This window comes from Pomacea canaliculata, linkage group LG9, assembly GCF_003073045.1.
Source record: "Pomacea canaliculata isolate SZHN2017 linkage group LG9, ASM307304v1, whole genome shotgun sequence".
Classification (NCBI taxonomy): domain Eukaryota; kingdom Metazoa; phylum Mollusca; class Gastropoda; order Architaenioglossa; family Ampullariidae; genus Pomacea; species Pomacea canaliculata.
Genome location: NC_037598.1, coordinates 17,416,596 through 17,550,369, shown reverse-complemented (window position 1 = coordinate 17,550,369; position 133,774 = coordinate 17,416,596). Strand labels below are relative to the sequence as shown.

The following is a 133,774-nucleotide window of genomic DNA, read 5'->3' as shown; positions in this document are numbered from 1 at the left end:
AGAGATGTTGAATCATATTTATGATAGTGCAAGCCTGAAAACCTGACACATCTTCAAAACAATGTGGAATTAACCATCATATACTGAGTACTGTAATGGATCTACAATACATATTTAATGAAAACAAAATAAAAAAACACCCCCCCAAAAAACAAAAAACAAACAGTTCGTCTCCGCAAACTTCTCCATGTATGGTCCTTTCTATGAGTCATCTCGATAAAAAAAAAAAAAAGTCACCAACAAAATACGGCAAACTTCATTGACGCAACAGCACCCTTCCCAGGACAAAGACTCAGGCTGAGCCACGCATTCGACACGCGACAAATGTTCCCCCCCCCCAAATGGAGCCACGCGACTTAGACTTTACGCTGATGCTGCTGCTGCAGCCTGCCATGAACTCATAATTACCTCGGGGTGGGCATCTAGTCATTACCCTGTTGTAGGAAAATATATGACGTCTTTAGAGTCTCTTCGATGTTTCTGCTCCAACGGATTGGCGTCACTGACGTGTTTTTGCCTGCGGTTTTTCTTCATCTTGCGTTGGTATAACCTGTGACGCAGCGTTTTTTGCCTTCTTGTCGCTGTTCTCAGTTGAATCTTAACTTCAGAAGCGCTCGAGGAGAACGTGGCCATTCACAAGACAGGCATTTCGAGCAATTGCTCTAGAGAAAGGTTGAAGCCTCGAATGTGACGGTTTAGACTGCATAGGTTACACTTGTAGTTGTTCTTGTCCGGTATACTGCTGGAACCGTCTTTCCTGGCGATCGATTCCTCCTTAGAGTATTGCTGTGAGCTGGAGCTGCGCGCTCTAGCAGCTGTCATATGCTGGCTGCTGAGGCTACGTACACCTCCCTTTTCCTTTCAGTAGATTACCAAGGCCTCGCCGCCCATGTATCCTTACTCCAATCCTGCATTCTGGCACTCCTCTCGAAGTAAATAAGTATGCCTCTAAATCTTCATCATCCTCGAAGAAAGGCATCTTAAGTTTGATCCTCTCGAACTCAGCCGCTGCCTTCTGTTGGCTCATAGTTTCGCTCATCTCTCCTCTCCTGCATATCTCTTTCCCTTCCCCTTTCCTGCCTATCTCTTTCACACTCCTCCCTTACGAAATCTAGCAGGTCCTTACCGCTCAGGCCTGCCTTCACGCCTATCTGAACATACCTTTCGGTAGCAGACTCCAAATCTATCACTCCTGCCTCTGAGGTAGCTGTAACACTCACCTCAGGGGGAAACGTCTCGCGCCCTCGGTCAAAGTATCGACCGGGCTGATCCTCGCCATCCGAGTCGCTCTCCATCAGACCGGGCCCCCGAGTGCGCGCTGATATAGGTAATCCCGACCGCGACATACAGAGGCGATAAAATTCTGACTATCATGAATAAGCCCCTCCCCGCCTAGTGTAACCAACGACAACCACTGTTAAATTAAACCCACAAGATTACGTCACGCCAGCACGTTGGTAGGTGTGAGTGGACAGTTAATTCCCGCCCTGCCGCTCCCGCTAGGTATATAAACACAGCTATACAAGCCCCGAATAGCCCCAAACAGGGTCGGACACAGCTCGCGCCCTCCAACCTATTGACGAAAACAATACAATGCAGTTACAGGACAAGACAGCACTGAGGAGCGAGGATTAGGGTAGTGGGGTGACTACCCCGCATCTCCACCAATTGTCGCAACGAATCGAGTTTGTCGAGTTTACCAATTGTCGTAGCGACGAAATCCAGCCGCTCCTAGCGCCGAACAGACCAACACGCGCACCAAACGACGCTACAAAATACATATTTTAATGAAAACAAATACCCCCCCCCCCACAAAAAAAAACAACAGAACAAACGCCTCACAACGGCGCCAACCGACCCCACCACAACTCCAGACATTCCGTTGCCGCAGACGAATCCAGCCGCTTTAGCGCCGAACAGACCAACACGCGCACAAACGACGCTAACAAATACATATTTAATGAAAACAAAATACCCCCCCCCCCCACAAAAAAAAACGAACAGAAAACAAACGCCTCACAACGGACGCCAACCGACCCCACCACAACTCCAGACAGTTCCGTTGCCGCAACAGAACCGCAGTGACAACCAAGTCCAGGCTTCCTCAACGGTAAACAGCCACCACCGTTTCTTCAACGGCAGTCACTACACAAGTCTCCGTCTCTCCGACGGTAATCACCACACTGGTCCCCCGTTACTCCAACGGTAATCACAGTCAAACCTTCCTCCATGATACGGTAATCACCCACACTAGTCCCCGTTTCTCCAACGGTAGTCACCGCACAGTCAAACCTTCCTCCATGATGGTCCTTTTCTGAGTCCTCTGATAAAAAAAAAAAACCAAAAAACGTTACCAAACAAAATTACGGCAAACTTCATTGACGCAACAGCCCCCCCCCTTCCCCAGGACCAAGACAGGCTGAGCCAGCATGCAACACGCGACAAGGGACTCATGCAACAGTTGATTTGAAGTAGGCTGTGCTAGTGGTAATCAGCTGGAGTGGAAGTCTGGCTGTTTCTTGTGTTTATTTATGTAGCCAAAAGAACTATAAAAAAAGACAAATGGTAGTTTTAGAATGTAAATTGCACACAAGAAAATAATTTTCAAAACTTGTATTATAACTGGACTGATCTTGTTCCCAAAATACTCAGTAATGTAGTTGCTTTGGTTATCTTTTTTCAAGATTGGAGACAGCGTCCTCAACCAGTAAGAGGTCCACGCCCTATGCCAGCAGAATGGAACTTGCAACTAAAATTTCGCCAAGACACCTACTTATAAATATGCTGCACAAAGTTGTGTGTATATATGGCTGAAAATTCAGTGACTGAATTGATATGCACTTTAGATTTTCTTTCAACTTTAGATCCTTACCACTGAGGTTTAGTCCTCGTTACTCGTTACTCCTGGAGAAGCATAGGGCCACAACAACAACGAAAAGCATATAAAGCTTAGAGTATTAGAAACAGTATCTTTAATAGTACATTTTAGTTTCATACTACATGTTTTATTCCATAGACATTAGTAATTTGATGGTAAGTGTAAATTGCACACAATGTCATCCTTGCTTTTGAATAGCATAGTTGCTCCTCTCTTTTGCTTTGAGTTGATGAACTGTTTATTTCATTTTTTAATCATTTTATTATAACCCTGGCCCTTTACTGCACTTTGAAAGGTCATTGTTCCAGACTACAGTTTCTGATTATTATGTTGGTTGTATAAATGAAATGTTGCTTGTATAAAAACTTGTAAATGCTATTTCTTGTATTGATTTTTTTGTTAATGTGATTTTGATTTTGATTACTTTGAAAATTTCTACCTCAAAAGCAGTTATAAATTTCTCCAACTTACTGAGAATAATTCACAGAGCCGAAGAACGCATGGGTCATTTGAGTACAAAGTGCAGGAACACAAACTTTCCATTCATTTTTATCATAATTTTGATACTCAAATCTCCATGACAGCAACAAGTTGTATCATAATCATTCCTTGCTACTCCTCGAGGAGCATAGGGCCGCAACATCACCTCGCCAGCGAACCCGGTTTTGGGCAACCTCCTCGGTTGGGCCCATGTGGTTCCTGCAGCCTTTGCCTCGCTCTCTACTGATCTTCTCATATGCATAATATATTACAAAATCCTGAATCTTAAGCATCAGCTTTACATTTTTATAAAAATGAAATTTCTGGCTTGGAGACTACAAAACATTTATGCTGTATGGCAACTGCTGTCTTAAAAAACAGAAAATTAAGAAATAAACAGACACACAATATCAATTTCCTAAAGCAACTGTTAATTAAAAAGACAAATTCATAGAACAGCACAAAAAAGATACAAGACAGCTTATGACGCATGCTGGTAAAAGCCTTAGAGACACCTGCCGACTCATCTTTTGACGACCAAGAACCAGGATAGGGACCTGGAACATCAGAACGCTCAACGAAAGTGGCAAGTCAACTCATGTTGCAAGAAAAATGAGAAAATACATCAGAGTTCATCAGAATGGCCAGACCAGACTAACATTAGGAGAAACCATTATTTTCTGTGGCCAACTCAGGACCACAATCATACCCAGGGAGTACCACTGCTGATGTCAACAGAGGCAATAAAGGCACCAAACACCTACTGTGAGATTGGAGTACTAGTTTTCAAGTTATACCTTTACGACAACCCTAACCGACTTTTCAAGATACTTAATTACGACCTTCCTCTATTTTCGAAGAACTAATAAATCGCATTGATTTCCAATCTCCATTGGGCTGATGCAGTTTGATTCACTCTGTAAAGTTTTGACTGTTTTAATTAAACCCAGTTGAATACAGTTTCTCCTGAATGGAGAAAAAGGTTTTTATAAACACCCAATTTGTAACCCCTTTACGAAGAAAATTTACCAGCTTCAAAGATAATATCTACCTGCAATCGCTTTGAAGCTACAGACTAACTACATATATATTTTTAAATCAAATAGGCAATTTCGACATGAATGAAGCATGAATCCTTGAAAAAAAAGTCAAGTAAAAACGGAATGTCGAGTGGACACACCATTATTTCTTTTGTAAAACGAAAAGGCAGTGTGCTAACTGTGTTGTACCGCCTAGTATGTTGCAAAGCTCAAGAAACAAAGACTATTTACCAATCAACCATCCAGGATAGTGCAACAGAGGCTAGTTTCATGGTAGCATATAATATTGCAAAAATGCAAAAATGCAACAAGCCCATTTCAGACGGGGAGTTTCATAAAAAGTGCATGGTCGATTGCGCAAGTGTCGTGTGTCGAGAATCAGAAATACATTTCATTATCAATTTTTTTTTTCACTTTTTTTTTCCACTCCAGAAAACTCGGTGTTCAGGAGAAAATGGTTCTTCAAAACATCCAAATTGTAGCCATTAGGATGGAAATTTCCAGAAAATGCAAAAAAATTTTTTTTAATTTTTGAGTACTGTTCACAATTTTTTTTTTCTCCTGATCACCGAGTTTTACTATGGAAGTCTACAATAGTGTATGAAAGTGCGTCAATCAACAACGGTGTATGAAACTGCATCAACCAAAATGGAGAGACTTTGGAAATCACTGCAATTGACTAGTTCTTGTAAAATCACGGGAAAATCGTAACAAGTGTATGTCTTTAGTTTCTTTGAACCTTGCGGAAATTTCCTTTCTGATGGATACAAAGTTTCAACTTTCTGTGATTGAGTGCCTGCCTAGGAAAACTCGGTGTTTAGGAGAAAATTGTTCTTCAAAACATCCAAATTGTAGCCATTAGGATGGAAATTTCCAGAAAATGCATTTGATTTAAAAAATTTTTTTTTTTAATTCTTGAGTACTGTTCACAATTTTTTTTTTTTTTGTTCAATTTTTTTTTTCAGTCCTCATCACCGAGTTTTACTATGGAAGTCTACAATAGTGTATGAAAGTGCGTCAATCAACAACGGTGTATGAAACTGCATCAACCAAAATAGAGAGACATTGGAAATCACTGCACTTGTAAAATCACGGAAAATAGTTAAACGAGTGTATGTCTTTAGTTTCTTGAAGCTTGCGGAAATTTCCTTCCTATGGCTACAAAGTTTCAACTTTCTGTGATTGAGCCCTGCCTAGGAAAACTCGTGTTCAGGAGAAGTGTCTTCAAAACATCCAAATTGTAGCATTAGGATGGAAATTTCCAGAAAATGCATTTGATTTTTAAAAAATTTTTTTTTTAATTCTTGAGTACTGTTCACAATTTTTTTTTTTTTTGTTCAATTTTTTTTTTCAGTCCTCATCACCGAGTTTTACTATGGAAGTCTACAATAGTGTATGAAAGTGCGTCAATCAACAACGGTGTTTATATAAAACTGCATCAACCAAAATAGAGAGACATTGGAAATCACTGCACTTGTAAAATCACGGGAAAATCGTAGCGAGTGTATGTCTTTAGTTTCTTTGAAGCTTGTGGAAATTTCATCCTGATGGCTACAAAGTTTTCAACTTTCTGTGATTGATATAAAACGCATCATCCAAAATAGCCTGCCTTAGGAAACTCGGTGTTACAGGATGAGTGCCTGCCTAAATGGTTCTTCAAAACATCCAAATTGTAGCCATTAGGATGGAAATTTCCAGAAAATGCATTTGATTTTTAAAAAATTTTTTTTTTAATTCTTGAGTACAGTTCACAATTTTTTTTTTTTTTTGTTCAATTTTTTTTTTCAGTCCTGTTCATCACGAGTTTTACTATGGAAGTCTACAATAGTGTATGCGTCAATCAACAACGGTGTATATAAAACTGCATCAACCAAATGAGAGACATTGGAAATCACTGCACTTTCTTGTAAAATCACGGGAAAATCGTAGCGAGTGTATGTCTTTAGTTTCTTTGAACTTGCGGAAATTTCCTTCCTGATGGCTACAAAGTTTCAACTTTCTGTGATTGAGTTGCCTGCCTAGGAAAACCGGTGTTCAGGAGAAAATGGTTCTTCAAAACATCCAGATTGTAGCATTAGGATTGAAATTTCCAGAAAATGCATTTGATTTAAAAAAAAAATTTTTTTTTTAATTCTGAGTACAGTTCACAATTTTTTTTTTTTTGTTCAATTTTTTTTTCAGTCTCATCACCGAGTTTTACTATGGAAGTCTACAATAGTGTATGAAAGTGCGTCAATCAACAACGGTGTATGAAACTGCATCAACCAAAAAAGAGACATTGGAAATCACTGCACTTGTAAAATCACGGGAAAATCGTAGCGAGTGTATGTCTTTAGTTTCTTTGAACCTTGCGGAAATTTCCTTCCTGATGGCTACAAAGTTTCAACTTTCTGTGATTGAGTGCCTGCCTAGGAAAACTCGGTGTTTAGGAGAAAATTGTTCTTCAAAACATCCAAATTGTAGCCATTAGGATGGAAATTTCCAGAAAATGCATTTGATTTAAAAAAAAAAAATTTTTTTTTAATTCTTGAGTACAGTTCAAAATTTTTTTTTTTTTTTCAATTTTTTTTTCAGTCCTGTTCACACGAGTTTTACTATGGAAGTCTACCAAAATCACAACGGTGTATGAAACTGCATCAACCAAATAGAGAGACATTGGAAATCACTGCACTTGTAAATCACGGGAAAATCGTAGCGAGTGTATGTCTTGTTCTTTGAAGCTTGCGAAATTTCCTTCCTGATACAAGTTTTCAACTTTCTGTGATTGAGTGCCTGCCTAGAAAACTCGTGTTCAGGAGAAAATGGTTCTTCAAAACATCCAAATTGTAGCATTAGGATGGAAATTTCAGAAAATGCATTTGATTTTAAAAAATTTTTTTTTAATTCTTGAGTACAGTTCAAAATTTTTTTTTTTTTTTCAATTTTTTTTTTGTCCTGTTCACAGAGTGGAAGGTGTATGCGGGTGTATGAAACTGCATTCAAAATAGAAGACTTGGAAATCACTGCACTTAAAAATCACGGAAAATAGCGAGTGTATGTCTTTAGTTTCTTTTGAACCTTGCGGAAATTTCCTTCCTGATGGCTACAAAAGTTTCAACTTTCTGTGATTTGAGTGCTTGAGTGCTGCCTAGGAAAACTCGTGTTCAGGAGAAAATGGTTCTTCAAAACATCCAGATTGTAGCCATTAGGATGAAATTTCCAGAAAATGCATTTGATTTTTAAAAAATTTTTTTTTAATTCTTGAGTATGTTCACAATTTTTTTTTTTTTTTGTTCAATTTTTTTTTTCAGTCCTCACACCCGAGTTTTACTATGAAGTCTACAATAGTGTATGAAATGCGTCAATCAACAAACGGTGTATGAAACTGCATCAACCAAAATAGAGAGACATTGGAAATCACTGCACTTGTAAAATCACGGAAAATCGTAGCGAGTGTATGTCTTTAGTTTTCTTTGAACCTTGCGGAATTTCCTTCCTGATGGCCACAAAGTTTTCAACTTTCTGTGATTGAGTGCCTGCCTAGGAAAACTCGTGTTCGAGAAAATAGGAAAATTGTCTTCAAAACATCCAAATTGTAGCCATTAGGATGGAAATTTCCAGAAAATGCATTTGATTTAAAAAAAAATTTTTTTTTAATTCTTGAGTACAGTTCACATTTTTTTTTTTTTTGTCATTTTTTTTTTCAGTCCTGTTCACCGAGTTTTACTATGGAAGTCTACAATAGTCGTCAATCAACAACGGTGTATGAAACTGCATCAACCAAAATAGAGAGACATTGGAAATCACTGCACTTGTAAAATCACGGGAAAATCGTAGCGAGTGTATGTCTTTAGTTTCTTTGAAGCTTGTGGAAATTTCCTTCCTGATGGCTACAAAGTTTCAACTTTCTGTGATTGAGTGCCTGCCTTAGGAAAACATCCAAATTGTAGATATTAGGATGAAAATTTCCAGAAAATGCATTTGATTTTAAAAAAAAAAAATTTTTTTAATTCTTGAGTACAGTTCACAATTTTTTTTTTTTTGGTCAATTTTTTTTTCAGTCATCACCGAGTTTTACTATGGAAGTCTACAATAGTGCGTCAATCAACAACGGTGTATGAAACTGCATCAACCAAAATGTAGCGACATTGGAAATCACTGCACTTGTAAAATCACGGGAAAATCGTAGCGAGTGTATGTCTTTAGTTTCTTTGAAGCTTGTGGAAATTTCCTTCCTGATGGCTACAAAGTTTCAACTTTCTTGATTGAGTGCCTGCCTTAGGAAAAACTCGGTGTTCAGGAGAAAATGGTTCTTCAAAACATCCAAATTGTAGCATTAGGATGGAAATTTCCAGAAATGCATTGATTAAAAAAAAATTTTTTTTTAATTCTTGATACAGTTCACAATTTTTTTTTTTTTGTTCAATTTTTTTTTTTTCAGTCCTGTCACAGAGTTTTACTATGGAAGTCTACAATAGTGTATGCGTCAATCAACAACGGTGTTTATATAAAACTGCATCATCCAAAATAGAGAGACATTGGAAATCACTGCACTTGTAAAATCACGGGAAAATAGTAACGAGTGTATGTCTTTAGTTTCTTTGAACCTTGCGGAAATTTCCTTCCTGATGGCTACAAAGTTTCAACTTTCTGTGATTGAGTGCCTGCCTAGGAAAACTCGGTGTTCAGGAGAAAATTGTTCTTCAAAACATCCAGATTGTAGCCATTAGGATGGAAATTTCCAGAAAATGCATTTGATTTAAAAAAAAATTTTTTTTTAATTCTTGAGTACAGTTCACATTTTTTTTTTTTTTTGTTCAATTTTTTTTTTCAGTCCTGTTCACCGAGTTTTACTATGGAAGTCTACAATAGTGTATGAAAGTGCGTCAATCAACAACGGTGTATGAAACTGCATCAACCAAAATAGAGAGACATTGGAAATCACTGCACTTGTAAAATCACGGGAAAATCGTAGCGAGTGTATGTCTTTAGTTTCTTTGAAGCTTGTGGAAATTTCCTTCCTGATGGCTACAAAGTTTCAACTTTCTGTGATTGAGTGCCTGCTTAGGAAAACTCGGTGTTCAGGAGAAAATGGTTCTTCAAAACATCCAAATTGTAGCCATTAGGATGGAAATTTCCAGAAAATGCATTTGATTTAAAAAAAATTTTTTTTTAATTCTTGAGTACTGTTCACAATTTTTTTTTTTTTTGTTCAATTTTTTTTTTCAGTCCTCATCACCGAGTTTTACTATGGAAGTCTACAATAGTGTATGAAAGTGCGTCAATCAACAACGGTGTATGAAACTGCATCAACCAAAATGGAGAGACATTGGAAATCACTGCAATTGACTAGTTCTTGTAAAATCACGGGAAAATCGTAGCGAGTGTATGTCTTTAGTTTCTTTGAACCTTGCGGAAATTTCCTTCCTGATGGCTACAAAGTTTCAACTTTCTGTGATTGAGTGCCTGCCTAAGGAAAACTCGGTGTTCAGGAGAAAATGGTTCTTCAAAACATCCAGATTGTAGCAATTAGGATGGAAATTTCCAGAAAATGCATTTGATTTAAAAAAAATTTTTTTTCTAATTCTTGAGTACTGTTCACAATTTTTTTTTTTTTTTTTTTTTTTGTTCAATTTTTTTTTTTCAGTTAAATTCACCGAGTTTTACTATGGAAGTCTACAATAGTGTATGCGTCAATCAACAACGGTGTATGAAACTGCATCAACCAAAATAGAGAGACATTGGGAATCACTGCACTTGTAAAATCACGGGAAAATCGTAGCGAGTGTATGTCTTTAGTTTCTTTGAAGCTTGTGGAAATTTCCTTCCTGATGGCTACAAAGTTTCAACTTTCTGTGATTGAGTGCCTGCCTTAGGAAAACTCGGTGTTCAGGAGAAAATGGTTCTTCAAAACATCCAAATTGTAGCCATTAGGATGGAAATTTCCAGAAAATGCATTTGATTTAAAAAAAATTTAGTACTGTTCACAATTTTTTTTTTTTTTTGGTCAATTTTTTTTTATACTCCTGATCACCGAGTTTTACTATGGAAGTCTCGGTGTTCAGGAGAAAATGGTTCTTCAAAACATCCAAATTGTAGCAATTAGGATGGAAATTTCCAGAAAATGCATTTGATTTTTTTAAAAAAAAATTTTTAATTTTTGAGTACTGTTCACAATTTTTTTTTTTTTTTTTCAATTTTTTTTTCACTCCTGATCACCGAGTTTTACTATGGAAGTCTACAATAGTGTATGCGTCAATCAACAACGGTGTATGAAACTGCATCAACCAAAATAGAGAGACATTGGAATCACTGCACTTGTAAAATCACGAAAAATCGTAGCGAGTGTATGTCTTTAGTTTCTTTGAAGCTTGTGGAAATTTCCTTCCTGATGGCTACAAAGTTTCAACTTTCTGTGATTGAGTGCCTGCCTTAGGAAAAACTCGGTGTTCAGGAAAATGGTTTTCAAAACATCCAAATTGTAGCCATTAGGATGGAAATTTCCAGAAAATGCATTTGATTTAAAAAAAATTTAGTACTGTTCACCAATTTTTTTTTTTTTTTTGGTCAATTTTTTTTTATACTCCTGATCACCGAGTTTTACTATGGAAGTCTCGGTTTTCAGGAGAAAATGGTTCTTCAAAACATCCAAATTGTAGCAATTAGGATGGAAATTTCCAGAAAATGCATTTGATTTTTTAAAAAAAATTTTTTTAATTTTTGAGTACTGTTCACAATTTTTTTTTTTTTTCAATTTTTTTTTCACTCCTGATCACCGAGTTTTACTATGGAAGTCTACAATAGTGTATGAAAGTGCGTCAATCAACAACGGTGTATGAAACTGCATCAACCAAAATGGAGAGACATTGGAAATCACGGCAATTCACTAGGTCTTGTAAAATCACGGGAAAATCGTAGCGAGTGTATGTCTTTAGTTTCTTTGAAGCTTGTGGAAATTTCCTTCCTGATGTCTACAAAGTTTCAACTTTCTGTGATTGAGTGCCTGCCTAGGAAAACTCGGTGTTCAGGAGAAAATGGTTCTTCAAAACATCCAAATTGTAGCCATTAGGATGGAAATTTCCAAAAATGCATTTGATGTTTGTTGTTCGGATAAACATAAAACTGTTTTGATAGACTGGTGCAATCTACACTTTTTTATTCCTAACGCTTACTGTGCGTTAAATGCAGAGATGGGCAAGCTACTTTTAATTTGTAGCCGGTAGGGCTACACTTTTTTTTCAAAATGTAGCACGCTACACTACAGCTACAATTTTCCAAAAAGTAGCCAGCTACTTTGTGCTATTTTGAAAATTTTTAAAAGCGTGGTGTTATAAAAAGTTAGCTGTAGCCAGCTGGATGTAGCAACATACAGGAACATCAAACATACACACAAAACACTATTACTTGCTAACACAAGAACTGGTTTTTATATACATTTATTTTTATTCTGATCTGAGCACTAAAAACTCCATATTAACAATAAAGTGAAAAGGTATAAAACAATCTTTTGACAATGCTGATAATTTGTGAATACTGTTAAAACAAATCTACATTCTTTCAGTCCTTCATGGAATTGAATTTGACCAGAACTTTGCCCTCGAAGTTGCTGTCACCCTAGTGCGCTGCATTGTCATGATAAGTCCTGCCAGACTGAACAATCTCAACCGCAGCACTGCTTGGCAAGGCGATGTTAGTTCATCAATCGATTTGTTTGACCGTGGGGGGTATTAGTGTTAGGAACAGGGGGTTGATGCCCCTGTCTTTTGTTTAGAGATTTCAAAGATTATCCCGACGTCATTTTTATGACTTAGTTTTATGAGGTCATATTTATGGGATAGTTTAAGAGAGGGTAGGGAAGAATTTATGGAGATGAGGAAACGGATGTGACAACGGAGGAGCTGAGAAACTGTACGTGTGGATACAGAGACGGTTGAGGAGAAAGGATCAGTAGCGGACGAGTGTGTGGATTGTCCGTTTTGGGGAACTTGAAGACCTATGGACTTAGTATTTAGTTAATGTTAATTGGTTTAAAGTTTTTATTCCCACGACAAATCTTTGTGATAAGTGATATGAGAAACACGCAAGGGGACGCGTGCGTGTAGTGAGAGATAAAAAAAAACAGCGTTCCTGACAATGGTGACCCCGAACGTGATTTTCGTGGGCTTGTAGTTTAGGCGTTCATCTCTGACTCTCGTGTATGATAGCCACCTCAGAGGTATTTCAGAAAAATGCAAAGATTCCAAAAGACTGGAAGAGTATATGAGAGCAGACAAGAAGATAGGATTAAAGGGTGGAGTGTTTATGAACTATATTCGGCAGTGTATGGAGAGACAGGAGAGCTACGGAGAAGCGGAATGGTTAGCCAAGAAAGAAGGAGATAGGTTAGACAAGAAAGAAGAAGCAGATAGGTTGACCAAGAAAGAAGAAGCAGGTCAGCCAAGAAAGAAGAAGCGGATAGGCTAGCAAAAAAAGAAGCTGAAAGATTATCAAGAGAAAGAACAGCAGACCGATTAGAAAGAGAAGCTGAGATAGCAAGACACAAAGAGTATATCCCTGAACTTCCCATGTTCCACAAAGATTGTGATGATATAGATGCATATATTGATAGGTTTGAGACATGCCAGAATATTCAACTGGTCAGCAGAGATACGGTCCCTGAATTTGGCTCTTAAGTTGCAAGGCCGAGCCTTGGAATGTTTACCATACATTGACTTTCCAAGGACACACCAGCTATGAGACATTAAAAAAAGCACTGATACTTAATTTTAATCGTCCAAGAGAAGAATATTGAGCAAAATTTAGATCGATACGACCACATCCTACAGAATCCATGACGGACTTCTTGGGAAGAATGTCCTATTTAGCGGACAAATGGTTAACGGCACCAACATACCTAAGGATTATCAACACCTTAGATATCTGTTACTGAAAGAACAATATTATCAAAGTGTCTGTATAGATTTATCCATCTACCTACGAGAAAGGGACTCCTCCACAGTTAACGCTTTGACCGAGTATACTGAGCACTACCGGAATGTACATCCAAACAAGTGCCTGGCAAGGAAGACAGAGACCTCCATGTTCGCAAACCTGGCCTGCGATTCCCAACCTTCATCTTCTACGCACTTACAGAGAAATAGATGTCCAGCAACATACCTTAAGAAACAGGACTACATGAAGGCTTCTTCCTACAGAGGACGCGGGAAAGACATACCATCCCCTCGATCCGTTTCGGCACATCGGCTGGAGGATGACCCAAACCATCCATCACCTTGGACTTCCCATTGCTACAATTGCAAACAATATGGTGACATTGCCTTTACCATAGGGCCCAATACCTGAGACCCAATAATGTTATCCTGCGAAAGAAGAACCAACGTATGTCACAAACAGAAATGCAAGTAGCTCAGAAAGAAACAGCATCTGGCGATCGGCATCGATGGACATCACGGCGCCAATGTTATACCTGTGAAGGATTTGGACACATCGCTAAGGAGTGTCCCAACCATAAACACAAAGATCCCACAAGTGGAAATGAGAAAAGAGACAGCAAAGACATTAGAATGAAAAGCTTGAAGTCGCTGAGATTCAAAGTGAGTTGTCTCCACCAAAACAACCATCAGTGCAGAGATAATCTGATTTTCAGGAGGTTCATGATGAAATGAATAACAAAATCAACGACCTACAGAAAGCCTTAGCAGAAATCAGAGACTTGAAGGAACGTGAGAAGTCTGACCAAAGATCTTGAGAATATCATCACACGAGTGAAATCGCTGGAGGAAAACATCGCGGCAGAAAGAGCTGCTCACCTGGAAGCTAAATTTACCTCAGAAAACGTCCAGCTGCGTCTTAGGAACCTGGAGAAAACATTGGAAGTGGAAAAATCAACTAACAATATGATGGGACAGAGAAAGATTTGATAAAACAAATCACGGAACTTGAACAAACATACGATGAGAGAAAAGCAAGGAAAGTGTATCTGAGAGGTCAACTTGGGAAAAGGAAAGGAAAAGAAGAAACAAGTTACGGTTATCTTATCTAAGTACCATCAGAAGAACTTAATTGTCCAAAACCGAGCTGGGAAAAGTCAAGAAAAAATAGACATTTATAAGAAATCCCTTAGCATTATAGTGAGAAAATGAGTGGTACAGTAAAAATGTGAAATTCCTTAACATTGTAATGAGATAGAGAGGTACAGCAAAATGTGAAATTCTTTAGTATTGTTGTAAGAAAATGAGTGGTACGGCAAAATTGTGAAATTCCCTAACATTGTAGTGAGAGCTAAAGTGGTACATCAGAAGGGTGAAACTCCTTAGTATTGTAGTGAGAAATATAGTGGTACAGTTAGCAAAATTGTGAACATTTTTTTTTGTAAGAGGCGAGGAATGTTAGGAACAGGGGGTTGTTGCCTGTCATGAACCAGCCTGGTTCAAGGCCAGAAAGACAGCCGAAGCGGGGTTAAGTAATTATAGGTAGGCGGTGCTCAGTAAAAGCGGACAGTGGGGGGAAAACCTTTCTGTCCGTTTTTACGACTTGACAGGCGCCGTGACTTAGGAGGGGATCGAGAACTAGAGCCGGGGGTGGCAGATGTAGTAGGTACGGGAATAGCGCAGTAGGCAGTAGTAGCGTTAGTATTAGAGCGATAGCGTTAGGCACAGGTAGATTAAGTGACGAGTAGTCACGTGTTTGCTTAGTATATAGTTAGGGGTAGATGGTTAGTCGGGGCCTTTTCCCAAAAACGTCAGCAGAGACTACCATCTCTACCAGCGTAGAAACAGCTGTAAGCAGCAAGTCTGAGGGAGGCCCGTTTATCGAACGCAGCACGCTACTTGCTGGCACTTGCAGTCTGAAACCGTGGGAGTGAGGAAGGGGTCTCCTTCCTCGCAGACGTCAAGGAGGTACACCGTCAGAACCGGCAACAGCAACTCTGCCACCCGTTGCCTGGGGCAACCGCCGGAAGTAGTGATTGTTGTTCCTGTGTACCTCTGGGGTCTTGGACTTCTGGAGCCGGTGCCGGACCACTGTCGCCTGAAATCGTCACCGCATCTGCGTCCGTTGCCTGGGGCAACCAGAGGAGCAGCAATTCCAGTGAGCTAGGGACAGTGGAGACCCACTCCCACCGTCGTCGCCATCGTCATTGCCAGGGGCATCGGTGTGTGACGGGTCAACTCAGCCAGTAGTGTGCCAAGGCAGGTCTGTGGCTGTCCACTACTGGTTGTCTAGAGGCAGTCTATCGTGAACGACGCTGCCATACAAGAACTGTCTGAGACTGACGAACTGTACGCTTCAGGGGGAGCGTTCGCCGTATGAAGATTCAGAGTGCTAGAAGGAAAGTGTGTTGTTTTATTTACATTTTTTTCTTAGTTTTGTGACCTTATGATGGTCCATGTATTTGGAGACTCATAATACGTCTCGTATGTGTCAACCTGATTTGTTTTGCTTTTTGTTTAATTATAACTATATAAGCTGTACAACTGTACAGTTGTGTGTTTGCGCACGCGAGGAGAGTGACTGTTAGTCCAGTGAGCGTGCGGACGTGTGAAACGGGCTGATGAGAGGTGAGGGTGAAAGCGGGCGGAGCGAGCCAGCCAGAGTGACCCCTTTCCCCTCGGGTGCTAACACCATCCCTCTACAGACGCGCCTTCCCGTTTCATCACATTGCCCGTCTTTTGTTTAGAGATTTCAAAGATTATTGCACTTACCAGTCAGCATATGAGTTTTTGCGGCGTCGTGGTTTTGCTTCAGAACCCGACGTCATTTTTATGACGTAGTTTTAGACCCCCTGTTGGATCACCACCTTGCCGCGGTCGGGGGGGGGGGGGCTTGCGTGTCTCGATGACCCTAAGAGCTATGCCGACAGGATCATCAGCTCCTAGCAGGGTCATCCATGTCGGACAGGTCGAAGGGTAGAGACCAGACAAAGAGTGGTCCACGGGTGCTGAAGTCGGAAGTGGTGGGCCGTAAGGCGCACTCTGAAATAACCACACCACGCAAACACAGCCTATGCCACTTGGAGAAAGTAATGACAGAAATGGTGCTCGCCCTGTGAAGATCCGCCAGGCAGGTGCAGTGCCGGGTTCCGTGCCTCAAAGGAGCCCACCCTCAGCTATTGGAGGTCCCTTCAACTCATCTCGTGGAGCCAGGGGACGAGGAAGGAAAGCGACTGGCCAGCGTACCACCAAAGCCAAGGACAACCCCAACATTAACATCATGCATTGGAATGCAGAAGGTGTTACCAACAAGAAGACAGAACTAGAACAGTTCCTGCACCAGAACAGCATTAACATCTGCTGTATACAGGAAACCCACCTGCAAAAAGAAAAGCCCTTCAAGATCAGAGGGTACCAGACCTTCAGGAGTGATCGTCAGGGGAGAAAGAAAGGTGGAGTGTTGACCTTAGTCAGAAACAACATGAATGCTAGCGAAACGAAAAGATACATGGATGAGGCAGAATACATAGAAGTCAAGGTCACCATCACAAACAGCTTCCTCCATGTCATCAACTACTACTGCCCCAGTGACAAGATGCTGTTCCTTGACACTATCCAGGTTCCAGAGCGGCTTCCTCATCGCCGGAGACTTTAACAGCCAGTCCCAGAGTTGGGGATACAACATCCTTGACAAGCGAGGAGAAGATATTGAAACTTGGCAAGACGAGAACCATCTAATCCTTGTCAACGACCCCACAGATCCACCAACCTTCTACTCGCGCCGCTGGCATACAACAAAACCAGACCTGGCTCTCTGCACAGACGACATCCACAAGAATTTGAGCAGAAAAGTCTTAGACCAGCTGGGAGGAAGTGACCATCGCCCAGTACTCCTTACCATCACAAGATGTACGACACCTGAACCCCCGCAGCACGCCAGATGGAATCATAAGAAGGCACAGTGGGGGCTGTTCAGAATACGAACAAATGAGCTCACGAAAGACATCAAGGTGGAAGGACTAAACATCAACAATGTCGTCAAAGATTTCAATGCCAGTATCATTAAGGCAGCCAAAGAAATTATCCCACGAGGGGTGCGAAAGGACTACACTCCGTACTGGACAGCAGAACTTCAGAGAGCCCACGATGACCTGACAAAAGCCAGAGAAGAAGCAGAAACCAACCCGTCATGAAAACATCAAGCTGCAAGAAACAAATGCCAAACTGCTAAGAACAAAAGTAGAGTGCAAGAGAAGAAGCTGGAGAGAAAAGACAGAAGGGGTGAATATGGAGAGAGATACCACCAAGCTGTGGAGGTTGACCAAGGCACTAAATGATGAGGGTAACAAGGGACAGAAGATCACCCTTGAAGAAGATGGACAGACATTGACAGATAAGGCAGAAGCAAATGCATTTGCGCAAGCATATGCAAAGGAGAGCAGCATCACCATCCCACCGATCTTGCAAAAAGAATTCAGAAAAGAAGAGAAAGAAAGAACAACAAATGGGATGTCCATGAGTCGATGCAGCAAGATATCACCATCCAAGAACTGAGAATGCCATCAAGCTGAAGAAGAAAAATCTCCAGGTCCAGACACATAACGAATGAGATGCTGCAACACCTTGGCAGCACAGCCTCACTAAACTACTGGACATTTTCAACCTTAGCTGGAGAGAAGCAGGTACCTCAGTGGAAGCCAGGATGATCCCTGTTCTGAAAAAAGGGAAGAACAAGTCACGAATCTTGAGCTACCGCCCCATCAGCCTGATAAGCTGCGTCTGCAAGACCATAGAGCGCATCATCAACCAGCGCCTGCAGTGGTACCTGGAATCTGAAACATCATCATCCAGAGCAAGCAGGCTTTAGAAGATACAGAAGCACCGAAGACCAGACAAACGCACCTAGCGCAGGTACTTGAGGATGCTTTCCAAGCCAGAAGGTCACCTAGCGGTCTTCATTGATATGCAGAAGGCTTTCGACAAGGTCTGGAAGGATGGACTCCTGGTCAAGCTCCAGCGAAGCAACATCAGCGGCAACATGTACCGGTGGATCAAGTCCTACTTGCACAACCGAAGAGCCAGGGTGCTTGTAGACGGACACTGCGGCCGTAAGGTGCTGCTACGGCACGGAGTACCACAGGGGGGAGTACTCTCGCCGACCTTGTTCATACTCTTCATCAACGACCTGGTCCAAGAGGAGTCCAAGCAGCACTGTATGCAGATGACCTGGTCATATGGTGCTCAGAAGAGTATGCAACAACAGCAACCTACAGGATGCAACTTGCACTAGACAAAGTGGCAGCCTGGGCAGACAACTGGTGCATTACCATCAACCGTGACAAAACAACAGCCACTCTTTTCTCTCTCTCCACCAAAGCGCAAGCTGGCAGACTAATGTTGGGAGACGCTCCACTGACACTTGAAGACCAGCAGACGTACCTGGGAATCGCTTTTGACAAAAGATTGACATGGAAGCAACACATCCTGGACGCAGAAGCCAAAGCCAGAAGAAAGCTGAACATCATGAGAAAGCTGGCAGGAACACACTGGGGCGCCAATGAAAAGATCCTGAAGACCGTGTACCAAGGTACTGTAAGACCACACCTAGAGTACGGATCAAGCACCTGGATGACAGCAGCCAAGTCGCACCTTCAGACTTTGGACAAGGTGCAGAAACCAAGCACTGAGAGTAATAACAGGCGCCATGAGATCTACGCTAATAGACAAGATGGAGCAGATAACAGGCATACCCCATTAACAAGAGAAGGGAATGCAAAGCACTCGTGCAGGCCACCAAGTACAGGCACAGTGAAGACCATCTGATGAGTGCCAGACAGAAACAGCTGTCCTCGGGAAGCTGAAAGATCCAGCTTTGTGCGAGAGACGCAGGCACTACACAGAAAATATCAAACAAAGCTTCCTGCACAGGTCCAGGTACCGACTCTCTCCTCGATCCTCCTCTTGGAAAGACAGAACAGGGAACATCACCATCTGCACCACAGTTCCTCACTCACAACAAAGGATGAGCATAGCGACGTGAGCAAGAGAGCCCTGACGCTAGCCATGCTAGAAGAAAGGTACCCCAGGAATCATGGATAAGGCTACACAGACGGGTCAGCCACAGACGCTATCCAGAGGGGAGGGGCGGCGTGTACATCCAGTTCCAAATGGACAGTGGCAGGCAGCAGCAATACCAACTGGCTCCTCTGTACAAACTATAGAGCAGAAGTAGAAGCCCTGGTCCACGCAGCAAACATCATCAGCAGCAGAGCAGACCATGACAGCCAGATGGTCTTCCTGACCAATGCTCTGTCGGTGCTGCAGGCAGTCAACAACAAACATCAAGTGCCTCAGAACAGCTCTACAGTGGATTCCATCACACTGCGGGATAGATGGGAATGAGGAAGCTGACAGGATGGCTAAGTTGGGTGCAGAGGACGAGCAAGAAGACAATGCAGTCAACATGTCAGAGATGAAAACCATCATTAAGTCTCTGTACAGGCCACAGCAACCACGGGACAGTTACCATCAGCTGTCCAGACCGGACCAGCTCGCTATCTTCCGCCTCAGGACCGGGCACAACAGGCTGCTTCATCACCTACACAGGAAGTTACACCTCGTGCCGTCCCCGAGATGCCCATGTGGAGAAGCAGACCAGACTGTAGAACACATCCTACAGGAGTGTAGGAACCTCCATACCCTGAGGGAAGAGACGTGGCCACAGTCGGAGACCCTGCAAAACAAGCTGTACGGGCCAGTGGAGACTCTACAGAAGACCACCAGTTTCATCTTAAGAGCTGGACTCCAAGCGTGATCAGGCGAACGACAAAAAAAAAAAAAAAAAAAAAAAGGTAGTTTTAGAGAGGGGAGGGAAGAATTTATGGAGGAGAGGAAATGGATGTGAAAACAGAGGAGCTGAGAAACTGCATGTGTGGATACAGAGACGGTTGGGAGAAACTGTACGTGTGGATACAGAGACGGTTGGGAGAAAGGATCAGTAGCGGACTAGAGTGTGTGGATTGTCCGTTTTGGGGAACTGGAAGACCTATGGACTTTGTATTTAGTTAATGTTAATTGGTTTAAAGTTTTGATTCCCATGACAAATCTTTGTGATAAGTGATTGGAAGAACACGCAAGGGGACGCGTGCGTGTAGTGAGAGAAAGTGTGATAAAAAAAACAGCGTTCCTAACAATTTGTCCAGTTCATTGACATTCTGACAATCCAGACATCAGGAAGGTAGTTGTCTCAGGGGTGCCGGTAACTTCTTCATAAATGATGAAGTCTGCCTGTTCGTCTGAGCACTTGGTTGGGGATTGGACTGGCGTGTTGATCAATGCTGCCTCTGCAGTCAAGAGGGATCTGCATTTCTCACGCAGGGTTTGGTCCCCAGTCCACATCAACTAGCACCTGAAACAATAATATGCACAATAATTAATGCTTTGTTTAATTTGGTTAAATTTTTTTTTCTTATTGTTGTTTTTTAATTAATTTTATAAAATGTACTGGTTTTTATGTACTTATTTTGATTTGTACGCAAGTGTCAAAAGACCAGTGACTGTGAATATTATGTTTTTGTTTTTTTTTAATCAACATCCCCCTCCCCCCACCCCCCAGTTAAAAGTTTATTTTTTTATTTATTATTTCTAATATTTGTATAGCGCTTGTTCTCGTTTAATCTGAGCTCTAAGCGCTTCACATTCTTCTCATTCTCAAAAGAGCAGTGACACAGAGTAGCTTATAAATGAAGAAAAAATACATTGAAATAACGAAAACTCTCCCTCACCTTGGGTTCGACACAGTTGCAAGCAGGGTGTCTTGGTCCTTATAGGCATCAGCAAATCTGGTCTCCAACCCATTCAGGACAGCAGTAGCCAGGGGACCACAGATTTCTAGCTTGGACTTCTGTTGCTCGATGCGGATCTTGAGGGTGTTGAGCTGAGGCAGGAGGTGTCCCAAGCCCACGCACTTCTCGCCCTGCAAGTAGTCGAGGCATCTGGCAAGAGGCCCCATCACCTGCAACAAACAAATAACCAAATGTTGAACCCCATTTTCAAAGGAGGGAAAAAAGGGAAGCAACCACATACCTGTGTGTGTGTTGACATCTAACCCTGAACCAAGGGGAATAATTTGAAAAATGGTATAGCTTAGCTCAATGAAAAATTTTGCAATAATACATAAAAAAAAACTTACCATAACAAACTCTTTCATGAAGAGCTGGTCTCTGGGGGTAAACCTTGGGAGGCCAAGGGCATCTGCTAACTTGGTCAGCTGCTCAGCCGTGAGGTCTTGAAGGCATTGGACGGCGTCATACGTAGAATTCCAGCGGCTTTGGTTTGGAATGATCATCTGCCGTCCCATAGCCTCTTGAATGCTCTCTGTTGGACATAAAAAAAATAAAATAAACACACATTACAAACACACACACTCAAAACATACAAAATTAATTCTAAAAAAGACTGGGGTGGGTGGGAGGAGGAGGGGGAAGTGAAACAATTTTGTTAGTAAACAAATGAATTACCTGCAGCAGACAGCTCTGGACTGCTTATTCCAGACAGCTTGAGCTTTTGCAAACAGGGATCTGCTGGCAGTTCGGAATGCACCGTCCTGAAGGGCAGCCTCACTGTCCTTGCTTGCGACCAGGTTAAGCGTGTGGGCTGCACAACGCTGGTGAGGGGGCAGTACAACAGATGTTGATTCCCCTGGCAGGAACTCCACAGAAGTGATGTTCTCCTCTTCCTCATCACTGTCTGCGTCTTCTGGTGACTGATCCTGACCAAACACCCTGGAAAACAAAATGCAACGGAAATCATTAAATAATCTGAAGTGCACTTGGCCACACAGAACAAACTACTTTTGTTTTTAAAAAAAATAAAGTGCAGGGTTCCCAGGGATCAGGGATGGTGCCAAAAAAGGACCTTAAAAGGACCTTTCATGCATTCATAAGGACCTAAGTGACAGTCATCAATGCTTAAGTTTTTCTCTTGTGTGGTCGGAAAGATGTATTATTTATGAATCTGTGGTCTTCTCTATGTTCTCAAATACATGTATTCTAGTAATAAATAATCAAAGAGTTAATTTTGATGCCTGTCTGCCCATATTTAGATTAGATAACTTAAAAAGTGTCCTTAGCGCGCTGATAACATACACCGTTAATGTTCCAAGTTTTCTAGAAATCTAAGTAATAATAATTGCAAAACCTGAAAGCCATTCTTTGGTGTAATACAAAAGTCAGTTCACGTGTCTCTCTCTCGCACACACACTCTAACAGGAAGAGAGAGAGAGAGAAATAGAGCTATGCACAGTAGTACTAGAAGATCAAAGTTCAAGAAAGAGTAAGTTTCTAAAGACCTTTTGAAAAAAGAGTGTTTTTTGCGAATACGGAAGGGCAACTAGTGTTGTACAGATGTGTAGACTAAACATTTTCTTGTGACTAGAAGGAATGCCAAGGCTTGGAGGATCAGATGAGGAATGAAAAGAGTATGATCCTAATGCTAAACCAAAGATGGAATGAGTCGAAACTGTCAAGCATTACAGCCCATTTATTTTTAACGTTGAGATATTATTTAAGCATTCTTATTATACATATATGTAACACATGCAAACATGCTTTTACATAAACAGCATGATAAACTAATACACATAAGATTAAGATTAAAAAATGACAAAGCAATCCATCTACTATAAGCAAAAGTTTCATTGATGAAATTCAATTCTTTGTCACCCCTACAGCTTTACCAATACTAAACAATACAATTTCTTGACATAACCTATAATCTTCTCTTCTGGCTGGGCTGTCTCTGAACAAGATATAAGCAGATGTAAGAAATGACTCAAGCTCCCATTGAGAAGCCTCGCACCCACGCCTAAATGCATTGTGCATAACATGGAGTCCACAGCTGCCCACATTTAACAAACCAACATTGTGATTGGTAATCATGTCGTTATTAATTTTCTCAAGAAGGTTTAGGTTTACAGAAGGTCCATCCATAGAAATTTGAAGTAAATTAGCTTGCTTGAAGTTTGATTCGCTAATTACCTTATTGAACTTTTGTTGAAGGTCTATGGCCGCGGAATGACCCAAAAATTCCGAGGTCAGGTAATGAGGCCTTACAGCATTGTCACTCCAGTAACAAACATGGAAATCCAGCTGTTTAGTTTGAGTCTTATGGTTAGAAGATTCATCAAACAAAAGAACATACTCAGGCGACGAATTTACACAGTCCAGAAGCAATTTCGAAAAGTGAGGAGCAAGCCCAAATGAAGTTAGATAACTGGCTTTTGTTTGACCGCACTTAAATTCTGCAGCTACTTGGCTGTCTGGAAACATAAGTCGAAACAGTTCAGCAGACTTTTCAGCAGATCTGAAACTGTAGTGTGATTCCACAATCTTTAGAGTCCACAGGATCTCTGCCTTCAATCGTTCATTGCTCATCACGAAACCTATTCAAAGAAAACATTTAAGTTACCATTATGTCTGTAAACATTATGTTGTCTGAATAAAAGACAGGTTTCAAAAAGCAATAATTAATGACATGATAATATAAATAATACTAAACTAAGTTAAAGTATAAAGATGGCAGCATAGTTGAAAATGAAAGTTATTTTCAGCTAACTGATTTAGCTTTAATGTTAAATTGTTTGATTTAAAAATCCAAAAAATAATGTATTTGCTGGTAAAATAGGATAATAAGCATACATTATTAATTATACTTTCTTTTTAATCTTTCCTGATCAGATGCCAAAAATTCAGATCAATTTTCTGCAGCAAAGCTGTAGTAACATTTGTGATTGCATAAAACTCTATTTGTAGTTCGAATCATGAGAAAATGAAAATCTCAACTTTTTAATTTAAATAATTCTTTGCTATTTACTGATCTTTAAGCTATTGGCTTCACCGTAAATTAGACGATAGGCTTAATAAAGAATGGAAAAAAACCGCAAAATGTTATGCACGCTTTAATTTAATGTGTTTTTCTAAGTACCCACATCGTTAACTAAATGAATCGCTAAAGATAAATAATTGTCAACTTACTGGACACACTTGCAGAGCTGGTCGGTGCCGTCTGATTTTGAGCGGGCTGTGGATGTTCTCGATGACGAAAGTAATCAGTTACACAAAAGCGCGCATCTTTCAGAAATACTTTTATTTGCCTTTGGAGTCTTTCGGTAACCATGTGCTGTTTCAGAATACTTTCGCCCATTGATGAAAGATTCAGAGATATTTTGCAGGCAGCACATCATGCCAAATGTTTATTGCTCGAGTCTTTTATTAACCAATCTTTATACTTGTCTTCCTTTAGCCACTTCTCCTGAAAATAGCACTTCCCCGGCATCTTTCAAATTGTTAAGCAGACAAAGAAATGTGGTCGACACGACGAGAGTGAACTTGCGAAAGGCCGAAAAGGACGTTCCCGCCGCGAGCGAGACTGGGTAGTCATGTGATTAAAATAGCAATGCGGCGAAAAATCGTCGGTATTTTGCGCCAAAGTCGACTCCGGAAATAAATTTGTGGTAATATTTTATCGATAAAAGGACTTAAAAGGGTCACAGAGAAAATGTAAGGACCTGTGTGAGAATTTGAAAGGACCGCATGGCAAATAAAAGGACTTAAAAGGCCTTTTGGCGAAAATTCAATATAAAAGGACTTAAAAGGACCTTGCAAGGACCTGGGAACCCTGAAAGTGGTAACATAAGAATCTTCACATTGGAAGTACCTCGCCCACAGCCTGCTTGCTCATCCTAGATATATACAGCAGTGCAGTAACGTACATAATCATCATAATACATGTACACACCTGAAGTTTAATGCGTTGTCCGTCACAATGCGAACAACTTTGTTCTGGATCTTGTACTCTCTCACGATCGAGTTGAGCTGCGTGGCTAGGACATCATGGGTGTGCGAACCTTTCACTCTTTTGCAGGCCAACGCAAAGGATTTTCTTTCATAGCCTTCCAAAAAATGGCAGGTAACTCCCAAGAATGACCTGAAACACAAGAAAGGAAAAGTAACATTAAAACTTAACCCTAATTTACATTGGCATCAAAATATTCTTTATAGATGAAAAACAAATACCAACTGAAATTAAACATTGAATTAAAAAATTAAAAAACTTGCCTTCGATGAGCAGTCCAGCAATCTGCAGTGATGCATACATGCTCCACATTCTCCAGTTCACCGATAATTTTCTTCTTCAGCTCAGCCATCTTTTCCTGAAACACAATGCACAATGCAATTTTAGCACATGAAATTTGAGTTATGTGACCAAGAACAAAAGATATTAATTGTGGATACATCACCTTAATTAAAATAAAACTAGTAAAACAAACAAAAAAGGAAGAAAAAAAAAATAGTAAAACTTACCTCCAACATTTGGTTCGCCGTTTTCCTGCTCATTAACTGGGTTTCCTGAGTCTGGACACGAACTTTGAAAACTTCTCGTTCTCCAGCATGAAGGACAGGTTGCATTCCAACAGGTAATCAAGGACGGCGGAATTGACGTCTGCTTTGCTGACGGTACTCTTGTGTTCCACTTTGAAGAGCTTCGAGACAGAGGGTTGGTCGTTGTCTTCCCTTTTCCGCTTTCGAGACGTTTTCAAGTCTTGAGTCAACTGCCTGGCAAGCAGTGGGTGTTTCCTCTAAAATAAACACATGAAAATGAAACAAAATTTTAGAAGTCCATTCACAATCACAGCAAGTTTCTACCAAGCTTATTGTCATATTAAATTACTAGCATTAAATATAAAATCCTTCAAGCCACCATACTGTTCAAACGTCCTCCATGCTCTTTTCATACAAACAAACCAAAACACACACACACACACTTTATGACAAAGACTAAATAGATAGTACAGAAACGGTAGAGACAGCAGTTTGATCAGTCGTCGCCCATGCGGTAATCACGTTGATGCAACCCCTTACCTTTCCACAATCTTTACAACATGTACACTCCTCTATTCCAAAAGCAGACAAGCAAGAACATGAAGAATGAACATCGATGAAAATCTCAACGAAATTACCTGCAAGTGCGTTCTCAAATTAAACGCCGACGTCTTGTTCGTTGAGTACTTTTTCGTGCTGCCGCACCCATTCTTGCATTTGAAACTATACCCACATTTTGTGGCTTCGCAAAATGTAAAAAATTTCAAATAAGGCTTGAAATTGATGGGTACGTCCATCTTCGTTTTTCAAATGAAACAAAATACCGCTCCCGCTACATGGACGACACAGTACTTCCGGTTACTGAGCGTGCGAGAGACGTGGGTGTCTGGCTGTCACAACACCGAGCAGTGAGAGCAGTGGCTGTTGTCGTCTTGCTGACACGCTGTCGACGAATGGTCGTGAAAGTAGCCAACATGTAGCCAAGCTACGGCTACTTTCTAAAATGTAGCTGTAGCATAGGCTACAGCAGGCTACAGCTACTCCCCATCCCTGGTTAAATGTCTGTATGAGAATGTATGCCTGCCCTTGTGAGCGAAGACAAATTTCTGTCCTGGGTCTCCTGGACAGACAATAAAGTCTGTTTTGATTTGATTTGATTCTCAACTTCGCTAGAAGCCGCCATTTTAAGCGCCCGCGGGCATCCGTGGTGAGCGCCCGCGTTGCTGAACGCTTGGGCTCGATTGGCTAGCTTCGCTCGATTCGCTAAGCCTATGCAACACGTCTCAGTACGTCACATCCTGCACGCCATTTGTCGACCTTGATGAGCCAACTGCTTGTTGAAATAATACAATGGAAAACCGAGAAGAACTTTTAGACGCTTTAAACGGTTTGTACTTCTATTTCACTTAAAGCTATATATCATATTTTTATCTTCAGAACACTTTTGTCTATTTCTGCTGTATCTATTTTGCAGACTTCAATCGAAAACAGACGAAAGAAATCTCGCCTCTATTGGAGCAGTTTCTGAAACAAGTCGCGAAAACAGGCGAGACGCTGTAAGTATGCAAAAAGCCTTTAGTTTCTCTTTTAAAGTAATTTCTTTTTAAACTAATAAATTTTAAAGCAAGCAGTTAACTCCCCCCCCCCTCTTTTAATAAATTAAAAGCACCATTATAGTGCTGTATTATATTATTATATTCTCGTAAATATTTACTACTGGTTTCATGTAGTCAATGCCTAACTGGAGCAGATAGCTCGGTAGTTAGCATTTAATAGGTGAGGAGGAAGGATATCAGGATTTTCATAATTTCGATTAAAAAAATCTGTATTGTCGATTTTCATTGTAAATATTGGGACTTTTTAATCTGTAGTCTTATCTATGATTGCTTTTCACCAATTCAAGTCCAGAGAATAATTGGTGCTGTCTTAAATGAAGATTTGCCTGGTAGGTACAATTATTGTCCAAAGCATGCTGTAGAATATAATTTGCATTGTACTTACGAATGAAGATTCACATCAGATGCTTTATTATTCTCCTGCTCATGATCAGACATACATTCTTACTCTTTCCTAGAATTTTGCATCAGCAGATAAAACCTTCTTCAAATAAGTGCCTATTTCACACACTATAATGTGAACAGGGTAGTGTCAGAAAGCACAGAGCACTTCATAAATGAAATAATATGAAGAAATTCTGAAAGGCTTGAAGTTTATCGTTAATTGTAAATTTTTTGTTGGTTTGTCGGCGAACAGTAGAAGGAATATTTCAGCATTATCACTATATAAATAAAGTTGTCCCCAAGAAAAGTAAGAGCTCATAAACCTCGCACCCGAACAACTTTAGAAAGGTTATAGGATAACCTTTACCTTTTTTTTTTTTTTTTGAACTTTTCTTTGACAGAGAAACCTGACCCCAAAAAAGTTTCCAGTTCATTCCACTGTATTTTACTCCACTAAAATTTTTAATTTAATGTTTCACAAAACACGAAAACCTTAACTTTCTGTGCGTAGTATAGTTCAGGGGACGAAATTGCATCGTGCCACTAGGGCATTTAGAGTCCATCAAAGGTTCACCCACCCTTTATGTTCGGCAAAGGTCAAGTCGTGTGTCAACGGGTGATTCCACCCCTAAGTGTAGAGGTGGCTCTCCCCTCCTGCAACTCATGTGAGGCTTGCTAAAGATGGCTGCTGTATACTTGATTATGTATGAAGTTGAAAGAAATTTTTGCAGAGACAGAATATTTCGCTATCAAACTAATGTCATTGATTCATGGGATGATTTAACACTCTATCAACAATTAGGATTTTGATGTAATGACATCCTGGAGATTGTTGATGACATACAAGCGGACGGTAATTACAAATCAGGGGCGCAATGTCACACCTACATTGCAAGTGTGTCTTGCCCTTTGTTTTTATGCAACGTGTGCCTTTCAGAATGTGTGTGTAGTCTGTGCAAATGTCAGCACAAATGTCGCATGCGCGGCGCTTGCCTGAGATCGGCCAGCTCTCTGGTATAGCGATGCAGAAAATGCCAGCACAATTTAATTTTGGCCCCAGTAGTCCTTTATTCTTTTGTTATCCTCCTTGGGATGGAAGACCTGTTTCTGTTGTTATGGTAGCTGCTTAATATGAATATCATTTAGTGACTATTGTCAAACTGAAAACAATTCTGCATTGTCGTAAGTGGCTGAATTGACAACAGCTTGAATGAGCAGTTTTCCTTGTTATTTGTGAAGTGATAACAGTACAACTTTGTTAATCCACAAGGGCAAGCCATGTGCCGTGGCTTATCTATAAAAGATTTAGGAATAATCAGCCATCTAATTCTTCTGCTTCTTGGTTGGAAAAATGAGTTAATTTGATGCATATCTTGTTGGATACATTGTTTTTATTGCTTGCTTTCACAGATTTCCATGGTCTCAGCTTAAGGTGTTGATTCTTGCAAAGATGGAACAAGTGATGATTCAGTTCTGTGAAGAGTATGGATCTGATCATTTGCCTCCTTGCCCTAATGTAGAAAATGTTCGCAGTGAAGTTGTCAGAAGCCGCATAATGGATACAGTTCAAAAATTCCATGGGTACGTCTTTTTTGTAACAATGTTTTCTCTATGTTTATCTATTTTACCCATTTGTTTTATAAAAGTGTTCTTTCTAACAGTCTTAATAGATATTTAAAATTAAAATTGTACAAACTATTTGAATACTGTTGTGTCTGATAAATATGTATAGCAGTATGTAAGAACTTGGTAGTGTTGCTTGTTTTGTTTTGTGGTAGCCACACCCAGCATTTCAAAGAGGGAAAATTCAGTGTTGAAAAAATGCTTTTCTTCACATGGTTCCATTGTATATTAATAACTATTAAATCATGTCACAAACACAAACAACAATATCCCTTCTCATTGACCTACACCCATGGTTTTTTTATCAGTATAAGATGTGAAGAGCTTCTGTACAGTCTTATTTTCAAGACAGTTTGCTTTTTCTGCTGAAGACATAAAGATAGTGTTGACTAGTTTTTAATGTGATAAACACTGGATCAGTTTTTAGAAAACTCCTGCTGGTTTAGATGTTGAATTACTCCTGTACTACGTGACCTACATTGGCTTCCTGTGGAGAAAAGAATTGAGCACAAATTGTTAACTTTGACATATGGCTGTCTTTACGACCTTGCGTCTGCATATCTACAGGATCACATTCGCTGTTGAGCGCATCTTTGTGATGCGGATATTAGGGCGTTATAAAACTACATCATCATCATCATCATCATCATGCAAGCTAAACAACAATGAAACTATGCAAATTGTGGCACACCAAGATGACATAAATTTACTGCCATATAGTTATTCTTTGTGTTCTATAAGTTTTACTGATGATAGTTGTACACAAAGAAAGCAGTAGCAGTAATTATTTCAAAATAATTCCAAATTCAAAATAAAATAACATTAGATATGCAACCAAATTAATTCAGCTAGTATTTAAATAGTAGATCGCTCAAGTCATTTTACTGGGGACAGAAAATCTGATAGGTTTTCTTTCATTGTAAATCATCAATGTCTTCACTGTAGAAAGTCTTGAAGAATTTATTCCTGAGAAAATATTATATAATATTATATATATATATAATGATGACTATAGAGTTATCATAGATGTCAGCCTTGCGAGATTCCTGCCAGATTTAGCCGAGGGGTTTATTGTTTGACAGTCGGGGTGATCATGCACTGTACACACACTGTCCCTTACATGATCTCTGGGACCAGGCCTGACTTCAGCCAATGCAACACTAACTAAGGTTTCCCTATCATTCATTCATCTTTAAGTCATGATGGTGCGCAACAGAGGTGAACCCACACCAGCTATGTGCCTGCAGTTTCTTTCATGTTAGTCACCCAACTTTTTTCCTGTTTGCCATGGCAATGACAGACAGGTGACTGGGCTGTGTATGAACTCATCTTTTGCTCCCTCTAGGATAACAGGGAGGAGTCTCCTAAAGTATTTCATTTCAAAATTTTGGATCCATTGCTCATATTTTTATAAGCAAGGTCCTTGCAGCTGTACAGTGTGATTAGCATTGCCAGACACTTGTAGAGCTGACGCTTTTGCTGTCACAAATTTGGCTTAGTCTGGTCTTCGCTGTTATAATCTTGAAACATATGTCCATCACATAGCCACCTTCTTTGGAACGGGCTACACCCAGGTACTTAAAGCACTGCACCTTCATCAGTTGTACTCTGTTCATTCTGATCTCTGCCTAGCTGGATCTGTTAGTGCTTACCATGACTGGACACGTGATAATGTCCTCTAACCAATAGTGGGGTCTTGGCCAGTACTTCCATTGTGTGAAGCTTATGACCTGATGCCTTATTAAGCACCCATTTATCTCCCTTAACCTATGCCTCTGGGAAGTATCTACAGGGCGGTGGGGCCCTTTTTTTTCACCTTGGCAAGGTGTTTGGGAGCAATAGCAGGTGATGCACCTATCAAGGAAGTGGACTGATCTCATGATCATTTTGTTAGGTGGAAGTCAGATCTGGTGTTGCTCTATTTTGTGTGGCATCACACTTATGGGTATCAGACTTGCGTAAGGTTGTCCAATATGCTAAACAGCAGATGGTTTGCATTTTAGAATTATGCAAACATACTGAAAAGCAAAAAATTTTAATAAAAATTATTTTATCAGATACTATAAATTCTAAAGCAGTACTTTGTAAACCATGTTACTGTACGTTTTAAGCACTGTGGAAAAACATTTTACTGATGTACATTTAATGAGACTGATGGTATATCTGGTATCCAAGACTGGGAAAGGATTGAAAGATAGGGGCTAAAGCTTCAACAAAACTAAGATTAGTCTAGAAATATGGAGACAAAGACCACACTCTCTCCCCTTGCTCAGTTGACAAAATTTTGTTTAGGCTGTATACAATACAGTCACTGCACGAGTGGAATGTATTATAGGAGATAAGGAAGCAGTAGATGCTACTTGCTAATCAGCTACTACATGGGTTGTTTGCATTTTAAACAGGAACTTGTGCTTATGTTTCAGTGCCCCATTCACCATTCAGCGTTTATGTGAGCTGCTGACTGATCCCAGAAGACATTACAAGAGATGTGATAAATTTCTTCGGGGCCTAGAAAAAGTAATTTTGTCACACTTTTTTTTTTAATTGGCTTCAGTTTCAGTTATAAAATGATCTTTGAATATGTTTGGGTCCCACCCCTACACATGAGTAAAAACAAGAAAGATATACCTAATTTCATATACAGCTTGAATTTCTTTTGAAGTTACTAAAATATTGTTCACTGTATTCTGTTGTATATAAAAATATAACTTCATATAAGCAATAGAAACAAAGAGATTTTTTTTTTCCTAAAACAAATGACATATCAGGTTTATGGTAGCCAGTAACTCTTTAACAACTGATGTAAGCTGTGGTATAAGTGTATTTTTATTACTAGCACCGCATAGGACACAGTAGTTTTAATTGGTTTTTATTTGGGTTTTTTTTTTTTTTTTTTTTTTTTTGGTATAAAAATAGTTACGCATGCCTTTTAATTAAACAAAAATGAACTGGCTTTCCACTAATGTTCATGGAGAGAGATGTGTGTTCAATTGAGCCATCTTTGCTGCTGCTACATACTAGTCACATCCATCTGATGTGTATATGGCCACTACATACAGAAAAAAGAAAATCTTGAGGAAATTAAGGCTGTATTTTGTGTCAATTTTAGTTATCAGTTGGGTTCCCCTTCTCCTGAATTGTAGTATAATAAGAACAACAATCACTTAGGTCTCTTTCAAATGTCTTGTTTCAGAACGTCCTGGTTGTCAGCACAGTTGATCCATTTGGAAGGTGAGTTCTTCTTGCAGTTGCACACAAATCCCTAAAAGTGAAAAGGAACATTTGTTAATCCTGACCCCCTGTGCTACATTTGTGACACAGATTTCTTAAAAATGTAAATCCAGAAAAAAAAAAGTAAAGGTATAAAATTCTATAAATATGATGTGCTATTGTTATATAACTCACAAAGCCCCTCTGATATACCACATCCTTAGATTGAAGACTACAAACATGTTTGCATTTCCGCAACTGTTCCCTACTTATCCTGTAAAAACTCCTAGGATGACATCATCAAGTACATGATCTCAGATGACACTGGCTTCAGACCAGGTAGAAGCACAGTTGAGTAGATTTCAGTTGTCACATCCTTGCAGAGAAGAATCTTCAGCATCGGTTGGACATCTATCACAACTTCATAGATTTCAAAAATGATTCGCCAGAGTGGCATGTAATTCTAAAATTCAATATCCAAGAAAGTCTTCTTCAAATCATTGATGGGCTGCATAATAGCTCAACAAGTGCAGCACTGCTGGATAACCAGATAGGAGCTGCAGTGGGCATACATTGAGGATGCCCCTATCATTTGTGCTGCTCAGTGTGATCTTGGAGAATATCACATAAAACCTTCCACAACCATCTCATTGTTTTTCTGTGAGAAGGTTACCTTTGATGACTGAGGTCTTGTGTTGACCTGTCTTAATGAGGGTCATTAGTAACTACTAGATAGGCCTTTTTGCTGTCCCCTTTTTTGTTATTACAAAAATAATGCCAATTTTTAATGTATCATTGACTTGAAAACATTTGTTTCTGATAGCATCAGGCTAAGAGTGCACTATTTTGGTTTTTAAAAAAAATATACAGATTGATTTTGTTTGACAGAAAGGTGGTATCTGAGTCAAAAAGCATGGTGAATGGAATGGACACTGCCAGTTTCCAGCAAGCAGACTCCAGCACTCCACAAGGCACACCCCCTGTTCCAGCATGGAACAACACCAGTCCATCCTCAACATGGAATGCAAGTGGAGAGTGCACAACAACTGATGCCCCAACCTCTGCATCCATCCTTGAGGTTGCAAAGTCACCCGAACCAAAAGATAGCATCCCTCTACCTGCGGCAAACTTAGGCCAGATCATTCACATTTCAACTACGGCATCAGAGACAACAACTGAAGAATGCAAAGCTGGTGCTGTAGATTCTGCTAACTTTAATACCATATTTAATGGTGATGATGCACAATTAGTTGTTAAGTCAGGTATGATTGGTTTTGAGTGTTCAGAAAGGACTGAACATGTAGAAACAGTAAGAGGTAATGATGCTCAGTTAGAAGAATCACCTCAGTGTGAGGCACCTACTGAAGCTTCATTGATTACGGAAGGCTGTCAGCAGACATCAGGATTTTACAGTGACAAAGCAACAGTTATTGCAGACCCCTGTGGTAAGTATTTCATGATATGTATGTATTTTTTTAAAGATGAAAGGCTTGAGAAAATGGCAGTTTGGGGGGGGGGGGCTAGTCGAATTAAAGACAACGTCAGACTTTGATACTTCGATATATAATGCATGAGGGTCACCTGTGCTTTTTGTTATAAAGTATGTGTTTTGATGGTAAACTAATGCATTTTTCACATCTATACTCACTAAATTTTATAGCATCACACTTATGCGGAAAATGGGTATTATTTGAGCCTTGATTATGCACATCGTGCAAAGCATGATATGTATATCATTGGAATGTGCATTCTGTCTCCTAACTAGCTATGTAAGTGAAAGGCCTGTGCTAAAAAATTAGCTGAAAAGCTTTCCTTCAACTTTCTCAGCCTCTCCCCCCTCTTTCCGAATTCAGTTATTGGTTTATATGGTAGTTTCTGGTAAAGCATTTAAAGTGACATATACAGTGAAGGTTGGCTATCCTGAGTTCAGCTCTCATCTCGGGCATGCTGTTATTTCTCTGCACATGGCATCTGGTTGGCTGCCTTGCCGTGATATAGCCATAGTTGCTGGCATAGTGTAAAACACCTATTTGATGATGATGATGATGATGGCGATTTGTAACGCGCAGGTATCCATTCCGAAGAATGCTCGTTGCGCAGAAAAAAGAACAAATGAAGAACAAAAAAGTGAACAAATATATAAAACACCAGGAAAAGTAAAAAAATGGACAGAAGTGTTTCTTGGTAGTTTAAGACTGGCTTGAAAGAAACAGATGGGTTTTCAGTTTCTTGCGGAACGTGGTTGGTGAGGTGATGGTGGAGAGTGACGATGGCAGAGCATTCCACAGCTTAGGTGCCGCATTTTTGAAGGCCCTGGCTCCAGTGCGCTTCTTGTTGGTGTCTTCCTCTGCAGGGAGACAGAAGCGTGACTGGGAGCCTGAGCGCAGGCTACGTGACGGCTGGTACGGAGGAACTATTTCCTGCAAATAGTCAGGAGCAGTTTTAGACATGCAGGACTGGGCAATGGAAAGTACTTTGTGGTCAATACGCTTGTTCATTGGGAGCCAATGAAGGCTCTGTAGGATCGGGGTGATGTGCTCAGTGGACGACTTTGCACGGGTGACAATCCTGGCAGCTGTGTTTTGAACTCTTTGGAGCCGATCCAACTGAGTAGCAGGTATACCCCACAATGCACTGTTACAATAGTCCAATCGTGATGTGATGGTAGCCACAGCAAGTGAGTTTGCAGCAGCTTGAGTCAGCATGGGCCGTAGTCTACCTAAAGTCCTCAAAAAGTAGTAGGACTTAGCCACAACAGAATTGACATGGTTGCACATGGAGAGCTCTGCATCAATAAACAGCCCTAGATCCCGTACACAGTCAGCAAAGGCTATGGAGGCATCACCGACCTGCACGGCACTAATGCCAATCTGCTCCCGTCTGGCCCTGGGGCCACACAGTAACACTTCTGTCTTGTCGTCATTGAGTTTCCTGGTCATCCACGCCTTCACCGCAACACAACAAGATTCAAGTCGTTGAAGCGCAACCCTAGCCACTGCCGGGTCGGGGGGGGGAAACTGCTCAGAATCTGTGTATCGTCCGCAAAGAACTGACGTCCCATCTGAAAGCGTTCAATGACCCGTCCAAGCTGTGAAACATATAGCGAAAATAATAATGGACCCAAAACAGAGCCCTGTGGTACGCCACACACCAGAGGAACTGCCTCAGAGCTTGCAGAGCCGACAATCACTCTCTGAGATCTCTCGGCAAGATAGGAGGCAATCCACTGCAGTGCAGCGCCCTGGATACCAGCCTCTGACGACAGTCTCTGGAGCAGCATGTGGTGGTTGATGGTGTCAAACGCACTACTCAGGTCAAGTAATACTAACAGCACTAAGTTGCCAGAGTTGACACTACAAAGAATGTCATTTGTCACACGAAGAAGAGCAGTTTCTGTGCTGAAGCCAGGACGATGCGCTGACTGAAATTTATCTAGGCAGCCATAATTTATAAAATGGGTCATAAGCTGCTCTGCAACCACCCTCTCCAGTAGCTTGGAAATATATGATAAATTTGACACTGGACGATAGTTTTTACAGTCGTTCCAGATCCAGATCCAGGTTCGTTTTCTTCAACAAGGGCTTCACAACAGCCTGTTTAAAACACCGTGGAACACATCCTGCTCTCAAACTGGCATTAATAATGTCCAAGATGACAGGAAATAAAATGTCCAGAAGTTGAAGAATAAATATAGTTGGTACAGGATCCACGGCACATGAAGTTTTAGTTGATCTCGCTACAAGTTTCCTCAAGTAACTCTCATCAATACACGTAAAAGAAGTCAGCGGAACACCAGCAAATGGCACAGAATAATCTTCCTCACACTCTGGCAACTCACAAGCTGCACTCTCAAGTCCAGCACTAATTTCCTTTATCTTATTAAGGCCAGACACCGGTCGAAAAATTGTCAAAAATTTTTCATTTTGGCCATTTTCAGATTACTTCATACTGTCAAAGTTCATATTTTGTTCTATTCACTCGCCAAGTGGTTTTTCATAGAATAATCTAGAAATATGTCTATTTTGTCAATGAAAACATCTACTTCTATCCTATTTACTTTTCCCGAGCGCAGAATTAGCGAGAATAGAGAATGTTTGAGACATAGCAACACACCTCGCCACGTGGGCAACTGTGTCACATCGTATATCGGTCGAAAGGTCAGGACATGAATTTTCAAACAAAGGCTGAGTCAAAACCCTTAGAAGGCCCCAAGCTATGATACAAGCTCTTTTCTAGACAACACAAAGGGTCGGAAACTTCCTTATATGGACGCATGCGTAACATACTTTGCATATAGCCAATCAGAATTCACTAATGCCGACCTAGACGGGGTCATAGGGCACACGAACACGCTTCGGCTGTGCTCGGGTATCCCACAAGGCAACTGTCATGGCCTCCGGATGTATAAACAAATGGCGAAGCAACTCAAAGCTTGTTCTGGGATATTTTCTTTTCTAAGACATTAACGTTAATATTAAATGTTTATTGTGCCTGTCAGACGCTCATTTCTTCTCACAATACCACATGCAAAAAAATAAAAACCACGTGGACATTCTTAGACCGTCGTAGCAGCTAAAAAAAGTAACTTAGTGAACCGAATTCGGCTGTCGAAAACACCATCAATCATGTGGTAAGCGAGCTGAAAATAAAGCGAAGTTTTCATTTCTGCTGCAAATCTCGGTAGTAATCAGGACTAGATGCGAACATTTACACATTTGAGTCAACTTGCAATGCTAGTTATTTATGTACTTTGTCAGGAATGTAGGGAAACAGAGCTTACATCATTTGCACAGATAACAAAGGTTGGGTGGGGGTTGGATGGTCTTACTCCATCCAAATGTAACAAACAGAATGTGAAGACAATTATGTGTAACATTCCTAACAAACAATGAAAACTGCTATCTAGTCAAGTTTGAAGCCATTCAGTGTCTAGAGAGCACATCATTGTCAGCCCCCTAAAAGACCAGACAGCTATAGTGCTTTTCCCAGAAATCTTTGACAGAAAATAAGATACCCCCTAGCCACAAAAATCAACCATCTTTAATCCATGTGACTACAGAGGTAATTCATAAAATAATCCTAGCATACAGAGGAACAGAACATGAGCAGCTGCTTAAATTCTGGTGCACCAGTGATGTATCTCTAGATTTCATGAATAGGTTATTCTTATTCCTATTTGCCCCCAGTGGAGCATAGGGCTGCAAGAATTGGTTATACTCCCCTATAAGCTTTTGAAATAATTTCTTTAATTGATGTTCATCACATCACCCTGCACCTGAAGGCTAAGAAAGATGAGAGTGTTTCCTACTAATGCTGCTACTTCAGTAGATGCTCGCAAAAATTGGAAGCAATATGCGACATCATCACTAAATGTTAGATAGCAAAAGACCAAAGATGGCAAAAACCATGAAGCTAGTGGACACTGAACTTCTATATAACTAACTAAACCTATAACTGTGTTGCTCAATGTTTGCAAACACCATTGTTTTTATTACTGTGTACTTCTCTGAAGCCTGGTCAGCATTTGGGTACACAACACAACCATGTTGACTTTTCTAAAAGTGAATAAAATAATTAATTTTATTAGTAATGTTAAAGTTATATGTAGTAACACATTGAAAGATGGTTATATTTTTCATTCAGCAGGTAAATTACATGAAAGGCTTAGATAAAACAAAGTTACTAAGCTTGATATTTCTGCTCGCGCTTTTTCCGTTCATTGTTTTTGTTACAGTTTGTTTACTTAAAATCCCTATAACTTTATATTGACATGTGATACAGGCCTAAAATTTGAATGAAGTTTTCTTCATACATATGTAAACATTTCAGTGAGAGCTTTTTACAAAATATTTAGTGGTTTAGTAGTTACTAAGCTTTCACTTAGTTTTCCTTCGCCTTTTCAGTTTCTTGTTTTAGTAAGCTTGTTTAGTTCAAAAGCTTATAACTTTATATTGGCATGTGATACAGGCCTAAAATTGGGTTGAAGTTTTCTTTATTCATATTTAAACATTCCTATGAGAGCTTTTAAAAAAATATTGAGTAGTTTAGAAGTTACTAAGCTTTCAGTTTTTCTTTCCGCGATTTCTCAGTTCCTTGTTTTGGTTAGAGACTGTTTACTTCAAAAGCTAACTCCTTCTTTTTGACAAGAGATATAGATCTGCAATTTGGTTGAGCTTTTCTTCATACAAATTTAAACATTTCTATGATAGATTTTTAAAAATTACTTAGTAGTTTGGTAGTTATACCGTTTTACATCAAAATTTCTTAAAATTTAACACACTTTTTTACAAAAAAAATTATAAAAAAAAAACTAAGAGGAATTCGCAAATTCTTTATCATAGAAATGTAGATCTGTCTTTTAGGTAACTATTTCAAAAAGAATTTTGAGTCTACTCACAAAATTGAAGAAGTTTTTAGCTTTTAAAATTGTTTGTTTTGGCGCCATTTTGGATTGTTTCCATGGCAACCGATAGCGCGACGAGTGCAGTAAAACCATTTTTTGAAACTTCATTCAAGGGCTAAATAGCTGATACAAAAAAATCCGCGCTATCCCGTGAAACAAAAAAAATTTTTTTTCGACCGGTGTCTAACCTTAACAAAGAAGGAAGACAGCTGATCAGCAGCTGACTTGACATCCACCTCAGGAAGAACCGGACTAGTTCCGTTCTTACCCAACAAGCTGTTCACAATGTCAAAAATCTTTCTGGGATTTCCACTCGCAGCCTCTAGCTGCTCTTGCACGAATAGCGACTTAGCCTTTTTTACAGCACAAACATATTTATTTCTGGCTAACTTATACAGCTGTCTGTCAATCTCAAGTTTGGTCCTCCTCCACTTTTTCTCTGCCAGCCGTCTCTGTTTCTTGGCTTCACTCACCCCCTCACAAAACCACGCACAATCTGGTCTATCTACAACAATTTTGCTGACTGCAGGCGCATGCTTATCAAGCAGCTCTAGTAAAGTCTGATTATATAACTCTGCTAACTCATTTACATCTGTGGGAGGATCTAATAACAGCAGGTCTTCTCTGAAAGCGTTCAGGTCAACCTTCTTCAAATTTCTACACAAAACAGATGTCTTTCTACGCCTTGGTCGAAAAAGATCAGTCACCAAGGACTGCACAAAATGGTCTGAAATCAAAAAATCCTCGACAACAGCTGACTTGACCAGTGACTCTGATGGCGCACGAGTGATAACCCAGTCAAGAATGTGTCCAAGTCTATGAGTTGGTTTATCAATCAGCTGACAAAGACCACGGCTATCTAAAGCCTCAATCAACCGCTTCACATCACTATCTTGAGGTCTATCAAAGTGAAAATTTACATCCCCCAAAATAAGATTTTTCTCCTTTGTGAGTAAACTGTCCAGCAGCATAGTAAATTCCTCATGAAACAGAGAATCGGAAAGCTGATTCTTTTTCGATGGAGGAGGTCTATACAAACAAATGATCTCTAATGTCTGCTTGGCTAATGTCAGTCTTGCTGTTATGTACTCAAAGGACCTGTACTGTGTTTGTCTCTTCAACACTGTAAATTTCAAATGTACTTTAAATAAAACTCCAACTCCACCCCCACTCCTGGGATTTTGTGCAAATGTATAGCCCTGTGGCGTAAGGTCTTTGATTACTGATTCATCACCTATCTCTTTTAACCATGTCTCTGACGAAAAATACATCAAAGTCATTATCCAACACTAAATCATGAATGTCCACAGCCTTGTTGCAGACTGACTGCACATTTAAGTGACCAACACAGAGACTTGTCACGTTTTTCGTTTCTATTGAAAGTCCCCCGCTCTTTGACAAGGGAAAATTTTCATTAAAATTAATTAAAATTATTATCCCCCCCCCCCTTCATTTAAAGTGATATGATCCATTTGGTTTGTAATCCTAACAATACCAGCAGAATGCAAAACTTACAAATATTCAGTGCTATGCTTTTTTTTTTATTATTGAAATAATGTAGCATGATGTTTTATCATTGTGCAAAATATACATGCTGAACTGTTAGAAGTAGACATTGCTAAGGAAAAGCCTTGTGGGACTTTTCAAAAACTTTGAACCTGGTTTTATCAAAATGACTTATACGGTACACTGCGCCTCGTGAAAATAGCGATTTTGGGGTGTCGTGGTCAAATTTGAGATAACACCGTATTTGCATACTTTGACATATAATAAAACAGATTCCGGGGTTTTTTTGTTGAAAAATGTATGTTTTGATGCTAAATAAAATAATTTTTCACACCTGCCCTAACTAATTTTATCTCCAAGCCTCGTGCTGATACCGAAAATGGCTCTTGTTTGAGCCTTGGTTACGCATGCGACGATAGCGCGAAAGCCGACATGTTGTATACCGTTTGAAACGGCATTCTCTCCCCTAGCTAACTATGCAAGTCAAAGGCCAATGCTATCAATAGTTTTCAAGCTATTTTTAACTAAACCAGGTCACCCTTTTTCGTATCGTCGACTGCCATTGGCTTATATCGTGGTTTCCGGTACAAAAGTTAAAACGACGTGATCCGATTGGTTTGTAACCCTAACAATGAGCACTTCCGTCGTCTCCAAAATGGCTGCTATTTGTTGATTAATTGCAACTCGGTTTGCTCTTGACGCATAGTTCGCTGAATATCGTCTAATTTATTAGTGAAAAGAATAAATCTTGGTGTGATAAACATTCCCAGAAGGTGTAAAAGCGAAATGCAGCGACTTCACAGCGAAATAAAACGAGCGTTTGGAAATACCACGTGCCGAAATGACATCGCGATGATGTAAAAGTAACGAACGTTTCTGACGATTTAACGAAATTCCGATAGTAAAATCTGTTGTATGTTTAAAAGTTTCAGATTTGCAAAGTTTTTGATTATATTAATGAAACGTGGCAGTGCGACATACCGAACATTTTATATAGCGAGTCCATAAATGCTTTCATTTCTTCCTCCGCCCCCTTCCCCCTCACAGTTTTCACACAATAAGTACACTTATTTTACGATATATTAAACATTTCTGGATCTTTTTCCTCATTTGGGACGAACAAATTATAAAAGTTTTCCGATAGATATTTGTTTTCTATAACTATTTGTTCACGGTTACTTAGAAATGAAACCTGAACAGTATCAGGTACCTAGTGGAATTTTCAATTAGGTTATGCGGTGATGAAAAATGTCAACCTCATATTATGTGACGATGAACAACAGACCATTAAAACAAATAAGTGAGTTTGCATGGAATATAAGTAAAACGGTGCTTAATCTGCAAGGCAAGCTGATCATAAGGCTTTTTATAAAACATAGACACTGAGAAAACAAAGAAGAGAACACAACAAAAAGTTGATAGTTTCCGAGCAAGAAAGCTGTTGGGGTGAAATTTATAGTCCTGGCATACTAGGATAGACTAAAATTATATAGTAGGATGTCAAATGTAGCATATAAACACTGAAATATATTTTTCAAAAATGATCTAATACAAGATATATTTGTTTTAAATCTTTATGCTTGAATTTCTCTGTTTGCCGCTTTTGACAACCAGTCCTTAACTAAAAAATCTATTTCTCAAGATTGGCTTGTGCTACAGCAGTAAAATTTTGCAGTTTTGTTTAGAAATGCATAAGCTACAAAGTGATGCATATGAGATTATGGTATAAACATTATTTTTGATAAAATTAACACTTTTCTAAATCTTTAATTGCCACATTCACACTGAGTCAGGGGGTACCATGTTTGATTTCTTATATCTCCTAGAAATCTTGAGATATCAAAAAGGCAAATGCATCACTTTTTATATCAGTGCCTCTAGTTTACAAAAAAACCAAAAACCTTTGGTGTATGACTTATGGTATTGTGTACATGATTTTTTAAAATACTTGTACGTTTTGAAACAAAAAGGTTGATTAAAGTCACAATTTTCACTTTAGGTACTCAAAAACAGTTTTAAAATGCTATATTTATGTTGTTTTGTTACTCTATATTAAAACACCCTTAAAGATATTTAAAATATGGATTTAAATTTTTGGAGTGTACCGGTTACCTTATACCGTACTTTCTCACCAAACCTGTAAAACTCAATTTTGGGACCAGGAAAACAATTTTAGTATCAAATAAAAGCTCAAAACCTGTAGATTTTACTTTTTTTTTTTAAAGACCATGTTTCCCAGTTAGAATTCATTTTATAGTGGCAAGCCACATATACAAATAAGTGTCAACAAAATATTGGAATATACATTAGACTTCAAATATATATATATATCATATGTGTTTCTTTTTTTTTTAAACTTTTGAATATCAAATTAATGGAAAAATAACAGCATGTCACAAGTGGGGTAAGCTAATCTGCACAGTATATATATCCTTTTCATACCGTACAGCATAGGTTAAGTGATTGTTTCATGTAACTAGCAGAATTTTCTGACAAAGACCTGGGAACCTAATTTTTTTAATCAGTTGATTTTTTAGATCATATTTTTATGCATGTTTGTATGCATTAGAAATTGCACAGTATCATTTTAACACATTAGAATTGAAAGCTGCAAAATATTGTGAATTTTAAATTGTATTTTAAGCTGCTTAATTTTTTTTTTTTTAGCCTCCTAGTTGCACCCAAATGTTACAAATGCTCTATAGTTGGCAGAGATTTTTAAAGAACATGACAAAAAAAATTCATTTCACATCATTATCTTTTTGCAAAGCAATATCCATCTTTTATTTTGAAGCTAATGAGGAAAATATTTTTCAGACAAGTTAATTATGAAATGACAGTTTACAAAAAGGTATTTAGTAATGTTGGCCTTTACGGCCCTATGCTCCACTAGGACTGAATTGAAGAATGTTTACCTTAGTTAAAGGGACGCCAATATAGGTTTCTTAACTTAAAGCTGAAATGCTTCTGCTTTTTGTGGAGTGTCAGAAGAATCAATTCTCTCTCTCTCTTTTTTTGTTGTTGTTGTTGTTTACCTATTCTCAAACTAATATACTTATGTAAATATAAAAAGTCGTTCTTAAAACTGAGGCTCTTAGCCTCTTATGTTGTGTAATCATATAGTCATCTCATGCAAGTGTTTCTACTTTTCTTTCCAGCCACTGTATTGGAAGGGTCAGAGTCATACAAAAGGATGTCTGTTGGTGTTCTTGAAGGGTCTCATCTTTGTTGTGAAAAAGTATCAGATAAAACCAGCCTGACTGTTCTGGATCAGGTAAATGAAGGTAGTGAAAAGGCAACACAGAGTGCTGAAGAACTAGTGAAACATGAAGAAGTAACTTGTCTTGATGGTACAACCAGATACGAACACGAACACACACTTTGTAATCGTGAAGACAGTTCTTTAGACATTTCAGCAGAAGGCTGTTCAACAGAAGTTGCCTCTTCCTTTGATGCTATTGCAGTTGAATCATCAAACTTGTCAGACACCACTTCATGTCCACCAGAAATAGCCAGAGCAGTTATCATTGAGGAAGAGACTTTGAGTAAGCAAGAAAACATGGACACTTCTGTTGTTGAATGTATGGATGTTGGCACTACAGATTCAGTCAGTGAACTTAATACCCACATAGAAAAAGACAATGCAGTGATAGAAGAAGCATCTCATAATTCAGACTCCATGCAAATTTCAGTGCAAGAAGTACCTATGGAAGAATACTAAAGCATTATATTAAGGTTTATTTGTTCACAAGTCATTGCCTTCTAAAAAGCAATTTTAATGGTGAACGATTTGTATTTTGCTGTCACTTTTATATTAATGACTTAATGATACGAAAATGGCAGGGTGATTTGTTGATGAAAGTATTTCTTTGTGAAGTTGTTTATAAATCTGTATTCCTGTGGATTATAAAGTGTCACCTATTTTCCCTCTGGGATATTAACTGTCCTACTTTCTTGTCAGATTTAAAGGTAGTTCTTTTTCAGATGAGGTGATCAGTTATAAAATTTCCTTTTAAAACTGGAAAGTGTGTGTGAATGTCGCATATGCAGAAGTGTCAGTTTTTGTCGCTTTGCAGTGCAGTTACTGTTTTGCTGGAACGGATCAGTGTATAGTTTTAAGTTTACAAAGTGAAGCTCTGTAATAGAGCTTATTTGCTGGTTGCATTTTCTTCCCCTAGTACACCAGTATCCTATGCCTGCACAGTAATTGTATAAACTTAGTGTATACTTGGTAGAAATCATGGTTTACTTTTATTGTGGTTTCTGTTTGGAAAGAAATAAAACATTGGATAAAAAGCCAGTTTAAAACTGACCCTTGAAAGAGGCTGCTGGAGACAAAACGAGTAAAGTGTTGCTCCAAAGCTGAGATTTCTGCTATATGATTTTTCTGTAATTTGGTATGGAAACATCTGAAATATACAGAAATATTTTTTTTAAACTGTTATTACATTGATAACTGATCATTTAAAAAAATTATTAGGTACTTGATCTTTGTTTCCAACCAACCAGTTCCACTTTATAATTAGCATGTTTAACCATGCCACTGAAGTGAGTTGCCAAGAGAGACCTCTGTCTCATTGAAGACAATATCAACGTTCCTTCTGTCAATAAAAATAAAATTTATAAAATCAAGCAGATATCCAAACAAGCATGCATTTTGCAGGTTGTGTTGATGTGATGTCAACATCTCGAACACCAGTCAATTTACATTAGTCGCCAAAAATGTGACAGAAGGGCGTAGAAGATGTCTGGCTATACATTTTTTACTTGTTTTGAATTACAATATTTCAAAAATACATTGGGGAGGGGGTAATGGTGTATGAAAATGCACTTAATATTTTCATTCAATATCTGCTAGATTTTTGTGTAAAAATATGGATTTTGGACACCATACAGAATGGCATCCTAGAATTTAGATCCTTCTTGATAGGGTGTGTCTATAAAAATGATGTGTTACAATGTACTCACTATTGCTAGCGTGTTGCAAATACTACTGACTGTGGTGAGAATGTAAGGTAAAAACTAAAGCAGATGTAACAAAAGGAAAAAAATAACACATGCCTGTAAAGTGTACATTGACACTGCTACTCAAATTTATTCAGTATGAACAAAATTGATGCCATTGAGCTGTACCTGCAAAGACTTTGGCATCTGCAGGTGTGAACTAAATAAGAATAGTTAAGGGTTTTGACCCATCTATTTAGATAATGAAAGATTGGCATTGCATGAGAGCAAATCTTATAGATCTGATTTCAGGAAGTTACAATTTTTTATAATGGTAATGGTATTATTATGATAATAAAGTGTTATTTGGTGCTGATATTTTAAAATTTGATGCCCCTTCCCCTTTACATGCTATAGTCTCCATTGCATGTTAAGAACCAGCAACTATCTCTCCTTCCCTTGCTCATTTTCAAAAGACTGCTACAATTCTTTAATGAAGGTAGAATTACAGTGCACACCACCCTAATTAAAAGGTTTAAAAAAAATTTGTGTATGGCAGAATACAAGATCATTAACTTGAATTTCTGGATTTAAACAATTAAGATGTATTTTTTCATTAACTTTGGGTTACTTTCATATCCATGAAAAGCTTAGGCAGCTTTTATCATATGGGAATTTTCCACTAATTTTAGGTTTCAACTATACAAGTCATCTTTTTCTAGAAATTTAGCTCTGCCACACCAGAATCAGGATGATGAGAAGAAAAATTGAAAGACTTTGATTCAAGCTGAAGCCCACGGTAAAATGTGCCGATTTGAGACTGGAATATTAAGTAACATCTAGCATTTGTGCAGTTGTCAAGACCAGATCAGTGAACATTACTGAGATGATGGCAATGTTGTAGGTGTCTTTATATAGGGTGTCCTTGAAAGATGCCATTGAGCCAGTAACCACTTTTACAGTTTTAAGACATACAAACCTAATTTATTCAAGATAACAGCAATGGCTGGCACCAGTCAGCCTATTAAGCAAATTTGACCAGTGAAAATATTGTACTGCAGTACCATCCTTTCACAAATGTAGCCAACAATACCAACACCAACAATCAAAAGAAATTATTGAACATAATTTAATAGATCACAAAAACATCTTCCAAGGCACACAAGGGTCTAAACACACTAGTAAGCCTGCATGTTGATTCAATCTTTTGATTAAGCATTTTAAAGCAGAAAAACTATAATTCTTCTTTTTGTTCTGTCACTTCATCAGGAGTAGCCCTGTTGGTATCTTCCTCTGCTTCTTTCTGATCTTGTTCAGCTTCTGCAAATATGTAGATCATGGGGAGAAAATGGTACATTGTGGCAAAATTAAAAGCTATCAACTAAAAGAGACTTTCAAACTAAATGTTAATAAACATGCAAGTTCATAGGGAACGAAAAGCTCAGAGCTTTATAACAGTTCATGAATCTGGACTCTATTCAAAGCCATTGGCAAACAAATTCATGAACCACTGAAATGGCACTGGCATAGCTGGGGTTTCCAAAAAATAAGGGGTGAGGTCAAGATCTAATTAAGCACGAAGTCTTAAACCAAAGCAGCTGAGGAAAATCAATTTTATCTGCTCACTGTGAGCAATTGTCCAGCAACAAATTTTGGTCTCCATTCAGAAACAAGATGACTAATGGGAATGGATAGAAAAAAAGAAAATGGAATGGTTTCTAAAACATTAGTTGCTACCTGTGAGCAGAAAATTTATTCAGTGGTTAAATGTGCTTTATGAAAACAAGCTCCAGTGGAGATGTCACAACATTAGTCATCAGTCTGATGTTAACATTACTACAACAAAGAGTCGTCATACTTCCCTCCTTCCATGATCTTCAACACATGTCCAAAATGTTCCTATTATGGAGTTTGCCAAGGATTTTTTTATTATTATTTGGGTACAAATCTTCAACCACCTAAACAATTGATCTGAATTGTAGTTTGCTGGTCACTAGGATGCTGCAGGACTTAGTTTTTTCACACACACACTGCTGTAAATTTTCTCTGCATACACCTCTTAATTTTGTATATTCTCTATGTACTCTGTGTATGGAGCAAATACTTTACGTTGCCTTTATATGTAAAATGAAATTAACACTTGATCACTATTGTAAAATAATTTTAATTTTACCATCTGATATTTGTTAGTGACTTAGGTCTTAGGGACCGATGACATCAGTATACTTTGGAGAGTTTGTGGTGATTTGCTTCCCTTCAGGGTTGACCAAAAAGCACTTTTCGGGTCCTTAGCATTATTTTAAGTTCTTTGTGATTAAGTTTTAAGCTTTGCTCAGCTGCAGAAAAGGGTGCGTGTAACAACACGACTGATGTCAGAAAGAGAATGTTGAACTCTTTTCTGAACCAAAGAGTGCTCTTTGATTCAGTAACATTATTTATGAAGTATAGCAAATTCTCAATTTTCTATGCAGTTTCATGGGTGCTGCTATCAAATAACTGGACATGAAACAGATAAAAGACAACTGTCATTCATTGCAAGTTACACTGAACATTAGATCTGAAAGTGAATACTTGTCACAACTGTCTTAAGTCATACTGGGAGGCAAAGTAAAAAACATAAACTGCAAGCACTCCCACAGATAAAGTCATTAAAACAGGGCTGACATAGTACAACAGCTTCATGATCACGAACAAGATAACAAGAATGCCCAAAAAGGCAGGAACAGTGAAGAGAATGTCCAGCATGTTTTTGTTAAACCTCAACTTCTCAGACGACTTCTTGGAATTCTCTTTGTGTGCTTTGATTTCTGCAAGAAACCGAGACTGAAATATGAATTTCAGAATAAAAATAAATAAGGTGTATTTTCATATTTTAACAAGGAAAATTTCTCATGAAATGTTTAGTAAATCATGCTAATAGAAAATATTTCTTTCAGACTACAATACGCTGAACTATTCTGAAAAATTGGCCAGAAGCCCCAACTCTGTTGCCATTTAATTAATTCAAAGAGGTCCATCTCTTGTCTGCCAGTTTGGCCTTGTTTCCTATACTATGGGAAAATAACTTGTAAAAATATTTCAAATAAATTTGTATTACCAAAAAATTGCAGAAAACACCTGTTCTTTCTGTAGGCAATAGCATGTTTTTTAATGTAAGAAAATCTATACCTTATTTTACTGAAATTGCTTTTCAAAAATGTGTTTCTCACAGTGAAAACTTAATATATATGTAAAATTGCAATTCAGATTTTATATTCAGCAGTTCTCGTGTAACCAGGGTATCTCATTAAGTTTCAAAATTACACCTGGTATACAAAGAGAATATGAATAATGATTACTCCCATTTTCAAGCCATTCTTTGAGTTCCCAGATCCTTTGATAGAGTAGTGAGGGCCTATGTTGCTTTTTACTTAAGTAGCTCAGCTGGGATGTTATCTACACCAGATGATTTCCCTTCCTTCAGATTACGTACAGCCATCTCAACCTCTTCCCACAGGTTGCAGTCCTAGTAGGTCTAGTGATTGTGTTTATTCTTTGAGACGTTCTTTGTGTTACCATAACAGAGAGAAGTAAGGGTCTTTGTTATTTTTTCCTTATCCTGCTGAGGAGCTAATCTGGCACATTGTCAACATCAAGTGACTTTCCTCCCTTCTGACAGTATACAGCTATCTTGACTTCTTCCCATGTGACCAGTAGGTCTGCAGGTTCTAGTTTGGTTGCTTAGGAGAGCATTGCTGTATTGTCATCAACTGCAAGTTGTAAAGGTCTTTGTAGTATTCAGTCTCAAGGTTTACTATTACCACAGCTATTTTATTTTTTTTTATAAGTAGATAGCCATTGCTGTATTTGATGACTGAAATTTAGCTGTACTTGTAGCTTGTACTTGGTTGCTGCTTCAGGGTTTCTTTTTCTCCCTCCTTTGGTCATAGATTTAGAGCACCCTTTGTGACCCAAGGTTACTTCTTCTTTCTCTATCTCTCTAGAACCTCTTTGATCTTTCAAGTGAGGATATCTTGCAGTCCCCTGTGTCTAGAACAGCTAATTTACCTCCAACTGGAGCAATGTCTTGGTCTCACAGCTTTTCCAATTCAAATTGAGCTTGATGGTTGTTAGAGTGTTTAGCCACCAGTTTCACTCATTTAAACAAGTTCACTGTCATCCCCTATTTCTGAACCTGGACATCTTGTTTAGGCTGGATGCTAGATTTGAAATGGTTTGGTATCTGATAAAGAGTGCCAAATTGTCTTTTATTCCTTGTGGTATTAGATGGTATTGGTTTAAAATCAAGAGTAGAAAAAGTCAAAACCTTTGGGATTGTTCAGTAGAAAGTGAGCATTTGGGTTAATGGCTCCAGAGATATGATCAGACATGCATAATTTCTCTCTTTATAGGTGGCATCCAATTACAGTACTTGACTTGCCATAATACAGTAAGATTCACCCTCAGATGGAACTGGAACCATGATAAACTTACATCACCCAAAGGCAATAGAAAGAATAAGGCAATAGAAAGGAAGAATGACAACTCAAGCATGGTAGCAGTTAACTCATGACACGTGTGAAGAAGGGAAAGTCAAGTAAAGAATCCCATAACGATCCCACTTCCAAAAGGCTTTGCTTCCAAATTATTTTTTATTTGTATGTCATTCATATGCCTAAAAGCTTAACCAGCTGGTGAATATCAATCTATAATTTAAACATATTCATTTCATTAGATTCTCCTAAAAAAGAAAAAAAATCCATTTTAACACTGTATCTCTGCAATTATCCTTCATCACTATTATTACCAGCAGACAGACCTCATAAAAACATGAATAAGCAGAAAGCGCCTACTAAAAATCAAGAACGTTTTTTTTTTGTTCATTTACATATATTACTCTCTTAGTTGTCTATGCCAGTAACAGATTATCTTCTAACCTCTTTTTTTCCCAGTTCTGATTATTTGTTCAAAAGGATCTTTTGTGAATTAAATATTAATTGAACTGTTACAGGTAGCATCGGCAAATGAAAAAAAATGAAGCTCTGTTAACTTCACTGTAACTTTATGGAAATTGTCAGCATAAGACGAAGCAGCATTTAGTTTTGGGGGATTTTTTGGCCATTGATATTGTCTATCTTTACTGCAAGAAAAGAACACACAAGGATGTTTTGGCACCTATGGCAGGGATTAACTGTGCACATGATCACCATCAGTTAAAATACTTGCTCATTTTGTGAAGACAAATCAATAGAATGCTTGAAATATAGTAGCAAATGATTTTATATGAATATAAAGATCAAAGCAGGTGAGTTATCAAGAAAAGATTAATTTCAGAATAATTAAACATTAATAACAAACTAAATGTATAACTAAATATTTAACAAATATTTCATTAGCATCTTGTTTACATTAAAGCATAAAAATACAAAGGATTTTATACATTTTATTAACCACATAATGAATGTGCCAGACAAATGTCTGTTATATTTAATAAATTTTACTACAAAACTTCCTAAACAAAAAGGGGATGAAATCAAGTCATTTGGCAAGGTAAATCACATTAAAAGAAAGTTACATTACATCTCTGAACACAGAAACAGGAAGACGTTAGTTTGAGGATTTAAATTTTTCCGGATGTATCTTTCTTAAAAAAAAAAATGGCAACACAAGTGTACATACAAAGTCAGCTAGCAATTTCTTAACACTTTTAAGCCTACTTCTGATACTAAAGTTGTTCTTTGTAATTATAAGTTATGTTTATTTATTTCTACATGGTGTGTAACCATTGAAATCCACTGAATGTTGGACTAAACATTAAAGTGATGCTCTATTGTGATTAAGCCTGTATCAAAATTTTTGATTTGGACATACAATTTGATATACTTAGTTTCCTTTGGATTTATGAGCAAGTACAATTTCACAATGGAATAAGGTAGAAACACTTTATTCCTCTTGACTTAATATTTTAATTATAATTCTGATTTATCTTCCTCTCATGTTTAGTTATTTGATTTTTTTAAATACTTCAAATTCGTGCATACTTGGGTATCGGAATCAAAAGTCAAGGCCTGGATTCAATGTGTTAAAGATGTGGAGCAGTAGTTTTGGATGCATTCCTAGTAGCCTTAACCCAAACTAGTTTCAGCAACAAGAAGTAAACACTATGAACCATTATAAACATACAGCATGAACCTGTAAAAGATGAGATAAGCTTACTGAATAAACCAGTTTGAAACATAGGAATGATCAATTTTTAAAGATCAATTTTTAACTTCTTTATTCCTCTCTATCAAATAATTATATTAATTTTTTTAATGAGAGAGAAAATTTCATTAAAATCAAATTCTGTGATGCCGTTTATTTTCAAAAAGAAGAAAAAAAGGCTTAGCTCCAATTTCCACCTACAACATTTGAGTTTTCAGCCTTATTCCACTGTGCATGTAAAGAGCTAACTGTCCTCTTTCTTTACTGCCCTAACTAAAACCACTGGGAAAGCTGTAAACATAATGGAAGAAAATCTGCTCAGATTTTGAAAGTAACTTGTAACAAACTTCAAAACAGATGTTGAAAATCTTTTGCCCTCGAGGGATTTTTAATATTGTTTGTACTCTGCCTGTCAGAATTTAGATCACAAGGTTGGATTTCTAAAAATCTATGCATCTCTATATCACTGGTCTTGCACCTATATATTATTTGATGTAACAGTTAACTATTTTTACCTGTAGGCTTATGCTGACAACCATCTCCTTGCATCTGGAAGCCAGGAGAGCAAACACATTTGTAGGAACCTAAGGTGTTCTGGCACATTTCATTATCTTTCGCACATAACAGATCTGCTGCCATACTCTTGCACTCATCCACATCTGAAACACATTTGTATGTTACAATATCATCTGCATAAGTTGCATCAGAGTTTATTTATTACAAATGGCATCACAGATACACAAATTTATGGGATGCGTGTTTTCAGAAGCAAGACCATGTCCTCCAAAGTGCACTGACTGTTAAAGAAAGAAAAAAAACGAACAAGATGTTGCTAGATGTGTTTAACGCCATGCCAGCATCTAAGGCTATATCACGGCGACAAAAGGTAATCTTACCTTAAAAAATTTAGGAACAAAAAAACCCCCGAGTGCTATAACCATTACATTCTTAAAAACCAATGCAAGAAGTAACCAATAATGTAAAAGAGAGGGTTAAGCGTAAAATGGGGTGGTGACGCCCAAAAAGGCCACCAACAAACCTAAAAAACCAAGAGATAACAGTTATCAGGACATAAAATTTCTTAAATCTAATGGTAGAGTCCGATCCTCCTTAAAAATGTAAAGACTGCTGCCACTGGGAAAGACCTAAACAAAGAAAACAAAAAATTTGCTGTAAAAAACTGCCGATGGATAGTCTGGAGCTCAGGACAATCAAAAGATGTACCACATTAAACTTCCTATACACCATGGACAAACTGGTGGTGGCTCACCTCGTAAGAGGTGTCCTTGTGTGGCACAGGTGTGTTCTAACTTTAGTAAGGACCACCTCCTCCTGCCTCACAGGGTGGCATGAAGGCAGGCAGTCAGAAAGACATGGAAGGATGGCATGTAGTTTATTTTGGCCCAGAGTGTCCCAGTGGTGTTGCCATAGGAACGATATGTCGGCCGAGAAGATAGATTTACAGTCTCATCAGCAAGTGTAATTTGCCAGGAGGCTGACATGCAGACTTGGAAGCCTGGTCTGCTTGATCATACCTGAGATACCAGTATGGCCAGGAGCCCAAATAAAAACAATGTCCTTGAATTTTATGAAATTGGATGAGAGGGTGGTAAAAATCATTGGAAAGAAGAGCTTGGAGGGCAGAAAGGGAGTCTGAAATAACCAAAAAGTTGTGCTCCGAAGAGCATTTGTCAGTTGGGCTGAAGCAGGACAGAACTGCTGCTGCAGCAACAGGGCCACCACTTGGGACTTTGGATCCATCTGTAAAGATAGAAAAGAATGAAGGCTAGTCAGAAAGAAGTTCCTGAAAGCATTGGAGAAAAATGAAATCGCTAGTGTCCCCTTCTTTAAAGGCTGTAAGATGGAGACAAATCTCTAGAACAGGAAGGGTCCAAGGAAAAAGCCATTATCACTCCATTCTGCACCTCACCTACAAGCTGCTGGAGGAGCTGGTAGTAGAGGGAGAGGCTATACCTGTTGAATATCTACTCTTTTGCTCCTTGGTACAAATGGCATACAGGGCAGCACCCTGAGGTCTGAAAACAGCCCAGTATAAGCTTATTCCAGGATAAGCTTTTAAACGACAGAAAAAGGATAGTATGTTTCAGACGATGGAGAGAAAGTGGAGGCTCACTAGCTTCTGCATACAAACTTTGTATAGGAGTGGTGCGGAAGGTACCCAAACAGATGCAGAGCCCTTGGTGGTGAATAGGATCAAGAATTTTGAGAGGACTCTCGAGCAGAGCCACAGATGATGGATCCATAGTCTAGCTTTGAGCAGACCAGGGAACGATAGACGAAGCAGGACAGTGTGCTCTGCCCCCCAACTGACATGGCCAACTACTCTAGGAATGTCCAAGGCTTTCTGACAACAAAGGCGTAGAGATTTGATATGAGAAAGAAATGATAGTTGAATTTTACTTCCTGGACCACTTTGACAGAAATAGATGGGTTTGAAAACATACCTCTCAGTTTGCGAAAGTGGATGCATACTGACTTCGTATGAGAAAATTTGAAGCCATTTTCTGTCACCCACCTTTGTGTAGTGTTTACGCACAGTTGTAGCTGGCGTTCGGGGCATGGTAGGGATCGGCCTCGAATGCAGAGAGCAAAGTCATCTACATATAACGAGGCCTCCAAACCTGGACAGAGATTTCAAGATTGAATCTATTTTGATATTGAAAAGAGTTGGAGAAAGAATGTTGCCCTGAGGGACACCCATTTCCTGTTCCGAGTATCAGACAGGATAGACCCAACTCGCACTTGAAAAAGCTTTTGACAAGCATTTGACCACACCTATTTGTTGTTTGTTTTTTGGTGTTTTATGCCATGCCAGCAACTAAGGCTATATCATGGCAATAAAAGAAGTTTTTACGTTTAAAAGTTTCAGGGTAAATTTCCTCCAGTTATTTAACTTAAAATCAGACCACGATAATAAGTTAACTAGATGTTAAAGAAACAAATGTAGTGTAAAATGGGTGGTGGAGCCCAAAAAGGCCGCCAACAAACCAGAAATTAAATGAGATATATCAGACTTAGATTTGTTGTAAAAGTCCTATCCTTTTTAAAAAACCACAAATAGCTGCCGATGGGATGGACCTAAATAAAACATATAATGAATTTACTGTATAAAATTGTTGACGAATGGTCTGAAGTTTTGGACAGTTTATGAGAAGGTGTACAACGTTAAGATGTCCCCCACACCAGGGGCAACCTGGTGGTTGTTCCCCTCGCAAGAGGTATCCTTGCGTGGCATATGTGTGTCCTGTCTTTAGTCTTGTTAGGACTACCTCCTCCCGCCTTGTGGTATGGCACAAAGGTGGGCGGTCGGAAAGACAGGGAAGAGTGGCGAATAATTTATTCTGACAGAGGGTGTTCCAGAGGTTTTGCCATAAAGTCAGTATGTAGGTTGTAAGTAAAGTTTTACAGTCAGATGAAATAAGGAACTGTATTTTACCAGGGGACTGACATGCAGCCTTAGCAGCCTGGTCTGCTCGAACATTGCCTGGAATACCAGAATGGCCAGGGGCCCAGATAAAGACAATGTCCTTATTTCGTTCGATAAGTGCTGCATGAATTTTATGAATCTTGACCACAAGGGGGTGGTCAGATTCATTTGAAATAAGAGCTTGGAGGGCTGAAAGAGAGTCTGAGATTATCAGAAAATTGTGCTCCGAAGAGCGGTGGGCATGCTGCAAGGCAAGCATGATAGCATAAAGTTCTGCTGTAAAGATAGAACTTTCGTCTGCCAATCGGACTGAAGCAGCCCGTTGTGGTTGGCAGGATGGAACTGCTGCCGCAGCGACTGGGCCACCACTTGGGATTTTGGAGTCATCTGTAAAGATTGAACAGAATTGAGGATAATCAGAAATAAGTTTACGAAAGTGTTGAAGATAAATGGGGTCACTAGTGTTCCCTTTTTTTAAAGTTGTAAGATCAAAGCGAATCTCAGGAACAGGGAGAATCCAAGGAGGAGTTGTTTGTGGAGGTAAAGGCTCTACCTGCTTGATATCTACTCCGGCAGCTTGAAGATGAGGTGCTACTCGGAGTGATAGAGGCTTTTGCTCCTTGGTACGAATGGCAAACAGGGCAGCATGCTGAGGTCTGAAGACAGCACGATACGCAGGATTCCCAGGATGAGATTTTAAGCGACAGGCATATGATAGCATGAGTTTCAAACGGCGGAGAGAAAGTGGAGGCTCACTAGCTTCTGCGTACAAACTTTGTACAGGAGTGGTGCGAAAGGCACCCAGACAGATGCGGAGCCCTTGATGATGAATTGGATCAAGAATTTTGAGGTAGGACTCTCGAGCAGAGCCATAGATAATGGATCCGTAGTCTAGCTTTGAGCGGATCAGGGCACGGTAGAGACGTAGCAGAACCGTGCGATCCGCTCCCCAGCTGACATGGCCAACTACTCTAAGAATGTCCAAGGCTTTCTGACAAGATAGGCGTAGAGATTTGATATGAGGTAGAAAAGACAGTTTACGGTCAAAGATGACCCCAAGAAATTTAACCTCTTGGACCACCTTGAGTATCGTGCCTTTGACAGTGATAGAAGGGTTTGGAAACATACCTCTCAGTTTGCAAAAGTGGATGCATACTGACTTCGTAGGAGAAAAATTGAAGCCGTTTTCTGTCACCCACTTTTGTACTGCATTTACGCACAGCTGAAGCCGGCGTTCGAGGCATGGAAGGGAGTGGCCTCGTATGCAGATAGCGAAGTCATCTACATACAAAGAGGCCTCTAAACCTGGACAGACTGATTTCAAGATTGAGTCGATTTTGATGTTGAAAAGAGTTGGAGAAAGAATGCTGCCCTGAGGGACGCCCATTTCCTGTTCCTGAGGATCAGACAGTATAGACCCTACTCTGACTTGGAAATGGCGGTGTGAAAGAAAATTCTTGATGAAGAGTGGCATACGACCCTGGAAGCCCAGGGCATGGAGGTCTAACAGAATACCCCGCTTCCAGGTAGTGTCGTATGCCCTCTCTAAATCAAAAAACACCCCTAGAACATGTTCTTTGCCGACAAAAGCGTCCCTGACAAAGGTTTCAAAACGGACCAAATGGTCCAGGGTGCTGCGGCGTTTTCTGAAGCCACACTGCAGGTTGGAGAGGAGACTCTGAGATTCGAGGTACCAGGTAAGGCGAGCATTCACCATACGTTCTAGAGTTTCACATAGACAACTAGTGAGAGCGATAGGGCAGTAAGAATTTGGATCAGAGGTATCCTTACCAGGTTTTGGAATGGGTATAACTACTGCCTCTCTCCACGAGGGGGGGAAACAGCCGGATACCCAAATAAAGTTGAAGATATCTAGAAGGAGAAGGAGAGAAGTCTGTGGGAGATGTGTTAGTAGCTGATAGGAAATATTGTCAGGACCCGGTGCAGAGTCCTTGCACTTTTGAAGGGCCTGTTGTAGTTCAGGAAGAGAAAAAGGTAGGTTGTACTTTTTGGAATTGTCTGAAGAAAAGTCACAACCCGAAGATTCTTGGACAGATTTTAAGCATTGAAAATCTGAAGAGTAGTGTGAAGAGGAGGAATTAAAGGTGGATGCTAAGGAATTTGCGACATCTTGTACCTCTGTGAGAATAGAGTCTCCAACCCGCAGATGGCCTATTGACTCAGCCTGAAATCTTCCCTTTATCTTCCTTATGGCCGCCCACACCGCTTGAGAAGTGGTGCGGGAGGATAATGAGGACACAAATCGCTGCCACGCAAGTTTTCGTGCCTGTTTAAAAATATAACGGGTATGAGCTCGGGTACGTTTAAAATTTATTACATTTTCAGGAGTGGGTTGACGGAAGGCAAGGCGCTGGGCTTTTTCCGCGCGCGCTGAGCTACCCTGCACTCCTCTGTAAACCAAGGCACCCTTGGTCGGTTATTACGGTGCCTTAGTACAGGAATCGTTTCTGATGCAATTTTATTTAAACTTGTAGTGAAAACTTTAGCAGGGTGTAACATCGGGTCTTTTCTAATGTCTTCAATCTCAAAATTAAAAAAAGGGTTTCTGGTAAGGTGGGTGGAGCAGAGGGTCTGAAATTCAAGCCAGTCTGCCTTAGTTAAATTCCACCCGCCTTTGTGAAGGTTATCGTCCCGCTCCAGACCATTTGTAAAATGTAAAACAAGGGGAAAATGATCGCTGCCACACAGGTCATCATGTACTGCCCAGTTAAAATCTAATAAGAGTGCTGGGCTGACCACTGACAAATCAACTGCTGACTCTGTGCTGTTGTGCGGACGGCAAAAGGTGTTTGAACCGTCATTCAGAATACAGAGATCATTTTCCATAAAAAAAAATGATCCCAACATCTCTCCTCTGGTGTCACTCGAGGCCCCGCCCCACATGGGTGGTGTCCATTAAAGTCACCCAAAAGGACGGGAGTAGGAAGTTGGGTTAAAAGACTCTCAAGGTCCTGTCGGGATATCCGAGCTGATGGAGGTAGATAAAGACTGCATATAGTGATAGTTTTGCACAGAGAAACTCGGGCAGCAACAGCTTGAAGATTAGTATTGAGTGGAACCTGGCTAAATAAAAGGTTTGAACGAATAAAAAGAGCAGTCCCTCCTGAAGGTACGTCATTTGGTGAGTCTTGACGTAGAACTCGATAGCCTTTGAAGGAAAAAGAGTTTGTATGAAGAAGATGAGTCTCTTTGTAACGGACAACTGCGTAGTAGAGGGGGCAAGAGGGGATGGGGGAAGGTTGACATCCGGTGTTGACGGTTTGTTTTTAGAAAATGCTTGCGACGCAATTCAGCGAAGACCACGTGCGAGCCAGGCAGTGCTGACACCTGGTCTAGAGGGACTGGGGTGGTTATATTTAAGCCCGACCATAAGTGGCCAGGGGGCGGCTGATGATAATTTGGTGGATTTGTGGTTTTAATTCACCGACTCGACGATCTCTGTGGACGTAATAATATGTATGTATTACGGGAGAAGTACTTTGTGGTTGTACTATCTCTGTGGATGTGATAATATGTATGTATTACGGGGGATCTACTTTGTGGTAGTACCATCTCTGTGGATGTGATACAGTGGCTGTATTACGGGAGATGTACTAGTGCAGATGTACTACTGTGGATGTACATCGTGTTTCTGTAGTCCGCGTCATCGCCGTGGGAGCTCTGTGGTGAGAGCAACAGGCCGTGCAAAGTCTTGGGGGCCAAGAAACTGCACACCGACGTGGGCGAGCAGGAGCAGTGGACTCGGAGTAAGGAGGGGGCTACCCTGCCCTTCCTTACGCGGACGTACGGACCACCACCAGGGAGGGTGCCTGGTCAGCTGAAACTAACCGCCGGAGGAGGGATGGTTTCCCTCTTAGTTTTATCCCAGCTGCATATTGTTCTACCCCGCCTGACAGTAACATATCGGTATGGTAAAAACACTCTTTTATCATTTATTGAACTGTAGAAGAAAGGATTTAAGTGGACTAAAAGAAACCGGGGACTGGAGAGCTGCAGGGACTAAACGGTTATTAACATGTTGAACTTTGATGGTGTGTTATTATGGCAATTCTTCATTTGATGCCGTGTGGATTCCGGCTGAGTGACATGTTAAACTTTGATGGTGTGTTATTATTGTAACTCTTTAACTTGGTGCCGTGTGGATTCCGGCAGTGACTTGGTAAACTTTGATGGTGTGAACGTGATGAAGTGTTATTATTATTGACTGTGGATTACTGTGCATATTTTGTCTACTTGTAAACTTGTGTTTGGTTCTAATAATTATTGGTGCCTCTAAGGAGGGACGCCCACCCTTAAGCGATCTTATATTGGTTTTTGGAAAGAATGCGCATGTCTGCGGATGGTCCGTGACACTCTTGCAGAGCTATTACATCAAGAGAAAAGCGAGAAGCTAGGCATCGGAGTTCTTCAAAGTTTGCTCGGATCCCTCGACAGTTCCATTGAAGTATTATAGACATGTGTTACCTGTGAGAAAGGGACGTAGATCGCCCCATAGTAACTGAGGGAGAAGATACAGGAGAGGGCAGGGGACGGCGGGAAGGAGAAGGCGACATTAAGCGTCGCTCATCCATATCCATCCCCTGCTCGCCAAGAGGAGTGAAGCGATTAAGAACAGGTATAGGTGCTGCTGTGGTGGTCCCGGATGTAGTGGATTTTTCAGGTGATTTTTGTTTTGTTTTGGTATTCTTGTCTGTCTGTGGTGTGATATTCTTGTTTTTTAGTTGTTTTGAATTGCGCGTTTGCTGTCTCACGGTGTTTCTGGTTGGTGAGGTGGAAGGCTTTGACTGTGATGCTTGTGTAGCTTGGGATGCTTTAGTTTTCTGTGTTGACTGGGCGCCACCACAACTTGCAGGAGGAGGAGGAGGAGGAGGAGGAGGAGGAGGAGGCGGCATAGATTGAGTTATAGGAACAGGGCCTTCTGAGGAGACCCATGTCATGTCAGTCTGTATGGACACAGAGGTGGAAGGTCGCTTTATGACTGCTGCTGAATAAGATATGGAATTCGAAGTAGAAGGTGTTCCTGAGGAGCCACCCACTACGCGACGGCGAGCATCAGCGTACGAGACGCCAGATTCCGCACGTACGCGTTGAATGGCTGCCTCTTCCTTCCACTTCGGGCAGTCTTTAGATGATGCGAACGGGTGCTCCATCACAGTTTGCACATTTTGCGCTTGAAGAGCAATCAGCTGCCGCATGGCCGGTACCGCCGCAGCGAAAGCAGCGGGCCTGGGACCTGCAGAAGCTCGCCCCGTGACCATAACGCTGGCAGTTGAAACAGCGCAAGGGAGATGGAATGAAGATTGAAACTTTTACCCGTAAGTACCCGACCTCAATGAAGTCGGGTATTTTGGGTAGACAGAAGGTTAGAAATAAGGTGTTTGTGGGAATAGATTTCCCGTCCCTCTTTAGTGTGACTCGTTGTACTGCTGAGACCCCCTGAGATGCCAATTCTGACCTGATGTCAGTCTCAGTCATCCCAGCAAGGTCTGGGCAACGAATGACCCCTTTCGAAGAGTTGAGGGATCGATGTGATGTAACTTTTATGGGGCGATCGACGAACTGTTTACCGTCCCATCGGCGTAGGGCTTCAGAAGCTTTTTGATTTGCGCACTGAACAAGGAATTGTCCAGAGCGCAAACGTCTTATAGTAGAAAAATTGTTGGAAATGTTTTTAAAACCTTTCGCTATGGCAAAAGGTGATAGAGATGAGAGAGGTTGGTCCTGCTCTGCGCATTCTACCACCAAAAAACGGGGCCAGGCCCCCTCAATACTATCTCTCACCTCGTCTTCACTGTCAGTGGAATCATCTTCTCGAATGCATTTCCCCAGATTGGATAATTTTTTGGCCATGATAAAAGAATAAACGTTTCGTTCCTTGTGCTCCCCACCCACCACGGAGTCCAACGAGGGGATGCGACCGAGCGGTACCACTTGGGTATTTCCAGCAGGGTCACAACAGGGCTACACAAGGAATATACTCTGGCCTTCCAGGTATGAAGGCCAGATTGACCCCGGCCGCAGCCTTCTAGCAAAGCTAGGGCAATGCACGACCAACCTCCCGTCTAGGGGAAGTCCGGGCCAAAGAGGTGTGTTGGTATGATGGGCCGCAGCCCATCAGGGACCTCAACCTCCAGGATCCCATCCTCCCCCGACACGGGTCGCCCTGCACGGCAAACGCAGGGGACCTAAAGGAGGCCGCAGACAGGAAATGGTGTTCAAAGAAAGATATAATAGGAGAAGGAAAAACAGAAGAAGGACCGGTGAAGTCAGAAGAAAGGAAAGGTAAAACTGTGGTATATGAGGGAGATGTTCGCTTTGGAAAGGAATATAGATGAAAGGGCCAATGAAGCAAGAAAAAGGAAAAGCCTGAGGAAAAGGGGTGGGCCAGCTTTGTCACCCAGCCAGAGAAAGGCTGGGTGTTCGCCCCCGGCACTAGAAGCCGGGCCCATGGGGGCTTGACCACACCTAATTACAACACTCACTACATGTCCATTCACATTCTCCTTTAGTTCCTCTGTGTGCTGGATTGTCTGTGGCTTTCTGCTTTTTCTTATGGAATGGGCAGATACGATCAAAGTTTTTGTTGACTATGAGTCTCCATATCCTGCCACTTCCTTCATGGTCTGTGATTTGTACCATTCATTTCAACAATTGTTGTGAACCTAGATAGCACTTTGTAAAATCTTGTTTCAGTTATGTAATACTTAAGTCCAGCTTAAACTTCTTTGCTTTGATACTATTATTAAGTGCTTTGAATCTGGATTGGTGCTGGGGAAAGGCACTATTTAAATGTGCTTATTATTATTCCAACATTCAGTCACTTACCAATACACAAAGTACCATTTAGAAAAAATCCTTCACTGCACTGGTTACAATTCTCTGGGCCTGAACCTGAGCATCCATTGCAGGCATCATTGCAGTCTGTTTGAGATTAAAAAAAAAACAAAACTGTGGTAATATATATATAGCTTTCAAACCTCTTGTATGAAATATTAAGTTTTATTATGAATACAGTTAAATTGTTGTATCAGAACTCTTACTATCTGAATTCGCCGCTATAATAATTTTTCTTTTACACAAATTTTATCCTGTTTTTTAAACTGCAAGCTATAAAAAGCAGCCCTAAACTTTGACTTGAAAAACTACAAAAACATTTTTCTAGTGCTTTTGAATTTCCTGTAAATCTTTATAGCATTTTTCATTTTACTTTTTTTCAGAGAGCTTAGATGGGCAGGCAGTATATTACTCTGCTGCATCGAAGAATGGGTTACTAGTCTTGTCAAAATATAAAGTTTCATTACATTTAACAACTTACACATTGCTCACATTTTCAATTTCTCTGACATAATGCTGTATGATACAGTTCTGTGCTGTCTTGCAGTCAGATAAGGTAATTGTAGCCGTATCACCCGTCCTACATTCCTTCCTTTCGTCTGTCAAATATCTGGGTCCTCCATGCATCAATCTTTCCCTCTCTCCTTGATAAGAGCTACCTCTGGAATCTATTCTCCTACTCAGACCAGGAACTTAAAAGCCTTTATAGCCACAGCTCACATCCCTTTAAAGATGGTGACAATTTACAGTAGCAGTTCACCAACTTCCTGCCCCAAAACTTAAATCGCAGTGTTAAAATGCCTTAAACTTTTAAGCTGTGATTTTCAAGTTTTTCCTCACAGGTATGTATGGACTCTGTGATCCATTCTACATAAGTGACATTTGCAAAATTCATTTGTTTAAAAATCCGTCTGCCTTTTGTCCCACTTCCTTTAAAGTGCAAATACTAATACTCATTTTCTCTGCACTAGAGGGGTGAGCTATAACAATAAAGAAAATGAAAATACAATGTTGACCTTGCTTGCGACTGATAAAATGTCTTCAAAACTGCAGTACTGAAATGAAAAAAATTACCACTACTACAAAACAAAGAATAAAAAAAAAAAAAACCCTCGCGTGATTAATGGGAAACATTCTCAATACAAATGAATACAAAAGTTTGCAAACCTACTCAGGCATTCATAAGATCCCTGGGTATTTGCGCAGTATTGGTTTTTCTCACATGGTTCGCTGAAGCATTCATCTATGTCTGGAATCAAGAAAACATTAGTATCCTCACAATGAGCAAAAAGACAACAATCTTTTCTGTAAAAAAAACCAAAACAAAACAAAAAAATTAGGTGTACACAATTGTTTATACAGGCTATGGTGCCAATAGCAGAGTGAGATTTAACTGGTGGAGTGGAGCATAGAGTCATAAGAGTCATAAGTAGTTTATTCAATGGGCCATTGCCCTTTTTGAAGGGGGAGTAACATCAAAATAATACAATATTTCATACATCAGTACATAGTTACGAAAAGAAGGAAAATACATTCATAACTGCTTATTTGCCTTCAATTGTAGATTTTCTAAACTGGAAGGCATGGAGGAGAAACAATGCAGATTTTTAACAACTTTTTCATTTGATGAGGCTAGTAGCAAACTCATTTTAAATTTATTTGGACTAGTATACCATTTTTTATGTAAGCATCTTATTCTAAAATGATGTAGGGCTTCACAACACAAAACAAAATGAACTTCATCTTCCTCACTTAATTTACATAATGGACATAAAAGGTCAAGTGAATTATATCTTCTATATCTAAAATAATGAACAGCAATATTAGATACACCCATCCGAAATTTAGCAAGAATTGTCAACAAATAATAATCAAGGTCTAATTGTAAATATTTCTTGACAGCTCCTGAAATCCCATAAGTAGCATAAAAGGAAAATCTCTCACTACTAGTGATGTGGTCCTCCCACTCTTGCCATCTACACAAAACTTGTCGTTCTTTAAATTTATTTATAAACATTCTTTCACATTGTACCCCTTGATTTAACCACACAAAACCAAACCCCAATGAAAATAACTTTCTTTTAATATTAGATACCCAGTTAGATTTACCTTTTGTATCTAAATCAAATAACATTTTGTAGATTTTACGGGGCAGTCTTTCATCGTTCATTCTAACTATTTTCAGCCAATATCGAACACATTTATTAACTGAGTTTATTGTAATTGGGTGTCTATGCAGTTCACCATACACTAAATCATTTGGGGTTCGGCCATCTAGCCCTAGGAAGAGTTTTAAGGCAAAAAGGTGGACTTCTTCACAATAATGAGATGCCTTGTCTAATCCCCATAGTTCTGCACCATACTGCAAGATAGGTTGAACCTTGGGCGTCAAAAAGTTTCAAAAATACATCTACACTTGTGTTATTATATGATCTAAGAGTTTTCATTATTAAAAGTAAGCCCTTTTTTCCTCTGTTTGCCAAATCTTGACATGCAGCCGAGAAGCTAAGCTTAGTAGTGAACAACAATCCAAGATATTTGTATACATTAACAACAGGCATTACAGTGCTGTTATAAGTCCAACGTTCTCTAGTTCCTAAAAACCCTCCTTTGCGAAAGACTACAATATTACTTTTATCTAGATTCACATTTAGGTCCAAGGTAGATGCAGCTATACTTAAGTTATTTAACTGGTTTTGCAGCCCAATCACTGTTTCAGCTATCAAGACAACATCATCTGCAAATAGTAATATAAACAGTTCTAAGTAATCTAGAGATAAGGAGGCTCCATGCTTTCCGTTCTGGATTATCTTGATTGCCATTTCATTGATAAAGAGAGAGAATAATACAGGACTACACACATCCCCTTGCTTTACCCCCTTTGTACAGTTTATGTAGTCAGTTAGCTGTGCTCCACAGCTGATTCTTACTTTTACATTATTATACATGGCTTTAATAGATTTAAACAGCTTACTTGGGATCCCGTTTTTTAACAAAACGTGCCATAGTAAATGTCTGTTAACTGAGTCGAACGCTTTTTCAAAGTCAATAAATGCTACGTATAACTTACGATTGAGAGCAAACTGTTTTTGAATCAAACCCAATAGAGTAAACATATGATCCACAGTTGAGTATCCCTTCCTAAAACCTGCTTGGCATTCCCCCACAACCTGTTTTTCATCCATCCACTCATGTAGTCTGCTGTTAATTATGAAACCATACACTTTGCTAGCTACATCACAAATGGAAATACCCCTATAGTTGTTAGGGTTATTCCTATCTCCTTTTTTAAATAAAGTTATCATTAGTGACTCTGTCCATTTTTCTGGAAAAACACCCTTGTTGAAAAATTTATGGAAAAAATCAACTACAATAGAGCATGAATGTTTTAAGAGTTCACCAATTATCATATCTGGGCCGGCAGCTTTATTATTCTTAATTCTTCGTAGAGCATGCAATACTTCTTCTTTTGAAATTGGTCGGTCAAAAATGTTGTCGTTAACTTCTGGTGTATCATTATTAGAGCAGCCAATGTCTTTCTCAAGTAGTTTTTTGAAGTGTTGATACCAGGTATCAAGGGAAATCTTGTTGTTGTAATTACTACGCTTTGCAGACATATTATGTAGTGTGGTCCAAAACATTTGTTGGTTTTTTATGGCAGACTTTAACTTTTGTATTATTGATTCATTAAATAACTTCTTTTTTCTTTTCAGTAAGTTCTTATATTCTCTTCTTCTTTTACAATATGTATGTCTGTCATCCTCATGAAGTGTTTTTCTAAATGTTTTAAGGGCTTTCCATACTAACTGTCTTCTTTTTTACATTCATGATCAAACCAATTGTCTGTTTCTTCTTTTTTACAAATATTGATACATTTCTCCATACACTTAGTATTTTCCTTAATACAGCCATTAAATAGGTCTAGAGCCCCATTTATGTCTGTGTCTATCAATTGGATTGCCTGATTTAAACTATATATAGTCTCTTCTTTATTCATATTAGTTATAAATTTAGAGGCATTATTATTATCCCAGGCAAAGAATGTTTTTAGTGTATGTTTCTTTTTTACTTCACATGACTTCCCTGTCAGTTCCCTATCTGTCATATTTAACTGCAAATTTACAGGCATATGATCAGAATCAAATCTCTGTTTAACAAACAGTGAGATAGCTTCATTATGAGTGTAAAATAGTTCTTTTGACATTAAAAAGTAATCATTAACACTATGTCCTGAATCAGCAATGTAGGTGTAGCAACCATCACGGTCGCCATGACATACACCATTCAAAATATAAAGCTCAAAAGAGGCACATAGATTAAGTAAAAGCTTCCCATACTGATTGACCACTGGGTCATGTGAAAGTCTATCTGACTTGACAGAATGGCTATCAGGTACAAGTAACTCTGTGACAAAGTCAGCATCAGTAGAATCATTATTGTTCAAGCACCCAGTCCGACCATTCAAATCTCCAGCTATAATGACATACATATCCCCATTTTTTTGCATACACTCCACCATGCATTCTTCAATAATGGAAAAACCATTGATAATACCAAAGTATGGGTAAAAGGGAGAGCCTTCAGGTGGTACATATGCACATATATAGATAATATCTTTATCAAGATTAAATAAGATTTTGTTAATTCGAAAAACAATCAAATTATGAAAATTTGTGTCTATTTTTGTAATATATGGTATCAGGTTATTGTTAATTAGACATAACAGACCTCCCGAACGACGACCTTGGTTATTAAATTTAACAGCCGGTTTGTAGAAACAGTGATAATTTGAAAATATTGTAGAAGTAAAGTTTTCCATAAATGTTTCTACAAGGCAAATAAGGTCAAATGCCATTATGAAGGATAGGAAATCGTTGTTCGTTAGTTTACCTTGCAGTCCACATACATTCCAATGTAGAAAGGAAAGTTTATTGTGTATGCCAGCACTTGAATCATCACCACTGCTTCCATTTCCACAATCAAGGGATGTAACTCTCTTTTGTTTTTGTCTATCTTCGTTGGGGTTAATGTCCTTAGACTTATAAACACTCTCCCACGACCAACGAGCAACACCAGGCTTACTCGATGGACGTTCGTCTCCTTTACCAGTTGAAGCGGAATGATTTGCAGGGCGGCCAGAATCCTATCTTTGTTCAGTAAGGGCACCGTCTGTATCAGCATAGAATTTCTTCCCATCAATATATAGGTGATCAAAAACCATTTTCACCCTCTTTCCTTCACTTCTCGCTTTCTTCATGTGTGGGATCAGTAGTTTCCTCATTTCACGCACCCGCGATGATAAGTCTTCTCCAATAATAATTTTTGATCCTTTTAATTTGTACTTAGCTTTCATGACCTTTACTCTGTCTTTGTAAAATGTAAATCTGGCGATGATGGGTGCGTCGTTCCTGTTGTTCAGTCTATGTACCCGATCAAACTCTATTGTGTCTGGAATTTCAAGTTCGTGTTTCAAAAAAGAACTCACGCTGGCTTCACAGTCGTCTGTCGTTTCGTTGGCTTTCTTAGGAAAGCCGAAGAACAAAAGATTATTTCTCTTTGTTCTACTTTCTAAATCGTCAATCTTCCTGTCCACCTCGTTTAGCTTTTTCTGTAGACAATCGGTTTCTGCTTTGAGTTGTTGGAGCTCGCGCTGAATCACAAGATTTTGCCTGCCGCAGTTCTTTCATTTGCGCTTCGAGGGTCGAGCTTGAGTCTTTTAGCTTTTTGACATCATCCTTGACTTCATCGAATTTTGCGTTCATATTCACCAGCATTGACATAACATCCGACAAGGTCGGCTCTGCACTGTGCTGAGTCTCGGTGTGTACTGCACCACTATCTGCCCTGTCTGCACTTGCACTTCTTGCGCTGACAGTAGCTAGTCTTGTTTGTCTATTGTCTTTACCAGTGGGACCAGGGTTTGGCTCCACATCTCCACATAACATTAATAAAAACGAGAGCAACAGACCGATCACCGCAGCGTCTGTTCGGGACTTCAACGTAAGCATGGCGACCCGCACAGACAGTTTTAGTTTTACTCTCTTCAGCATAAAGCTGACGAATATTGGTGTAAAAGATCCACAAACTCTTCGAAAAACAAGATTGTCTGAAGGCATACTTGTAGCACACTTTACTCACTATGAATCTGGTCAAATTGCAATACAACAAGTAGAAATAACTGTCGAAGAAAGAGAGCACTCAAAAACACGTCTTGCCGCCTCCGTGAACCGTGTTCACCCCCGTGGAGTGGAGCAGTACTGTAGTGTGTCACCAGCACATGATTGATAAGAAACCTTGTGAGACTGGATGGAAAATGAAAGTGGTTTCATATACAGAATGAACACAATTGGGCCAAGTACTGAGCTTTGAGGGACACCGCAAGAAAGTGGAGCAGGGTGAGATGTTTGACTATCAACGAACACAGTCTGTGTCCTATCAGTGAGATGGTAGTTGAACCATGATAGTGCAGGTCCAGAAATTCCGTAGATGGTGTGTAGTCTATGAAGGAGCAGAGAGTGGTTGATAGTGTCGAATGCAGCAGACAAACACAATAAAGACAGAATATACTCTGGCCTTCAGATATAAAGACCAGACTGAACCTGACTGCAGCCTTCTAGCAAAGCTAGGGCACTGAATGACCAGCCGATTGGTTGGTGTGGCCCACACCAACTCCCCATCAAGAGAAGTCCAGGCTAAAAAGGTGTGTTGGTCACAACTCATCAGGGACTTCCAATATAAAATGAATCCACTTAAGAGACACAAAGATGTTACACAAAAGTTACCACTTGAATTAACTATTAAAGTCTTACCTTGACAGCCTAAATCTTTATTGTAAGTCCACCCATCTTTACACTCTTCACAGCCTTGTCGACCATATGCATTGCACTTATTTTTGCAGGAAATATGACAAACTGAAAATATATTTCATATGGTTTTAATGTATGTTTAAATCAGGTATAATGGCATAATGTGATTAGGATATCTTTGCAGCATGACAAGAGATTATGAAAAGTATTTAAATATTTAAAGAAAAATCACACATATTTGCCTATCTTTCACTTTCAGTATATCCAGCTTTGTATGCTCTGGCTTAAAGAAAAACAACAAAAAACAAACCCAGGCCACGAAGCTAAGTTCAAATGCTAATGGTTGGATTTGTTTCTGGCTATCTGTTTATCCCTTTTCTATACCAATAATAACTTCTCATCTCTTCCATCATTTTACTTCTTTGATTTGTTACCATTTAACATTTTAACTCCTTTTACTACATCAGCTGCTTTAATGGCCTCGTTGATACCATCGACTTAATCATGTCCTTATTCAGACACACGTATGCCTCTCTCATTCAGGCAATAATTCTTTTTCATTCAGTTGTTTTCTTACTGTTTTTCTCCTTCCTTAGCTTTTAGCACGAGAAAGTTCCTTGGGTGCCATGATGTAGCATATATATGTGTGTCTACATATTTACATAAAAATACCCCAAAACAGAAACATGAGATCACAAACATAACACCAGGTCTGGCTACATGTCATCTTTCCTTGTCTTAAAGCTCTTGTCTTGGCTATTCTGTTTGGTGGGAGGAAGTTATTCTAGCTATTTATTACAACCACAATTCTTATTTTGACAAAGTTGAAATGCCAAAGTTCAGAGTTCTATGACCTAACTTTCACTCTTTATCCCTTGTGCATGTACAGTACAAGCAAACAAAATACCTACACCCAGAGGACTGGAGACAACAGAAAAAAAGGACACAAAAACATGCAAATGCACACACACACCTCAACACCCTATATAAAAATCACATAATCGCAAGAAATAAGAATGTAAAGAATATTGCATCCTTGATGGCCTCTACAATACAAAGCACCACCCTAAGTTTAAATTCTGCTGCTGCTTATGGACAGAGGAAACAAGAAGTTACCATCCTTACCTTTACAAATGGTGTCTGTATCATTTTTCACTTCTTCAAAATAACCATCTGAACATTCATCACAAGTCTTTCCTTTGTAACCAGCACTACATTTACATTTGCCTGAGCCTTCTCGTGTTCCTTCTCCCTGCAACAATAATTTATATATTTAGTCTCCATACCCATATAAAGATTAGCTCAACTTAGATGCCTGGATTTGTAAATACATGTAATAGCAAGTACAGACTGTCTGATAATCTACAGCTACAGAAACCTCCAAATAATGTGGACATTGCTGTTTTGCTTTTATTTGTCGGATCTCTTGTGATTTACACTATACCAGCAACAAAGGTTATATCATGATGAGACCAAAAGAGTCACTTTTTTTTTTTAAAAACAGTAAAATGTTCCTAACACCAGGGACAAATTTAGTTTGCTTTGTTTTAAGCTAAGCTATCAATGAAGGTTATATCATGGCAAGTCACATTTCATTAAATTGGAGAAAACAAGACTTTCAGACGATGTAACAATAAAACCACTGAACAAGAACAAAGGGAAAATGATTGATATAATGGGGAAAAGCAGTGTTTTAAAAATAAGCTATGGCCTCCTAAAGGGCCATTACATAAACAAAAAAGTGATAGTAAACACTCTGGATGCTGGGACTATTAACTGAAATGTGTAAAATGTATTCTTGATACCAAGGGCAAACAGTAGGGGTTCACGTCATAAAAGAATAACTTCTTCCACCAAACAGAACAGCCAAGACAAGGGACAAGGGCTATAAGAAAGACAGGGAAAGATGGCATGTAGTTTATTCTGGCCCAGAGTGTCCCAGTGGTGCTACCACAGGGACTGAATACAAGCTGTAAGGATAGTCAAATGACACTAGTGACCGCAAAGAAACATCTGACTGCATTTTATGTTGCGCCAGCAACTTAATCTTCATCATGACAAGAGAGAGTGAAATTTTTGGAATGTTTGGGAAAGAACACAATTTTTAGGTTCTACAAACCAAATAAATAATAAGTAATAAGTGGGAATTTATAAAGCACAATATCTCAGCCAAAGTCGGACTCATTGCGCTGAACAAGATCACAAAATAGTAACAAAGATGTAAAACAAGATCACAAAATAGTGAGAAAGATGTAGAACAAGTTAACAAATATGTAGAATAAAATCACAAAATAGTAACAAAGATATTGAACAAGTCAACCAAAAAAGTAACAAAAGTAACAAAGATGTAGAACGAAGAACAATAAAAGGACTCGCTGCGTTCAGCAGTAAAGGGGCGATCACTGTAAATTTAATGGTAATGTCTCTAGAGAATAAGGTTAGTGACATCAGGAGAATACTGGGAAAATATTTAGTAATCTTGAGAATATAAATAAATGCTATCATATGAAACTGCAAAAGGGTGATCATCACTTCAGTTTAGTCACTGAAGCTCAAGGTCAATGCCAAAGCAAGTGATGCACAGTGGAGTGGAATCCAGCCAATAGATCCAATCAGTCCGCACTTCATAATAACATTATATAAAGTCCTGTTGCAAATCAGAAAAGGAAAAACGCAGTAGAAGCACATGTAAAGATGAAGCTCCAATACTTTTATACAATTCAAATCATAAACAAAAGCAAGAAGAACTGATTCCCTAATCCTGTTAGGGGAAGGGACAGAACTAATTTATGCAATTAAACAATGTGAAGTATCATTAGCGAGTTGAAAAATGTGTTGTGGCTCCTGAAGGTTAGTTGTCTGAGTTTTATGCCATGCCAGCAACTAAGGTTTTATCACCACAAGAGACAGCTGCATTACTTGAACAGGGTGAAAAGCAACAATACCACTAACAATATAAACCAACACAAGGAAAAAGAATAACGTAAAAAGGGTAGGTAATATTCAAAAGGGTGTTGTAGCCTAAAAGGCCACCATTAAATCAGAACCTGAAACAGAACCTATCAAAAACTTCAAATCCTTAAATTTGATGGTAAAGCCCTACCTTTTTAATAATAATAAAGTTCATAAAGATCACTGCCTCGCATTTCCCTTTTTAGGCAGGGGTATGACCAGTGCATCTATTCTAGTGACCATTGCTAGGTTGCTCAGATCTTCCAGAGTGATGACAGTGTGGTGAGTGCCTTCACTATCCCTTCCCCACCACTTTTGATCAACTCCACCAGGACATTGCTTACCTCAAGAGACTTTCCTCCCTTCAAACTATGAATTGCCTGTTTGCCCATTCTCTCTTAGGACTTGCAGGTTATCTGGGTTTTCATTCTTTTCCTGATTTTCCTTGAGAATGTTGGGGTCCATCAACAGCAGTAAGATGTGAAGCTTGTTGCTGAACTCCATCTAATGGTGTAGGACAGCTTTGTCATCCAAGAGCAGGCAACCCTTGCTGTCGTTGATTGTGGACGTTCTCTACTGGTCCTCATTGGTAAGGGTCTTGAGTAGGCAGAAGGCCTTGAAGTTGTTGCTCCAGACCACCCTCTTATTGATCTTACTGCATCTGTCCTCAATTCTGGTTTACTGGGCTGCCTTCATGCCTTGCCAAATATCACGGTTGACTTTTCTGTAGGCCTCAGCTTATGGTTTTTCCACTTCCCACTCTTCACAGAACAGTTCCATTTCCCCATTCCCATGGACAGAGGTGAGAGTGTACAACTGTATGATGGTCATATAGTGGGGCTCTGCAGTGAGTGGGATGGAGATTAGCCTTCTTAAGTTAGGGAACCTACTGAGAACCACCCTCACCACCTTTTTCCTGACAAGGAATCCAACCCCATCCTCCTCTATAGAATGCTTGCCACCAAAAAACAGTTTGTGGCTCTCAAGCATCTGCATTACTCTAAACCCGGTTCATTATACCTCTGTGAGTCCCACAATGGTTACCTTAAAAGCATTGCTTTGTTGCACTAGTAACCAAACTTTTTCCTATTGAGAACACAAAAGTATTTGCTTCACTAGTCTGAAATCTTTCTTATTAAATGATAAATAATACGAAACGCACATTAAGACAGACATCTACAATAACTGAAGTGTTTGCATATATGCTTCACATTGGTCTTTCGCTTATACAAAATCCGCTTGTATAGGTAACATAGCTTGGCTTGTTTTCTATATTTATTTTTGCTCAAAATTTGGTATTTTATAGTGCTTTCAGTATGGTGATTTCTTGTTACACATTCAAGATAGTGGTGGTGGCTTGAAGAAATCTTGGCTCTCAACGGATTGAAACTTTTGTCTGAAAGGCCTGTAGCATGAATGAGAGCCGCCCACCACTTGTCCTGCTCTTTCAATATACCTGCTCGTGGAAGCGAAAAAAACTTTCACCTAAAGATTTGATACTTGCACAGTTGCATTCTACCAAGCAGCAGTATGAACCACCTTTTGGGTATTTCTTTATAGTTGTTACTCTTGCAGACTTTGCTGACACAGCCATTGAAGTCATTTGCTAAACCACGGTGGTTAAGCCAGAAGCTTTGTACCGACCAGCCTCGTTCTAGTAGTTGACTAAAAAAAAATCGTCTGCGAACAGTCCAGGGATATTAACTAACAGTTATTAATAGTAACACTACATCTACATTTTTATGATAGAAAGGTAATTTCTTACGTCACATCTACCATTTCCTCTGCAAGGTCGTTCAATGCCTCCTGTACATTCTTTGCATGTTGGTCCATATGAATTTTTAGGGCAACAAGCTGAAACAAAATGCATGGGTCAGATAAAAATAAAAAAAATTAACAACTGACAATTCATTCAACACTTGCTTAATATGACAAACTTTTACCACCACCACCCCCAAAAAACAAAGATGTATCACCTAATAAGACTAATTAATCCTTGGTGTTAATCCCAATTCTTACTAGGACTTGGGATTTTATGTGAAAACATTTAACCCCTATGTTATAATTGTTAGTTTTTTAATGCTGTGTTAGCAGTAGGGGTTATATTATGGCAGGAAAATTGAGAAATAGATATAAAAGGGCCTAGTCTATGCAAATAAACATAACACATAATGCAGAAAGAACAAATAAATGGTTAAAAAACTGCATAGTGCCCTCAAAAATAAAAAAAACCCACCAATACAACTAGAATATATGTATTAATTTAAAGATTTTAACCTGAAATATATATATTTACCGTATTCAGGAAGAATAAAATAACCATCAGAGGAATATGTCTAAATAAGAAAAAAAGCCAATTTAAAAAAAAATTGACAAACTTGCTGAAGCATATGACACACATAAGAGGAGTTCAACTGTAAACCTTACCTGGCACCATGTGCAGAGGAAGTTAAAGAAAAAGAATAACATAAAATGGTAGGTAATATGTAAAAAGGGTATTGCAGCGTAAAAGGCCAATATTATACCACAAACTTAAACCAAAATCTAACAGAACATAAAAAAAACTTAAATCTGATGATAAAGCCTTATCTTTAAGAATTACCAAAAATAGCTGCCAAAGGGATGGACAAACAAGGAAAACAAAGAGCCTGTTGTAAAAAAAATTGTAATGAAAAGTAATTAAAACATCTATAACAGTAAAAATTCCATGGCATCAAGTACAAATGTGGAGTTTCACCTCACAAAAAGGTGGGACTGCATGGTATAGATGTGTCCCATATTATGTCTACTGAGACCTCCTGCTGCTCCAAGCAAAGGACTGTATGTGGTCAGAAAGACAGGGAAGGATGACATGTAATTTATTCTGGTCCAGAGTGACACAGTGGAGAGCAGATAGCAAGTCTGAGATGATTAAGTTCTGCTCTGTGAATGTGCAGCAAGGATAACAAGATGGCCTAAAGCTCAGATCAGTGTGTGGTCCACAGTCTTCTGGACCTTCTTTCTTCAAAGCAAATGGGACAAACAGCACATTCTGAAAAGATTGACCAACCACTTTGACAGAGTCTGAACTGCTTCATTAATGTCGAAGCCATGGCTGGTCAAGGTTGGTGTCCAGCTGTGGCAAAAGAGTATCTGCCCCAACTGGAGACCATCATGATCCCACAGATAAGGAAGTCACTAACGCCATTAGACAGATGTTTTGTGGAAAAGTTTCAGGATCAGATGCCATCTTGCTAAGCTGTACAAAGTAGGTGGTGAAACTTTACTGATGCGGCTGACCCAATTCTTCCAAACCATATTGGAATGAATGGTTCCCCAGAAGATCAAGGATGCTACTACAGCTCACATCTGTAAGGGAAACTCACAATAACAGAGTACATAGCATTCAAAATCTTAGCCTCCTTGCTCCTTAAAGATATATATGCCGAACAAGAGAGTTTTCAGATAGCGTGAAAGTGTCTTCTTCCAGGAACCATGCCTGCTAAACAAAAGCATGCTTTTCCTTGTCTAACAATAGAGTAGCTGCATGAATACCTGAAGTTTTCATATAATAAATGGACTTCAAATTCAACTTTTCAGCCATAGTATTATAGCTGTAACTGGTGACACAAAATGTTAGTAATGTGCACATAGCAAATGAAGAATATCTGCAACAGTATTCCCAAAAATGTGTTTCTGCTTTTCAATTTTTTTTTAATTTGCCGGGGCAAAATCTTCTCTTTTTCTGTTATTTACACCAACAACCATGTCAGCAGCTATACTCATATAAATGTGCAAGTCAGTGCTGGTGGTAAATTTTCACACTTGAGGCTTTTGTGACAGTAGGTAAGTAAAAAGACAAGCACAAATTGTAATGGTCACTTGCAGCTTGCAAAATTTGATGAATATCAACAATGCTTACCATGTGGTTCTTTGCTGTCTGCTTCCTGAGCATATTGTGTTTTGACCTTTGAATTTTTACATTCACCAGGTTCAAACATGTAAGGTTTAATACCTTCAAGGCTAGACAACAGCATTTCACACTTGTCTTCGCTAAATGAAGATTGTCTGATGAACCTGATATGTAAGTCTTCTACCTACTCAACCACTTGTCACACAAATGTTCCAAAAAAGACAAACTGTCCTCTACAAAAAGCAAGACAGAATTTATCTGCCATCAAAGCAGAGGTCTTTCTTGAAAGTTTTCCATCCATCACTTGGATATACCAAAAACATGCCAAAGATTTGTAATGTTCTGCTAAGATCCTTTACGGCTCTTTGCCCTTCTCAATCAAGCTCTCCCTACTTTATCTTCACCCTCCTCTCTCCTTTATTTTAACTTTCTACTTACATAACCCTTTCTTGCATCACTACAATATTCAGCTTACTCCTACCTCAGAAAAATAAATAAAAGTACATTAAAAATAAAAAATATAAAAATGCATTAAAATATCAACAATTAAATACATAAAAAGTCTTGATACCTTTTACCATATTAATACAGAAAAATTCAAAGAAGCTTTCTTCTGATTTTTGCAGCCCAGACTTGAACCAGAAGTCTTCTATAATTTCTTCATTTTCTTCAACTAAATGATGGCACTGCAAAATAATAATTTGTAAAAAAAAATAAAATAAATAAACAAAAGAAATTTCTGACTGTGAACTTAAAGCAATTTTTGTACAAGACAAATGTAGAAATACATTTCTTTATCCGGCACATTAATAATGAATAAGATGAAAGAAAAATCTAGCTTGTACATTTTATCTCAAGAAAAGAATACCCACTCTTATAAAAGTAGATAACAGCTAGTCTTCCATTTACCACAGAATGAAAATCATACCAATGATTCTATATATTCTGCAATATGGAGAAGCAATGATGTATCCTATATAGCTCTGTCATGCTCACTCTTGCACTCTCTCTGCTTTCACTTGTCCTACATCCTCTTTGCACTCACATGCACCTCTATAATATGAATATAAATTATATATCCAACAAGTTGGATTGTAAACCATATGGTAAAAGCAGTATGTAAATGATAGGTGATGTTCTAAAATCTAAATCTAAAATGAAACAAATTAGTAAACCCTCTCTCTCAGATGCTAATGAGATCTTAGGCTTCACTGAGAGACAGTCAAATGGAAGTGAGAAAAAGTTATCTCAAGATCCCATCTGATCAATCCAAAGATTTAAAATCAATACAACGCAAACTCATTGAATAAGAGGTAGGAATGCAATGAAGTTCAAAACGCTTGATGTAAGGAAGAGTAACTTGCTCTTATTTAGAGTAAACAAATATGATCAAGACTGATCAGAAGAGCACTGGCAGCAAAGACATCATATTTTTGAGCATTTAAAAGCTGTTTTCACAAAATATTTTCAGTCCAAAATACATGGTCAATATTCTGCAGAATAATCTACATAAAGTAACTTATGCAACTTACTGGAAGTCACAATATAATTGCAATCTGCTTGTAGTTACTGATTAGCATGCAGGCATTCAAAGACTTTCTTCTATTTATTAAGGTCAGTTTAAATATTGGTCACATATACATCATCTGGATGTAACCTGTACAACAATAGCAACAGATGAATAGACATCTCACTTCATGAACATTTTAATTCAGGGAAAGTTCATTTTGTCTAGTGTATTGAAAACAAGTATAAAAAGAAATAAAGAAACAAAACATAAAGTGAACAACTTACAGAGTGCATTATGCCATATCCAAAAATCTAGCAATTTATGAAAGATTGTGCATCAGCAGTTACTAATCTACCATACAACTAATCAAATAACAGGTCTGCTTATCAGTTCAATTAATTTTAAAGGTGTTCCTTCATTACTTTTTCAAACACTGTATCTATCCAAAGTCATAAGCTTAATTTCTTTTTGTATGTTTGGGAACCTAATGTAATTCAATGATTTTAAACATATTCCATCACAACTGTTGTAACTATGGATAATAACTGCTAATAATACAGGGTTTAAGGGGAGTTCTGAAAGTCTAAAAGGACATGAACTTTTGATAGTTTGCGGTGCACTATTAACCAATTAATCTACAAACTATTAAAGCATTAGGCTAAATTGAATTTTATAGTTAGTTCTGCAAAACGCTATATAGCTTGTTTTTATCTAGCACTTTCAAGCTTTTCAGATGATTCTCCTTAGTGTGTGTGTTTGTAACACACAATGTCAGATACACGGACACAAATATTCATTTACACAGTTATTCATCAAGTTTTTTCTTGTGTTGAGTGTATTGTTTGACTGACAAAAGAACACCTCAAATGCTGCAGTCTTAAGTCCACTTTGTTCTAGAACTCCCTGGAGAATTGTACACCATTAGTGTATTATTTTTATGTTCCATTGGTGTCAAGATTAAAGAAGCTGTCTGGAAAATGTCAAAAGGTGTTTAGGGGAAAAGTCTGGAATTTAGTTCAGTCATCTCTGTATATGCTTGTATCATATCACAGCAACACTTTTTTTTCTGCCATTTTCTTTTTATTTACACTAAAACAAGAAGAGGGACTAGTACTAAGTTCACATAAGCAAAATAATAATTTAAAAAAGCAAATAAAGCAACAGTGAAGGAAACCACAGTGCAAGGCCACGAAAGATATACAGAAGGAAAATGTTTTGCTGCCATGTTCCTATTAAAATGTTTCTTTAACAAGTAGGAAAAAAGGCAAGTATAAAATTATCTGCAAATCATTTATGCCATCTTTGAAGTGTGAGAAGAAACAGAATCTAGATCACTGGTCAACACACAAAGCAATTTGTGGTTGATCAGCTTTTAATTAAGAACCAACCTTTTATTTCTTGTTCATGGTAAAAATTAGTTTACTCATGCATGTCTTTGTGCATATGCAAACAGAAACATGTATGCACCCATAAAGATCACGAGATACAAGAATTTGATCTTATAAATATATTAAAATAAAAAAAAATACCAATGATAACTCTTCTTAAACCAACTTTTTCTACTTCAGTGTACATTATTTGTTTTGAACTGATGCAGTCATAAAAATATATATACTTTAGAAGGCATATTAGAATAATACTGGAAACAGTAGATTTTTAACTCTTTATTAATTTATTTGCTTTACACAATCGAAGGATATAGTTACCTCTTTGCTGGCATCCTGGCATATGTTTTCCATTATTTCAACGAGTCGAATTTCACTGAAATTAAAATACAAACATCATTATCGATACTGTCATGACCACTTCCATCACATTTTATTATTTAGTCTTCTAATGAGTTCAGCGAAGTGGAATGCATGGCAAATAAAAGTTATCATTTAGTAAAAGCCACACAAAAATTAGTTACCTACTCCCTGATATAAAATCAAATATTCACACATTACATAAACTCTTCCAAGAAACTGCTGTTAAAAAAAAATAACGAAGGTTATTTTTTTCTTCGTCTAAAAAAAATAAAGGAAGAGGTAAAGTAAATAAACTACACTAATGGTTTTAAATAGGCGTGTCGTAAGAGGCGACGAAGGTGGACACCTCACCTAGAGGTAAATTAGGTTGTGGTTGGGCTAACAACCCGACCATGTAAAAAAGTTACTGTTACAGAAACCGCAAGCACGATAACTGTAGATCTGGAGTCTGGACGGGAAGATCCCTCTTCGGAGGGGCTTTTGATGCGTGCTGGTGAAAGCCCTTGGGAAGCCAGCTCGCCGACCCATCTTCTCATGGCCAAGGCAAAAACCAGGATAGGGACCTGGAATATCCGAACCCTAAACGAGAGTGGAAAAGCAGCTCAGATAGCACAGGAGATGAAAAACTATAACATCAAGCTCCTCGGCCTGTGCGAGACAAGGTGGAATGGCAGTGGTCAGACCATACTTTCGTCAGGGGAAACTATTATCTACTCCGGACATGACGACCCTGACCATGACCAAACACAAGGAGTAGCAGTACTCATGACACCAGAGGCTGCAAGAGCACTAGTAGCATGGGAACCAGTCTCCCCAAAAATAATGTCAGCCAGGTTAAACTCCAAAGGGAGAAAGATCACAATCATCCAGTGCTATGCACCTACCAACGCAGCTACAGAAGAGGAAAAAGAAGACTTTTACAACTCCCTACAAGAACTGGTTGTTCGTATTCCAAAACGAGACCTGAAGATCATAATGGGCGACATGAATGCCAAAGTTGGAAATGACAACACAGACAAAGAACACGTAATGGGAAAGCACGGTGTGGGCAACTGCAACGAAAATGGGGAGCTGCTCACAGACTTCTGCCTGTTCAACGACCTTGTAATTGGAGGCACAGTTTTTCCACACAAAACCATCCACAAGACCACCTGGACTTCACCCGATGGACATACAGAAAAGCAGATCGATCACATTACCATTAATCGCCAGTTTAGAAGAAGCCTGCTGGATGTTAGAGTCAAGCGAGGTGCAGATGTAGCCACAGACCACCACCTGCTTGTGGCAACCATGAAGATTAAGCTGAAGTCTTTCCACGACACATCAGACAGACCGCACCACAAATTCAATGTGCAGTTTCTTAGAGACCGTAAAAAGCAAAATGAGTTCAACTGCGAAGTTAAAAACAGATTTGCGACACTGGAAGGACTCCTGGAAGAAACAGTGGCTAACCACTGGACAGGATTACAAGAGACCTTGAAGAATGCCTGCACACACGTTCTGGGGAAAAAAGGAAAACAGCACAAGGAATGGCTGACTTTAGGGACCTGGCAAAAGATAGAGAAAAGGAAAGAGTTGAAGCAGAAGATCAACCAATGTCAAGACCAGCAGGAAAAAGAAGAGCTCAGAGTAAAATACTGGGATATAAACAAGGAAGTGAAGAAGAGTGCAAGGGACGACAGGAGACAGTTCACACACAGGTTGGCAGAAGAAGCAGAACAAGCAGTTTTGAAAAATAACACAAAGAGACTATACGAAATTACAAGAATTCTGTCAGGAAGGAAAAACACCAATGCGTGCAGACCAATAAAGAATAAGAATGGCAGCACCATCACCGGGGATGCAGAGGGGGGGGTGGGGGGAATTTGTGTTTTACGCCGTGCCAGCAACTAAGGCTATATTACGGCAAGCAGCCAGCCCTGTAAACAGATGCCACGTGCAGAGAAAGAACAGCGTGCCCGAGACGAGAAATGAACTCTGGGCAGCCAACCTTCACTATGTTGGTGACAGGCGCTAACCGTTGCGCACCGGACCGCTCGGGGATGCAGAACAAAGATCACGATGGGTGGAACATTTTGATGAAATACTTAACCGACCACCACCAACAAACACTTTGGATATTCCCCCAGCTGCAGAACAGCTCCAAGTAAATACCAACCCGCCAACCAAGACAGAAATCATCGAAGCCATCAAGTCCTTGAATTCTGGAAAGGCGGCAGGCCCAGATGGCATTCCTGCAGAAGCACTCAAGGCGGACCCAACAGCCGCAGCAGAGATGCTACATCCCCTGCTGAAGAAAATTTGGGAGCAGGAGCAAGTTCCAGCAGACTGGAAGCTTGGCTACCTAGTGAAGTTACCCAAAAAAAGGTGACCTGACACAGTGCAGCAATTGTTGTCCATTCCAAGCAAGGTGTTGACCAAAATCATCCTAGAGCGACTGAAAACCGCCCTAGATAGGAGACTTCGGCAAGAACAGGCAGGCTTTCGGCAGGGAAAATCATGTACCGACCAAATCGCTACTCTGCGAATTATTATCGAACAGTCCATTGAATGGCAGTCACCCCTATACATAACCTTTGTAGATTTTGAGAAGGCCTTTGACTCCGTAGACAAAGAAACCATCTGGAAACTGATGCAGCACTACGGATTTCCACCAAAGTTCATTGCCATCATCCAGCAGTTGTATGAGAACTCGACATGGGAGCGAATAGGAACGAAGAAGAAGAAGAAGAAGAAGAAGAAGAAGAATGGTTTTAAAACCATACAGAATACTTTGCATTTGTTGTACTGATATAGAGAATAATAAGCTACCTTGTAAATTTCGTCTTAAGGGAATACATCTTAAGCAAGTCTATATCATAAAAAAAAGCAGACAGGTCTATATCAAAAGTGCCGCATGCAGAGAAAAAAAAAATCATGCCCAATTTGAGATCTGAACCCAGGACAGTTAATCCTTAATGTATTGGTAACATGCACTAGCCACTGGACCACCAGACCACCTTCATCTTAAACAAGTCTATTAATTATCAAACATATACAACTCACACTTGCGATCACTGAATGCCACAAAATCCCCTTTGTGTATTGATTGTGTAGCAAGAATGTTTCCCCTTTGTTAAACTGTTAAAACTTATGTGGTGAGCAGCACATGCTGATGTCCAGAAACTCACTGGGACTCATCACAAACTGATATTTTGTGAACAGTGTAATTGTATTCTCATCTGATCGTCGAACCTGCTAGACATTTACAGTGTGTATGGAAAAGAGAATCATCCGTTTTTTCTTCTTCTTCTTCGTCGATCACTCAAATGGACACGCCTGCCTCCTGCACAAATGATGCTGTGCGCCGCAGGTCCTCCAGGCTGCCGTGTAGCTTCCTCAATACTGGCGTCTCATCAGTCCAAATGCGGTGCCTGAGTTTTTCGTGCATGGGACATTCTTGCAGTAGATGTGCTGTTGTCTGACTGCCTGTCTGGCACGGGCACTGGTCTGTCTGGCCGATCCGGAGCTTGGTGTAAAGGTGGTGATTGAGATGGTTGTGGCCTGTCCTCAGCCTGAAAATAATAACCTGCTCAGCTCTTGTAAGCAGGTAGTACGGGTCGTTTCGGTTGAAACGTGGGTGCTGCTGCAGCCACTTGTTGTGCTGTTTGGCCTTGATGATGGATTTGACTTCGCTGTAGGTGGTGGACCTGTCTTGCTGCTCTTTTTTGGATCCTTCCTTGGCAAGAGTGTCTGCGGCTTCGTTGCCCAAAACCCCACAGTGGGAGGGAATCCACTGTAAGACGACTGTGCAGTCTCCACATAAGGAGGAGAGAGCAGTGGACAGGTCGTTCAGTTTCTTGTCTCTGGCAGTCTGTAAGGCCTGCAGAACAGACAGTGCATCCGTAAAGAAGACGACGTTGTTGGAGGTGTCTGGACTGTTTTCAACGTGGGTGGCACCGGTCTGAATGGCAACTGCTTCAGCCTTGAAGTTGGTGGAGTAGAGGCCGGTTGCGAGAGAAAGACGGTCTTCTCTTCCTCCTGGGTACCGGATGTAAATTCCGGCGCCACCATTTTTCACGGCTTGTTCGGCTGACCCGTCAGTGAACACGTGAGTCCATTGATCTTGTGGGAAGTTGTTGTGGATATACTCCATAGTACAGGACTTCTTCACAGCGTCTTGGGAGTCTTTCTTGCTGACACCAGGGATGCTGCAGTGAATCAGGGGGAAAGCAGTTTCATTCCATGCTGGGTTTGTCCGGCACAGGGGGATCTCTCTGAGGTCGTGTTCCAAGATGTCTCGGTGTTTTCGTTCAAGGATCCTAGACTGGTGGATGAAACTTCCCCTTTTCAACCTTCCCTTCGTCGGCTGAGCCAGTCTGTTTCTCATGGGGTGATTTGGAAGTCTCTTGAACTTGGCGGCTTGGACGAGCATCTTTGTGTCACGTCGGTCCTCAAGTGATTCCAACCCTGTGATTGTCTCCAGTTCTTGTATGGGCGTAGACCTCATGGCTCCAGTGATGAGTCTGGCTGCTTGGTTCTGAACCTTGCTGACCTTCTCAAAGTTGGATTTTGCTGCTGTGCCCCATGCTGTCATGCCATACTCTAGGACTGGTCTGACCCTTCCGGTGTACAGCTTCTTGAGGATTCTGTCATCCGCGCCCCAGTTCGTGCCAGCCAACTTCTTCATAATTGCAAGTCGCACCTTGGCTCTGGCTTCGACCTTCTTGGTCTGAGGCTTCCATGTAAGTCTCTTATCGAAGGTTACCCCAAGGTAGGTAGGGTTGTCCTCCAGTGGGAGAATCTGTCCATCGAACTTCAGAGTGGCCTTCTGTTCCCTAGTGGACAGACTAAAGATAGTGTAGGTGGTCTTTTTGGGGTTTAATAATCTTTGCTAAGATAAGGTAACTTTTTGAATAATTATATTCTCTTTCATGTCTTGAACTTTATTCTAAATGTTTAACACAGTAATTGCTAGTTATAAAATATTTTCTGCTTTTTTATATTTAAGTCAACATATAAATTCTACTGCATGGGAGATCACCTTGTGCAGGCTTAATGGAGTTATGCATTCACCACTCTCAAAAAAGAAGCAGAAGATGGTCTCCCTTTCCACTCAAGTAAGTCAGTCGTCCCTTGTCTTTGAGGAAGCACATCGATAGACGTGGTACCCTCCAAGGTGTCGTGAAGGATAGTCTTTGACAAGGTGTTATGCTGGGTCACATGGCCAAAGACCACCTCACGTCGCTTTACTGTTGAAGTAGAGGTTTCTGGTGTCCTACAAGAGTGGTAATCTTGCTTCATACAAATTTGTTGGTTTGATGTTCTTTGTATGAGATCTGGACCAGCCTCCTTGGGCGCTTGTTCTCGAATGCCTGGATTCTACTTTCCGTTTTGGCAAGCAGAGTTTATAGAGAGCAGGATCAGCACTACCACGGATTTGTACTGCTTGTACTTGGCAGTGAACCTTACCTTATGGCTATGCCAGATCCTATCTAGCCTAACCATTGCCGCTGTTGTTGTCGCGATCCTGATGTGGATACCTGACGTGGAGCTGCCATCGTCGGAGAGAGTTGCTCTCAAGTATTTGAAGCTGCTAACCTTTTTCATGATGCAGCATAGCTTATTGCGGCATAATGATTCAAGACTAAGCATAGCTTTTTCTTATCTCATTGTTGTACCTCTAAATGGTAACTCCCCTCAGCTCAGGGAAGGTGGAGTATGGCTATTGGGTACAATGATCTACAAATGACTCCCTGTTCATAGCACAATCAAAAGCAAAAGGTATTTAAAACAAGACTTTAACAACAAATACCCCCTTCACATACCAAGAAATCTGCCATGTGGCCTAATTCAACAGCTCTGAAAGATGAATTGGTAGTGAGCAGAAATAAACAGAAAAAATGCAGCTAATCATGGACAAGAAAATCTAAATATGATGCCCAGGATCAAACAAACATTTGAACACAGAAGAAAAGGATGATTCAGTCATAAACACAGGATAAAACCTCAATCTGGCTTTATCAACATTCAAATTCCATTTTAGACTCAAAATTGTTTAAGCATCAAAATCTCTGAAATAGTATAATCAAACTTCAGCATAGTTTCCGACCTGTCAGCATAAGAACCAAGTCTACTCTCCTCCCAGTCTGTGTTTCCTCCACCAAAGTTGGATTTCATTGTGCGCTCCATGCCCTTGACACATACACAAGCAGGTTAACAATCATAACATATGGGCAATAAAAAAAAAGGACATTACGAGACATAATTTGAATGGCACAGGAAAAAAAAGAAAATAATGTATAAGTTGCTTGTTGTTGAAGATGCTTGTTTCTGTTTTTCGTCATAGTATTTGGAATACCCTGCTCGATCTGTAAGTATTGAATTAGTTATCCCCTGGTATCTTTTGCGATTGAGAGTTCTTTTCTTTCTATCAGCTTTCATGTTAAGAGAATAATATCCTTTAAATTAATTAATACATACTTCTACTGTACTAATTTTTAAAACTTGACATATCCTTTGATTCATGCAATTAATTACATCATAACTGTTCGTGGGTTTGTTTTTTTTTTTGTTTTTTTGCAATGCTCCAGTTTCGTTAATGTTAGTAACTTTATGACATCCCACTCTGGCCAATTTGCAATGTCGCTGTCTGGGCATGGGCAAAGCTATCCAATTGTATTCATGAAAAGCAAGTGGGAGATATAGGGGAACAACTGACCTATTCATACCAGTATCTAGGTCCTACGACAAATAAAACGCTAAATAATAATATGAAGAGGACGTGGAGAGTAAAAGTAAAACATTACCTACCTTCTGAAAATTTTTGGTTACTTCTTTGCACAAAGAACATTTTGGAGCCCTCTTCTTTGCTTTTGAGATGTCTATAAGTAAAAGAAATGTAACCACTGTTGACAGACACGATGCGATCTTCATCTTGTGTTACAAATTTTGCAGTTGTACCAGGTTCTTGTAAATTAACTTGTATGCAAGACTACATGCGCCTGCAGTTTTCTTGCATTGTGTCACAAGGACTCAAACTTCAATAAAATCAGTGATCTAAGCTTGTTGGTTATCAGCAAAAAGGCCTCACAAACTTGAGCGGCACAAAAAACAAAATAAACAGAAACTCTTTTGGTAACTGACTTTCGACAGTTTTGAGCACAAACGTTCCTCAAATGAAAATAACCTATATAAGAAATAAACTATTTAATGGTGAAGCTGAGGTGTACGTTTTCATTGACAACACGCTGCCTAAGCGAGGTAACCGTATTTAACTGAGTGTCGTGTAAGTGGTGGTGACCAATCAGGTTACACCACGAAACCTTTACTATATTATGAACCATCGAGTACATGTAGCTTTTCATGATTGGTGGAAACTCGGACAAAATCGGTTTTCACCGAATAACGAAAGAAAAAAGCCTCTTTTTATGATATCCGAAAATACTTTTTCAAACTAGCTTTACTGTGCACCAGTCATGATGGGTCAAGTTCAATTATACTTTTTTTCAGTCCACTTCCGTTGTCTCGGTTCGTCACTTTGACTTTCGTACACTGTCATTTCACGGACTGATCATTTTGTGAATGACCTGTCTCCGCCAATAGGTTCAGTCACGTCCCTGGGTTCAATAACTTTGACGCCTTTTCTTTTTTTCTGAAGACATTAAGTGTTGCACAATAATTCTGAAACTGAGCATGATGGATAATTTTAGGAAATGGTACGACTGCGTGTACTTAAAGAGTTTATCGTTTCGGCATCCGTCGATCAACACATGTTTTTCAGCTAACTGCTATAAATCAGAATGTAGTGTGATGAAAACCTGCCCCCAAGAACGCAGTGTTTCATATAACTTTCTCCAAGCATTCCTTTCTCGGAAAGCATTTTGTGAAAGTGGCAAAACGCTGTCTCTTCCAACACCAATGGGCAAAAAAGAAGAAACTCAAGAAAAAACGAGCAGAGTTTTTAATATCGTCAGTGAGGTAGATGTCCAAAATTATTTATCAAACGAGACAGGTCGTGACAGACTGATTAAGATGTATTCTATAGAGTAAGTATAACAATGATTCTAATGACCAGTAATATTACCAGTATGTGTTGAAAATAGACGTTCACTATTTAAATTTTTGCATCAGTCACAATGTATGGACTAGCATTATGGCAAAGGTTGTTAGGAGTAATGCTTACGGAAAAGGTGCACTTTCAGTGGTCGCTTAAAGGATTCAATAGTGGGTAGGTAATGGGTGTGGAAAGGGAGAGAGTTCCATTGTTTCACTGCACAATAACTAAAAATCCTGTGGCCATATGTTGTTGTTTTGGTGACAGGAAGAGTAAGGAGACGAGGAATGGAGTTGTTTAGCTGGGATGTTAGGGAAGAGCAGTTCAGAGAAATAATCAGGGCAGGTGCCAGCAAAGAAATTAAAACACAGCATGGACAGTTTGTGCTGGATGCGATAATGTATGGGAAGCCAGTGTAGAAAACAAAGGAGAGGGGTGGCGTGGTCCCATTTCCTAGCTCTAAGCACCATAAATGCAGCAGAGTTCTGTACTTTCTTAAGTTTTTGAAGAAGATATTCAAGGCAGCCAGCAAACAAGGAGTTGTAATCAACTCTGGATAAAACAAACGCACAGACATGAGTGTTGGTAGCGCGCGTACAAAAATGTGACGGATGGCGAAATGATTTCTTTTTCTTGAACATAGGAGGGCTTCTGTTTTATCATCATTGAGTTTAAGTTTGTTTGTCACCATCCAGTCTTTGGCTTCATTAATACAGACTTCTATGCTGCTGGTAGCAGAGTGAGACTCAGACAGTGGAGTGGAGCAGTACAGCTACATATCATCAGCATATGATTGATGAGAAACTGGTTAGACTGGATGTTAGATAAAAGTGGCTTCATACACAGAATAAACAACTGGGCCGAGTACTATGCCTTGAGGGATGCCACAAGAAAATGGAGTAGAGTGAGATGTTTTTGATCAACAAACGCAGTCTACGTCCTATCAGTGAGATAGGAGTTAAACCACATTAGTGCAGGTTCAGAAATCCCATAGAGGGTGTGCAGTCTATGAAGGAGCAGAGAGTGTTTGATGGTGTTGAATGCAGCAGACAGATCCAGTAGGGTTAAGGCAGAAACATCACCGCTGTCAAGGGCAGATAATATGTCTGTGGTCACTTTAAGTAGTTTCAGAATATGCGCAAGACAACACAAAACAACAACACTGGTATCCAGTGGACCTTCACCAAACAGCTAGAGGACCTGGACATTAGTCTTCTATCTCATTGATTGCCAACAACATGAACAAACCCGACTGAGTAAGCTAGCAGAGGAAGCAGAGAAGACTGGCTTTAAGGTCAACAGAAAGAAAACCGAAGTGATGAGAACCAACAGCAAGCAGGAGCTCCCAATCCAACGTGGACTTTGTAAGTGACATTAGTCTCCTATCTCATCCACAACAACACGCACAAGCCAAGGGGGGGTGGGGAATGGTGTTTTACGCCGTGTCAGCAACTGAGGCTATATTACGGCAAGCAGCCAGCCCTGTAAACAGATGCCACGTGCAGAGAAATAACAGCGTGCCCGAGACGAGAAATGAACTCAGGGCAGCCAACCTTCACTGTATTGGTGACAGGTGCTAACAGCGCTAACCGTTGCGCCACCGGACCGCTGCGCACGCACAAGCCAAACTGAGTAAGTAACAGTGGAAGCAGAGAACACTGGCTTAAAGGTCAACAAAAAGAAGACTGAAGTGTTGAGAAGCAATAAGCAGGAACTCCCAATCCCACTTCTAGGAGAGAACATACTGGGAACAGACCGCTTCAGTATCTGAGAAGCAAGCAAGCACGTAGGAGAGGACAATGACATCAAAATCCGCATCAACAAGGCAAGGCATGCTTTTAACAGCCTATGCCCCATCTGGAACTCCCAAGCATCATCCTTCAGCAATAAGACCCGCATCTTCAACACCGATGTGAAAGCATTCCTACTGTATGTCTCGGAAATCTGGAGAGTGACAAATACCATCAACAACAAGCTGCAGACCTTTACCAACCGATGCCTACACCATATTCTGGGAATAAGATGGCTTGAAAAGATCTCCAACAGCAGCCTGTGGAAAAGAACCAACCAGAACGCCACTAGCCAAGACATCAAAAAGCGCAAATGGGGCTGGATAGGACGCACACTGCACAAACCATCTGACTAATTGCAAAGCAGGCACTTGACTGGAACCCTCAGGGGAGGAGGAGAGTGGGAAGACCAAAGCAGACTTGGGAAAGAACACTAGAGAGTGAGGCAAAGGACATCGGAACCACATGGGCCCAACTGAAGGGGGCTGCCCAAAAACGGGTCCGCTGGCGAGGTGTTGCTGCCCTATGCTCCTCGAGGAGTAACAAGGACTAAACTAACTAAACTAGCAACAACAATCTTGGGACTCAAAAACATAGATATCCCACTTTAAGAAGTCAGGCAAAAAAAAAAGCAAAACAAATCAGCTGCATATCTCAGATGCTATAACATAATGCAGCTGTTTCTTGTCTGTTGCTACAAGGAGCTTCCTGGAGCAATGGCTTTTGACTGAGTGCAGGAATCTGGGCCTTATAAAAGATATGCTTCCATTTCCAATTTATAACAAGGAAGTTTTATTTTATTTGTATTATTCCAGGGGTGGGCAAATGCCCTACAAATCTCCACTTTTCTTCTAGTCGAAGGCCCCATTCTAATTGAAAATATATTAATTTCTCAGTGATTATAGCAAAATAGCTTAAAATGTACTGTTTGGGCTGACCTCAATTTGTGTGGTGATTGTTTATGAACAGTTACTGATAACCTGGACTTTGATTTTATGCGTAAGTTAATGTGGATGCTGAATCTGCAAAGTATCTTATTCTAGCTCTACTGGCTGGTTCAAATATATTCAGATCTAATCTGTTTACTCTCATAAATTAGTTAATTCTGGATCATAGTGGTTTTGGTGTTTGTTACAGTTGATGTTTTTTCGTTTCAGTCACAAAGGCCAACTGACTCCAGAAATGCAAATAATTAAGACTGCCACCATTCAGGCAGCTGCTGCTACATTTCTTTGTGTGAGCCTGTTAGCTGGCAGACAGGCCAAGAATGACTTCATAACTCGAAACCAAGTGACTGTTTTCAAAACACGCTTCCAGGCATTTGTGAGTTAAATATTTTGAAGCTTAATGTTGCGGATGAGCATGTTTAAAAAAAAAGCAATGCTTCACATTTTGGAATGGAGAAAATTGAAATAGTTTAGATACATTTCATTTCATCTGGAATTTATTTCTTTGATTTCTTTTTATTGCTTGATACAGATGGAAGAATGAGATGAAGTGTTTGTCAGCATAATAAATCAGATAAATTTAAATGCATTGGCATGATACTGGAAGCTTGCATTCATTAAAAAAAAGAATCAAATAGATTATTAAAAAGAGACAGCCCATGGTTTCTTGTAGTCCACAGGCTTTTTTTTTTCATTTTTTTTTTAACAGCTTCCCTTATACTATATCCAGATAATGTCTGTTTCATCAAAATCATTTGAACTACACATATTTAAAGAGAAAATTATCTGTCAATAATAAGGCAAGACAAAGGTGGTATGTAATTCTCTTCTTAATGTTTACATTTATAGTTAATAAAGTTGCACACGTTCTTTAAGTTTGCAATGCAATACACATTCTGATTTTTGTCACCCTGATTTGACAATGCGCGAGTGGAGTGGACCACGATCCTTAGTTCAACCACCGCCCTTAGTTGATTCAAGTACAGAAGTTATTATTCAATGTAATGACACAGTTATTGCTTATTATATGTAAACAATACAAAATTACATTTTCTTTTAATAAAGAATAGTCCCATGACATACATGGGCCAGTTGCCATTGTTTTTAAATGAAAAGGCGCTGTTTGTATATGGTGCACATACAAAATAAACCTTCACTCAAAAGTCCTAATGGGTTGGCCTTGGATTATACTTTGAGTTCAGAAACAACTGAGGGAAAGTACTTTTCCATTTGTTTTTTCTAAACTACCTTGCAAGAGTGGAAACAGTACTGTTTCTTGACTTGCTGACTCTAAATGTAAAAAGTGATAGACTATCATCAATTGGTAAAGCTAAATTAAAATTTTGTGTGGTTGAAAATAATAGTTTTGTTTATATATTTTCAGTGGTGTTAGTAATTTATGTTTTCCAGTAATATAATGTGCATTTGGATGTGTGGTAAATTAGGTGACTAGCTAAAAATGCTTTTAATTGAATTTAAGAATGCTAATTTATGCTTGACATAATGAGATAAGAAACAAGGAGTAGCTGCGAAATTTACCGTCTTTAATTTTTTATGGTGAATTTTTTTTAATTATTTCAGCGACGACTTCAAGACACTATTTTTCTATTTAGCATGAAAGAGGGAGCAAAATGGACAGTCCGTGTTTCAGTATTTTCATTAATTTTTTTGTAAGTATTAATAATACTTATATCTTTCTTAATTCACCTAAAACAGGGATGCCCAACCTACTACGGCCCGCGGGCCATATCGGGCCCGCGATGCGGTGCCATCCGGTCCGCGAAACTTCTGCCCACAGTGCAGGAAATCGGCATGTTAGTAATAAAAAAAAAAAAAAAAAAAACGAAAAAAGGGAAGAAGAAGTATTTATCCCCACGTAGGGGTGTTTCCCAATCTTTTTTTTTTTTCGATGAATGAACATTACGATTCAGTGCTCCGACTTGGTGTCTCTACGATGCAGCCGGAGATTCAGAAGTTGGTTTCGGGAAAACAACTTCAAATATCCCACTAATTACTACATAATTAATGGTAAGCACAATTTGTTTCTAATAAAAATGGTATCTGCTCTATTTTTTTTTCTTTTTTGTATTTTTGCGGTGAAGTGGCCCGCGTCACGGCTGTCTGAAATGGATATGGCACGCGACACGGCTGTCCGAAATGGATATGGCCCGCAGGCCGAAAAAGGTTGGGCATCACTGACCTAAAATAATGTTTTTCTTATTACCTTACAGATGGGTTTCATATTTTAGTAGATTCAGTTGTCCTTTGGTTTAAGTGATTTGTGTCACTTTCTCCATATTGCTTTGTTAACATTGATTTATATATCAAGCACTCACAACTGTCTGTGGAGTCAGGCACTCATTCCACGGCTTGGTTAACTGTGGGAAGTATCTTTTGTCACACAAGTAGCAAACCTGCTAATGTGTGCACCTTCAAGTTTGGACATGGTTCCTTTTACCACCAGGCTATCTGCTGTCCCGAGAGAGAGAGATCTAGAATATCATAAAAATCTTTGCAGTCTGGTGTCTCTCAGTCTTAGCTTACATTTTATAAATAAAACCATGGACATGTATTTATGGACTGATGTCTGTACGCCGAGACTCACTCTTGGCCTCTTGCGAAGTGATCCGCTGTTAGTCTCGGCGAGCCGTAACAAAAATGTGAATAAACCAGAAGCTATGTCGCTTAATGCCTCGTTCTAGCAGTTAAGTGAAAAAAATTGTCTGCCAGCTATCCAGGGGATATAAGTTCGTGAATAAAACAAACAAACAAAAAAAAGAGTATGACAGTACTGTTACAATTGGAAGGTGGAAATAGTGTAAAGATGATATTAATTGACAATGATAGGACCCAGATGTCAACAGTGGCGTGTGGGTCCTTGAATCTATTGTGCTAGTTTCTGACAAATTGAGTTCAGGCAGTCATAGGTAATTTCACACATTCATTTACAATTTGTGCATAAATGTTTTTGAGCCTACAAACAGCACATATCTACTATCTACTAACAAAAGAAACATCAACTAGTTACCATTCGTCCATTTGCCCTCTTGCACTAAACTTTCTGGTCAATGAGACTGCATCAGCCACACATGCATGCATGCACAACCACTAGAAAACTCTAGAACCTTACTGTTCCTGTTACCAGAACAACAACATATGCCACAAGAGTTTTAGTTACTGTGCAGTGAAACAATGGAACTCTCTCCCTTTCCATATACATCCCATACCTACTATTGAATCCTTTAAATGTGCACTGAAAATGCACCTCTTCCTTAAACATTACTCCTAACACCCTTTCCCACAATGCTGTCTTTTGTCACAGCCTTCCCTGCTTGTCTCCTTTTGCAATATCATGATACTCTCAGTTCTTGTTATTTTGTTCCTCGTTGCATTTTCTGTATTTGTTTTTATTCATCATTAGTATTGTTGTTTATTCTTTCATAGTTCATATGTTATTCATTAGTTTTCCTGTCCCTCATATTATGTCTCGTTCTTGTTCTTAGGGGCTGAGAGCATGCTCCCTAGGAGTGCGAGTATGTGCTTTACAAATTTTGATTTATTATTATTAGGTGTTAGTGGGCTAGATCAAAGCGGTGTGGCAGACATGGGCTAGGTCAAATGCAGGGCAAATGCCTTTATGGTGCTGCCAGCCTTTGAGTGGCACACCTCCATGGTGGTCACAAAATCCAATCAGTAAGAAGTACAATCCTTATTGTTAGAGATGTTTCCAAGACTTCAACATGCCAAGGAAGGCAACTACAGAAAAGACAATCACTAAGTCTTGAGTTATTTCCCTTATTCAACCTCTGTAAATGAAATTGTTCAACGGTGTCAACAGTCCTTTGTCAATCTAATTCCCATGAAGACATGCCAGTACTTAAGCATACTTTTAGATGTGTATATTGCTTTGAGTGAACCAGCAGTGTACCGATGTAGAGGAAAGACAACAGTTTCACTGTAGCCCATGGAGTGGGGAGGGTGTGGATGAGACATTAACTGGCTTATAGTTCAGGTCTGACATTTTCTCTAGATGACATTGTGTAAATATGTCAAAGCCTACACATGTATACTACCCAGTGATTTCTACACAACCTACTGTGCATGTGCAGCGCTCTGTAGTACTGCTTCTGAGAGGAGCTATGTTAGGCATTAATTGCTGTCTATCCCAAAGATACAGATAAGATTGCTTAATTTCCCTTTGAATGTGCAAAATGTGTTTGGATTTTTTTTTTTATTAACTAGTAAGTATAAGAAATGTTGAAGACAGACTTAGCAAATCCTGTTTCATTTAGAGAAATAAAAAAATGTCTCTTTCTTTCATCATAGACTGACGTCACAGTCCATTGCTGTATACCGCAACAAGAGTTCAGTATGGGAATATACCGTTGCATCTGGTGAGTGATTTCCAGCATGAAGCAGTTCAGTGTTAATCCATAATTCTGTTCTGGATTGATTTCATTCACTAATAAAATACAAAAAATTTCTATTTGTTTGAGGTTATCAAATACTTGTTAACTACCAACATTATGATTTACCAAAAATGGTTAAGATCATTAGTAGAAGTTTTCAGTTTTCAGCTGTCATCAGAATATCACTTTTTTTTTTTTTTGTGCTCAGCACAAGGAGGTGGTCCTTGCTAGACTAAAGTTAGGACACATCTATGCCACACAGGGACACCTCTTACGAGGTGAACCACCACCTGTTTGTCCTTGGTCTAGGGGAAATTTTAATATGTTACATACCTTGATTGTTTGAGCTCCAGACTATTCATTGGCAGTTTTTTGGCAGAGAATTCTTTGTTTCCTTGTTTTAAGGAGGATAAGACTTTATCATCATATTTAAGAAATTTATGTCCTGATAACTGTTATCTCTTGGTTTTTTTGGTTTATTGGTGGCCTTTTTGGGCTTCACCACCCCTTTTTACGCTTTATCCACTCTTTTACATTTTGTTTACTTATTGTGTTGACTTTTTAAAGAATGTTATGGTTATATGACTTGGGAAGTTTTGTCCCTAAACTTTTGAAGTTAAAATTACTTTTGTTGCCGTGATATAGCCCTAGTTGCTGGCACGGCATTAAACACAAACAAATCCTCAGGATGATCCAGATGATCACAAAGTAGAAATTGCAGTACAATGTTAAAATGCATGACTGTTTGGCACTGATGTAAAAGTCTATCCCAGGAAAGACTTGTAAAGAAGAAACCGTGATAGTGTTAGCCAGACAGGATTAATGGTGAGGAGAGAGTTGATATTAGCTGAGGAATAAACAAAAGCCACAGGCAAGTGCACAGTCAAACACAATGCCTATGTAATAATAAAACACAATAAATCCAAGAAGAAAATGAAAAGGCAGAGAGCTGACCCCTTCAAGCCTGTTACGTTATTGTAATGTTCATAATTCTTCTTGTGGAGGGTATGACCTTGTTTACCTAATAAGGCTGGTATTTGTAATCTTTGCAGCTTTGACGATTGGACTTTTTAAGGCTAATCTGGGTCTTCGTGCGTTTGTGGTTAGTACGGGCTTTGGAGCAGTCATTGGGTGAGATAAGTTGTTTTTATTTAAATTGTTATAAGAATGAGGGTTGCTTAAAAATGCTTTACAACACTAGATTTTCTTAAATCAGTCAATAAAAGCATATGAGAGATGTTGCCTTCTGATAAGTTTCTTCCACCTTGGGTAAATGAAGCTGAGACTGGGACTTAGTTCAACTGAAGCAAACAGTTAATTTTTCTAGATCCCACAAATAAACTGGACTGTTATAATGACGCAGAACTGTTTTGTAAATAATAACTTGAATAATTAATTCATAGTATGACAGCAGCAGATGCCATAAAAAAGCATGGGAAGGGGTTATGTGCTTTTTTACTTGTTACTTGTTTCTAAATGAAAATTAGCATTATTGTTACCTAAATCATTTAGTCATAATAAATAAATAGCACTTTTTAGAAATTCTTGCTTGCGCTTTCCATAAAAAAAAATGTTTTCTTGCTTTATTTGTTTCATTCCTCTCCCTCTGACCCAAAAACGCATGCAAAGTGACACTCTTTAGCGGTCATTCTGGCTATGAGGGTCAGTTAGGTAACAACACCCCCACAGGGACTCAGACTCAAAAGCCATTTTTACCTGTTGTTTTTTTTTAAACACATTACTTACCCATTTATATTGTTCATTTTCCTTTATATTGGTTTATCTTGTTAGCGATGTTACTGTATTACCTTGTGATTCTTGTTTTCCACCCTTTCGATATAGTGTAACTCTCTTCTCTCACCATGATACATGTATAGCCTTAGTTGTTGGCACTGTATAAAACTCAATCAACCAACCCTGACCAAGTTAGGGCAGCTTAAGTCATGGGTAAGCTGCTTTCTTCCATGAATATGACCCCTTAATAATGTCTGACACAGTTTTTAGCATTTAAGTTGATGACATTTTACTTAGATCAGCATTTAACAAAATCTTTTTCTTATAGATCACTTGGGGGTTTGCTTGTGTATGCTGCTATGAAGATTACAAATGAAACTCAGGAACAGCGCCATCACTGGCAAGTACAAAGAGAACTTGAGCATAATAAGTGAGTATATACTGTAAATTTAATGTAATTTTCTGTACACATAGTGTACATTAGTGTGCTATTTTTAATTTTACATTTGTCATGTATAAGTCATCAGTGACTCAAAATCATGGTTGGGAACCAGTAGGGTTGGTTTTTTTGGGGGTTTTTTTTTTTTTTTGTTTGTTTGTTTTTGTTTTTTGTTTTTTTGTGGGGTGGGGTGGGGGAAACAAAAGCATGCTCAAACCCAGACGAAGAATCTGAGAATTTCCCCCTCAAAGGGACCACAGTTCTGCCCGCAGAGAAGTTTTAAGTGGGTGGGGGTGTCCTCCTCCTATATATTTCAGTTTTGAATTCTTCCTGTAACACCAATATATACTGTCATGCATGATTTTTTTAAAATAATAGATGCTGGTGTTGATTGCTGTGTTGGTGGGAAAGAAACTTTGTCATCATCATTTTATGTCATGCATTTGCTGCTTTTGGCTTTATTTTTCACCTTGTGTTGTTACTGTTGCTTCTTGCAGAAGTTAGTTAAATAATAGTGCTTGCTGGAGCTGGAAGCAGTAAATTGCTGCTCATAAAAACGTCATTGTAGAGTCTTTTCGAGTTGTGTTGTTGTATGGATGTGACTTGAAAAAAAAAATCTTCAAAATTGTGCTGTTGCATCAGTGGTATTACATTGTAAGCTAGACATATCCCTACACTTTTTTTTTTTTTTTTTTTTTAATATAACAGGATTATCCAAGGCCAGTTTGCTTCCAATGTTGTGACTACAGCAGCCTGAAATTCTTCCTGCAAACCATGTGTGATGACCATTGACTGCTCTTATGGCTAGCTTACTGCCAACATCAATATATGACTGTGATTTCATTTGAAGCATATCCTGACAATATCTGCTAAAGGTGTAAGCAGAAAGCAGATGAAAGTTAAAGGTGTATGCAGGTGAAAGCAGATTAAGCTTGAAACCACTTGCATTTAAATTGGAATTTTGTGATGCAGTTTAATGTACAAAAGATGAAGAATTTGAAATGGTGACATCATCATACCTAGTAAAAATTGTAATGCCTTAAAATATTCCATAATGGAGCTCAGTAGTCAGAGTTTTTAGATTGTTGAAGATCATACAAATTATGGATGAAATAACAATGTTGCCATCAAGCTTTGAGTGCTAGATGACTGTACTCTTGATATTATTTGTATTATATAACACATGAAGTATAACTCTTACATCCAACATGAAAAACTTATTTCAGTTGATGGGAAGATACCACTGAGTTCTGACTCCCATTGTATAGAAGATAACCGAATAGAAACAAACCAGAAGAATCGCAGCCATCATAATTATTAAAACCTGGGCTTTTTGCACAACGTATCCAAAGCTTAAAACTATTTTGTAGAAGCTAATTTAAATTTTTTTTATTTTATAGGAAATTACTGTTAACCCATTTAGAAGTGTTGCATGGGCATTTCAGAATCATTTTAAGAAAGATTTTATCTTCTAGCTTTAAAGATATTTTAAAATTGTTTTCAAACAACTTGGAGCAACAGCTGGTAAAACAGCTTTTTAAAGTGATGACCATGATAATCAGAATCAGCTTTAGAGACGAGTGTGAGGTTTGAACAAACGAAACCCTGGGATGAAAAAAAAAATTGGAAGAATTGTTTTACCAGTTTGGATTGTACCAAACCAATATCCCCATAATTATTGAAGAGATCGCAATGAGTACTGACAAAAGCACAGCTCATATTTGAAATTTAAAATAATTGTTAATTTTATGGGGGTTGCGGAAAGTTACATTTAGCACTGACTTTATTTCCCATAGACTAACATAATCAGACTAAAGCTAAGGAGGCAATAATATCTTACATGATTTAAATGACACCTAGCATTTAGAAAGAAACATGTTTCATATCTCTTAAAACATCTGCAAAAATGTCATACAAGGAGAAAAGCTACTTAGTGTTGCATTCACTCTAAGGTAGAAGGTTAAAATGGGACTTCATTCAAATGATATAATTTACAGTAGGCTTGATGACATTGACAAAAAATAAAATTTTCACTGAGACATTAACTCGGGAAAACCAAAATCCAATAGGAAAGATTGCTGGACTGACAAAAAAAAAGAAAAGCAAACAAACCTGTCATTGAGTTATAAAATAGATTGCATGCACGACCTATTAATATTAAGTTTAGCACTATGTATTGACATATTCTTAAATTTTCTTTGTACATGTGTATGTGAGAAACATAGCAAAGGACTTTGCGTGCTTTAAAAAAGTAGATCTGTCATTCTGTTTCTCTGAAACTGAAATTAAAAAATTGCCTTTGCATGTGTGAAAAAAAAATCAAGTTAATATTTAGAAGGATTCTGTTAAGCTGATTTTACTTAATCCCTTTTAAACTTGTGTTTAAAACTTAATGTGCAGCTGGCCCCTGATCTGTGTTTGCTAAAACTGTATACCATTGATTCCAAATTGCTTTTGCTACATGCAGTGAGAAGAATAGCAAATAACATCTGTTTAAATAACATTCAGCAGTGTACAAGCCTAACATTTTATTACTACATATACAGTCGTCAAAAATTGGCAAAAAACTGATGAAAAGGAGGTTGCCTGAGGTGCATATTAATTTGTCTACAATTTTGCAACCAAAAGAAAACCGCACCTTGTTTATTTGGTTTTCTGTTTCTTCATTCTACCACATTCTGACACCAAATATGTTAGGGAGAAAATGCATTAAACATTTATACAGAGCCTTTTCCCACTACTATAAGCATTATCAAAATACTTTATACATTTACACATGGAAGTAGGGCCGTACTTAGGGGCAGAGAGACGAGGTATCTGCACAGGGCCCCACGCTTTTGATATTTATCAGGGACCGCGTGCTTTTGATTAATATGGTAACTAGGCTTCCAATTAATCCCTATACCTCATGCCCCACGGGAGCTAAGAACGGGCCTGCATACACCTTCAAAGTTCCGAAAGGGTTGAGGAAACAACGTGTCGCGAACCCTGGGGAACAGGAACGCGAAATAGACACAGGTGTCGCGATTGAGCTAACTCCCTTGGCCAATTACATTTTCCATCACATTTGTGTATGCTATAGTTCTCACAAATGACTTCGGGCCCTCAGCGTACACCCCAATAAACAAGAATTTTCGTGACGCTTATCGTTTCTACGAGAACAAAGACTGCAAAGCAGACTTCAGAAACTACAAGGGGGATATCTATCTTGTGTCCTCGGCTACACGGTTACGAAAGCTGTCCCAGTCCAGGGACTGCACGTCGCTTTTCGACGACTGATTGTTCATTCGACTAAACTGTTATACAGCACAGTGGTGCGCGCTGGGATGAGCAATGTCACGAACAGCCGCGAAACAAACACCACCCTAATGCTACGTAATCCTGCCGACTGGTGCTTGGGAGTGCGGGCGAATACCCACGGATGTTCTCTTCTCCCTTGAGAACGACGACTCCTGTCATTGGCCTTGGCATCGAACTTCTGCTTCTCAGGTCTTTGCCTTCTTGGCTGAAGTCTCGGTCTTGGAGAAAAGATTGAAGAAAGCTGAAGACGTATCATTTGTTAACCAAGTACGCCGTAGGTATAGAGGTCATACCAAGAAGTGTCCTGCCATGTTCTCGTTTGCTTCGTACACAAACACAAAACAAGGGATGCCACTGGACTGTACGAAGCATCCTTTACCCAATTCACAGTTGGGAAGCGCGGACAAGGGAAGACCATTAGCCCCACCTGTAGGTGGTTGGGTAGAGAACAACTCCCTCCAACCAACTCCCTCTTCCCTGTGTAATGCTGATAATTCCCTCAAGCCATGCGCGAAAGAGCCTTCAGATGTTTACTAACCGTTAGGCATATCTGTCGAGATCGTCATCAACACCTTCCTTTGGCAGCTGTTTATTTGGCTTTCTTTAGCTAATACCTCTCTAGAAACTGGTACACAAGCCCCCTGTACAAGTGGTCTCTGAGCTTGTGGACGTGTCAAGAATTCCAGTCTTGCATCATTGAATAACTACTGTTATGAATGATCTGTTACCCACGGAAAGAGATAAAGGGGCAAGCAGTGTTTGGGGTACTTTTTCTAAACCAGACCCTCTTGCGAGGATGGACAATGCTTTTCCTGAAAAGGCTTCCCAGTCACCCTGGATTATCTCTGTCAGTCCGAAAAACAAGCGACCGAAAGTCCAGGGCCGACTGCTTGCATATTAATGACTACAACCTCCGGTGGTCACTACTAATTTCCAATCGGATTACTCCTACTTTTACATCGGAAACGACGTTGAAATAACTAAATAAAACTTTTTATTAAGTGGAACTCCAGGCATTACAGAAAAAACCTGACTTGGCTTTATTTAGAGTTTGAAGGCATTGTAAAAATGATAAGACTTAAAAGGTATTAAATTGAATGTTTAAATTAGTAGCAGATGATGTACTGACCATGAAAATTGTTACCAAAGTGCAACTTTAAACATTGTAGGGAGATGCAAGCATTAAATGTTTTATAATTCCAAGAACTCTTTCATACATTAACTTAATTGAAGCTTATACATGTACAGTAAAAAATCCCTATTAAGACTTGCTAAAATCCACCCAAATCGGAGCTTAACTGAGAAGAGATCAACCATTTGGCTTTTATTCCACGACTTGATACACCTGTACAGGGGCAGGTAAGATAGAAGTTTAGGTTTTGAGCAACATGGAATAAGTAAATGTAAATCATTGCAAGGAAAAAAAAAATACAATTTACAGTTAGGTTTCTTTATTCTTCTTTATATTTTGTTTACATGTGCAATGTTTCTCCCTGAATCAAACACAATTTTACTGCGGTAATATTGTAGTGTGAAATGAAGTGACTAGTGACCTGCACTTTTCACTTCCACAGAAAACTGCTTAGTTTCCTTTAAAATTAAAGTTCATTTATTAAAATGTTGAAAAGTCTTTATATTCATATATATATATTGTTTTCAAAATAGACATCCTGTTTTCTAGCTTTTTGACCCATTCTGTGAAAACAGTTCATAATTTGCCATTGAAATGATAACACCAAGATTAGCGATCTCTAGGCTACAAAAGCGTCTTTGTTTTGCACTCCTCCCAATAACCATCGGCTTCAGTTTTTCGCCAGTAGCACTAAAACAGACCAAGACAGCGATTCTCTCTTAAGCAACTTTTATCCCAGGTGTATCTTGGCCTTTTATTACCACTGATTTAATATGGATTGAACAGCTCTATAGAAAAGGTCAAGATCGTCAGGATACATTTTCAGGAAGCTAATCGTGGGTGGTGATCTTGCTCACCGCCTCTCTCTCGCAGGTGAACGTTGCAACGTTTCATCCATTTTTCGAGGCCCGGAAATGGTTTAATCCTCCAGTCATTGCCAGACACAAAGCTTTTCCTGGATGAGTCCCTGGGATATTTCTCTGCATCCCTTCGCAAAACCACCTCCAAACTTTTCTATCACTTGTCACACTTTAACGGATTTTAGATAATTTCCATATCTTCATTTTCGCCACCATGACATCTTTTTCACCTAGAATAGCCTATTTCTCCTTGATTACATTTATTTTTTTTGTGGTGAATTTGAGTTTTTCCTCACACCAAGAGAATTTGTAATCGCGATTGCGGTTTCACCTTAAACGTGACTTCTGCAAAAGATCATAATCAAGCACTTGTCAAAAGGAATAGAATTTCGACAAGCTGGTCAGCACAGACCTTAAGATAGAAGGTGTTACTTTATTAGAACCGGCTGCTTTATGTGCGCACTTTACGAAGCTGTTGACGCACTTCCTCCTCTGTAACCTCCATTTCCATATTCTCTTTTAGACCATTACGATACCACACAGACGCGGCTTGTATATCTTACACTATTCTTACTTTGTTACAAAAGTGTAAATGCTAAGTCAGAGTGTGGCAACCAAATATTCGTGCGGCAGAAAAATCCATTGTGTTACTGGATGTGGAGTCCGGACTCCATGCCATGGGACTGAGCTGACTGAAGACAATGAGCTGTGCCTCCAAAAAGACTTTCCCACTGGCTTTAGAGGCCTTCTTGAGCCGAAGTTATGAACAAGATGTACATCGGCACTCCAGGGTTTCCTTCAATATCTACGTCGCTAACAAACCTGACACCATAGCTGTAGGTCGAACGTAAGACTGCGGCTTCTACATTATCAGCTGACCTCACAGGACCCCGCAACGCTTCCGGACCACAGCTAGGGGTAACTTAACTCCACCAGCCTGTGTAATACGAGCAAATGCAACAACTGTTGTCACGGCGATCATCTAGGAGACGGAGATACTGCCTTGAGGTTTGACAAGTCCATAAAGAAGAATTACCGCGTGTTTGGGACAATGCAGTGTAATCTTATTTGTAAAATGTCAGTTCCTGATCAGATCCCTAATCAAAGTGTCACGTTCGTCAAAGGAAGAGCTCACTTTGTTCCCTTGAACGGCACGTGCGGCTAATCCGGGCTTCGCTTTGGGCTATACCTATGCGTGAATACACCTGGGATGCAAGAGTATTGCTATCATTGTGATGTCTCGCTCTGAATGTGTGTTTTATCTCTTTCTGTCTTGAATTGTGCGATATTTATAGTTTAAAAATAAAATCTGACATAGCTCGAGGTGAAGTATTAAAGGTTTCATTTTATTGTGCTAAAAATTATTTAATTGGAAACTACATTATAGAAAAAATAGCTGCAATGTGATCCTAGAACTGGATAAAGATTAATAATACTTTCTGACTGGAACTATAAAGCCTTCGTTGAGAGCAAATACCTAAGAAAAGCGAAAGCGATCATTTTAAGAATCACATCTAGCCATAGGTTACTTGCTTAAAACAAACAAACAAATGTAAACTGGCAAAGGAAGATCTTGTCTCTCAAGGTAATTTTCTTATGAAAAAAAAGTTGAACTGCGCTTAAATACTTCTTTGTATCCTTTTGTAACCCATCCCCCTCCTTTTCACTGCAGGGACGGATGCATAGGGGTGTATAGTCTGTTATTTCTGTTCCAGTAGCGTTAAGGGGAGCACGCGATGTGCTTTATCATTTTCTGAGTCGCGTTTCTTGTTGGGGTAGCCAGGTGGAGAGATAACAGTCGCTCTAACCACCTGCATTCAATTTTTCATAGCTAGACAAATAGCAGAATGTACCTCGATCTTTCGAAAAATACTTTTGTAATAAAAGGGTAAGCAATTAAACGAGCCTGTTTGCTGGCAGTATGTTGTTTGGTAATGAAGATCAGCTAAACGGTTATTAAATAAGACAGCGCAATAAGCGTTCACACATTCTGGACGTTCCGTTACCTGTAGCAACAATCATAAAGTGTCTATTGCCGTATCTTCAGTAAGGCTGGAGTGCAGGACTGGTCAGAGCCTCCTTGGAGTGACTATTGGACAGTACAATAACGCAGCCTGAAGCCTACCTCCCGCCATACCCCAGTGGAAACAGAAGACACAACGCAGGGGGGTTGATTTGCGTGGGACGATGGAGATGACCATGTGAACATGAGACAGGAGCCGAAAGAGTAAAGTCGCATAGGTGGTGAATGAGACATACATAAGAGAACAAAAATGCTGACAGATAAGAAATATTCATCAGGATCCGCCATTAATAGTATTAGTGATTATATTCCTACCAACTGAGCTTAAGAATACGGGTACGCGTATTTTACTGACAAGATCGATTTCAGTCTTCGCTATTTTATAAGTTTCAGGCTGCACAATTTTTTTTAAAATAAAAAAGCAGATACAAACATGACACATAAGGTCAAATTAATTAGTTGATGCGTAGAACAGCAGCTAACCGCGGTACTGTAATTTTGCACAAGCACATTTACAGGTAAGTTTGAAACAGTAATTTTACATTTTTTGTAATTGTGTAACCTTCCAGTCGTTAGGGCTCTCCCAAGAGCTCTACCAAGCACACTTATCTCGAACTTAGCTTTGTGGTGAGAATGGTGCCTATTTCCTCTCAATTTCACCGGGATTTCAGTGCTTTAACCACTCGGCTCTCCGCTTTCCCTATTTATTTTTAAATGAAAGCTACTGGCCTAAATTATAAACCACGCCGACTATCGTACATTGGTAATGAGAAAAACAGTGATAGCTTAAGACGATAGAGAAAAAAGCACTTAAAAGTGTGATGACTATAATGTACATGTGTGAAACTATGTTGGTATGGCTGGTCTATAATCGTAGTGCAGGTTATTGACTAGTATGTTGGCACTTCTGGGAAAGTCCACAAGATGCGCATAAATTATGAGAATGTTTCCGTCACACAATCAATAAAGTTAAACAAAAAAGTTCATTTCTTGTTTGTATGCAAACAGTTTTAAAATGGCTTTTTCGCCAGAACAGAAGTAAATGCGCACGCGTGTGAGAGTGCGTACATGTGTGTGAGAGAGGGGTGGAGGAGTGCATGCAAGTTTATAATATGTCACAAAATGGTCTCTTTGAATATACATGTATGTGATTTACACATAGCGTTCTTTAAGCAACCGTGGACAGATCTGTCCAGCCTCATTCTTGTCTCCTCATCCGGAGGTACCAGTTGTGTAAGATACGATGGAATACACCAGAGGTCAACTTACGCTGTCTCAGGGTTTTTCAGCATTTCACTCTTCTCACTCTTTAGGGCCCGTCGTCGGTTGCAAAGGTCGAGAACTTCCTTTGTGACCCTGTTTCTTCGCCTTAGGATGCCTGGGAACGTTTCCGGCTGAGGTCAAGAACATCTCTTTGATGGGACTCGAGAGTGTACCCACCTCACAGTCAATCAGATTGAAGGTGGCGAATCTCCCTCCTTGCTCTTAGAAGAGTTTAGCCACCTTTGGGTCTCGCCGTTCCTCTGGGTTCTGTTGGTTCGTCTCACCAAGCCTAGAGCGTCCAACAGATATGCGTCTGGGTTAATCTTTGTATTTAAATCCTTGGTCGTGGCAATGGATGCTCATCTTCGGCACCACTCGGATAATCTTATCCAATTGTTTGTAGAACAGATACATTTCCTTGTCCCCGTGGACGGAGGTAGGAGCGTACATTTGAACCACGGACAGAGGTGGATGGCTGACTGCAGGCTGAGACCAACGCTCGGCCTCTTGCGAAGTTCTCCCCTGTTAGTCTCGGCGAGCAATTGTCAGTCAGACTTCCGCTTCAAACAAATCTTGGCTCTCAATGGCCGGCCTACAGCATGAATGAGAGCCGCTCGCCACTCATCTTGCTCTTTGGATATACCTGGCCGCGGAAGCGAAACAAACTTACACGGAAACATTTGACACTTGCACAGTGGCATCTTTCCACGCAACAGTTTAAACCACCTCCTGTTTCTTTATTGTTGTTACTCTCACAGATTCTGCCGACGTAGCCATTGTCGTCCTTCTCTAAACCGGAAGCTGCTCTGTCGATAGCCTCGTTCCATGAGTTAATTGAAAAAAAAATTATCTGCGAGCCATCCAGGAGATACAGATTTATGCTTGAACCACGAACTTCTATTAATAGACTGCTTGCAGACGAATTTTCAGTTAATCCCTAGGACGATGCTGTTGTGCCCAAGGCTTCCAGTTTAGTCACATTCATGGTTTAAGCTCGCTGAGACTAACAGCGGAGAACTTCGCAATTATCAGTAAACCTCTACACCTACGGGGTTGAATGATGGTATTGTTGGGGCTGTCAGCGACTCGGACAAAGATCAGCCTGCTTGAGATGGGGGACAAACTTAAAGCTACCCCCATCAGCTGTTTACAGACAAGAAATCCTACCCTCTGTGTGTGTTTGGACTCTTCGCCGCTGAGAAACAGTTTGTGGCCCTCGAGCGTCTAAGTCTCTCCAAACCCAGCCCAGCGTACCTCTGCCAGTCTCTCAGCTTCCCACTTGTAGTGTATGAACTCACGCCACTCACGTACACTTGACCACACTGGTGGAGCATGAAAATGTATAGGTGGACTGCTGTCTGTCTGCCAAGACCAACGTTTAGCCTCTTGCAAAGTTCTCCGCTGTTAGTCTCGGCGAGCCTAAACAAAGAACGTGACTAAACCGGATGCTTTGTTGTCTCATGCCTCGTTTTAGTAGTTAACTGAAAAAAAATCGTTTGCCAGCAGTCCAGTAATACAAGTTCGATGGTGGAGCGTACGGACGTTCCACGTGCAAGTCATTGTCGTCTTATGTAACTTTAGCGGTGTGTTGACTGCAGGCGGGTGGTCATTGCTCGTTACCTAATGCAGCTATAAGAGATCTTGCTTTCCAAATTATTTCTCTAGGCGTACTTTCCGTTTTAAAATCGTACTTCTACCTCAAACTTTCTGCTTGTGATAGTGCATTATAAGTTTTAACAATGTAGCGATGCATTTTTGGACGTTTCCACGATTACACGTTTATGAACATGGACTGTCTCCAGTGAGAAGTAGCTATCATTCGAGAGATCGTTGAAGGCTAATAGAGCAGAGAACAGACTTATGGACAAATATTTCTACATGACTTGAGCGGCTTGTATTACTGTTAAATGTTACATTGTGTTTTGCTAATTTTTAGTGGAACGTGTTAGGTAGGTTAGACTGATAGCCTGCTCTAACACTCAAGAGCGTTTCCACAGTAAAGTGAAGCAGAACAGAAGATACGAGTGACAAATATAGTTAAGGTTCAAACTAAGTAATATCTGGCATATAGACAAGGTTTATAAGCCCTGCGAGCATATAGAAATCTTGTATTTTCTAATCTTCTTTATATAAGGGTCTACCATTTTCTTTCAGACGCCAAAATGCTTTACCAAACCAGCATACGTACACAGCTGGTGCTACTCGAGAACTTGGCAGGACAGAGAAATGCATACTATAGAGAATCCAGGAAAGAGGGTTGCGAAAAAGCAAGCAGCACCTGCTGTTTGTTTTGTCAGAATGAGGGAGGGAGAGAGAGGAGCAATCTTGCTCCTTAGACATTAGATTCCATGCTCCCTCTCGCCTCCCTTCACTCTACGTGTGGTGGACCTGGTTTTAGTCTTTTCCGCCTTTCTGACCTTCACATCTGCGCCCACAAGTTAATGAGTTTTGCACGTGCAGCCCTCACACTGCCTTGATATTTGCCCAGCTTTCTCATATATACAACCTCCAGTTTGTAGACCAGCATGTTTCTAAAGTGTTACTTCCCATACATCGTTACGCTGTAAATGGATAAAGTGGTGGTAAATTATTTCTACCTTAACTGTAATTACTGAACACGAATTGTCTAATATGTGATTATGTGACGGATTGATTTCATTATATGACCATCATCAAAAATAAATGTCTCATAGTCACACACATGACAATACTGTCCTATTCAATAGAATATCCTAACCCCCTATGCTAACGTCTTACCTTTTCTCCGTGACATCAGATTTCTAATTTCATATACCCATTGAAATGAGTCATTGCATTTATGGCACGAATTTTGAAAGTATCTTCAGACCTGCTTACCCTCAAAATTCCTCATCAATTGCATCAAAAATCGTGACTTTTTCTCAGCTACTGCTGTCACTAGTTTATCTATTGTATATACATGTATTTATAGCTTATATATATATAATTAGATATTACCACAGAAAAGTAAATGTTCAAGAATAGTTTAAAATAAGACTTATAAGACAATAATCAGAACACTTAACTAATATAATATTGAAGGTGTAGAGGTAATGTGGTGAACCCGTGAAGCAGCCTTACTGTGATGGCGTCCTTTTTTTCCAACAAAGATGTTTGGTGATTTTTTTTTTTTTTTTTTTTTTTAGAAAACTCGAAGAAAGAACTTGCAGGCACCGCAGTTGCTGGGGCGATTAATGGCGCAGTAGCGAATACGCCGATCACCACGACAGTGATAATCTGGAGACGTGGGTTAATATCTCAGATCCGACAAAATTCTCTCCCTCTTGATGTCATACCTGTTAACAGGGTTGACCATCGGTGGTTTTCTCCGTGTACTCTGGTTTTCTCCACCCTGTGTGTGTGGTATTATACATGTCAATTCAATGCGACCATAAAAAGGTGTGGGCTTGTTCGCCTGTATTTATGTAAGGCGCTTTGAGTTCGGCTGGTGCTGGGAAATAAATATATAAATAAATAACGACAGTTTATTCAACGTTTAACTAAAAAATTGCACTTCCTGTTTGACGGTAGAAGGTGGGGCGTAGTCTTTTGGGAGCGTCAGATGCACAATAGTAGCCTTGTCTTTCCAGTGGAGGATTCCTGGAAATGCTCCATGGTCAACTGATTTATTGTAGGGCAAGGTACTCTTGCCGTGTCAACTGTTATCATCAATTAAATAAGTCCTAGCAATGTATTTTATTCAATTTTGATGTCAAATTTTAAAAAGCAGCAGATAATCAGATATTAACAACAATTAATGCTATAAATAGATACAGTTATCAGTTCAGAAAAAGGAAAGTTTGTGGTATAAACTTGCGTAAAAAAAAACAAAAAACAAAAAAACAAAAAACAAAAAAATAGGTTCTGGCTTTTAAAATTCTATAACGTCGACCTGATGGAAGAAACTAACAGACAGCTTGGTGATATAAGTCGTATATCATCGTGAGAAATTTCCTGACAGAAAGAAGATACATGAAAGGTTACAGCCAATAGTTTGTAAAGTAATTTCTCGGGGATTCTCATTTGCTGTGAGTCAATTAACACCAGTTTCTGACTTACCGCAGGTTCGAAACCGATAAAGTTGCTCTCTCTAATGGCGGAAACAGGTACAGGAGAAGCATTCTTCACGGTCTATTTAAGGAGCGTGCTTTCTGAAATATGGGGCTTCTTGCTGGCGTCTGAACAACCACAAAGGCAGTTTTGATGTCTTCCTGTGTCTGTTCCTCCGAGATCTGTTTCCAAGGCAAAGGAAAAATGATAACATTCTTTGACTTGGATTATCATTTGCAGTTTGATGTTCTCTTTTCCCCAATCTTTACATTTTTTTGTCACTGCTAAAGGGGTGCATAAGTCTTGTAGCAACAATATGTATGTTAGTGATCTAGTAATGTTGGCCACTAAAAAATAAATTCTCCTTTATTGTTTTACTAATCTCAATTCTAGGATAGCTATTTGGGATGATTTTTTTTATTAATATAATTTCTAATCTTCATTCCTCTGGTGTTTCACGTTTTTTGACATTCGAAACCTCCCCAGATTTATAAAAATTATTAAGAATGACAGTGAAAGCGAGGATCTTCATTCCTAGGAAACATAGGTCTTTGGGTGAACGCGCTGTCATGGTTTGTTCAGGCCGTAGAAAGTTCTTCCGCGTTCTTTTTGTAGGATTGACAAGGACCCTGACGAACATAATGAACTATTGTTGAGTAGGGCAATGAGAAAGATCCGCCAACATCCAGTTGTGGAGAAAGACCTAGTACGCAGTATATTCTGAAAGAATACTGTATGAGCACCATTCAAAGGGAAAATTAGTATAAAAAAAACCACCACCACTACCAACAACAAAACTCCCAAACTAACAAACAAATACTACCCTCAACCCATCAAGAGAACTTCGCCTATTCATGATGATGCTCAAATCAGGGGTTACATAACCACATTAATTTTAGGCAGGTACACGCATCCACACACACTTTCTAAGCTACCGGTCTGTCAAGACACCGAGACACCCGCAGTCAAAGTGCGTTTTTCCACAAAATGCAGACGATTACCTTCCAGGGCTTCTGCTTACGCAAAAAATTGCGTACAGTACGCATTAAAAGTTCGGAGGACCCCTTCAATTTTCGTCAATGGGGTCCCAGGGGACCCCTTCAAATTTGGGCGAAGAACAGATACAAAATTGGGTGAAGTGTAGTGTCTGACATCGTAGACCAACCTATTGTTGTCGTCTGCTGCAAGGCGAGAGTAACTTCCCTTGCACTGAGTTTGTTTTCCCTTACCAAGAAGAGTTCCATTAAAGGCCGATATCTTCCCACCGGGGGAAATGAGGGTATCGTCCGTGCGAGGGAAGGTAGGAGTACACGAGGTGCGGACTGCCATCGGCCAGTCGTCTTCCAGGACAAATCATGACAACCCAGTACTTGCGGTAGGGTCTGAAACGACTGAATTGATCGCATAATGGTCCGGTTAGATAAGCGAAGAAAGACACAGTGGGGGCACTATGTTGCATACGTGAATTGTTGGCCATTTGTAAAAGTTCAAAGACTGGACTCAAACCGAGGTGTACTTTAGGTCAGTCATCAGGAGGAATGAACTGAAAATATTAAATATTATTATCCCCTCTTATGAGTAAAGAAAGATGTAAGGAAAGACAGTATGTTCAGATAGAAGCCGTTTCGCCTCACTTTTCTTAGACCCTACATCAAGTACTAGTCGGCTGAGAAAGGCGTTTTATTGCTAAATATAGTTTGCAACTGAAACTCGTTTAATTTATTTGCACAGTTTCAAACACCTTCGATCTCCCTTCATCTCATGATTTACGTAACATTCAGAATCCACTGAATGTCACTGAGCTGAGGGCGCCACGTCATGCCGAGGTTCGCTTTTCTACCTTGCACCAGTTTTTTTTTATCCCAACTTTTATACTTTTAGCAACGTGCCACCTCTCGTTGATGTTTCTTACAACTCTAGTTCTCACTAACTTATTAATTGCCAGGTTACGGTCGAGAACTTCCTCTTGAATGATGGCATCTGAGGCATTCATACTTTCATAAATCCTCTCCCATCCACCACCAGGTGCAGCTTATTTAACTTATTTCAAAGATGTCGTTGACAGCGTGGTTAAATTAATTGCCTTAGAAATGGAAAGAAAGTGAGCACCCCAAGTACAATGAGCATAAGCTCATCACAGATGCTTGCACAGACATCATGGCACAGAAAAGTGCTTTGTGTGCCTGAAAGGCAGTTGAACAAAGTAGTTGATTTGTTGATTTTTTTTTCACATTGTAAAGGGACCCCTTAGAGTTAGCCTGGGACCCCTTAGAAATCTGAAGAAGGGGTCCCTGGGACCCCAAAGAATTTAGCCTTAGCAGAAGCCTGCATTACCTTCTATAACAGATTTCTACTTAAAGACTTTAAAGACTCTTCATTAAGCCAAGTTGTAATTGTATGGCACAGTATGGGGTGGCATGATCTTGAAGACGAGCATAAAGGTTACTACAAATTTAGTGCAGCCAGGATTAAACCTCCCCTGGAGCTAGAACCCACAGTGTAGGCGCAGGGTTGGGAGACCCAGACAGACATGGAGGAGATCAGTCTACAGAGAGGTGTAAGCAGCTGGCACGACATGGTCCCAACTGGAAAGGAACACCCAGAACCGGATCCGATGGCGGGGTGCGGTTGCGGCCCTATGCTCCACTGGGAGCGACTAGGAACAAGAAGAAGAGGATTAAACCTCAGCACCCATGAGGTTAATTATAGATATTATCGTGATTTACAGTGGGTTTACGACTAGGTCTGAAAGTCAATCCTTAAAATAAACACTACTATACCATACCGACAGTGCGCAGAATTTACTGACTCACCATGCAGACGACGCTGGGCGGCTTCTCAGACTGCAGTCCCGGGCAAGTCCAATCTACCCCCGCCTCTCGCACAAGACAACACACCTGCATGAAAATCCTATATGCCATGGGACCAAGGATATTAAATCAGATGGACCACCGACATCGCGTGTTGTTGAGCAGCTGTGTAAAAACTTGAGTTTGTCACAAGGAACTTCCCGTTTCTTTGTTTTGAACAGGAACTAGCTTTAATAAGAGATATATCCCAGTCTTGTCTGAAGTCTAATGTAAGAAGCGGTAATATCGCTGAAATAAGTGGTTTCGTGTAAAGTTCCAGGGATTATTCTTGAATTTAGACCAGCAGTTTCGTGGGAATAAATTTTGTAATATTACAAAAAAAAAAAAAAAAAAGAAAAAAGAAAGAAAACAAGAAATCCAATTGTCTGAATGAAAGTTCTTTGCTTAGCAGTGTTACTGCAATATACGTCCAATATACAAACCTGGAAAGACTTTTCAAATATTAACAGATTAAATAACAATCTATCCATCAGAAAGGAAGAGTGCGATTGTATAGTACCAGTCTGTGCTGCAGCTGTATACTGCGCTATATATATAAACACACATTTAAAATGTTACAGGGATTTCAGTTTGCTTCCTCCTCTACCCAAATATACTTTAATAACCACACAAACACACACTAACAAAGTTACTAATTACTTGTTCAAATCCTTCTCAAGTAAAAAAATTACCAGAATTATTAATATTTGAACAAATGCCTGTTACATGGCAACACAGTTGATAGTAGTAACAAGTAACCTACCTAATCATACGGCTACTCAAATAAGTACACGAAAACACACACACACACATATTTCAAACTTGTGAGTATATGTCTGCAGTTTTTTTCATTAGTAGTATTTTTTAATGTTTCTCAAGCATTCCTTAACATATGCATAGTAGATCATATATGTTAAACTCAATCAATAGATGAGGTAGAAACATACTATCGTTCATATCAAAAACGTGTTTGTACAACATTGATGCATTGAAGCTTCCCGTCCCCAAACATCGCACAGCTTGTAACAAGTCAGCAAATATTTTGGTTCAAATGATGATTGAAAGGCACAGAAGCCTGATTGTACTAAAACCGAGTAGAAGGTCTGGAATGCTTTTCCTGACCAGCAGTACTGACAATGGCAATGTATAGTTGATTTATCAGGAAAGAAAGAAAATGAGAAAAAATGGCTCCGACTTGCATGTTATGGATTAAATCAGCTTACAGGTGAGCTTACATTTCATTGCACTTGCAGTCAACTAAAAGGTTTTGACATTCATGGAATTTCCCTTTTTACCTCACCCTGAGGTGAGTTATATATCAAGAATCAGAACAGTCAACGAGAAACAACAAGAAAAACTGCATGCTGAAGAATTTAAAGTCATCATAGTCCACTTAAAACCATTAACAAGAGAATTTAATGTTCTTATATCTACATTGCATGTTCTTACAGTAAATTCAAAAGCTAAAACATAAAAGTTTGGAATGTTTCTCTGCAGACCTCTAACTGATCATTGGTTATTTCTTCTTGGATGGTTAAAAAAACTGTTCAAGGTTTTAATGTTAGCGAAGTTGTTTAATATTGTCAATTTCTTAATTGTGTTGATGAGTGCTGGAGCTTCATTGTAGCAAAACAAAGCTTTTGCTGTTAACACAATGATGTATGGATATTACTGTAGATATGGAGTGGAAGGTGAAATTTTAAGTGGTTAAGTAGCGCACTGAGTTGCAGACGATTCTTCTTCATTGTTTACATGTGCAGCCTCTAGAATTTCCTGCATTAAAAACAGATTACTTGCATGCTTTACATGTTCTTTGAATTCTTACTTATCTAACCTTCTACTTCAGGCAGCTCTCTGTACTTCTGCTGGTACTCGCTTCCGCTTCGTTCTGAGAATCAGGATGAAAAGCTTTAGTGAACTCATGCTTGTCTATTCAACATCTGCTCGTTTGAACCGATTCCCTCATGTAAAACGCCACCAGAAGACGGTAAAATCCCTCAAAGAAACATCTGGAGTTTGGAGCCACAAGTTTCAGTCTGGCCACTGTTCCATATCATTTTAACTTTTTCACTGCAGTCATTTGTTGTACAATTTCTACCGTTCAATATCTTGTTTATATAATTGATTAGCGCTAAGAGAATATCCCTAATATTGTGGCAGAGCGATGTACAAATGTGCGTTTATTACTATTATTAACAACAAGAAGAAGCATTGCCCGGATGACAATTTAGAGCACATGGCACGTTTACTATTATCTCTTTGCAGTGTGGTAATATCACCAACAGCTTGTAGCATCATTATAGCCGATGGTTCGTTGTGGGAGGTCTCAGAAGGAGAAGCTGCAGTACATGTAGGATAAAGATAGCGCGTGTATGTTTGTCACGGCCCGCCGATCACGCTTCCAAGCATAACGCTGGCAGATGGCGCTACCGGTACCGTCATCAGACGGCATCAGAAAGTCAAGAACGTCAGGTTCGGTGCACTGTGAGAAGCCGGCTCACAAATCCTTTGCAGGAAAATGGCCTGGCTTGTTGAAACAGTTAATGTGATTATGGTATTTTTGTGTTGTTTTCGTACTAAGCACTTTATGTATGTTTGGAAACACTGACTTGTGCAACTCGTTGGCAACTTTGAAATCGATGATAGAATCGAGATGCTGAGCTACTCCCAGGCCTCCGCAATGTGTGTGTGTGTGTGGGGGGGGGGGGTAGGGAAAACTACTGAATGAGAAGGTTAGTGTACCAGTGGACTTCTCGACAATTTTCAAAGATATTGGCAGTAAAAATGACGATAATTCTCTGTGGAACATCATTTCTGTAAAATTCGCCCTTGTTGTAAAGTGGCTTATTATCCCATAATTTCCACAGCAAATGTGGTAGCTGTGGCGAAACGACAAAGGGCAGACATGTATATCCTTGATGTAAGTTTGTTTTATATATAATATAATTGTCACGCGCATTTTTTTCCTTCATTTGCTAATATTTTTCCTTGTTGACATCTTTTGACGTTGCACCTTGCAACGAACTTTAATTCTTATTTTTATTTCAAACTTTTACTTTTGTGACTAGAGCACCTTCTCATAATCAAATTGCCCACTGGGACAAATAAGGGTGGTCGTTGTCATTGTGACAACATCCACACACATTTAGGAGGGTCGAGAGTCGAGGAAGATCTTCAAGTGAGATATTTGGATTGTAGAAATAGATATATAGGCTAAAGATAGTGTTTGGGTGTTTGTGTTAAATTGTAGTGGAATTAATAAAGTATTGTGCAAGGAAGAACAGTTTGTATGTTTTGGATTATTGTCATTCAGTACTTTTCCACTCTTCTCTTCCTCGCCAAAAGCGGTCAGGTGGCGCAACGGTTAGCGCCTGTCACCAATACAGTGAAGGTTGACTGCCCAGAGTTCATTTCTCGTCTCGGGCACGCTGCTCTTTCTCTGCACGTGGCATCTGTTTACAGGGCTGGCTGCTTGCCGTAATATAGCCTTAGTTGCTGACACGGCGTAAAACACCAATCCCCTCCCCTTCTCTTCCTCCTCCGATTTAGGACTTCTTTATATATTCGATACATGTCCGTGTATCTAAGGCACGCATCTCCAAGTATGTTGGGTAGGAGGAGGATACCCGTTTATGGCGGGTAGAGAGACGCTTTTCTTATTCTCTCTTTCTTTCTTATTCGTACGACTGGTCCAGCGATCTCCAGATATTTTGCCAGCTGAATATATAATTATTCCTAAGAGACAGTTATGTTGTCTGCCATTTAGTAGGGAAGAGCTGTTAAAATTCATCTTTCAGGGTATTTTCTATGAGACATCTACGTTCTCTTTCAGAATGTTTTTAGGAGACAGCCAGGTTGTCTGTCTTTCAGAATGTGTTCTAAATCACTAGGAGATAGCTATGTTATCTGCCCCGACTTACTGCCTACAGCTCTCCTCACACAAAGCCGTCCGTTGATACTAGTCTATTTCAAATAATTCTTTTAAACTGAAAACAATAATGAACTGTATTACCTGTCTTTCATAGTTATTTTTTAGGAGATGGTTATTTTACCTAAATTTCAGATAATATTTTAGGAAAGAGCTATGTTTTTTGCAATTCAGAATTATTTAGTTCAGAATTAGTTTTAGGAGAGAGCTACGTTATCTGTCTCAACTTTGCCCACATAGCACACTGCGCTTGAATAATGATGTTATATCTCGTTCGAAGCAAGCCATTAGTACCAAAACTCTGCAGTTTCTTGCTATGTTTTCTCTAGCACTGCCGCTCACCTTACTTCTTTCACAAAATTACTTATTTATATACAAACAGTATTGTTTTTACTAGCCACAATTCCGCAGTCCATTATATTGGCAATATGACGTACTGAAGTTTGCGAGTTGTTATTTTATAACAAGTCACTAGTCATGTTTCACTGTGTGCTTTTTGTTTCTTTATTATTTACAAAATGTTTGATCTGCATGGAAATTGTTGTAGCATTGTGATGTACAAATACATAGAACGAGACCAAATGCATTTATTATCGAAAATTTTGTTACAATACAATGGCATTGAGAGATTCAGTTGATGAGAAATCTGAATCTGTTTATTGTTTTTACTACTAATTCAATCCGAGGAACATTATGTAATAACCAAGCCAGTGGTCCTGAAGATCAGTAAATTTTGTCCTCAGTTAGGACTTGGAGTGCTCCTTCTCGGAAACATCTGTTCACAAAAGTACAACAGAGAAGATTCTTGCCACATATGTATAGCAGGAATATCTAGCTACACTCTATCTTGCGATATATATATATCTTTTTTAGCCTACACAAAGAATTTGACGAATGCCTCCAAAGTATCCTCAAAGAAGAACTGATACATCATAATGTTAATAACCACATGGATGGTAATCTCATGTGTCTATACCCACATTCGCTTGTGCACTCCACCCACACATCCATTTACTAAGTCACTCACACCCGCCCCGCCCACTCACTCACTCGCGCGCACATGCTCCCCGATGCATATAGAAGGACACAAGCACACAAGTACACAAACACATATGGTGATAAAGAGGCAGGCCTGGCATCCATCTGCGCTTGACAAACAAACATCATCAGAGCCAGTTTCTCGAAAGAATAACCTGGGAACTCATTTGCACCTTGGCTTGCAGACGCTAATAAGTAATGAGGATGATAGCTTGGTCAGCGGGTTTCGGTCGGGGAGGAAACTGGCTAAAACCAGGTGGGGAAATGTTTTTGCAGTTGGCAGCATCAGACCAGTTTACTGGCGTGAACTCTTTGCCGGCTGCCAAAGGCGCTGAAACCGCCTTCCTGTAAATCTGGTTCATGAAAAACAGTCTGGACGGGAAAACCTGCACGATGTGTGTTCCTGCTTGCACATATCTTTGTCCAGCTGTCATCTTCTTTAGTGCCTTTGCAAGCTCTAATTGTCTTTAATGAAGTGATGGGTTGGCTCCTAACGTCAGATGAATTTTTTTCAATCATCATCGTCATCGTCGTCGTCGTCGTCGTCTTCATCATCATCATCATCATCATCATCATCATCATCATCATCATCATCATCATCATCATCATCTGCGCAAATACTACAGAGGCCGAAAAAAAGTCTGAAGATATCTAAAGAAGAACATAAAGCAGGTCTGTGCGTAAATGCTTGGTTCGAGTGTAGACAGCCATTGACTCTCAAAATCAAAATAAAATATATTTCTGTACAAAATATTTATTTATATTCTGACATTCTTCTCCCTTGCAAGAAGCCCGAAGAAGCTCTTGAAGTAATTTTTGTTTTATCTCTCAACCACGATCTTTAATTTTAAAATTATTTCTTAGGTGGGTATGGGGTGCTGATGTCTGCTCTTTGCCTCGGTTCTTTTCCGAAACAATTAGAGACGTGTTTACGGGAGATATGACCGATTACAGTGCATGCAAACTAAGACCGATTAAGTACGCTGGAGAAAGATGGCCATCGTGAAAATGGATAAAAGTTTTAAAAATAATATTCACTTAACTAGACTTAGAATCTGACGGGTAAATGATGAAATAACAGAGCTTTGTCATATCTGAAGCTAGATGATGTATAGTGGTAAGAACCAGTAAGAACACACTACACGTGTTATTACAAAGTCAACTACTCAGGAAACTGAATAAAACTTTATAGACTTTTAACTTTTTTCATTGAGCATGATTTTATGAAGAAATGTGTAGTAGGTTTTGAGGGTTTTTTTTTTTGTTTGTTTGTTTTTGTTTTTTGTTTTTTTTTTTTTTTTTTTTTGTTAGCATTACTCAACATCTAGCTTAAACGAGAGAAAAAAAAAGCATCTGCAGATGTGAACTGAGACCAATTCAGTCCACATGAAACTTGTCCGCCTCCAGACTGGATCTTTACTGCTTTAACAATTTCTTTAAGTCGTGTCTTAATCGGAAAATCCTAATTAGTCTAAACCTGGTTCAGCAGGATCAGCGATCAACGTCGATCCTAGCTTCCGAAGAAGAGCGGTCCGAATCCCGCTCGCGAATAGCTTCAGGGTGAAAAAAGTTTTCCACAAAGTGATTTGGGAGCGTGCCATCTGCTAGACAATGCTAGCTTGCAGGCGTTTGGGTGAGCACTCTTATTGACAGAAACGAATAAAGTAATGGTAAGATTGCGAAATGTTATTTCAATTCAATATCAAAGTTGACAGATTGGTTGCTTAATATATTAAAATTTTAGTTGAAAATAATGTATTACACACCCAAATTACACATAATATTGAAATATTCCACTCATGCGGGTTAGTTTATAGATAATAATAACACCAACTAAAAGTAGGCAGAAAAATATATTACAGCCCAAATGTAAGGGACACTTTTTCACCACCGTTACCATTTCAGTGTTCATCAATCACAACAAGGCTAATTTTAAAAACATATTTTAAGAAAAAGCATTTCATCTTTAAGTTTATTATCCCATTTTGCTTCCTGCAGGCAAACAAATAAGCATTGCTACCTCCCTTCCTACTTATACTGCTAACAAATTTTTGACGAAAAACCTGTTACGTCCCTGGCATAATTTCCTCAACAACCAAGACTACATCGTTATTACGGTTGGAAGAAAACAGACACTTGCATGTTATGGGGTCAGTTTCAGTACTGTTAGGACATCACCCAAAACTATTACAGCATGAATCGATAATACTCATTACACACAACCTGCCAGTATTAAAACATATTACACCAAGCATTACACATTGTGCACTTGTGCTGCACTACAAAAGGTATAATTGCCATAACTCTACCATCGATAAGACAAACAGAAAAAAGGGGTGTCACACTTTGCTAGCCAGACGATTGCAAGCACATTTCGTGCGGAGATCTTTTAGTGGCATAGAAACATGCACGTGCATTGAGCCAACAGAAGACGACAGTCCAAGAGACGAGAAGGGAGAAGACATGGCAAACAGGAGCAGCCATTAAAACTGACTGTAGCTAATCTTGCAGATTAATGACGGGTGCTTGGTAAAGATAATATTGACGCAAGGTGCGCAGAAAAAACATTGCTTGCGTGTTGCGACCGGCTGTTTCCCTTCGGATAAAGCAGGGCAGAGGAGAAAACTAGGAACTTAGGCGAGGCCAGTGTGCCGACTGCCGGCTGCTGGAAGTGCCACAGAGCAGCAGACACACTGGCCTCGTCTAAGATGCGCGCGTGCTGGCAGTGTTGGCGGCTGATAGTTGCTGGACTTGTTTCTCTCGCGGAGGAGGCGTTGGGCGTTACCACATTAAAGACTTCCAATCACGCTCAGGTCTCCCCCACGTGCCGGCAGGCAGCATCGCATAGACTTACCTCAGGAAAAGTGAGCACGAGGTGCTGTAAACAATGTGAACACTTCTGGCACTGTGAAAGTAGCCTGCTGGTGCTGTGAACAAGAAAGGTGTAGAGCTGCTCGTGAAAATAGCCACACTTATGCTCATTTTTTAACTTTCTTTTCTAACTTTCCGAGAATGTGATTTCTTAGTGCTAAACCACCAGCCACAACAAGAGACTAAAGAAGAAACAAATTCTTTGAATGAATCAAGAGTCACGATGGACATGATGAATTTCTCGACTCAGTTAAAACAGCAGCTAACAATGTGTTTATGTTGTTCATGGTTCACACCAGACATCTTCAAACAGCTAAAACAAAAACTCAAACTTTGCATCAGTCAAACCCATCGACATCGATTCCCAGACAAACAGATGCAAACAAATTAGCATACAGACAATCCAACGAAAAGAAACACAATGACTGCTTGTGTGAATAAGCACTTACAGTTGGTTCCATCTGTGTGCACGCCTGTCCGAGTGAACGTGCATATGGGCATACCCGTATATATATAACGCAAATGTGTGTGTGTCAGAGAGAGATAGATAAACATAAAAAGTGGCAGAGTTCCTGATGTAACCTGGTCAGGTTGCATATATCAAGATGTGTTATAAAAGATTATCAGTGTCGTTGAAAGCCGTTAATGTCGGTAAGTGTAAGGTATAGTGTCATGAGAGGCTTTGGAGGTAGTGATGCAGCATGATTTTCTAGAAAGATCTTTGTCAGCTTACGAAGGGGTCTGTTGGACTGCACGAAATGACAGAGAGCAATAACACCTAACAAAATATATAACAATATGATGACATGATGTCGTAGCGTGCACAGCAAACAGACGATGCGTGCTTCACGGCATTCATCTGGTGATGTGGAGTGATCGGCTGTATTTAACGTGTATGTAAAGTAGTGGGTTACATTGTTATAAAGCTCTGTTCAATGATCTGATGTGACGTGTCACGTTTTCCTTGTGTGAAGTGGCGGGCTACATGTGTCATGAGAAGTGGTGGGGTGCATGTGTCATGAGAAGAAGTGGCGGGCTGCATGTGTTACGAGAAGTGACGGGTAAAGTTGACGAAGAAGTGAATGAGGGGCAAGATGCATGGACACGTGCACAGCGTGTCGTCAGACATCTTGCTATCGCTGGCACGGTAGTCAGATAACATGCTATTATCATTTTATTAGTAGTTTAATTGCCTCTTGTGGGTCATCATCTAGCGCCATGCACACGGCCCCAGCCTATCGTCAGGCTTTCATCGTTGTTACATCCGCCCTACAGCTCGCCTTGCTCTGTACGAGGCTCTGAAATGGTGGCCATTTGCGGGCAAATATTTGAGCAGGCTGAGTTTATATTTAAAGGCCGACACCTTTCAAGCAACATGAAGGAAAGAGTAGGAGTGTTTTCTTTAACCGTTTGTCACAAGATCTCGAGAAACTGGTTACACATTTGCCATCCACTGATGTGTCCGAAACTACGCTTATAATCACAGTATGTGTTTAGCATTCTCGATCTTTATTTATTGTAATTTTCCCTACGATTTGGTAATCGTAATACTAGGTAATGTGGAGCTTGCATAAGATTAATGTGGAGAGTGCATACTGATTCTGCTTCTTTAACGCATGTACACGGGTTTAGAGTTAGAGGAGGAGGAGATATAAATAAAGTATTGTACTGATCATATTTTATTTCATGTAAACAACTGTTCATTAAAACTGTGTGTTAACCATTCCACAAATGATCTATGAGCACTCTGGAATACTTGCATAGCAAGGGTGTCATACATAGGAGTGTGAAGGCTAGCCATGTTTTAATATCAGCTAGAGGACAGGTGTGTCTCGTGTATCAGGTGTGTCTCGCTGGCCTCTACAACTCTCTCTCCACAGTTGCAGGAGGCCAGAGCTTGTGAACAGTCTATGACTACCCCAACATGCTGATGGTTTCCTCCAGTATTTCAGTTCGGAAATTCTTGAATATAATTAGGCTATTTCTCAGTGATTGTGAAACTAACCTGATGATATTACTACTAGAATTCGGCTATTTTTCAGTGATTGTTTTTGAGACCAGCATCCCTTATTATTATGTTTGTGTTTTTCTTTTTAGTAAAGGGCTTTGAGCCCACTTTTAATGGTGGGAAAAAGCTCTATATAAATAAACTCATCATCATCATCATCATCATCATCATCATCATCATCATCATCATCATCATCATCATCATCATCATCATCATCATCATCATCTATTTATCAAAACATATTTTTAATCGAGAGAATACGATATTGTAGCTGCTAATATACATTTTAGTAAGACCAATATATCTGGTAAAAAGTTGCAGAGTGTTGATCCAGTAGCTACTATCAAAGGCTACGACTGATTTTGACAAAACAAAAAATTTATAAAATAGGCCAGACACAACCACGTATGTCTGAATGGAATAAAGCTGAGTTAAATTCTGAGTCGATACTGCCTTCATTATTTGATGACTGCCCGTAGTTTCAGGTAGCTAAGAGTATAAGTATCTAAACATGATAGTGTGCAGTGTGGTACTTCTTTGTCTCCAGATAACAGCCCCAGTACCTGCTCATTCCTGACCATCATGTCGACTCAATCACACAACCGTGGTGGCTCTGGCTCAAGCAATAATATTCATCTGGTGTAGGTGGTTAATTTGTTCAAATTTCTGTGGAAAGACAAGGCTTCAGGGACCTAAAGAAGCTTATTATCTATGGCAGTGGTTCTCAAAGTGTGGTCCGCGAACCACTAGTGGTCCGCCGGCATGTCAGGTGGTCAGCGGCTGCAGTCGTCATATGTCAGCAAAGTGATGTTTAAAGTGATGCATTCCTCACATTAACATTTTAATTACAAAGAACGAGGTATACGTAGTTTTATGTCAACTTATTATTATACTACTGTCACAAAAGGACATTTAGTTTTGAATTGTAATGAAACAAATTTGGCAATTTAAATTTGAAATTCATAGTACAGAGTAATTTTAGGCCTTGGTGGTCCGCCATATTTTTTACCTAAGTAAAGTGGTCCGCGGTCCGAAATACTTTGAGAACCACTGATCTATGGTATAGATTAGATAAGATTATATCGCTGTATAGTCATGTACTGACTGCCGCGAAGATAGCAACAAAGCTGTACTGACTGGTGTGAGGGTATATGTGTGTCCAAAGGGGCCAGTATAATGACGTTCCACTGACTGCAGGGAGCGGGAGGCCTTTAGGGGCCGGTGTAATGGCTCCACTGAATGGTGCAATGAATTGGCTCCGATGTAAAAGCACATGCTGGGGTGCTACAGATCCACAAGCGAAGACCAGGAGGGAAGCAACATACGGCTCAGTGATGCTTTCAAGTGCACAGCCAGACCATCTGTATTTTCCCGTGTTTCGCAAGAATCATCACCACAATCATAACACTTATATCAACGTCTTCATAGCTTACTGGGACAAAATGGATCGAAAGTGCATTCAAACATAACTGTCCTCTCTTTTTGAAACAACTGTTTACACGACAAGCGCATCCCTCTACTCTCAGTGTGGGCTACTGCCGCCATCTGCCAAGCGCCTTGTTTTCTGTTGCTGAAGATGGCATACTTTGGTCGGGAATCTACCATTTCTTCTCGAAAATCTCTCCCTCCCTGCCATGTCCTTCCTTAGTCATGCAAAATCAGAGTTTTTTAAAATCATAAAATTTTCACAAAAAATCATAAAATATTTATCGTTCGATTATGTTCGTTTCCTTAAACGTTTTTCGATATAGCAAGCAGTGTTGTTGTTGTTGTTGTTGTTGTTGTTGTTGTTGTTGTTGTTATTTCTTGTATCAAAGTAGTAAGTGGTTGCAGAAATGAAATATCCAACATCTAGTTTTTACTTCGTACACACTTAAATGTTTTACCAGACAATAACATGTCTATGTTTGAGTATAGTCCTGTGTACTGATTCTAAGAATTACAGTATTATGCGTGAAAGGTTAAGTTAGTTCTAAAGGGATCCTTTTCACTCTTAAAGACAACTTGGGACCTGGCCTTAAACAGCTGATTTAAGGGATAATGTTTGCTTAGAAGAAAAATGCCTTGGCTTTTTTTTTAGCTCTAAATTTTGTCTCATTAGTAACACGTTTTGTTGAACTGGTAATAAATACTTTTCTATCTTTCTATAGTTGTGTAAATATTGTTCAGAAGACATTGTTCGAAAATTTTACATCACCAGCCCCCCCCCAGAAGTCATGAAAGGTTTTCACGTCTAAAAGTTGAAAGATTTCGAAACGACTAGGTCAATAAATTCTAAATAATTGACCATCACTTCCATCACCACCACCACCTGCCCCCCCCCCCCCCTTCCCAAAAAAACAAACAAACCCAAACAACAACAACAACAAACAAACAAACAAACAAACAAACAAAAAACCACCATAAATCTACAAAAGAGAATGTATATCTATCTAATCACCAATTCATGGCATAGCCATGAAGTCAGTCAGCAGCCAGCTGAAGTCAAGCAAATAAAAACTTCCAGGAGCTCGTGCACGTGCAGTAATGAAATAAGTATCGATAATGCATTCCTGTGATTTGGAACTCTTGTGGGCAAAGTTTGGTCTTCACCTGCTTCCACTGTCTAATTGGTGGCGCTACCAATGCAGACTTCCAGCTGCCTAGGGAGAAGATATCTGAGCAAACAGTGCCAAATGGACAAACCAGAGAAGCTCAGCTAGCTGATGGGGAGAGGGTGATCAAGAAAAAAAGATAACGTTTGGCGGCTCTCAGGTGTGGGGGTCATGATGGCGTATGAAGGGCCTGGCAACGAAAGGTAATGAGTGTTTATTTGCTCGTCTTCTGTCGACGTTATGCAGGAAAAATAAATAAAGTGTGCACTGCTTTCCTCTCGGTTCGGCACGCCACTCTGTTTATGTCAGTGTCTGCATCTCTTTTCCGTGTGGACTGCATGCTGCTTTCATTGTTTTCACTATACGTGTGGGAACCTCAGACTTAACTGTACAGTGCAAAAGAAGACAAAACTTGTTTTAATAATCATAATACTGACGGTACATTGTTTATTTTAACATTCCCCAAAAGAAATTTTAAGACCTTACACTTAAAAGAATTACGAAGTTTTTATTGCTTGAAATGTTATAAACCTGGAATTGTTTATAGTGGTAATCTAGCAATTTACGTGTTTATTAAAAGATCAAAAAATTGGTAAATGAAAGAAGTGGGTTTAGAGAATCGATCTTTAATGATATTAGGTGAAAAACAATGAAAAGAGCTCAGATGAAGAGTGTTTTATCAGTTGGACCCATGAAATGTGTCATTCAGTCAGACCACGTCACATGTAAAACTTTTCAGACCAACTGGCACTTGCTTTCTGCCTTGAGCGGCAAATTTTAATTAATTTAAAGGCTAACACAATTCATATTGCTTTTATTCATAAATAACATTCACAGCCACAAATCTCTTCCCTCGACGATGCTTTACTCAAAGAACATCAAGCCTTTCTTCACATGGTCTCCAAAGACATGCGCGGATACAGGGTGGATCACTTACTTTGACAACACAGTGCCCAGGATCTTAAGGTCGTAAATATCTAAATTCTCTAAAGCAACACATTACAAACAACAAACATTTTCATCTATATGCACTCTCTCACTCAACCGACTCGGTATACTTCATAAGTCTGTCATCTATATTTATCTGAACTGTGAACATACGGGGTAAAGTGAGGTACCCCTCAGGTCTCTAACCATCTGCACGTGAAGATCTGCTGAGTTTAAGAAAACGTTGGCCGAACGGAAGGGGGTGCAAGTAAGAGTTCTAGGGGGTCTCTACCTTCACGCCTGGAAGCGAAGGGGTGCATGCAGACGTTTTTGCGGGCCTCTTGTCTCCCTTCACGCCTGTAAGGAAGAATTTGCGATTAATCACGAAAATTATCGTCACACCGGTGCCCACGTGTTCTGTAACTCTGGTAGCTTTGCACAGTTATCTGCAAACTGATGACTTCTCCATTGCCTACACTTTCTGGCCTAGCCGCATGCACCTCTTTCACCTCCTAGCCTCCATCTTCAAAGACTTAGCGAATACGCAGGTGTGACAACCGTTGACACAGGTGGCGTACAGATTGGCGGAGAGAAAGTGCGCAGCACAGTCGTCTGCCTTACGTCTTACGCGTCGCCAGTTCCTCCCCCACTTTCCCCTTTAAACCTTCCTCACCCTTCATTTTCCTCACCGCCATATCTGACTCGCTGGTTGGAGATGCTAGCTCACAGCATAGTCTAACCAGGCCATTGGTCATCACTCTCATGATAGATATTATAATACACCTCTGAAACTACAAAGAACAAACACGCGTCAGAAAATGCAATACCGCCAGTCTTCTCCAGGTACTGCTGACGATGTTTAAAAGTGAAGGTGGTCCTTTAACCTTTTTTTTTTCAAGTCGTCAGAGGATGTTCGCCAGTGGATAGAGACGCCAGTGCACTAAGCTTCTCAGCCGTCTGTTCCCCGTTGACTATTTGTGAAGTGTGCGTGGACGCACCATGCTCACACAGAATCCCCCCTTTTCAAGCAAAAAGATTTGACCAATGGTTAGCACATTTACTGTCGAATTTAACCAACGAATGGATGATGATTGGAGATAAATTAATACGATGACAGCTTCCCGCGGCGAGAAATATGAGCCTGACAACAATGTCACTTTAACTTCTGTGTAGTTTTATCTGTTGTGATGAAGGAGGAAGTGGGTATGCTGATAAAGTGAACTTAAATCCATATCTTTCACTGTATCGGGAAATGGAGGGGAGTATGACATTGAATTTTGGATCTACAGACGTTTAATCTGGATGTTAGATGTGAAACTTTGATATGAACATGTGAAATCGGAGTATGAACACGGAGTCTGAGTCTGAAAATGAACACTTTGTTCAAGTGTGAACGGGCTTCCCTAGGTCCTTTCGGGTCGATCAGTGCCTTGACCTCAACCTTCTACCACCGAGAAAACTTTTACCCATTTCTGGTGTGAAATGACTGTTAAGAAATGTGTTTTTGAAATGATTGATTCTTATTCTTTTATTAGTACTACACCACCTCCAGTTTTTAAAAAAGTTGAAAAGAGCATTAGAACAGAATTGTTCAGCACGTTTTGATTGCTTCATATTTTTTTTATCAGCTATTTTACCAAATATTCACCTTTAAATTTATTCTCTTTGCATTCCTGCTACGATTTAAATAAGAAAAAATTGTTTAAGCCAGTTTTTGCTACCACCAGGATATGGGCGGTCCGGTGGCGCAACGTTTGTCACCTGTCACCAATACAGGTCTGCTGGCCTCGGGCGAGTGTTTGACTGTACCGCACCTTTTCAAGTAACTGATAATTGGTTCCCAACGCATCTTGCGTATGCTGCTCATTAAATCAGACTCCCTTTGTCTGCTCGAGAGCCTTTAAATTATGTATTCCTCATAGTGTTAAGTGCAACTTCGCGCAAGCCCGTTCGCTATGCACGGGATGCTCCACCTTAGCCACGGAAGGTTTGTTTGCCAGTGAAATTTTTTTTTTTTTATAATTTCTCAAACATGACACTCCGGATGCGACCATGCTAATGTCCCTGATGCTGCAGCAACTTGCCATAAATAGAACATGTGTGAGAACTGTACCTGGTCTTTTGGAACACTTTTTGACTTAATGTGAACAGTGTGTCCGTACACTTCTTTCTTGCACCACATGATCATGGCTTCACAATTATGATGTTCCAGTGTTATTTATGTCATTCTATGTTGCTTTTTTTCTTTTAAAACTGAAACAGCATGGGTTGTGATGCTACCAACGTGTACATGCGTGTGTTCATGGGTGCACCACGCACCCTTCCTGCTTATCATAGATGCGTGTGCGAACGCAGTCCACCATCAGAGTGGAGTTTGCCTCCCTCTTCCCCTCCCAAGCGGATCATCTTCCTACGCCACTGTTTCCCATTTAAGCAAAATAAAAATGTAACCAGATGTTGCCAATGAACAATAAATAGGAAAAGGAATTGAGACCTTTACAGAAGTAGGTTCAGAAGTGAGAAGCCGTTTGTCACATAGGATGTGAGGCTTGAAAGATCATTGGCTCACATTCCGTCTAGGACAGCCTCTGTAATGTGACACCTCATCACGTGGTCGGCCATCTGGCTTTTTTTGGTTACTCCAGCTTCGTCCCCCTCCCCCCACCCTACTTCCCTGGTGCGAATTCGCCACTCTCCTATCAAATTCACCATCCAGCTTCTTCCAGTGAACGCGGATGTCTTAAGTGAACACATCGCCTGCGTCACCGGTGGTTATATGCAAACATTAAGGGAACTATCCTTCTAGAGAGCATGAACACCAGTGCATGGGGAAACCCACGGATGTATCTGGACTGCTTTCCCCGCGTTAACTTCTAGAATGAGGCTAAAGTAAGAAGTCGCTTCCGGAAAAAAGTGACACATTTATTGCAAGTCTATTGTTGACTTTCTCGTACTCCTCTGCAGGTTTATAATTATCGAGTACATGTACCACCACATTCACTAACTCCAAGACTACTACTACTAGGAACAAGAACACAACATGCCAACCTTTCATTCGCTATGTACATTCGTTTTGTAATCGAAATGTCACACTCGCACTAGAAATTCCTCTCTGAAATAACTGAAGCATGACCAAAGATTACTATCCTAAAAGCAAGAGTTGCTGTGGAATAACGACAAAACATCTTTACTTTAGGTGTAGAGCAAGCAAGTAGAGTATCCTGTCCATTGGCGATCTCTCGATCTCTCTTCTCTCTGAATATACATGTAATGTGTTTGTTGTTATGGCGGCGGTGGTGGTGCTGTGTGGATATGTGTGTGTATTGTGTGTGTGGAGAGGGAGAGAGAGAGCATACTGATGCCTATGCAGAATTTCTTGTTGCTGTGAATTGCATTCTCTTATTTCTCTTCCGCCTTTTCCTTTTTTCCACTTTAAGAACTCTTTCAGTGCAAGTTCAACTCAGAGTACGTTTAGGTATCTGTCATGAGTGGCGTTTCTAGTTTCACACACATTAAAGTGTCCATAATGCCTTTTCGATTTCTGAAATGCACTTTATGTATGGACAAGTCGAGATATACAGCTGCAGCCCAGCCTTCATCAGCCCTCTACCGCATCGTCTGTCGACATGATCGCCTTCGTCCTTGTCACCAGACACCAGTCTGAACAGCTTCGTCCTGGGGTTTACAGCAAGGTTAGTACAAGAAGCTCGTTCAGAAGTGTCTACTCTAGGCGGTTCGCTAGGCTTGTCACTTGTGTGGAGATGGCTGGGTCCAGCGGTGGTGGTCGCGCCGTACACCCAGGTATTCACTTTACCTGGCTGACAGCTTTGTTCCGCGGTTTCCGCTCATGCCATAGAATAGGCACAGCCTTAAGTACGGCTCGCTGTTATAGCACAAGGGCAGGGAGCTGGAGGTATAGCGGATAGGGGACTTTCTTTTTCTTCGGTCTTTTATGATACGCCACGGAAACTTTTTCAAATGGATCTGTTTATTGCCCTGCATTGCGCTTACTTCAATAAAGGAAATTTCCGAGGGGAAGATAAGCCACGCAGTGTATAGCTGGTCCTCGACAAGAAGCCTGCTTTGAACGGTTTAGCCCTTGTGTGTTTTTCACGCCTGCAAGTGTCGGCCTCGCACGGCCACTGTTTGCTCTCCTGTCATCTTAAGTCCCTCATGGCGCCCGCCACACAGCGTGATTTACTCCAGGTGTACAAATCGCATCTTTCCCAACCTGTGCCTCTGGCGAGCAATAAGCGAATTCGCACCTCGTTCACGAGATGTGGCTGCACGGTTGTAGTACTGGAACCGAATTCAGTAGCTTGATGTTCTGCTGCCCCCACTAAGATGTCTGCTATGAGCCACATTCTTTATGAGGGTCACGTCTCTAACCAAACTGCGGGCCTTCTGTCGTTATAGGTCTAGGCTTAGAAAATTCCCCGTGTAATCTTATTACCAGACTATAATTTTTGTCCTCCTATGAACCAGAGTACTGCAAAGTGCAACAAGTGAAACGGTGTTAAATTATCAATCTCTTATAGCCTTCTTTTCTTTACTGTTAAAAAAAATTGCAACTATTACCCCGCATTATACGTCCACCAGGGAACCTAATTTCTTCCTGTCTGTACTCAGTTTGTTTGAGTGTGTTTTATTTATTTTGTTTTTAGTCCGAGGGTAGAGAAAATAGCTTGATTTCATCTTTTTTAAAAAACCCACCTACTAGTGTGATGACTGCGCTCCACCCTCATGCAGTGCATTGCTGGTTGGTTGCTTCTGTCTGAGGGGACGGACGCTCTGAAAACAGTTAACTACCTACAATTTACTGTTTCTATGGCCACTAAGTTCCCTAACGGACCTTAAAATTTGCCATGTAAAAAGTTAATCACCTACAGTTCACTGCTTCTATGGACCTTAAGATTTTGTTTTCTGAACTTTACTAACATGTGCAAATAAATGGCATTTTCTCCACCTTTTCAAAGAACAGTGGTATTGTTTTAATTTAAAAATTCTTTACTATGGTTTAAATTGGTTATTATAATTTTCAGTTTATCACATAATTAGAACTCAGTAAACTGCATCATATTGTATGGCTGACTAAAATGCTGGTTGCAATGTTCGTTAAAATAATGATAATGAGTAACCTACAATCGTCACAAAAAATAGAGCGTATTTTCTCTCCTATACCTTCTATCGTCATGAGAACAAACTGTATTTTTTCTTTGTACCTCTCCTTCCATCCATCTGCGAAGCTCTTCTTTTTATCGAGAACTGCATAAAAAGACTGAGAACAGAAGAAAACGGCTGTCAGTGAAACACTTTTCCTTTAGTATCTTTCACTTCTGCTGTCTCTATGGCAAAATGCACTGAATGCTTTCAGACCTTTAAAGCAATTTTGTTACACCTCAGCATATAGCCCATTTGCACTGCTTCACTATAACTAAAACGCTAAATTTTGTAAAAATAATACATTATCAATGTTAAAATTTGCTCCTTCATTAAGATTGAATTTCTTCATGAAACACTCATATAACCATTGAAAGCACACAGTCATTAAATTTACAAAATCTGCTTTACATAGTTCCAAATTTTATGGAGATCACATAAAATCTTTAATACTACTTGAAAAGATTTCTTTTTGCAGTAGAATAAGGAGAGTTTTGAAAATATATATAAGATGAAATTAATACTTCGTATCGTGATAGCCAATGGTAAACAAGTATTTGCTTCTACTAACACTTGCACTTTGTCCCTTTTGTTCTCCTCGGTTTAATGGTTATAGGTTCACAAAATCCGAAGCAAATAATCTATGCCCTGATAAAAAGAATCGCTCCATTTTTGGCCAGCTGGGATGTGCTTGGCGAGTTCAGTGGCGCAGGTGTTGTACAGTAGCGGTGATAGAGTACACCTGGGGTAGAGTTAATCGCACGTTTCGTCACTGGTCGGCTCGTGCACCCAAGTCAAATCATCGTGTATGGGTAATAAAAAGCAGTTTAAGATTGTTTGGGGCTCGGCTCTTCAATGTCTGGTATTCATTGGGCCGTGAATGTCAATATTTCCTAGGTCCACGGTCATTTCTTTCGGCTTCTTTGTCGCCTTATATGAATTAGCATTCTGACGCCTCTAAACTCAGATCTTTTCTCTTCACCTGCAGATCTCTTAGAAACAGTTTCAAGGAAAATTCAATCAAGAATGATGGATAGCAATGTTTGTTTGAGTTCAGCTAGTGGAAAATTTGAATACTTAATATTTACTCATAGTAAGTGGGGCGATCCACATTGCTGGAGCGGGCTAAGGAAGAATAGTCAATGGAAGTCCGCCATTGAAGTGGCACAAAGACGCGTGAAGCAGTTGTGGGTGAAAAGAAAGAACCAGAATCGACAAGAAAGACCTGAGAGTGACTGCGATCGCGCTTCTATGGTCACAGTAAAAAGAAAAATGTCACCTGCGTTCCTTGTTGGTGTGAGTCGTTGCTTGGGTTACAACATTGAAGAGTAGAGCGGTTTTTCTTTATAAATTAAAGCTGTGACTATGCTGGCCACCAGGGCCTGAATTCTAAATTTGTTATAACATTATTTCAAATACAAAAATTACTTTTTTCGAATAATATATGTTTACTACAGTAATGTCGAACTGAACCAATTTCGTATCTCTTACTAAAATATATTTCCGATGTTCTATGAAACAAATCGAAATATGCTTTTAAATGCTCACACAAAAAATAAGCTGTGTAAGCACGTTTTCAATGAAGATTATAGCAATTTTTTTATTGATATTTTAATGATGACACTAGGCGCAAGCTCAGCTTCTGTATGAGAAACCGTGCACCTCAATACATTTCAAAATTAAGGACAAATTAAGACATAGCTTACAATTTCTATTAATTGGGTGTTACTGTAGATAATGATGCACTTTACAGATGGGACCAAAACAAGATTGGATGAGATTGGGCATTTTTATCATGTTGAAAAAAAAATCGTTATTTTAAATTTCAAATTGGACATGTTGATGCAAGGGGTGGTTTGCCTTTGAAGTGACACCACAGACCCTGTATTCAACCACAGAGCTATATGCTCGTAGCATACAGCTCTGACTTCATTACAAAAGCTCTAACGTCACATCGACATCTTCACGAATTTTAGTTTATAAAACTTTTCTCAACCTCGACTCTATACTCTGTAGTTTATGGGAATAATTCCCACCTCGATCTGAACACTTGAATCCTGCATACCCACTTTTCCTAAAAAAAACCCAAACTTTTACGCACTTTATAACGCACCTAGCTATCAAAACAAACATGTCGGTATAATATAAAAAATGTAAACAGGAATTACTTTATTATTTTATAAAATAAAAGTTTATGTTATTTAGGGAAATATCATGCTTTTAGTTAGCAAAGCGAAGCAGTTTGCCAGCACATATGCTGTCTTCTATACCAGAGCTTCCGATATCCAACTGCAGCATGCAAAAAGACACACGCGAGGCGAACCGCCACTATCCGTCTTCTGGGTTTGGTTCTAGCTTTGTCCTTGCATTGTGATTTGATTTGAGATTATTCTTACCTTCTTATTATTCTTACATTTCGTGATTTGCTAGTGACTGATAAGCAGGTTAGAGTGATATTTTATCAGATTAGGAGGAAAAGATTCTGCATGAACGACGGTTTTTACTGTTACTTCCGTAATATTTTAGTTATGATCCATACTTGAAAATAAAGTGACTAATAAATATTAAAACTTGAAACTGCATATTAAACTATATACACAATTACTTACTTAGCTAGTATTCAATTAAAATTGAAAAAGAGGCAATAACGAAGTTTTTAAAGTTTGCTTTCTTCGTAGTCTAAGCACAACAATTTTTTTTTCTTGGACATTTTATTCTGCGACACTAGATTTTTATGTTTTCTATAAAAGGGATATGCCAATAACACAGATGTACAGAGACACATTTGATATTTAGTTTTTGTTCCGTTCTCTCCCCAAAATTACTTCGTAAAAAATAATTTTATATTCTGATAGTTTTCTGCCTTGATCTCATCTGGCACTGTGATCTAAAAAGGAAACGATAGAAAGACAACAAATATGCTCTTTTTTATAAAAAAAAAAAACTTGAAAATTATTACCTGTTCTAAACTGATCGTTTAGTCGTTGAAGCAGCTGTATTAAACTGATGTTTTGTAGTGAGATGATGTATATACACCATTCACGTTGTGGAGTTTGTTATAGCCCAGTGGCGCTTGCCACACTGAAAAGTAAATTTTGTAGTCTTGTAATGTGACAAAGGAGATCCTGGACAAGATCGAGCAACCGTTTGGTAAAAGCGGTTACAGACGTTGTTGGCGGAATAAGAAAACAAATATAGATCGCTTGCAGCAGCATTCCATACATACGCAAATCAGATCGATCAGAGGAGGCAAGAATGTGAACGTCGTTCACTGTCAGCATGAAGTTTGCTTGTTTGCCCCTCTGAAAATCCGAGCATCTTCCTACACAACTGCTGTGGTCTCATACAATATAATCTCCTCACTATGGTAGTGAATGTAAGTGTGACAGCTATTATTGCTTTTATAAAGGCAGGTCAATAGGATTACTATATCTTCAGAGGGGCAAACTATGCCGACAGTGATCGAACGACATTAATTCACATTCTTGCCTCCTCTGTATCATTTTGAAGGGGCGACCCCCGAACCCATCCTTGCCTCCCAACCCCACCCCCTGTTCCTACCCCACTGCACAACTGACGGATCAGTCTAAATATCCGTCACCTGTGATACTTCCAAATGGCCGATTCTGCGA

The 133,774-nt window shown here is 39.5% G+C and overlaps 4 protein-coding genes across 7 annotated transcripts; 2 read left to right on the top strand and 2 right to left on the bottom strand.

Annotated features, from left to right (window-relative positions):
- Positions 1 to 21,151: 21,151 nt before the first annotated feature.
- LOC112571645 lies at positions 21,152 to 25,726 on the bottom strand. Its single transcript, XM_025250800.1, has 6 exons — positions 25,670 to 25,726; positions 25,424 to 25,518; positions 25,104 to 25,292; positions 21,827 to 22,090; positions 21,499 to 21,683; positions 21,152 to 21,321 (listed from the first exon to the last, which is right to left on the bottom strand). Exons 1-5 carry the CDS (start codon positions 25,700 to 25,702, stop codon positions 21,614 to 21,616), a joined length of 651 nt encoding a protein of 216 aa, XP_025106585.1. The 5' UTR covers positions 25,703 to 25,726; the 3' UTR covers positions 21,152 to 21,321; positions 21,499 to 21,613.
- A 1,047-nt stretch (positions 25,727 to 26,773) lies between these two features.
- LOC112571641 (serine/threonine-protein phosphatase 4 regulatory subunit 2-B-like) lies at positions 26,774 to 45,751 on the top strand. The gene is made up of 7 exons (XM_025250790.1): positions 26,774 to 27,074; positions 27,162 to 27,243; positions 29,098 to 29,268; positions 31,734 to 31,827; positions 32,504 to 32,541; positions 33,409 to 33,965; positions 43,588 to 45,751. Exons 1-7 carry the CDS (start codon positions 27,038 to 27,040, stop codon positions 44,148 to 44,150), a joined length of 1,542 nt encoding a protein of 513 aa, XP_025106575.1. The 5' UTR covers positions 26,774 to 27,037; the 3' UTR covers positions 44,151 to 45,751.
- Positions 45,752 to 46,484: 733 nt separating this feature from the next.
- On the bottom strand, positions 46,485 to 86,112 carry LOC112571643 (cysteine-rich with EGF-like domain protein 2-B). 4 transcript variants are annotated; one of them, XM_025250795.1, is made up of 11 exons: positions 85,560 to 86,112; positions 84,859 to 84,941; positions 78,726 to 78,780; positions 76,081 to 76,195; positions 73,383 to 73,471; positions 69,791 to 69,917; positions 68,669 to 68,770; positions 63,031 to 63,108; positions 61,851 to 61,946; positions 52,072 to 52,215; positions 46,485 to 48,180 (listed from the first exon to the last, which is right to left on the bottom strand). In XM_025250795.1, exons 1-11 carry the CDS (start codon positions 85,680 to 85,682, stop codon positions 47,948 to 47,950), a joined length of 1,245 nt encoding a protein of 414 aa, XP_025106580.1. In that variant the 5' UTR covers positions 85,683 to 86,112; the 3' UTR covers positions 46,485 to 47,947. The 4 variants fall into 4 exon arrangements, with proteins under 4 accessions (XP_025106580.1, XP_025106582.1, XP_025106581.1 ...); XM_025250797.1 differs by having other exon boundaries at positions 46,485 to 46,693; positions 52,072 to 52,105; positions 85,560 to 86,111; XM_025250796.1 differs by having other exon boundaries at positions 46,485 to 46,693; positions 85,560 to 86,097.
- A 136-nt stretch (positions 86,113 to 86,248) lies between these two features.
- On the top strand, positions 86,249 to 101,043 carry LOC112571644 (RPII140-upstream gene protein-like). Its single transcript, XM_025250799.1, has 7 exons — positions 86,249 to 86,794; positions 89,750 to 89,915; positions 91,121 to 91,209; positions 93,866 to 93,933; positions 95,001 to 95,079; positions 96,011 to 96,112; positions 96,830 to 101,043. The coding sequence occupies exons 1-7, from the start codon at positions 86,442 to 86,444 to the stop codon at positions 96,876 to 96,878; spliced, it is 906 nt and encodes a 301-aa protein (XP_025106584.1). The 5' UTR covers positions 86,249 to 86,441; the 3' UTR covers positions 96,879 to 101,043.
- Positions 101,044 to 133,774: the final 32,731 nt, after the last annotated feature.

Coding starts and splice junctions, on each gene's coding strand:
- LOC112571645 (XM_025250800.1), bottom strand. CDS start 25,702: ATGAGCAGGAAAACGGCGAACCAAATGTTGGAG. Junction 25,293..25,423: donor TGCTGGACTGCTCATCGAAG/GCAAGTTTTTTA, acceptor CTTGTGTTTCAG/GTCATTCTTGGGAGTTACCT. Junction 22,091..25,103: donor GACAACGCATTAAACTTCAG/GTGTGTACATGT, acceptor TTTGTTTTCCAG/GGTGTTTGGTCAGGATCAGT.
- LOC112571641 (XM_025250790.1), top strand. CDS start 27,038: ATGGAAAACCGAGAAGAACTTTTAGACGCTTTAAACG. Junction 29,269..31,733: donor ACAGTTCAAAAATTCCATGG/GTACGTCTTTTT, acceptor CTTATGTTTCAG/TGCCCCATTCACCATTCAGC. Junction 31,828..32,503: donor TTCTTCGGGGCCTAGAAAAA/GTAATTTTGTCA, acceptor GTCTTGTTTCAG/AACGTCCTGGTTGTCAGCAC.
- LOC112571643 (XM_025250795.1), bottom strand. CDS start 85,682: ATGAAGATCGCATCGTGTCTGTCAACAGTGGTTACATTTCTTTTACTT. Junction 84,942..85,559: donor TAACCAAAAATTTTCAGAAG/GTAGGTAATGTT, acceptor GTATGTGTCAAG/GGCATGGAGCGCACAATGAA. Junction 69,918..73,382: donor GAGGAAATGGTAGATGTGAC/GTAAGAAATTAC, acceptor TTATTGTTGCAG/GGAGAAGGAACACGAGAAGG.
- LOC112571644 (XM_025250799.1), top strand. CDS start 86,442: ATGATGGATAATTTTAGGAAATGGTACGACTGCGTGTACTTAAAGAGT. Junction 89,916..91,120: donor AAACACGCTTCCAGGCATTT/GTGAGTTAAATA, acceptor TAATTATTTCAG/CGACGACTTCAAGACACTAT. Junction 96,113..96,829: donor AGAGAACTTGAGCATAATAA/GTGAGTATATAC, acceptor TTAATATAACAG/GATTATCCAAGGCCAGTTTG.